This window comes from Salvia splendens, chromosome 1, assembly GCF_004379255.2.
Source record: "Salvia splendens isolate huo1 chromosome 1, SspV2, whole genome shotgun sequence".
Lineage (NCBI taxonomy): Eukaryota > Viridiplantae > Streptophyta > Magnoliopsida > Lamiales > Lamiaceae > Salvia > Salvia splendens.
The window spans coordinates 6,885,303-7,028,328 of NC_056032.1; the positions used below are offsets into that span (position 1 = coordinate 6,885,303).

General features: G+C 37.5%; 11 protein-coding genes, 1 long non-coding RNA gene, 2 other non-coding genes and 3 pseudogenes across 22 annotated transcripts; 11 read left to right on the forward strand and 6 right to left on the reverse strand.

Annotated features, from left to right (window-relative positions):
• Positions 1–6,738: 6,738 nt before the first annotated feature.
• On the reverse strand, positions 6,739–9,395 carry LOC121810986. The gene is made up of 3 exons (XR_006052492.1): positions 9,159–9,395; positions 7,400–9,052; positions 6,739–7,273 (listed from the first exon to the last, which is right to left on the reverse strand). It is a non-coding gene; the product is annotated as an uncharacterized LOC121810986 (long non-coding RNA).
• Positions 9,396–16,316: 6,921 nt separating this feature from the next.
• Positions 16,317–16,401, reverse strand: LOC121757942. Its single transcript, XR_006041267.1, has one exon. It is a non-coding gene; the product is annotated as a small nucleolar RNA SNORD96 family (small nucleolar RNA).
• Positions 16,402–16,855: 454 nt separating this feature from the next.
• Positions 16,856–16,939, reverse strand: LOC121758130. Its single transcript, XR_006041343.1, has one exon. It is a non-coding gene; the product is annotated as a small nucleolar RNA Z221/R21b (small nucleolar RNA).
• A 14,505-nt stretch (positions 16,940–31,444) lies between these two features.
• Positions 31,445–39,612, forward strand: LOC121810542 (DExH-box ATP-dependent RNA helicase DExH12-like). The gene is made up of 5 exons (XM_042211306.1): positions 31,445–31,599; positions 31,942–34,909; positions 35,402–35,791; positions 35,896–39,094; positions 39,309–39,612. The coding sequence occupies exons 2-4, from the start codon at positions 31,964–31,966 to the stop codon at positions 39,076–39,078; spliced, it is 6,519 nt and encodes a 2,172-aa protein (XP_042067240.1). The 5' UTR covers positions 31,445–31,599; positions 31,942–31,963; the 3' UTR covers positions 39,079–39,094; positions 39,309–39,612.
• Positions 39,613–40,154: 542 nt separating this feature from the next.
• On the forward strand, positions 40,155–43,003 carry LOC121810806 (annotated as a pseudogene).
• A 4,646-nt stretch (positions 43,004–47,649) lies between these two features.
• LOC121810682 (serine carboxypeptidase-like 42) lies at positions 47,650–51,249 on the forward strand. 2 transcript variants are annotated; one of them, XM_042211439.1, is made up of 10 exons: positions 47,658–47,801; positions 48,024–48,285; positions 49,192–49,299; positions 49,387–49,479; positions 49,635–49,727; positions 49,830–49,915; positions 49,992–50,270; positions 50,342–50,475; positions 50,555–50,647; positions 50,737–51,249. In XM_042211439.1, the coding sequence occupies exons 2-10, from the start codon at positions 48,057–48,059 to the stop codon at positions 51,020–51,022; spliced, it is 1,401 nt and encodes a 466-aa protein (XP_042067373.1). In that variant the 5' UTR covers positions 47,658–47,801; positions 48,024–48,056; the 3' UTR covers positions 51,023–51,249. The 2 variants fall into 2 exon arrangements, with proteins under 2 accessions (XP_042067369.1, XP_042067373.1); XM_042211435.1 differs by having other exon boundaries at positions 47,650–48,285.
• Positions 51,250–52,923: 1,674 nt separating this feature from the next.
• Positions 52,924–54,221, reverse strand: LOC121803739 (annotated as a pseudogene).
• A 1,698-nt stretch (positions 54,222–55,919) lies between these two features.
• LOC121810719 (protein trichome berefringence-like 7) lies at positions 55,920–58,342 on the forward strand. 2 transcript variants are annotated; one of them, XM_042211475.1, is made up of 3 exons: positions 55,920–57,020; positions 57,516–57,674; positions 57,762–58,342. In XM_042211475.1, the coding sequence occupies exons 1-3, from the start codon at positions 56,203–56,205 to the stop codon at positions 58,036–58,038; spliced, it is 1,254 nt and encodes a 417-aa protein (XP_042067409.1). In that variant the 5' UTR covers positions 55,920–56,202; the 3' UTR covers positions 58,039–58,342. The 2 variants fall into 2 exon arrangements, with proteins under 2 accessions (XP_042067409.1, XP_042067405.1); XM_042211471.1 differs by having other exon boundaries at positions 55,921–57,020; positions 57,759–58,342.
• Positions 58,343–58,479: 137 nt separating this feature from the next.
• LOC121810957 (protein TRACHEARY ELEMENT DIFFERENTIATION-RELATED 7A-like) lies at positions 58,480–59,662 on the forward strand. The gene has a single exon (XM_042211708.1). It carries the CDS (start codon positions 58,972–58,974, stop codon positions 59,536–59,538), a length of 567 nt encoding a protein of 188 aa, XP_042067642.1. The 5' UTR covers positions 58,480–58,971; the 3' UTR covers positions 59,539–59,662.
• A 1,787-nt stretch (positions 59,663–61,449) lies between these two features.
• Positions 61,450–63,593, forward strand: LOC121810775 (maltose excess protein 1-like, chloroplastic). Of its 5 annotated transcripts, XM_042211523.1 has the most exons (8): positions 61,621–62,125; positions 62,186–62,476; positions 62,541–62,630; positions 62,692–62,793; positions 62,864–62,982; positions 63,049–63,111; positions 63,191–63,252; positions 63,335–63,593. In XM_042211523.1, the coding sequence occupies exons 1-8, from the start codon at positions 61,910–61,912 to the stop codon at positions 63,406–63,408; spliced, it is 1,017 nt and encodes a 338-aa protein (XP_042067457.1). In that variant the 5' UTR covers positions 61,621–61,909; the 3' UTR covers positions 63,409–63,593. The 5 variants fall into 5 exon arrangements, with proteins under 5 accessions (XP_042067451.1, XP_042067457.1, XP_042067447.1 ...); XM_042211517.1 differs by lacking the exon at positions 63,191–63,252 and adding an exon at positions 61,450–61,610 and having other exon boundaries at positions 62,060–62,125; positions 62,541–62,793; XM_042211513.1 differs by lacking the exon at positions 63,191–63,252.
• A 3,497-nt stretch (positions 63,594–67,090) lies between these two features.
• Positions 67,091–69,224, forward strand: LOC121804377 (alcohol dehydrogenase 3-like; the record flags this gene model as incomplete). Its single annotated transcript, XM_042204263.1, has 8 exons — positions 67,091–67,193; positions 67,269–67,351; positions 67,451–67,526; positions 67,616–67,677; positions 67,776–67,871; positions 67,956–68,117; positions 68,221–68,251; positions 69,115–69,224. Coding segments are annotated over 8 exons (723 nt in total), but the record flags the coding sequence as incomplete, so codon positions are not given.
• Positions 69,225–69,773: 549 nt separating this feature from the next.
• LOC121810566 (putative transcription elongation factor SPT5 homolog 1) lies at positions 69,774–77,278 on the reverse strand. Of its 2 annotated transcripts, none has more exons than XM_042211330.1 (22): positions 76,758–77,278; positions 75,266–75,498; positions 75,011–75,157; positions 74,726–74,884; positions 74,542–74,625; positions 74,207–74,277; positions 73,762–74,119; positions 73,493–73,648; positions 73,316–73,413; positions 73,183–73,231; positions 72,949–73,101; positions 72,678–72,821; positions 72,486–72,588; positions 72,081–72,236; positions 71,898–71,943; positions 71,718–71,812; positions 71,548–71,626; positions 71,201–71,255; positions 71,009–71,126; positions 70,780–70,923; positions 70,568–70,668; positions 69,774–70,435 (listed from the first exon to the last, which is right to left on the reverse strand). In XM_042211330.1, the coding sequence occupies exons 1-22, from the start codon at positions 77,083–77,085 to the stop codon at positions 70,190–70,192; spliced, it is 3,123 nt and encodes a 1,040-aa protein (XP_042067264.1). In that variant the 5' UTR covers positions 77,086–77,278; the 3' UTR covers positions 69,774–70,189. The 2 variants fall into 2 exon arrangements, with proteins under 2 accessions (XP_042067264.1, XP_042067268.1); XM_042211334.1 differs by lacking the exon at positions 76,758–77,278 and adding an exon at positions 75,614–76,691.
• A 9,681-nt stretch (positions 77,279–86,959) lies between these two features.
• Positions 86,960–88,287, reverse strand: LOC121810801 (peroxidase 43-like). The gene is made up of 4 exons (XM_042211527.1): positions 88,050–88,287; positions 87,792–87,977; positions 87,566–87,728; positions 86,960–87,489 (listed from the first exon to the last, which is right to left on the reverse strand). The coding sequence occupies exons 1-4, from the start codon at positions 88,263–88,265 to the stop codon at positions 87,086–87,088; spliced, it is 969 nt and encodes a 322-aa protein (XP_042067461.1). The 5' UTR covers positions 88,266–88,287; the 3' UTR covers positions 86,960–87,085.
• A 582-nt stretch (positions 88,288–88,869) lies between these two features.
• LOC121810744 lies at positions 88,870–91,049 on the forward strand. The gene is made up of 4 exons (XM_042211490.1): positions 88,870–89,141; positions 89,497–90,043; positions 90,112–90,337; positions 90,407–91,049. Exons 2-4 carry the CDS (start codon positions 89,513–89,515, stop codon positions 90,829–90,831), a joined length of 1,182 nt encoding a protein of 393 aa, XP_042067424.1. The 5' UTR covers positions 88,870–89,141; positions 89,497–89,512; the 3' UTR covers positions 90,832–91,049.
• A 19,992-nt stretch (positions 91,050–111,041) lies between these two features.
• On the forward strand, positions 111,042–115,228 carry LOC121810699 (probable glucuronosyltransferase Os01g0926700). 2 transcript variants are annotated; one of them, XM_042211453.1, is made up of 9 exons: positions 111,042–111,415; positions 111,736–111,882; positions 111,978–112,042; positions 112,461–112,530; positions 112,942–113,160; positions 113,551–113,694; positions 113,787–113,922; positions 114,014–114,250; positions 115,173–115,228. In XM_042211453.1, exons 1-8 carry the CDS (start codon positions 111,092–111,094, stop codon positions 114,241–114,243), a joined length of 1,335 nt encoding a protein of 444 aa, XP_042067387.1. In that variant the 5' UTR covers positions 111,042–111,091; the 3' UTR covers positions 114,244–114,250; positions 115,173–115,228. The 2 variants fall into 2 exon arrangements, with proteins under 2 accessions (XP_042067387.1, XP_042067383.1); XM_042211449.1 differs by lacking the exon at positions 115,173–115,228 and having other exon boundaries at positions 111,043–111,415; positions 114,014–114,480.
• A 7,391-nt stretch (positions 115,229–122,619) lies between these two features.
• LOC121810864 (bidirectional sugar transporter SWEET1-like) lies at positions 122,620–124,862 on the forward strand. The gene is made up of 6 exons (XM_042211589.1): positions 122,620–123,062; positions 123,143–123,179; positions 123,277–123,372; positions 123,753–124,035; positions 124,318–124,437; positions 124,533–124,862. Exons 1-6 carry the CDS (start codon positions 123,017–123,019, stop codon positions 124,686–124,688), a joined length of 738 nt encoding a protein of 245 aa, XP_042067523.1. The 5' UTR covers positions 122,620–123,016; the 3' UTR covers positions 124,689–124,862.
• A 1,837-nt stretch (positions 124,863–126,699) lies between these two features.
• The window catches only part of LOC121805201, a 27,318-nt pseudogene continuing 10,991 nt past the window's right edge, over positions 126,700–143,026 (forward strand).

The window sequence follows — 143,026 nt, forward strand, 5'->3', positions numbered from 1 at the left end:
CAATTTTCAAATACGTATTCTTTTTTTCAAACTTAATCACTCCTATAGAATATATTTCTATAAAATTTTAATGATGGGTTGGACCTAAGTAAGTTGTAGATTAATCGATCGAGTGTGTGCGAACTATCCATCCTTTTATCCATACACCTATAAATTTGATATTATGATATCCGGGTCAGCCACATATTTTAAAGAGTGAGTGAATTTTTTAATTTGAATAAAAATAGTCCATCCATTTTTAAAATATCATGGATGGTTAAAGAACTCAAGGGGTCGTTTGGTTATTAAGGTGGGTAAAGTTTATAAACCTGGTTTCCTTTGGTGTATAATCTGTGACTGTCGTGACTAATTACCATTGGTTGTTTGGTTGAATAGAGGCCAAATTAAACACAAGGTCAATCCTATCGTTTGGTTGACCGTAGTCATACAGAGTGAAATGTTGTGCTGCCTTTTTTGCCCCTAGGGTTGCAGTGGAATTTCAGTTTTGCATAGTCATAAAACCGCGAATCCCTCTCAGAAATTAGACATTCGCGCGGTGTTTTTTCCGAGCAGTCTCACCCACATCAGTGGCGACTGCAAAATTCCTCCCAGAGAGAAGATCTAAATCCCATCTAGGTTAGATAGTTAGAAAGTGGTTCGTTCATTCCCTGATTTACACCTGATTTTAGGTTATGAGTCTCGGTTTTCCATTCCGTTATGCACTCCTTGTTCCCTATTTTTTTGTTGACGAGAACAACATAGTGGTTGTGATGTATGCTGTGCGTATGCCACTGTAATTTCAATGTAAAATGTTGGTTTGAAGATTGACATTTTCGGCTAAATTTCTTGCAATTGATGTTTTGTTTACTTTGTTTGGCGAACGCTACTAAAAATGTCTTGGTATGTTCTATTTGTTAAACTATGTTTACTGGGTTAGTGTGAATGTGACTCTTGCGTGTTTATTCTTCGAAGCTATGACTGATCCTTGAAGATTTGTACCCTCTGGAAATGGTAGCCAGAACACACAAGGTTTGGGATTTCAAGAACATATTCATGTCCATAGTCCGGTCTCGTCTGCATATTTACACATTTCTTTTACTTGATGCCCTACATTCCTCAATTTGTCCCAGGGAGTAGCCAATACCGAAGGGGGAACAATCGCAGAGCTGTTGTTCCCCGTCGTTCTTGGTCTGACCGTGAAGAGGTTATCCTCATGGTTGCCATGAAGGATTTGGTGGCCCGTGGGTGGAAATCAGATAATGGGTTCCGAGGAGGCTACTTGGGCAAGGTTGAAGAATGGCTGCAAAAGGAGTTTCCTAGAACTGACTTGAAAGCCAATCCGCATATTTAGTCTAAGATAACGGCGGTCAAGAAAAGCTACAACTTACTGGGCAAAATTCTTGACCGTAGTGGTGTCGGTTTCAATGTGCATGGAGATTTTAAGATCGATTGCGAGGATGACTAGTGGGATCAAATCGTTAAGGTTTGTTATGTTTAACTAGCGATTGAATAGTAGTCACTTATGATAGTCTCTTTAGCATAGGTTCTGACCTTGAACATACTTGTATCTTCCCACGCAGCAAGACAACGGTGCTCGCTGTATGTGCATGAAGTCCTGGCCTTACTGGGAGGACTGGAAGGTTATCTTCGGCAAGGACAGGGCAACTGGTGGACAGGCTGAATGGGTTGCTGATGCGGCGGCGAATAGTTCGCAAGATGCGCATGTTACTGAGATAGGTGACAGTAGTGATTATCATCCTAGCTTCGAAGATTTTCTGGGTGAAGACGAGCAGATCCAGGCCATGTTTGGGAATACTGGTATTGATGACAGCAGCACGCAGAGTGGGGCGAACGCTACTGCAAGCGATGGGGCGACAGCTAATGCAAGCGGTCACGCTCCTCCAAAAAACAAGCACAAACGCAAAGTCCAGGAAAATGGTAACGACATAGTTGAGCTACTCGGAAAGCTGCTGTAACACCCCGACTTTTTCTACCCTTTTATTGTGTTCTTGAAAGGACCGTCGTTTGTGCACTTGAAAAAAATTTTGACCTTGTTTCTTTTGTCGAGAGAAAAATTTTACTTTTTTAGCCAAACAATTATTCTTTTCTAGCCCAATTTGAAACCCAATTGTTATGAGCCCAAAACCTTTTAAATTCTTCCACCTTTGAGCCTAAAATTAGTCTCTTAATCTTAAATCCAAGGATATCTATCACTCTTCAATATCAAATCCACGATAGTTATCTAAAATCTCTCCAACCACCAAATCCATCAATATCTATCAGTTTTACCTATATATATCCAATCAATTCCACAATTTAAACCATTCTCTCAAAATTCCAAGAAACAAAACGTGAGGGAGAGAGAGGGACGACAGAAGTTCCAGCAGCGAGGGACAACAAGAAAACGAGGATCATTCCCCGCCACATTCAGCGCAGAGGATTCTGGAATTGGCTGGCAACATAGCGAGGACGACGGTGTGGTTTAGAACGGGGCGATAGAGATGTGCCGAACAGCGGAGGACCGTAGCAGCGGCTGTTGCGGCTGCTCATGACGGACAATAGCTATGATGATGGAGAATTACACGAGGCAGCGGCGGCGCAAATTGTGTGAGAGAGGTAGGAAGGAATTTGAGTTTCTCTGATTTTAGTTTTGGAATTTTTTGGTGTGTTCATTGTTTGAGATTTACAGTAGAGAGAGAGAGAGTTGAGGGAGAAAGGGAGCCGACGAATAAATCATGCTGAGAGTTGCTAAAATCTTACACGTATCTATGCATACAACTTCTATATATATATATCTCATAGTTAGTAAAACTAATTATACAAGTGTTTATAAATTAACATATTGTAAGTAGTGCTCATATCTAAATTCCTAAACAAACTATTGCTTATTTATGTACATATACTAGGAACACGTGTATTTATATATATATTCAAAGATAATAGATCCTCCGACAGCCGCGAATTTATTCGTGGCATTAATTTGTTTTAGGCATAATAACTCATTTAAGTCAATGCAATGATTACAAATAATGAAACATATTTGAGATATCACGTGTAGTATTTAGAGATATATTTGATTTCTTTATTGCTTTAATATTTAGAGCTCGATTTAAAATCGAGTTGATGGAATAAACGTGTAGTATGATGAAAATTGGGAGTATAATTTGTATTCTTATGAAATCCTTTTTAATATCTTTGGAATTTGATTATGGAATTTGATCTTTGGCCTAATTAGAGTGGATGTTTTGTTTTGGGTTATGGAGTTAATTAAATCATCATGGATTGAGATATCTTTTTACCAAATTGCTGGGGACGTGAACGCTCGGAATTAATCGAAATACTTAAGCTTCTAATTGGAGAAAAATCTAATCATATAAATAAAAATAATCGAAGCCTTAAAATGCATGCATCTTATTTTTGGCTTGACTTGTTGTGTTGATTTATGCGTTATTTAAATGCTAAATGTGATTCCTTGCAATCGAGACGTGATATATTAAGGGAAAGGAAATAATTTCGGATTAAGAACTTGAGGTGGGCTTTCTTTTTAAATATGGGCAATGCCCTAAGTATATTTTTATGTGGAAATGATATGAATATTTTTCATGCCGTGTTTTGTTTTATTCTATGGAACCTATCTGATGTGGCTTTTGCCATCTATAGATAATCGAATTCGGGTCTGTCTAGGGAGTGAGTCCCTACTCAGGCTAGTAGTGTACACAGAGGGGATCGTGAGCCGTCTTTTGGGTCGGCCGGTTCAGTGACTTAGAATGTGGCCACATTCTTTGTCATCAATGGATCAGATATGGTAGACATCTATGGGAAAATGACTGCGCAGTCACGAGTTTTTACAATGGAAATGATTTTAGTGTCTTGGGCGATTTCTAAAGTTAAAACCCCAAGGTCACTCAATGGTGGCATGATAAATACTTTTTATAAATGTTTTCGGCATGAGTCCACTGAGTGCATCAAGTACTCAGCCCTGCATTTCTTTTTTTAAAATGTGCAGGTTGAGCGTGACGGGTGCGGTGGGTGTTGAGCAAGACCGTTGAAGAAATTTAAGTGTATAGAATGTGTCATGTCTTCACACGTGGCATATTCCTTCTCTCAAATGCTTCCGCTAAGTCGTTGTTCTTCTTTTGAGTTCTTGTATCGTTGAGATAGTATTCATTTTTGAGTTGTTGATTGTTGAGATACTCTGATTTTATTCGAGCTATTCCTATTTGTTTCGGGCTATGGTTGAGTTGTGTTGTTTTCCCCCTTCTTCCCCGCTTCTTTAATCCTCCCCTAGTCGCGATCAACCGTGTTTTCTATCTTAGAAAATGCGGGTGTGACAGCTGCACGAGGAGACCAATGCTCGTTTGGAGACTTTGGCATCATGCATTGGGTACGAGATGGATTTGGGTAAAGCAAGGGCAGAGATCTTTCGTCATTTGGGCAACATATCAGAGCTGAGCGAGAATAAAAGGTATGATCTGTGCGACATCATTGGTAAAGAGAACTCCCGGCTTGAGATCTTTACAGGACTCCCTGATGCTTCGAAGGTCGGATATGCGAAGCGTGTCCTGGAGAAAAAGGGTTGCATCTAGCTGGCTCTGCATCACCGCCTTTTTGTCTTATGAATATTATGCTCTTTTGGACAATTTCGGCCTATATTAACCGGTGGTGTAGTAAGATAACCGTTTTGTATCCCAAACCGTATTGTTGGTTTTTGTGTGGCTGCTTCAGGATGTTGTTTTGGTAATGTAATTAAGGTCGACGCTAAGACCTATTAAACTTAAGCGTCCGTGTTGAATTATGACTATCTAACTTCAGTACCTTGCGTTTTCTTATTTGGTCTCTCTTTAATTTTTGTGAATGATATGCTTTACAGCTCCTTTATTGCAGTATCGAACAACAGCTTGAATGGGAATGATGCAATGATTCTACTTCTTATTTCTCTTCATAGTGTCTCTCCGAGTGCAAGTATGGTCGTCCATTGATGTAAACCATTGCAAATTACAGCATGGGTCTTTATAAATTCTTTTCCCCATTAGCTATAAAAGTTTGGAGCATATACACCTATCAACCACTAAAATATTTATATATGATTTGAACCAATGTTAGTAGCTCAATATGATGATGTGCAGATACTGCAATGCAACTCCACCAATGGTGATAATGCATAATAGCTTAAATTCATTAATTATAATAGCCGCAAAAACAGCCTTTTGATACAATGAAAATTGTTTTTCATATGCAAGAACCTTGGCCTTCGAGATTAGCTAAAAATATTGGCAAAATAATATAGCGGATAAACTAACTTAAGATCCGATAATGAAGACACATGGTTAAATATAGTGGTGCCTTTCCAAATGAGGCCATGCACTTGTTACCCCCATTTATATGTGGGGCTTCCATAGCACCCTCCAATACATCCTTGGACTGTTCGATGCACATGAGTAGGCCAACGTGGGATTGTTTGGTGGCAACAGTCGAGGCAAAACACGAGAACTTTCTTCCTCGACCTTCCTTTCTAGCTTTCCTTTAGCGTCGGCCCCATAGTAGCAGACAACCTTCTTGTTGGTCGACTCCCGGTCCAGAAGGCTGCCTTCGCCAAACATGAGTTTGCGCCTGGAAAATGAGAAGGGCTGGTTGCTACTCACCTCTCCATAGTCAACATCCGGGGGGGCCTTCATTTCTTTCCCAGCGTACACCAGTTCTTGAGTTTGAGAGTCACTCAGCACGATCACTGTGTTCTCTTACTCCTCTTTGACGGCTTTCAGTCCGAACAGCTCGTTGAGTTGATTGTATGCGGGGTCGCCACATCGGTAACAAGCTCCGAGAAGTGGGTTTCGCTTCAACAAAACCAAAGGATACATAAGAACAAAACACCTTAAAACATACGTCGAAATATGTCATGATGTACTTACCTCAAGCACTTGCGGCCAATTGGGGGCGGCAACAATTACGATGTTGGTCGCCGCGTTCCAGTAGGTCCCCTCCAACGCTACGATCTCATTAAAAGTGTTATATCGCTTCTCCGGAAAATGCAGATGATCCACAATGTCGTACCACTCAAATACAAGACCAAGCTGCTTTTTGATCGCAATCTTGGCCTCGGCGATGAAGTGGCTGGAAAAAAAAAAGAGCCCTCGCAACCTGCGGAAAGTTTCAACCTTATCATTGTACCGAGCAGGACCGAGTCCATCTCGTGCGTCCAGATTGACGCGTAGAGAAATGTGTTTTGGTTGGGTATGTTGTCTGACATTTTTTTCAAAAGAGGGGAGTTGAAAGCAAATTTTGGCTGGTGAATGGTCTGGAGTATACATGCTGGTCGTATATATAAGCTGCTGCCTATTGGAGATACACAAGTACAAGTATTTAAGATTTTTGACATACAACCACCCAATTAAATTGAGGTGTGCCGAATGCAAAGGGTAGTTTCATGAATGCATTGATGTTCATTGATAGTGTGATATATAAGGGATACACTAATTAAATTTTTCCACTAGCATTCACCTAGCTAATGAGTAATGCCGCATGTGTTGGGTTGGTTCATGTCCAATCCACTTTCTTCAATTGCCATGTAAACATAATGACCTCAAACCTCTCCAATGCTAGGCCAAAATACTGACCCAAAAGGAGTTCACATTCAATGCTTTACCCACTACCATTGAACTCAATCAATGGAATACTGCATAAACAAAGCTATATGCTGTAAAAAATCAGTTGAAATATTCTACAATCGAAGGCAGAACAACAGCCCTGGTAAGAAATGCATAAACAACACCACAACATTGATATGTCTTGCAAAATAGTTAAATAGGTTAAATACAAAAACCACCGTCAATATGTTTATGCAGTGAGGGCATCCTACAATTCAAATTTAAATATAAGTCCAAGTGAAAACTAGAATAGTTTCCCTAAAACAACCCCCAACAATAACAATACCAAACCCATGAAAACCAACACAAAGTCCATTCTAATTTCAGCTTGGCATCGGCCACAAACTCCACAAACGTGTCCACTGCTAGCTCTCCTTTTATTCTTCTCATCATCGGTGTTGCGCACTGTCTTTGTAGGGCGGTACGTTTGGTTCAAGACGTAGTCGGGTTGCGTGTCATCACCAATCCTACTATGATAGTCGTCACACCACAAGAAAGACCCCGAGTGGTTTGCATCAGTCAGACACTTGTAAAACCACCTACCGCAGTGTTTGGCATCTTTCCCAGCACGTAACAACTTCATCTTGCCTCGACCACAAACACACTCGGGTATCATGTCACTGTCGGTTATTGTCATCGACATTAGGAGGCTGTAAATAACAAACAACGGATAAAAGATCAGAGTGTGTTAAACTTGGCTTAATTAGCACAATACAGATCAAAAAGAAAGCAAATTTTATAGCACATTTATATCTGAACTACATGGCAATACATACATTGTTCCACATTGAGTTAGCCAAATCTTCCCTCATTTGAGTCCAAACATTTGTTGTCTCTACTTGATCAACATATTCAATTTCACCATCAACATCATCTACAACGCCAATCTGTATGTCACCTGCAATTTCCTGTTCTATTGGGTCGTTCGTCATCTCATCACGAATAAAATTGTGGAGTAAGAAGAAAGCCATTATCATCCGAATTTGGATCTTGATCGGATAGAAACTAGCACTTCGCAGAATGCCCCATCTCATTTTAAGAACTGCAAAAGCTCGCTGATAATGTTACGAGCTTTACTATGCCTTAAGTTAAACAATTTACGAGCATTTTGGGGTCTTTGGGTACCGACGCCCCATTCCTTCAAATGGTAACGAACATTTTTGAACGGCGTTAGGAATCCTTCACAATTTGCGTATCCATTATCGCATAGAAAGTAATTTCCTAAAAATACCACAATCGGTCAGGATGGTGATGTACTTATAAAGAAAGAATAATCAATTTTGAAAAAAATGACAAGTATCAAAGACAATGGTGTGTTCATTACCTTAAAATGTTATGTGTATTGGGTCACAGAGTTCATTACCTTAAAATGTTTCCACCGATGATAAACACAAGTGTTCGTTACAGGATCAGGTTGTGGCAAGAGAATGGTATGAGGTCTAAGAACTGCCTTCAGCACAAGATGGACGTAATGCGATATTGTTTCCCCGGACCGCTTAAAATCAAAACCAGAAGGACGAATTTTCTTGTGGTGAGCTAGGATACTTAGAAAAATAGCTACTTGTTCCTCTAGTAATACATATCTTCCATCTCGCAGCCCACCAACGTCTCTTAACAGGATACATAAAAGACCAAATGCATTCCTATCCATGCGTAAGTTCACGAAACAATCTATGTCACTAATTTTTGTGAGTCTATTCATATGTCTTACTTGTTGGGGCATCGTATCTTTATGTGAATACCTAATTAGATTCTGCCTATTACGCGGACCGCAACATGCAATTCTTTTCAGATATACGTGCAACAGGATAAGTGTGTGCATATGTAAGAGATGCATTATCTCTTCTACCATGAGGTACACGACTTTGGAAAAACGAAACGGACGAGCCATTACCACAGATGGTAATAGTAGCAGCAGGATCAGACCACTACACCAACAAAAGTTTCAGAATAAGACATTGGAATAACCAAAGAAATTATCGTCACACCACATGTATAGTAGATCTGAACAGCTATAATCATATTGATGGTCACAAACAAGAAATTACCAATTTAATTGTCTACCCATTACAACAAACTCTGCAGAAAAGCCCATGGAGTATTCGACACATTTGTACCGAGAGAGCACATAGACTAATTGAAAAGCTCATCAACAGAAATCAAAAGTACTATGCGCAAAATAAAAAGGGATTCACACTAAAAGGAGACACATAGAAGCACCTGATACTTTTTAAAAACTAGATCCAAACGATTACTCATAAAAATCAAACTAAAACGTCTGCAGATTTGCATAATATGGTTGCAAAAGGACGACATTACCTTCAGCGATCTAAATCGATTCTCTTCTAATGAAATTCCGCCGACGAGTACTAAGGACAACCAATATCTTCTGCTAAGCGAGATCCTTGAGAGGCGGCTTTAACTTTGTGCTGCGTCGCCAAATTAGAAATAAAATTATGAGGCTATGCAATTGGGGTAAGATCCAACAAAAACGGCGACAAATCTGCACAAAACAGATTTAGATAACGAAATTACCTTGCGCAGGCTAAATCGAGCCCTTGTGCATAAACTTCCGGCGCCGGGTGAAGAGGACAACCACTTTCTTCCCGTGTGTGGAAGAGGTTTCGCACCTTGAGCTGCTTGACCAATTTCGAATTGCAATAATGAGAATGGGCAATTTGGGGAAAGGGGGTGTTAATCCGGCACGCAGATCAATGTCGGGTTATAAACACCCAAAAAATCGCGATTCTACCACGTCGAATATTAAATGAATAGTGCGGGCCTATCACTTTAAACATGGGCAATGGAAAAGAAAGATTTATTAACCAAACACTATGTATATTGCAGTTAAAAATTATAATCTGACCAAAACCTAACAACCAAACGCGCTATAAGGGGTAATGTCACATATATGGTACTTTTTCACTCTATGACCTATTTTTCTACTAAAAATGTCTTCAAAGGCATAAAGATCATTTTTAGACTTTCATAAAATTGAGGTATTGGATACTGAAAAAAAATATTCTCTAGTATTGAGTACACTTTCTTCTAGTTGGGGTACCTAAGATGATACTCCATTTTTCACTTTATTTTTCAATCAATTTGTGTTAAATACTCTTTCTATCTCATTCTATTACAATTATAGAAAGTGAAAAATTAAAATAAAAACAATGAAATTCTTAAATATAGTATTAGTTATAAAAATTAAAATTATAAATTTAGTTATCAAAATGACTTGCAGTGAAATTCATTTTGATTTGTGGTTCTATTACTTTTTGTAATATTATAAATTAATTATTTAAATGACTTGTAACTAAACGAGATAGTTAATAACAAAATACATATATTGTACCTTAGTTATAAAAATAATAATTATATAAAAATACTTCTCCATTCCTTAAATTTTGTCACATTTTTCCATTTTCGTTCGTCCCATAAAATTTGTCACATCTCACTTTTTAACATTTTTTGTAGTGGACCACATATTTCACTAACTCATTTCACTCACATTTCATTATAATATTAATAGTATATAAAAGTAGGATCCACTTCCCACTAACTTTTTCAACCTACTTTCCATTACTTTTCATAAAACCTGTGCCCGATCAAAGTTTGACAAAATTTAAGGAAAAGAGGAAGTAATAAAGAACGTAAACAAAATTGAAAGAGAGAGAGACGGATTAATTTTTTCAATTAAAGTATAATTTTAATTTTATCATTAATATATTTAAGAATTCATAATAGTACTCTCTCCGTCCCACAATAATTGTCACTCTTTTCCATTTTCATCTGTCCCACAATAATTGTCACACTTCATTTTTACCATAAATGATAAGTAGGTCTCACATTCCACTAACTCACTTCACTCCCGTTTTATTTTAAAACCAATATAAAAAGTGAGTCTCACATTCCATTAACTTTTCCAACCAACTTTTTTTTACATTTCTTAAAATTCGTACTCATAATAAGAGTGACAATTATTATGGGATGGAGGGAGTACTTTTTATTTTTATTTTTTACTACTTTCTAAAAATTTTAGAGAAGAAAAGAAAGAGAGGATTTGACATAAAAAGGTTGAAAAAATAAAAATATCATTTCATATGCTCAAATTATAGGATAATATTGTACCCAACACTAGAGATACTTGGGGGCATTTTCGATTGAAAATAGGTCAAATAGTGAAAAATATCATGAATGGAAAAAATCATGAGTTATTTTTGTTCAAATTTAAAAATTCATATTATTTATGTACTTCACTCTATTTTGAATAACGACATCCATAGTAAAAAATTATATTCAAAATCTGTCACCTTAATAAAACATTCAACTCGATTACACTTGGTTGGCTGAAAAATCACATTTCAAATTTTCTATCTCAAAGTCAATATCCTAAACATGTCGCGCTCAACTATGTAATCCTCTTTGATAGGACTACATGATTATTACAGAATTATTTGGATGAATTAATTCAATATATATGAACTCAATTTGAAGTTTTTAACCAACTAGTTCAATATATATGAACTCAAAAGATAGATTTGTGCATTTGGATCCCATTGACCAATCCGAAAATATCATTTATTGAATTAATTCAATATATATGAACTCAATTTGAAGTTTTTAACCAACTAGTTCAATATATATGAACTCAAAAGATAGATTTGTGCATTTGGATCCCATTGACCAATCCGAAAATATCATTTAATAAAGAGTGAACTACAAAAACGGTCTGTGGACTATGGGTTTATCTCGCCCATAGTCCCTGGACTTTAAAAATATCGCCAGACATCCCTGGTCTAAAGGTTTATTTTGAAATTGGTCCTTTTGGCTACTTTTTTATCCGAAAATGCCCTTTTGAGTATTTGGACAATTTCGTCTTTTTATATTTTAATTGTTTTGATATTATTTCAATGATGTACTAAATCTAATATTATTTCAAAATTATCTTCTTCTTCTCTTTGCCATCCTTCACTTTATTTTTTATTTCGATATTAGATTTAATTTTATAAAATTAAATTCAAAATTTGGATTTTTAAATACTAATAAATTATTTTTAATTAAAATTATTAATTTATTGCTATGCATATTATTGGTTTTAATGTCCGTTTCTTTAAAACTTAGTAGGATTAGTTAAATTTGGATTAAATTTTTTATTTGACTTGAGTCAATACGTATAAATTAATATAAAATACTTTACTTTTATTTAAATGCATTGAATTTTCAAAGGCGATGTTATACTCCTAAATTCGAGGTCAACATGTACTGATGTACATATATATTACCTAATACTATGTAGTACATATTACCTAATACGAAGTAGTACAATTTTCAAATATGCATTCCTTTTTTCTCAAACTTAATTACTCCTATAGAATATATTTCTATAAAATTTTAATGATATGTTTGACCTAAGTAAGTTGTAGAATAATCGAGTGTGTGCGAACTATCTATCCTTTTATCCATAAACCTATAATTTTGATATTATGATATCCATATTTTAAGAGTGAGTGAATTTTTAAATCTGAATAAAAATACTCCATGCATTTTTCAAATATTATGGACAGTCCAAGAACTTATGGGGTAATGTCACATATGGTACTTTTTCACTCTGACCTATTTTTCTACTAAAAATGTCTCCAAAAGCATGGAGATCATTTTTAGATTTTAAAAATGCATGGACTATTTTTATTCAAATTTTCACTCACTATATATAGCATCCACAATGGATGTCCTAGTGAGCGTCCTAGTTATTGCCACGTCAGCAATTTTTAGTCCGCCACATCTTTCTATAATGGTTTCGCTCTAGTGTTCGCCCTATCAATTGCACTCAATTTACATTTAATTTTTAATATTATTGTTTTTTATTTTTGTTTTTAATTACTAAAACACCAAAATATATTATATTAAACACTACAAATTTAAAAAAACTACATTACTTAATTAAAAAAACTACATCATACTTAGCTAAAAAACAACTCTCTTCGTCCCTCTGTAGTAGAGGCATTTCATTTTGAGCACTCGTTTTGGAAAAATTATAATAAATAGTTAAAGTGGAGAGAAAGTAAAGTAAAAAGGAGAATAATATAGTTAAGAGTCTTCACTATATTATTCTTTCTCTTATTTTACATTTTCTCTATTTTAATTATTTATTATTATTTTTTCAAAACGAGTGCTGAAAATGAAACGCCTCTACTACAGAGGGACGGAGGGAGTACATTACTAAACTAAATTACTAATCTAATAAAAACCCAACTAGCCATCTGACTCAACTTATTTTAAACACAAATATACGTACAAGTGTACGAGGCTACTGTAGCAAATAGTAAGCAAGAGTATCGTATCCACATAGACAATGAGTGATAACCTAAGTACCACGAACCAATCTTAACTACTATCAAGAAGAATCAGAAAGTTTTAGTTTTCTAAATCTACTTGAAAGCAAAGCATAAACAATAACTAAAGCAAATAAAAACAATTTAGACAAATAAAAGCAAGAGAAAGGTAACGGATGTAGATCAATAATTGGGAAGGTAGAATCCTACGGGATCGATAACAACTATCCTATGCTCAACTAATTTCCAAACTATGCCAACAAAGGGTCTCAAGGGTTATTAAGCTATCACTAAAGTAAAAAATATCTTCTCCCGAAGCATACAATTTGTAGATTGTTACCTAGAATCGAAGTGTCCTTCCTAAAACAAACGCAACAACTCCTAAAAGCTCCTAAGATACTTAGCTTCATTCAAAGGCTCAAATCTCCCGATTATAGTGGCAAAGACGTCAACTTCTCTTCTTTCAAATTAAACTACTCATCTTCCGAGTATTGTAGTAAAATTCATATGCATTTATAAGGTGATCAGTCAAATAAATGTATAAGCACAAGAAAAGTCAAATAACCACATGAGTCAAGGCATAGAAAAAGGAAATCAATTAAACATAAGAATCATTGTATCCCCCTAGAACTCTACGGAGGGTTTAACTACTCATGTTCATCACAAAAGTCAAAGAAATATTCAAAAACATTGTTTGAACAAAGGCAAAACTAAAATATGAACTCCTAGAATTGGATTGGGCGGATTGGAGGCCTCGTGTTCAATCTTGCGATGAATACTCGTCCTCTACTTGTTCTTCTCTTCTTTCTAGGTGAAAAACTGGGATTTTTGGGGTAGGAGGCATGTAGAATGATGCAGGAGGTGTCCCGTGCATATTATATAAATTAGGGCTCGAATTTCCTTCATTAGCATCGTCGGCCGAACCTGGCGGGTCGCCAGGTTCGTTGAGCATCGAAGCTGGCAACTCGCCAGGTGCTTACGGCGATTCTAAGCCGATGTCCTGGCGAGTCGCCAAGTTGGTAAGGTGCGGAGATGGCGGCTCGCCAGCTGTGTTCGGCAATTTCGCCCTTTTCCATCCCGGATTCTTCCTTTCGCCGTTTAAGCTCGTTTTCGACACTTTTTCTACACATTCTTCACAAATGGTCAAAATACCAATATCATAGAGAAATAGCTATAACCATGTCTCAAAGTACACAATATATGATCAAAAACTAAGTAAAAATACCCTCTAAAACCATGTAAAATCCAAAATCATGATCTAAATTTAACATCTGGCACAAATTCTTTATCATCTTCTCAGTCCTCCGTTGTTTTTCTAGATCGATTTCCTGATGAAGGCTATTTTGTGCGTCAAGTATAAACATATGCTCGCACACCTCGTGAAAACCACCGAACTCCTCGAGCGCTGAGGCCACGAGCTGGGTAGACGGAAGAGGAGCAGCCTGCGGGGAGCCTATCCAAACGCGGCCGCCTTCGCCTTCCTTTTGGCCAGGGCTTTAGCAGTCTTGGTGCCAATGGGACTTCTAAAAGTAGGCGTAGGTGTGCCGAAACTCCCTTCCGACTCAACGTTCAGATCCACAGGAGATGGGTCGTTGCTCTTGTAACCGCCAGTGGCGGTGTTCTTCGTTCGCTTCGTAGCTGAGGATGCAACAGGTATCCCTCCATCGAACTTCGCCTTGTCCTTCAAGATCAACTAAACATTGTAGAACTTGAACTGCCTGTACTGCGACTGGTACTCGGCCATCGACTTATCCTCCATGCTCTCACCGTTGCCCCTTCCGTCCTTGTTCTTCGTGTAGATATAACTGAAGTTGTTGACGTGGACCTTGAGCCGATCCCAACACTTACACGACTGATCCTTGGTCCGCTTGTACGCCCAACTCGATGAAACTGAGTTGTAACATGCCTCAATGCGATCCCACATCCAGCCCGAAGTCTAGCTGTTGGAGTTTATCGAATCCTCCGATATATCGACCCAACACTGAGCCACCTTCATGTACTCCTCCATCTCGTAGTCAATACGCCCCACAGCGTACTCTTTGTTGGGCTCGTTGGATGGGAGTGGAAGTGGGACAGATGGCGCTTTTTCCTTCCGTGTCATCTTCTTCTTCCTCTTCGGCGGCTCAGGGGCATGAGGTTGCCCACAACTGGGCTCCATGTCCTTAACCCGATATGCGTCGGTGTTGAAGAACAGATCAAACTCAAAGTCAGATACGAAAGTGAACCCTACAAATCCAGGAGTCTCGACCCGGTAGTCTTCGAGGCCGGGCCAACGGGCGCCACCTCCACCAAACATCGGCATATCATCGTCGACACTATTTGGGTTTGGGAATTGCCTAGGATCCATTCTTGTGAAAGTGAAAAGGAGAAGAGAAAGATAGTAGAGTGGAGAGTATTGTGTGAAAGTGTGTGAAAAGTGAATGAGGATATAGTATTTATAATGTTTAAAGAATTAAAATAAATAAATAGTATTTTCTAAGGCAAAATAGGTCAAATAGAGAAAAATATCATGAACGGGATTACCCATAAGTTTAGAAACTGTCTATGATATTTGTTCAAACTTAAAAGTTCATATTCATTTATATAGTTCACTTTATTTTAAATTACAACATCCGTAGTCAAAGATTATTCAAAATCTCTCACCCTAATAAAAACGTTCAACACAATATAACACTTGGTTAGCTGAAAATTCACATTGCAAATTTTCAATCTCAAAAATCTCTATCCGAAACATATCGCACCCAATTATGTAATCCTCTTTGATTGCACTAGATGATTATTATAGAATTATTTGGATGAATTAATTTAATTCAATATATATGAACACAATTTGAAGTTTTTAACCAAGCAATCCGAAAATATCATTCAATAAAAGATGATTAATCGTAGGACAATTAGCTTAAATTGTCGGGACTATTAAAACAATGCATCTAGCTAATAAGACCCTTAACCCTAATAACAAAATAAGAAATTTAAATAAAATGAAAAAATGTTTTTAAAATAAACTCAAAATTGCAGAATGCCGGAAAGGTAAAATATCTGTCTATTTTTAGAAATTCGCTGATTTTAGATAACTTAATTTAAATTCACTCTTTTATTCACTTTTTACTTTATTCTCTCTATATTTTTTCCTTTCTTACTTTTTTTTATCTATTTATTTAATAGATTCAACATAAAATATTTCACATTCAACTATGAGAGAATAGAAGAAGTAATCAAATAAGAGTTTATACAAATTCTATTTTTAATCACAATAGAATCGTACAGTAATAAATAGAGTTATGCGACTTCGACTTTACCTGTTAACAATCAGAAGCAAAGTAACCAGAAAATTAAATATAATCAAAATATTATTTTAAAATAGCCTCAGAATTGCAGAATATCATCAAGGGAAATCTCAGTCCCGAAAGATGGTGTTCTTTGAAAACTGATTTCATCACAGGCAATCAATAAATCAAATTTAAGATACCGAAAATGAATGTTTTTCTCATGGCCAGTCCCAAGAGGTAATGGCGGCAACCCGCTCCACAAGGCGACAGGATATGACAACGCTCAGCTCCGGAAATCCCCGGCGAGGCCGAAAATCTCGACAGAGTCCAAGCTTGTTCTAGCGACGAATCATATTGAGTTATACGAACATGGAGAGTTATTCGCCCCAATTTTCAATAAAACGTCGCAAAACCAAATTCGAATTAAATGCAAACCGATTGGAGAAGAAGGAACCATCAGAGACCAAAATTTATCCACAGAAGCTTTGAGCTGATGTACGGTCCGCATCATGGTTTGAACTTCCTTTCAAAAGAAGATCGCATCATTTGGCTCCAAATCACTAGAATGAATTAATAACAGACGAAATAGATCTGAAAACTAATTCGAAATGAAAATAGAGGAACAATTTTATGACTCAGAAATTGTATGGGTTGAGAAATTATCATCACTAGATCAGAGTGGTGCATGACATTCTCCAAATTTCAATCACGGTCAAATGGAAAAAGAAAGAGCTGTAATCAAAACGATTTCTACATTTCTACATGGTGGGAGGATAGGGAAAAATATGAGATATAAATAGTTGTAGAAGAAACCCTAATTGTATAGTTGATCCACTTAATGTTGGGCCTTTTGGGCCCATGGTTTTGTTGTGACGTTTCACGTTATGATTATTCAAAATCATAATTTTAGTTAATTTATATGTTTAATATTAAGTGAATTAAATTATTATTTTAATATTATTTTTCCGATGATTATATGGCGATCAGTTAATGAAACTACACTCATGTGACGTTGACGTGAAATACTCCATCCGTCCCCAAAGAGTATGAACTTTGGATTATTTTTATGAAACACCTCCTGCCACGTCATCCCAAAAACTAAGTGGATTATATAGTAACTAATAGAATACAATGATTATTTTTAATTTTATTTATTATGAGTATAATAATGGAAGAAAATAATTATGAAATGATAAAGAATTAAAATTAGCATCATTAGTGGTGTAAATAAAACAAATAAAAATTATATTTCAAAAAATCTAAAGCAAAGTAAAATAAAATATACACATTACCCTGCATAAACAGAAAAAGAATAAAATAGTTACATAAATAGAAAGAAGAGAAAAAAAAGCTGTATAAAAAATTGTACAAATACAAAGTAGAAAAAAAATAGAAAAATCGTCACCAAGGAGAATCAAACTCGGGAGATTTAGACATGAGACGCGGTTTCCGGCCAAATGGGCCACCAATTTCACATTTAAAAATCTTTTACCCATACAATATATAGTTAAGTGTATAATTGATTGGGGGACCAGGGGGCCCCGGGTCCTAATGTTGCTTCACCACTTAATAAAGTATGAGAAAAAAAAAAGTGTCCAGGCTATAATTTACGAGAAAATGACCTGGCGAAGAAGAAGGCGAAAGGGAGTAGGGCGAAGAAGGCGAAGGCGAAGGCGAAAGGGAGCGAAGAAGACGGAAGGCTTCATCCCAGAAGACATGGCTGCCTTAGATAACACCATCATTCCTGCATAGCTGCACTGCATACTATCACTGCAATGTATGCTTTCTGCTTCTCCATTTTTGTTGATATTCTTCAAATATACAATCTGTACAAAATGTGAAGAATATAAAGTACTATAACCCACTCAATTTTATTTAAAATGTGCATTAAATGATCGATTGCAGTTAGTTGTTCGTGTCATGTTGGGTTACTCTCCTTTATTTGAAGTCGACTATTGCAACTCAATGTAACTACCCCTACTTCTACTCTTTAGGTTCTTATATTTCAACTATTGTGGCTATCACTCTTAAAGGTTTGAAAATAGGTAAGATAAATTCCAAGGACTTATAAGAAATCTCCAACTATTTACAGTTTTACATTAAACTCAACTCATTTTGGTGTCACATTAAATATGGTTTTATTATAAGAAATCTCCAACTATTTACAGTTTTACATTAAACTCAACTCATTTTGGTGTCACATTAAATATGGCTTTATTCTGACCATATGGTTCAGAAAAATGTGACAATTTTAGGATGGCAAAAGAATCACATTACATTCTTTAAAAAAAAGAAAAAAATTACAAATTAATGTCCAATAACACGTTCTCTATCTTTGAGACAAGATTAATATCTTAGTATTATTAAAATCTGAGATTAACCGATGAATTAAATCAATATTTATAAATACTCAGCAATTTGAAGTATTTACTTTTTAAAAAAAAAATCTACACTTATCATTTAATGACTATTGTCTTGATTCCAAGATTCTCTTAAATTTCCTATAAATATGGGTCTAACTGAAAAGTTCAACTAACACAATTTATAGTTTGATTTATTTTCTTCCTATAAGGTAAAACTTTCAACTCACTAAGCGAGGAAGTAATATCATTTAATTTAAAGGATAGGTTAGCTCTACAGATCATTAACCAGTTAAATACTCTAAAACACCTTTAAGTGTTACGTTCACAAAATTCATTATCAAATTTATATTATCTTTGTTATATATACCTTTTTTCCACCGACCAAGATCTAATCATCTCATCTGATACGAAATATATATAAAATAATTATGTAATTAAACCACAGTGCAGACTGATCTTCTCTCCTCTATGATATATTATCATGAATGCCCATATTTCAGACATATCAAATGTGAATGCAATTTATGACTTAACATGTTTTGCATGATATGCCAAATGCAAACTATCACAATAAGATCATATTCTTGCTATGATACCACTTAATGTCACGCCTCAACCCCACTGACGTACACATTGTAATAAACAAAAATTCTTTTAGTTCCATAAAAAAATTCATAAAAATAGAAACAACACAATTTCTACTTTTTCCTTTCTCTTACTTTACTCTATCTTCATTAACTCACAAAACAACACAAAACAACGTATATAATCATACACAATATAAAACATATATCATAAATAATTTCATATTCATATGCATATGTCTATATGTTCAATTTATTATTCTGTGACAAATCAAGTTTGTTATCTGTCCGGGATTCCTCTAAGACCCAAAGGTCCCTCTATAATTGGATTCATAGGTCCCTCTATAATTGGACTCTTAGGTCCCCTCTATATTTGACCCGAAGGTCCCTTTGCATTTGGACTCATAGGCCCTTCTATATTTTCAGATCCAGGGCAAGACTGTTACAGTTCCTCTCTAGTCCAATGATTCAAATAATTCCAAAACCATGTATAAGCATATCCATTGCATCAATTACATATTTTTATCATATTTCATCAAATAATTCCTTTACAAAATATAAAACATGTCCATTGCACCAATCACATATCCATGTCATATTCCACAGTCAATATCAAATAATACATAATCATATCATATAATCCAAATATTTCCCTTACTTAAACACCTAACAAAGATGCACATAAAACATGTAAAATAAAAAATGTAATTTATACACACCTTATTATCATAGATAATTTAACTCAAATCCTGAATTTGTCTCGATCTAAAGCTTTCTCAATCCTGAAACTGAAAACATGTGAGAATTTCATCTTCTAAATCCCAACCCCTCTCGTTTCTTTTCCAAAAGTTCCTCTCGTTTTTTTTAAACTCTCGGACTCTCTTAGCTAAACTCATACTTCTGATTTCTTTTTCATTTTATTTTTCCTCCTTACCTTCAAATAAACCGAGTTCCGTATATAAGTATTAATTAAATCACTCATTTTTTTGCTAAAACTATGGACTTCAAATGTACACATAATTGCAATCCTACACTTCTATATCTACACGTGTGACTCTATTATGAGTCCTTATCACTAATTTCATATTCATGCATATGTATATATTATATTACTCCCTCCGTCCCGCACTACTCGCACTTATTTCCTTTTTGGGCGTCCCAAGTTACTTGCACTCTTTCCATTTTTAGTAAAAAATTTCACCTACAGCCGTCATTTTTGACTTTCTTATACACTCATTCCTTAATCCCCGTGCCGAAAAGGAAATGAGCGAGTAGCCCGGGACGGAGGGAGTATTATGTTTACATAACATTCCCACAAAGACTCACATACACATACACATACACATACACATACACATACACATACACATACACATACACTTAGATTAAATTAAATGATAATTAAGGAAAAATATGTATATTATACGCATATAACTTAATTAGGCTAGTCATTAAACTTTATAAATATATTTAGCTTATATATAAATAATTATATTTATTACTAATGAAACTTATGATACCCACTAAATATATATATTGTGCATTGACAATAAAATAGTACTCTAATAATGCGTGTTTCAGGTTGGGGAGGTTGGGGATGTTATAATATGAACATGAACTTGCGGTATCATGAGAAGTATTGCGTGACTCAATTGATGAGTGGATAGTTAATCACGCAATGCACTAAGAAGATAGTCGGTGGTGCAAATCTAAATGGTGAGCCATTTTATGATGGCTAGAGTTTCCTTGACAATAAGGGCTTTAGAGCACCCATAATGGGGCGCCCGATGGCGTCCATCGTCCTCGGGCGTGGACGATGGCACCATTGTGGGTGCCGGCCATAGGGCGCGCCCGATGCTCACGCCCGATACATCGTCCGCGGCGTATGGCGCGGATGATAGCCTATCTCCGCCCCACTGTGGGATCGGCGGACGATGGTCGAGGACGATGACACGCGTTTTTTATTTTTCTATTTAAACCTTGTTTCTCATTCACTTTTCATACGAACATATCGCCTCTCTCATTTCGTTCATCTCTCACGAATCTACCTCTCTCGCATACCAAAATGAACCACGGCGACGACACCAATAGTTCTAGTTCCTCGGAGTCAAGTACTTCGACATCTGAAGCCTTAGATGCAGCCGTTGAAGAGGCCATGGCGGAATGCTTTGAGAAAATGCAGCGCGAGGAGGAGGCGGTGGCCGAGCAGGTCCATAGGCCTATTCGACGTCGGACGTATGTCCCACGCGACCACGCGGCAGCTCACCAACATCTGGTTGAAGACTATTTTGCCGATCGGCCACGGTGGGGACCGACTATTTTCCGCCGCCGGTTCAGAATGCCGCGTTACCTTTTTCTCAGCATTGTTCGGACGTTGTCGTCACGTGATGAATACTTCACGTATCGGGAAGACGACATTGACAAACTCGGCCTTACACCATTGCAAAAGTGCACGACTGCAATCCGTCAGTTGGCCTACGGCACCACGGAGGACATATTCGACGAATACCTCCACGTCAGTGAAACAACAGGCCGCGAGTGCCTAAAAAAGCTTTTGTAGGGAGGTTGTGGAGGCCTACGACGACACATATTTGCGCAAGCCGACTGCCACTGATTGCCAGGGCATGATGAAGATGCACGAGACGGTGCACGGCTTTCCTGGGATGCTAGGGAGCATCGACTGTATGCACTGGCAGTAGAAGAATTGTTCGATGGCGTGGAGAGGCCAATTCACTAGTGTTTACAAGGGCAGCCACCCGACGATGATCCTCGAAGCCGTCGCTGACTATCGGCTCTGGATCTGACATGCTTACTTCGGCGTAGCCGGGTCGAACAACGACATTAACGTCCTCAACTCATCCACCCTCTTCACGAGCAATGTAACGGCAACGGCCCGATCATCGAGTTCACTGCCAACAGGCGCCAATACCCATGGGGTACTACTTAGCGATGGCATCTACCCACGGTGGCCTGTTTTTGTGAAGACGATCAGCTGCCCAATTGGTGAGAAGAGGGTTTTATTTGCGCACAAGCAGGAGTCGACGAGGAAGGATGTCGAGCGGGCATTTGGTGTGCTCCAAGCGCGGTGGGAAATTGTGAAAGGGCCGGCTCGTTTCTGGTTCAAGGAAGTAATCTCGGACGTCATGTATGTGTGCATTATCATGCACAACATGATAGTCGAGCATGAATGTGGGAGCATCACCGAGTGGAACGATGATGACGGTGCATCTAGCTCTTCCAGCACGGCGACCGAGCCCCCCGCTAGAGGATTGCCGTCGGGCTTCGATGAGGTTCTAGCTAGACAGGCCCCAATGCGCAACCAACAAGATCATGGTCAGCTCATGAATGACATGGTTGAAGAAGTGTGGGCTCGTAACGATCGTCGCTGAGTTTGCGTATTTTATTTAATTCGTATTGTAATGTATTAATTTTTATAAATGAAATGATGTTTTTTCCTAATTTTTGTAGTTATTTAAATATTCAAATAAAAACTGATGGCGTGGCGCGCCTTAGAGCGCCCCACTGCAGGTGGGGGTTAGGAGGATAAAACTGATGACGTAGCGCGCCATAGGGCGCGCCTTAGGGCAGCGCCCCACTGCTAATGGTCTTAGTATATTTGTGTAAAGTGATAATATGACAGATTTTCACGTACTTAACGAGAAGCTAATCTTAGTGTTTTATGACTGGCCAAAAAATTAAAATTATTATGCATAGGGAATTGAGTGTTGGATGAGACGCTGAGAGGGACGATTGATTGTTAAATGGCGATTGAGGATGACTCATATCTATATGTGCACATATGATTGTGATAGAACTCAATTGGGCGATGACATCCTCTTCATAACAAAAAGCATGAAGTTGGTACTTATAGTAAAATAGAACAATTTATTTGTAAACGGTTGTTAATTCAAAGGGCACATGAATTAGTTTTTTCTCCCACTGTTTTCATGTCAATTAACTAGATTTTTCAAAAATGTACTTCCTCCGTCCCAGTTAAGATGCGTCTTCATTTTTTGGCACGTGTTTTGGAAAAATCATAATAAATAGTTAAAGTAGAGAGAAAGTAAAGTAAGAGAGAGAATAATATAAAAGAGACTATTTATTCTCTCTCTTACTTTAGTATTTCCCCATTTTAATTATTTATTATGATTTTTTTCAAAACACATGCGGAAAACGAAATGGGTTATCTTAAATGAGACTGAGGAAGTAATACATGAAAGCAACCTATTCTATAATTATTTAGTTATTACTTGTTTTAGTTATTACTTATTCCATAATTACTTATTTGTAAACGATTGTTTGTTTGAAGGACACATGAATTACTTATTTACCCTAAACCCTTATTTACCACGCTCTACAAAAATTATAAACTTCATATTCAATTAGTTATTTATAATTTATAATAGTAAAATCTCCCTTTGTCCCAGGTTACTCACACTTTTCAATTTAGATTGTTCATTTGGGATTATTTTTAGTGTAATTAAACTAGTATTTTAATTATAATGAGAGATTATTTAATAATGGAATACTTATTAACTCTAATCTATCAATTAAATACCCTAATTTTTTCATTTAAAATATAAAATAATGTATAAAATAATGTAAGTAGTTTGGAATAATTCAAAATAGAAAATTGTGAATAACATGAAAAAGTAACTTTCCTAATTCTACCATTAAATATGAAATCGTTCCATCATTAATTAATATGTTACACCTATTAATTTAACTAATATACTATCAATGATTACATATATAGAGGATTGATATGTGGAGCGCTTAGAGCATCACCAACGCCGGCGTCAAAATCGCGACGCCGATTTTTTGCCGACGCCGGTTCTGACGCCGAACCATTGGAACCGGCGTCGGCGAAATCAGCGTCAAAATCGGCGTGGCCATGCCGATTCGCGCGATGACGCCGGTTCCGACGCCGATCCTCACGGCGCCATTGTGGTCTCGGATCGGCGTCAAACCGGCGTCAGATTTTATTTTTTATTTTTTTTCTTTTGAAAATACTATATATACGCGCTTTGAACGTCATTTTCATAACGCGTTAGTTTTTATGTAAATTTATGTAATTTTTTTAAATGTAATTTTTTTAAATGTATTTTTTTAAATTATTGTACTTTTTGAAATTTTAATAGTATTATTCAATTTAAATGTATTTGTCTCGTAAATTAAATTCCGTATGTTGATACGATTGTAAATTAAATTATATAATTGTTATTAGTGATGTGGATATGTAGTGTGAAGGCTATGTGAGAGCTATTTGATGTCCAGTTGATGTGGCAAGCTGATGTGGCAGGAGAATTGTAGTGCTGATGATGTGGCAGTGTGAAGGCTAAGTGAGGGCTATTTGACGTCCAGTCTTACTGGAGATGCTCTAATACTGGAGATGCTCTTAGAGCATCTCCAAGCCGGCGTCAAAATCGCGACGCCGATTTTTCGCCGACGCCGGTTCTGACGCCGAACCATTGGAACCGGCGTCGGCGAAATCGGCGTGGCCATGCCGATTCGCGCGATGACGCCGATTCCGACGCCGATCCTCACGGCGCCATTGTGGGTCCCGGATCGGCGTCAGATTTTATTTTTTATTTTTTTGGAAGTGGAAGAACTGTCCTGCTGCCTGCAATGGGTTTTACACGACCGGCTACAAGGGAAAAAATCCCACGATGATCCTCGAGGCCGTAGCTGATTACCGGTTGTGGATTTGGCATGCGTATTTTGGGATAGCCGGTTCGAACAACGACCTAAATGTCCTCAACTCGTCGCCCCTTTTCAACGAGCAGTGCCAGGGCGTCGGTCCGGCCATCAGTTTTGTCGCCAACGGCAACCAGCATGATATGGGCTACTACTTGGCGGATGGGATATACCCTAGGTGGTCCGTCTTTGTGAAGACGATCCGGTGCGCATCAGATGCGAAGAAGGCCTACTTTGCGACGCGGCAGGAGTCGACGCGAAAGGACGTGGAGCCCGCATTTGGTGTGCTTCAGGCTCGATGGGCTGCAGTTAAGGGACCAACGCGTTTGTGGAATGTCGACTGCATTGCTGATATACTGTACGCCTGTATTATCATGCACAACATGATTGTCGAAGATGAAGGTGTACAACTGACTGATTGGGCCAACGACGATAATGAGGTCGGTCCAAGCCACGTCGTCGCCACCGCCAACGTACGAGGTGGGGTACCTCACGATGAAGAAGTCCTCCTCCAAGCACATGCCGACATGCGTCAGACGGAGGCTCATATTCGACTCCAAAAGGATTTAGTTGAAGAGTTGTGGGCGCGGAGGATTGCAAGGCGTTAGTTTTTATGTAAATTTATGTAATTTTTTTAAATGTATTTTTTTAAATTATTGTACTTTTTGAAATTTTAATAGTATTATTCAATTTAAATGTATTTGTCTCGTAAATTAAATTCCGTATGTTGATACGATTGTAAATTAAATTATATAATTGTTATTAGTGATGTGGATATGTAGTGTGAAGGCTATGTGAGAGCTATTTGATGTCCAGTTGATATGGCAAGCTGATGTGGCAGGAGAATTGTAGTGCTGATGATGTGGCAGTATGAAGGCTATGTGAGGGCTATTTGACATCCAGTCTTACTGGAGATGCTCTTATAGTGAGCGCAAGGTGGAGCGATACCACATAATTGTCTTTTTTTGTTTATTTTTATTAGTTTCTCTCTCCTCTTACCTATATACACGCTCTTCTTCAAACTTCTACTCCCCTAAAATTCTGCCTTAATAATTAAAAATCTCTCTACTTCTCTTCCACAATATCTTCTTCACAATTCTTTCATCACACTACACCAAAATTGAAACATTCAGGAGTTTTTTTTACCGCCGGTGAACAAGATGATAGGGCTGAAGAAAAAAAAAAAAGGAAAAGAGCTCCAATTCGATTACTTTTACGCCAATTGGGAGACACAATTTCTTGGGGAAATTTATCTCATTGACCAATTTTTTTCTTTCTTTCCCGATTATAAAAGAACGGTGGCGATGGTCTTCTTTCTCTCTCTTGATTTTTCTCGACCTCTCTCATTCTGGTGATAATCATTGATTGCAACCCATAGCCACTTTCAAATTCCCCAACTTTGTTGAACCCGTGCGTAATAGTATTAGCAATGGGGCGGATGATAGCGCGCCCGACGCATACAAGCACCAACGGGAGCAGCTCCGCAAGCACTGGGATCAGATGAATAAGCAAGTCAACCTGTTCGCGGCGGAGTACCAGAAGTGCTCGAGGGATCAGGGAAATGGCGAGAGCTTGAGCGACGTGCGCGATAGAGCGCTGTTGTCGTACCAGTCCATGTACGGCGACTTCAAGCATTTCAACATCTGGGCGCTCTTGAGGGACAAACAGAAGTTCCAAGGCGAGATTCTGCACACCGGTGCGGCGAAGATGACGAAGACCACCGACACTGGTGGTTACACGACCAGCGAAAGCGGAACTCGTCCGGTGGACCTCAACCAGACGTGCACGGAGGAAGAGAGTTCCGGCACACCGATGTCCTCCTTGCGGCGTCCCATAGGTATCAAGGCTGCGAAGAACAAGGGGAAGGCGAAGGCGACATCCTCCTCGGCCACCGCCCCCATCGCCGATCCCGACCCCGGTCCCGACCCCTAACCCGACCCCGGCGACAGTTACCTACTCGGATTTGGCAACCGCCTCGATGGCGAGGATGTTGTTGGATACGCACAACGCCCTTATAAGGTGTACAGATCCGGTCCAAGCTGAGCGCCTCCAGAGGTTGAGCGATGAGTTGAGCCGGAAGTTGGGACATTTGTAGAATAGTTTTTTTTTTATTTCTAACTCGTGTAACTTTGTTTTTATAATTAATGAATTTTTTGACGTTCTTAGTTAATCGTTGTGTTTTTAAATAAGTTTGTATTTATATATTTGAAAACAGTTAAATTAATTAATAAAACAGTTAAAATGCTTAGGGCGCCACTTAAGGCGCACCTTAGGGCGCTCCACTGCAGGTGGAAGGGCAGAAGAATAAAATGCTGGTGTGACAGTATATACGGCGAGCTTTAGGGGAGCCTTAGGCACCCCATTGCTGATGCCCTACTCATTGACCATCACTGCCTAGTAATCGATGCGGCTACCTACACCTCAACCAGTCCATCCATCACGCCACTTCCAGTGCCTGGAAATTGATATAGCTAGAGCTTCAGATTTTATGCATTTTACTCAAAGATGGATTGACTCTGTACTTGGTTTGAAGTTAGTGTGTCAGTATGTGAGATTAAACTTTTGTGTGTGTAGACATATATTTTTTCAATGTTGATAACGAATTTGAATATTTTATACTATTGTTGTTTGTTTCGGTTGTTGAACAATTCATATTTGTATTGAATAATCGTGTGAATTGAGATTGTTAGGATCTAAGTTTTGATAATTCTTGATACTCAACTGTTTGAGAAAACGCTAAAGTAAAAGCTTGCACTTATTTAATAAAAAATTCTCTTATTCTTGCTTCCTTCGGCCTAATTCTATCTTGAATTTAGGTTTTGGTTAATCTTGTGAGTGGAGGAGGTGATCCTAGGGACGGTATTTTTCTCTTATGTTCATGCTAAAAAAACAACTCTAGCAGTAGTATTTACACATAGCAGATAGTCGCTGCAGAAAAATAAGACTTTGGCAAGTAGAAAATTGTGGAAGAGAAGTAGAGAGATTTTTTAATTTTTGCAGAGGTAAATTTTAGGGGAGAAGAAGTTTGAAGAAGAACGTTAATATAGGTAGGTGGAGAGAGAAATTAATAAAAATAAATAAAAAAGGCAATTATGTGGCAGTCACTTAAGCTGGGAGCGATCACCGTATCAATCCTCTACATATCTAATCATAAGTTCAACAAGGGTAGATTAGAGTTTCCACTATAATGCGGCCACTCAAATAGCCCCGCCCCTTTTTTGTCCATAACCCTATTTTTTTTGTTCATAGTCTCAATTTTTTATTTCCGCCACTATAGTGGACACTTCTAATAGCTCTCAAATTTTATAATCAATTTTCATTTTAAAATATTTTTAGTTTCAATCAAGTATAATTAAAATAATCGCAATGTAAATAGTTAGAAAACGAGCTAATTGGGACCGGATATTCGTTGTATTGGAAACGGTAAAATTATACAACGAATATTTACAATAAAATACAAATAAAAACTCTGCCACCGTCTACTCGGTGTCAGAGTCGGATTCCTCCTCTTCTTCTCCGCCTCCCTCGCTACTGTCGGCCACCGTTGCTCCAGGAGCCTCATCAGCCAACCCTATAAGACGCTGAAGCCGAGTAATGAGCTGCAAGTATATATTCTTGATGAACGGGTCGTCGACGGCTAGGTATTTGCTGCAGACGTCCTGCAGTCGTTGCATCAACTGCACATCCAAGTTATCTCTCAAGACCTCGCGGGGACCAGTAACCATGGGGCTGCGGGATAGGGGCGGGTTGCGGGATGCGCGATCCAGACGCGGCCGACTATAGGAGGGAGGAACTTCCACCCGCTCTGGCGCTGCAGAGAGAGGCCTGTTGTCCCGTGGGCCATCATCGTCTAGTGTGTGTAGCGGCGGGCTCTTCGGCTTGCTCGCCGTGCTGCTCGAACAATTTTGATCCGCTGCAGCTGCTGTAGTCCCCGGCTATATTGTGCCTCGTACGTTTCGGCCCAGGAGCTCCAGTGCGCTCTTGCGTGCAGATGGCCTTGAATTTCGGACAATGCTCGATAACTATATACTCCTCCCACATTGTGAACTTCAGCCAGCCCTCCGTGTTGTATTGGCCAATCGACAGTGTCTTCACGTCAGCTTCGCTTCGGCCACTCTCAGCGTTGAGCAGATTGTTCTGGTATATGCCGGCGAACCGCTTGGTAGCCGGCAGAATCCTAGACCACTTTTTGCGGAGCTGTTCCGCGTCACGCGGTCTGGCACCGCGAGGTTTGAACTCGTTGTATGCCAACATGACGCGCTTCCAAAAGCTCCCCTCGGTCTGATCGGAGCCCACTATGGGGTCCGATGTGACGGCATCCTACGCCTTCTCCACCGCCACAGACCCCGCTTTGGTGTAGTGCACGCCCCGTTTGGTGCCCGAGCCACCGCCACTGCCGGCGCTGCTGCCCGAGCCGCCACCCCCGCCGCGGCCGCCGCCTCTTCCGCCACCACCACCGCACCGCCACTGCTTCCACCCGCCACTTCGGTCCCGTCGGCTCTCGTCGGAACGGATGTTTCGACCCGTGTTGCAGGCGTATCCGGGACACCGGACCTGAGCAGACCCATCATGGTATCTAGTGCGTCTTGATCTGCTTCGGTGAAAGGAGATTGGCTGGATAGGAAAGGGGTCTCCGGACGCGGCTGGTTAAGCGCGTTGAGGTTGGGTCTGTAATCTCCAAACGCCGAGCGACTCAGATTCCGCTGAAAAGGTTGGGGAGTGGGAGAAGACCTCCACGACTGAGATGGAGGAGGAGTTGGACTCGATGCCCACGGCGAGGGAGATTGACTCCAAATCCACGGCAGGGACGGAGAGCCGCTATATCCCGACGGCTGTGAAGGATTGCCGCCATATCCCGATTCTTGCGAGCCGGGTGATTCGTCGTCTCCACCGTGCATTTTTAGAGAGTGAAAGTGTAGATAGTGAATGAAGGGAGAGTGTGTGAAAATGGTGAAAATGGATGGGGGAGGAGTGGTATTTATAGGGTTAAATAAAAAAAATTAAAATTAAAAATTCGTGGGGGCGCCGGCGCGTCCTCGCCCGGAAATCGCCGATGCCTCATCGGCCCCACAGTTTTCGTCCGCCTCGGGGCGAAAGTCGCCGCCACTATAATACGCCCCGAGACCGCCCCGAGATCTCCCCGACCGGGGCTATAGCCGCGGCTATCCCATAGTGGATACCCTTAGTCATTTTAAGAAATATATGAAACTATGTCAAGACTATCTTATTTATCAAAGCAACATCATAAAAATCCTGTATTGACATTATTTTACGTAAGCATGAAAACACTATCTCAATTTAACTACAATCTTATTATATCATATATCCACGTATAGGGGTGTGGTCAATTGCTAACTTTCTCAAGTTGCCAACTCTGCTATCTTATCAACAAAATGCATTAAAAATGTCAACACGATGACATTAAAATGTCAACATATTATTTTCTTGACATTTCAATATATTGTGTTGATATTATGTGTTGATATTTTAATGTCATTGTGTTGACATTTTTAATACACTCCGTTTATGAGTTAGCAGAGTTAGCAATTTAAAAAGTTAGCAATATAATGCACCCCTCCTCGTATATATGTGCAGTGACGAAGCCACATGAGGGTCAGGGAGCTATGGTCCCCCCACCAATTTCAGTATTTACTATATTACATATACTTATATCAACAATACAAATGTGGATGCCTAGCGCAGATGGTTGATTGGGCTATGCCCTTTTTCCTATCAGATTCAGTGTTCTTATATATTTTGTTTGTTTTAGCTCATAAAGTTACTTTTATTTAGTTTTATCCTTTTTGTTGTCCATAATATTCTAAGAGATCCATAAATGTATCTTATAAATATTATCAGTAATTTCAATTTTAAAGTTATTTCGCACATATTATCCATCTTTCTCGAAGTCCCCACTTAGGTTGCATCAATTTTTGGCCACGACAAAAGGAAAAAAATATCTCAGAACCAAGGAGAGTAAGTTGGGCCCCCAACTTTAAAATTCTGGATTCGCCATGGTATATGTGGTATGATTCAATTTTTAAACCATACTTGTGCAGTAGATGGCATGATTACGTTCTTATGCAAACACAATTAAAATTTATTAGTACTATGTTATAATGATGTTCTTAATTTGATGCAATTATAATTTGATGCAATTATAATTTGATTTTTAAGAGTAAATAGGTAAGTGAATAACAAGCTAAGTTTAATGTAACTAGGTGATAGAACTTTTAACCACATTTTGAGTACACGTAATTGATACGACGATTCGTAACATAGACTTTCGGCAACTTGTCCTAGCATGAAGAGTCTACATCCGACTGATGTGTGTCCTAAAAATGATTTAAAAATGAGTAATTGTTAATTTGAAAAATTTAAACTATACACCATTTGGGAATTTAATTTAATCATACTAATAGAGATGAGATTTTATAATGATAAGGTGTCTTAAAGTTCAAACTATTTAGTTGGGAATTTAATTTAATCATTTTAATTGAGATAGTTTTTTTTATAGAAGGCGTTGATATTAATATTTTTATATGCATTTATTAAAACTCTCAATCAGTAGTATTCGATATTTTTAGTCTATAGGTTTTTGTGGGTTAGTTTGTCGGATCCCTAATCCCACTACATAGAAACCCTCTTTCACTCGCCCCGCCACCGCCGCCGCCGCCTTATCACCGCCGATAGTAGCGCCGCCCTTCACGCGCTCCCGGCTCACTGCCGCGGTAAGCCTCTATTTACGGTTTTACCAGTTAAGTGTAGATATTTTAGATTATGTAGAAGAGCTCGAATTCGTTGGTTGGCTTTATTGTTTTGCGGGTATTATTTGAAACACATTCACTTCAAGATTTCTCCTAGTTTATGTTATTGCTGTTGATTTCTTATTCCGTCGTCAATGTTGTTTGATTCTGAGTATATACGTTGTAATATTGCGCAATCTAGGGTTTGTGAAATTGCCGATTTTTTATTTATAGTTTGGTAATTATTTTCTTTGCTTTTGTTGTTGGGATGTTGGGTTTGTGACGAGTTATTGATTGAAGGTTTTGTTGTTGTTTTTGGTGATATAGGGAACCTTGTTAACTGTGCAAGATGGCTCATCCAGGTGGTGGTGCCGAAGCCCATGCACGGTTCAAGCAGTATGAGTACAGAGCAAACTCAAGTCTTGTCCTTACGACGGACTCTCGACCTCGTGACACCCATGAGCCAACTGGGGAGCCAGAGTCATTATGGGGTAAGATTGACCCTAAATCCTTTGGTGACCGAGCATACAGAGATAAACCTCCTGAGCTGGAGGAGAAGCTTAAGAAATCTAAGAAGAAGAAGGAGCGGGAGCCTACACTTGATGCTGCTCCTCCGAGGAGCAAGAAGAGGCGTCTTCAGGAGGAGAGTGTCCTCAATTCCTCGGACGAAGGTGTTTACCAGCCCAAGACGAAGGAAACAAGAGCTGCCTATGAAGCCATGCTCAGTGTTATTCAGCAACAATTGGGTGGACAGCCCTTGAACATTGTCAGTGGTGCTGCTGATGAGATTTTGGCTGTTCTCAAGAATGAGACCTTCAAGAATCCTGAAAAGAAAAAGGAGATTGAGAAATTGTTGAACCCCATACCTAACTCTACTTTCGACGATCTAGTTTCCCTTGGGAAACGTATTACTGATTACCATGATGGTGGCGATGCTGGTGATACTGCCGTTAATGGAGATGATGGCCTTGACGACGATGTTGGTGTTGCTGTTGAATTTGAGGAGAATGAAGAGGAGCAGGAGGAGAGTGATCTGGATATGGTACCCGAGGATGAAGAGGAGGACGATGATGTAACTGAAGTAGATGGTTCTGGGGCCATGCAGATGGGTGGGATTGATGATGATGAGGAACATGAAGCTATGGAAGGAATGGCATTGAATGTGCAGGATATTGATGCATATTGGCTTCAGAGGAAGATCTCACAGGCTTATGACCAAAATATTGATCCACAACAGAGTCAAAAACTAGCTGAAGAGGTTCTTAAAATCCTTGCTGAAGGTGATGATCGAGAAGTTGAGACCAAGCTGGTGGTGCATCTACAATTTGATAAGTTTAAACTTATCAAATTTCTCTTGTGTAACCGGTTGAAAGTAGTGTGGTGCACCCGCCTTGCAAGGGCTGAAGACCAAGAGAAGAGAAAGGAGATTGAAGAAGAAATGATAGCTTTAGGGCCAGATCATGCTGCCATCCTGGAGCAGTTGCATGCCACTAGAGCGACTGCCAAGGAGAGGCAAAAGAACGTGGAGAAAAGCATTAGGGTGGAGGCTCGCCGACTCAAGGATGAAACTGGTGGAGATGGTGGGCGTGAGCGTCAGGATCTGGTTGACAGAGATGCCGATGGTGGTTGGTTGAAGGGGCAACGACAACTTCTTGACCTTGACGACCTCGTCTTCCAACAAGGTGGCCTGCTGATGGCCAACAAAAAATGTGAGCTCCCAGTGGGTTCTTATAGAAATCATAAGAAAGGCTACGAAGAAGTTCATGTGCCAGCTTTGAAGCCCAAGCCATTGGCTGATAATGAAAAGCTTGTGAAGATATCCGATCTGCCCGACTGGGCGCAACCTGCCTTCCGTGGTATGAGCCAGTTGAACCGGGTCCAGAGTAAGGTTTATGATTCTGCACTATTCTCACCAGAAAATATCTTGTTATGTGCTCCTACTGGGGCTGGGAAAACAAATGTTGCCATGCTTACCATACTTCAGCAAATTGGTCTGAATAGGAATAGTGATGGGTCTATTAATCATAGCAATTATAAGATTGTGTATGTTGCACCTATGAAGGCTCTGGTGGCTGAGGTTGTAGGCAACCTTTCTAATCGCCTGGAGCCATATGGTGTCAAAGTTAGAGAACTGAGTGGAGATCAGTCACTGACTCGTCAGCAAATTGAAGAAACTCAGATCATAGTGACGACCCCTGAGAAGTGGGATATTATTACTAGGAAATCGGGTGATCGCACTTACATACAGCTTGTAAAACTCTTGATTATTGATGAGATCCATCTTCTTCATGATAATAGAGGTCCTGTGCTTGAAAGTATAATTGCAAGAACTGTTCGTCAAATTGAAACTACCAAAGAGCACATTCGGCTTGTTGGGTTATCTGCTACACTTCCAAATTATGAAGATGTTGCAATATTTTTACGAGTTAAACTAGACAAGGGGCTGTTCCACTTTGATAATAGCTATCGGCCTGTTCCTTTGGCTCAGCAGTATGTCGGGATTACAGTTAAGAAACCATTGCAAAGATTTCAATTGATGAATGATGTTTGCTATGAGAAGGTGATCAATGTCGCTGGAAAGCATCAGGTGTTAATCTTTGTGCACTCGAGGAAAGAAACAACGAAAACTGCTCGTGCAATTCGTGACACTGCCCTTGCTAATGATACTCTGAGTAAATTCTTGAAGGAGGATAGTGCAAGTCGTGAAATTCTCCAGTCTCATACAGAGCTAGTTAAGAGCAGTGATCTTAAGGACCTATTACCTTATGGGTTTGCGATCCATAATGCTGGGATGGTTAGAGCTGACCGCCAAATTGTTGAAGAGCTTTTTGCAGATGGGCATGTGCAGGTCCTGGTCTCCACTGCAACTCTAGCTTGGGGTGTTAATTTGCCTGCTCATACTGTTATTATCAAAGGTACTCAAATCTACAATCCTGAAAAAGGAGCATGGACTGAGTTGAGTCCTCTAGATGTCATGCAGATGCTTGGCCGTGCTGGAAGGCCTCAATATGACACTTATGGTGAAGGAATCATTATAACTGGGCATAGTGAGTTGCAATATTATCTATCATTGATGAATCAACAGCTACCTATTGAAAGCCAGTTTATTTCAAAATTGGCTGATCAGTTGAATGCAGAAATTGTCCTTGGTAGCGTACAGAATGCTAGAGAAGCATGCAAATGGCTCTCATACACTTACCTTTTTGTTCGAATGGTGCGTAATCCTACGCTTTATGGTTTGGCGGCTGATGTTCTGAACACAGACGAAACCTTGGAGGAAAGGAGAGCTGATCTAGTAAGCTTTAACATACTCTTTACTTATCTCTAATATTTTGTTTTGCAATGTTTAATGTATGCCCATTTATTTTGAACTTAACAGAAAACTAAAATGCATATTGCTCCTTGTACTTTTGGTTTCTTTAATTTGAGTTGTAGCAGTTGAATAAGACACTTATCCTAGGAGGTGATGAGTATGAGGTTATAATACTATGTTAGCAAATCAGTCATTTGAATTTGATGATAGTATAATCATTATTGGGTCCAATAATATATTTTATGAATGAGGCATACTTCACTTGCCAATTGGTTGTGGTTTTGGTGTTATTTACAGATCTATAGGCTCCCAGCGTCCCTCCACTGTAGACCAAAGAATAAAAAGAGTGTTACCTTGTTGAATTCTGCATGGTTCATTATGATTTACCTCAATAGTATTCAGTATAGGGTATTTTGGTCTGTTGAACTTGTAAGTATGGCTTTTTGACCTGTTGATAATGTTTCCCCCTTTCAGATTCATTCAGCTGCAACGGTACTGGACAAGAATAATCTGGTGAAGTATGACAGAAAAAGTGGATACTTCCAGGTCACTGACTTGGGTCGCATTGCTAGTTATTACTATATAACCCACGGGACTATTTCAACGTACAATGAGCATTTGAAGCCCACGATGGGTGATATTGAGCTTTGTCGTCTGTTCTCCCTCAGTGAAGAGTTCAAGTATGTCTCTGTGAGACAAGATGAGAAGATGGAGCTGGTCAAGCTTTTAGACCGTGTCCCAATACCAATCAAAGAGAGTCTTGAGGAACCTAGTGCCAAAATTAATGTTCTTCTTCAAGCTTATATTTCCCAGTTGAAGCTTGAAGGACTATCATTGACATCTGATATGGTTTATATCACTCAGGTATACCTCTTTTCTTTCTTTGCATTTTGTGTGTTTTAAACATGGATGATCATCTTGTGCTTCTGTCAGCAACTAGTTCTAACTAACTTTTGATTGCTTTGCAGAGTGCTGGACGTCTGATGCGAGCCCTATTTGAGATAGTTGTAAAAAGGGGATGGGCACAATTGGCAGAGAAGGCCCTAAAACTGTGTAAAATGATAGGCAAGAGAATGTGGAGCGTGCAGACACCACTTCGTCAGTTCCATGGTATTCCAAACGAAATCTTGATGAAGTTGGAAAAGAAAGATTTGTCCTGGGAAAGGTACTATGATCTTTCTTCGCAGGAGATCGGAGAACTTATCCGTTTCCCTAAAATGGGAAGAACACTTCATAGATGCATTCATCAGTTCCCAAAACTGAACCTGGTTGCACATGTTCAGCCGATTACTCGCTCTATTTTGAAAGTTGAACTGACAATTACACCGGATTTCCAGTGGGATGACAAGATCCATGGCTATGTGGAGCCCTTTTGGATCATTATTGAGGATAATGATGGGGAGCATATTCTTCATCATGAATATTTTATGTTGAAGAAACAGTATATAGATGAGGATCACACGCTTAGTTTCACTGTTCCTATACATGAACCACTACCTCCACAATATTTCATCAATGTTGTGTCTGATAGGTGGCTAGGGTCACAGACTGTTCTCCCGGTTTCTTTCAGACACCTCATTTTGCCAGAAAAATATCCTCCTCCAACTGAGTTGCTTGATTTGCAGCCCCTACCTGTTACAGCACTGAGGAATCCAGCTTATGAATCCCTCTATCACCAGTTCAAGCATTTCAATCCCGTCCAAACCCAGGTCTTCACGGTCTTGTATAACTCAGATGACAATGTCCTGGTTGCTGCACCAACTGGCAGTGGGAAGACCATATGTGCCGAGTTTGCTATTTTGAGAAATCATCAAAAGGGACCTGAAAGTACCATGCGGGCTGTCTATATTGCCCCTATCGAAGCTCTCGCAAAGGAAAGGTATCAGGATTGGAAGAAAAAATTTGGAGAGGGTCTTGGAATGAGGGTGGTTGAATTAACTGGGGAGACGGCAACGGACTTGAAACTTCTCGAGAAAGGTCAAATAATCATAAGCACTCCTGAGAAATGGGATGCTTTATCTCGACGGTGGAAACAAAGGAAGCATGTTCAGCAGGTTAGTGTGTTCATTGTTGATGAACTTCATTTGATTGGGGGTCAAGGTGGGCCAATCCTGGAGGTCATCGTCTCTAGGATGAGGTACATTGCTAGTCAGCTGGAGAACAAGATTCGCATTGTTGCCCTGTCAAGTTCTCTTGCAAATGCCAAGGATTTGGGAGAATGGATTGGCGCTACATCCCACGGTCTTTTCAATTTCCCTCCAACTGTTAGGCCCGTACCTTTGGAAATTCACATCCAGGGCGTTGACATCACAAATTTTGAAGCAAGGATGCAAGCCATGACAAAACCTACCTATACAGCAATTGTGCAGCATGCTAAGAATGGGAAACCTGCCATTGTATTTGTTCCTACCAGGAAGCACGCCCGTATGACTGCAGTGGACTTGATGACATATTCAAGTGTGGATAGTGAACAAAAACCATTATTCTTATTACAGTCTTCAGAAGAGTTAGATCCTTTTGTTGCCAACATTAAGGAACCTATGTTGAAGGAGACTATTCAGTTTGGTGTGGGTTATTTGCATGAAGGCCTAAGCAGTACAGATCAGGATATAGTGAAGACATTGTTTGAGACAGGTTGCATCCAAGTCTGTGTGATGAGCAGTACAATGTGTTGGGGAGTCCCTCTGTCTGCTCATCTGGTGGTGGTTATGGGAACACAGTACTATGATGGCAGAGAAAATGCCCATAGTGATTATCCAGTCACTGATTTATTGCAGATGATGGGTCATGCCAGTCGACCGCTTGTAGATAATTCTGGAAAATGTGTCATCCTTTGTCATGCACCGCGCAAGGATTATTACAAGAAGTTCCTCTATGAAGCTTTCCCAGTTGAAAGCCATTTGCATCATTATCTGCATGATAATCTAAACGCTGAGGTGGTGGTCGGGGTCATCCAAAACAAGCAGGATGCGGTGGACTACCTCACTTGGACATTTATCTACCGAAGGCTGACTCAGAACCCAAACTATTACAATCTCCAAGGTGTTAGTCACAGGCATCTCTCAGATCACCTGTCTGAGCTTGTGGAGAGCACCATCAGTGATCTAGAAGCGAGTAAATGTGTTGAAGTCGAGGATGACTTTTTACTGGCTCCTGCAAATCTTGGCCTGATTGCTTCTTATTACTATATTAGTTACACAACAATTGAGCGCTTCAGCTCTTCTCTGACTTCTAAAACAAAGATGAAGGGTCTTTTGGAAATCCTGGCTTCAGCTTCGGAGTATGAGCAGCTTCCAATAAGACCTGGAGAAGAAGAGTTGGTAAGAAGGTTAATCCATCATCAGCGCTTCTCCTTTGAAAATCCCAAGTACACGGATCCAAATGTCAAAGCAAATGCTCTACTGCAAGCTCATTTCTCCAGGCAGACAATTGGAGGAGATTTGTCTTCCGACCAGCAGGAGGTGCTTATCTATGCAAGCAGGCTTCTTCAGGCTATGGTTGATGTAATTTCAAGCAATGGCTGGCTCAGCCTGGCCCTCCTTGCCATGGAAGTAAGTCAGATGGTAACTCAGGGAATGTGGGAACGTGATTCGATGCTTCTCCAACTTCCTTACTTCACCAAGGAATTGGCTAAGCGGTGCCAGGAAAATCCTGGGAAAAATATTGAGACAATCTTCGATCTGTTGGAAATGGAGGATGATGAAAGGCGGGAGCTATTGCAAATCTCTGATACACAGCTGATGGACATTGCTCGGTTCTGTAATCGCTTCCCTAACATTGATCTGACCTATGATGTGCTGAACAGTGAGAATGCCACAAGTGGGGAGAAGGTTTATGTACAAGTCAACCTCGAACGGGATCTTGAAGGAAGAACTGAGGTCGGACCTGTTGACGCCCCCAGATATCCTAAAGCAAAAGAAGAGGGATGGTGGTTGGTGGTTGGTGATACCAAAACTAATCAGTTGCTCGCCATCAAAAGGGTGACTTTCCAGAGGAAGTCCAGGGTGAAACTCGACTTTGATGCACCTGCAGAACCTGGAAAAAAGACATACACACTATATTTTATGTGTGATTCTTATCTAGGCTGTGATCAAGAGTATAACTTCACTGTGGATGTCAAGGAAGCAGGATCTCTTGAAGAAGATGAATAGATGATCGCCTCATCCTGTAAGCCCTCAATTCATTACTAGTTTGTTTTATTTGTGTTCATATACACTTACAATCCTGTAAAAATCTCGTCTATTAACTTGTACATCGACCAATCCTAGTCACGCCGCTCATAGGAAGTCGAAATCTGAGATCAGTTTCGTATGTTTCTTAGTGATTATGCTAGTCATTAACAGAATATCAACATCTCTTGATTCTTTGTTATGCTCTGCAGACTTGGTTGTTGCGCATCGAACGTTTAGATGGTGATGGAACCGCAGCCAGCTGTCCGAAGTCCCTGAAACTCAACTCAGTCTTACCTTCTGCACTTTTTTGTTTGTTTGAACTCAGGATAAGCAAACTGCTATGTATTATTCGGTTCTGCATTTGTTCTGTAACAACTACTAGTCTGCTTTTGGCTTAGCTGCTGCAGATATATTATTGTAAACCAAGCTAGGGAATCTATATGCTACTGTTTTAGACTTTTTGTCTAGACAGTCTCACCATCAGAAATAGAGCAGTTTATTCAGACCTCTTTATTCGTCTCCTTCCTCTTTTCGTTAGGACACGGGCAAATATTATCCTTTCGGTTGATAAAGTGCATATAACAATTGTCTATAGTCTTTGGGGACACACAAAGTATTATAATTAAAATGTGTGTATTTTTACTTTGCATATTTGGTCGAACCTGTAATTTGTAGCAATCTAAATTAGTTTTATAATTATACTGAGTTATGGAGCTACTAGTTGTGAGGCAATGTGTTTGATTTTATTCTCTACTAAGTAATGAATTGATATTTAGTTACGTAAATTTAATTTTTAGCAGTAGGATGTTTATACTGACAAATATTTTTAGACAAGTATATCATGCATATATTGACATAGCATTCCAAAAATTAAGTCTCTTTAATGTATATACTTAATTTTTAAATTTTTTAGTCGAATTATTATATTATAAAATTAATTGTAGTAGTAGTATTTATTACTATGTGCTTTGAATTAAAAAAATTCCATGATAACAATATAATATAACTCCCACGTAATCGAGTGGATATAATTGGGCTATGGATCTCATGGACGATCCAAGTATTGCAACGGTGTCGTCTTGAGGTTAATCAATTCATTTGATTCTTCTCCAGCATTCTGAACACAGTAATCTGAAGAAAACTACCCCTCCAAATGAAAGCAATCACCCCAAACTGCCATCACTGCGCGGGATTGCGCTCTGCTGTTTCAATAATTCCCCCAGCTATGCGGTTTATTACTTCGTCCTTCCCGTTTAATTCTTTCCCACTTCGGAATATTCCTCAAATTCCCCTCGTTGCATTTGCAAAGAAGAACAACTCTGGCTCGGAGCCAGTTTTGAGTCCTTCTATTACTGTAGAAGTATTTATGGATGACGACCTAGAAGACGACATTCTGCTTGATGGTATTTATTCATTCTTCGTTTTAATTAATACTACTAGTATAAGTGATAACCCCTAATTTTTTGGCATTATTTCATTATGTAAATGTTAAAGTACATGTTGCTCTGCTGCATATATGTTGTGTTGAAAGAATTGCTGGTGACGGTGAATGTTGGAAGATTATGGATTTATGCAACCAATATTTATTGTTGAAAGGTTAAACTTTTTTAGATTCATTTAGTCTGTATTTAGAGGGTTTAGGGTGAAAATAGAAATTGGTCTCGATTTTGTTTGTATTTCCGAAACTATGGAATTAGAAAGAGTTCATATATTTGTTACTATAGCGTATGCATTATTGATTTGATAAATGCTGTTTTCTCTAGCAATGTCACGTTACATAATTTACATCTACTCTTGATCGTGCAGATGAGTTACTAGACGATGATGGTTATTTTGACGAAGAGTATTTTGAAGAAGAGGCTGAGCCATCGGTGGGTAACACTTGTTTTCGACTGTATTTCATGATTTATGCAGATGATAAAACCACATGCGTATATGAACTTTTTTCTTCCTTTTATGGCAATATTCATTCGTTGAAGAAAAGGATTTCACATTTTATACGTAGCTCAAACTACTTTTCCATTTTCCTTTCACGTTGAAGGTAGGGGATGGAGCCGGAGGTGGTGGAATCTCACTTGCCGGAACAGAATGGGATAAAAAAGCCTTCAAAATTGCTGAAGAAGTCTGTCTTTCATTTGACGGGGAACTCGGTATATATGCATTTAGGACGCAGCTAAATGCCACTATTAAAGTTCGCATAGAGAGACTTACTAACAAGTAAGAAATTATTAATCATGTTACACATGTATACATGCATTAGGCACCGTAGGTTGAAGTATGTTAATGTTCTCATTTTATTACAGAATGCCTTTATTTATTGCATCGTCCTGTTAAGCATATCAGGTTATGACTAGAGTAATGTGCTTCAATCTTTCCCAGACAGGGCTTGTAAAACATATGGGCTCTATGATTGGAGATCTTTAGCCAGATTAATATTGTAGAATTGCTTTCAACATTGTGAAGTTAGGCCAATTAACTTTGCTCCTCCGGAAAATCTTTTTAGTTAATTGTACTTCTTGGCTTTAAACACCACCGAACATTTCTTGCATATCCCATCCTTTACTACCAACTAATCTTCTTAACACAGTTCATTCTTTGTTCAGTTAATCTGCATTGTCTTTTCTATTTATGTGATGAAAAACCAATGTTCATAAAATTCTTGAGGTTCATGTGTTCTCAGTTCATTCTTGTGTTTTATGTTATCTGTGCACGTGCCTGTTTTCATGTCAATATTATTTTAAAACCACTTTTCATCGAGGAATCATAAGTCTTTGTCCTGATAAAATTCACAGGTCTGGCTCTCCCAACATGACAGATATTGAAGCTTTCACAACAGCATATCGAATGCGGCTTGATGAAGCCGAAGCTACTGGAGATATTCCTCAAAATATCTCTATAGAGGTCATTTATCTCATCTTTTTCGTTCTTTTAATCACACATTATATAGATTGCTGATTGATCCTCATTAAATGATGCTTTCAAATAAATATATGAGTACATCTTTTTTTACCCGTTCCCTCTAAATTTTCAGCTACTGCAGCCTGCCAAATGATACGATCTCACGCAATCTTTTATTATTAGTTTGTAATCATATTGTGATATTTTACTCTTGTTAGTAGTTATCAAGATTTAGTAGCCAAATTTCTGATCATCTAGTTATGGTCTTCATTAGTAAGCATAGTGGTTTAGAAGTTGTGAATCAATGAAAGGCTTTAGCTTGTATCATCCTATCGATACAATCATCAAACAACTTTTCTTTTTGACCTTATCAACAAAATCTCGAATAACTTACCTATCATGATCTTTTCTTTTCAGGTGTCTTCCCCGGGCTTTGAAAGGGTTGTTCGGGTCCCTCAAGATCTCGAACGGTTTAAGGATCGTAACTTCTGTGAGGTACATAGCAGAAGTGACAGATAGTGGTTTGTCACCGGAGGTTGATGGCGTCTTTAGGCTTATTTCTTACGATACTGAAACAAGGTGCTGCACATGGGGTTTATCAGATGTAAGGGTGAATAGAGAAAAATCTGGGAAGGGAAGGCCACTTAGCAAAAAGCAGAAAGAGTGGAGATTGAACACTCCTTTGGATTCACTACGGTTAGTTCGATTATTTTCTGGTATGTAAAAATCACTCCTTTGGATTCACAAATGTACTTGTGTAAATGAAAAGTTGCTTTCTAGACGACTACCGAAGCCATGTTGAACGGCTGCCGTAATTATAACGGTAGTAGGGTAGCGAGATTCCTTGTCGGGTAAGTTTTGACCCGCACAAAAGGCGAATGATATGGGCACTGTCTCGGAGAGAGGTTTTAAAAAGACTAGATGGCGAGTTGGGGTAAGTTTTTGGGTTCTTTGAAATCTAAATTTGGTGGCTTGGTGCAACCAACACATATCTTGAATTTTTCCATTTATTGTGTGTTACTACAAAATAATTATAGGATTTTTTGGGCTTCTTCATGTCCATCATCCCTTCTTTTGTGATTTAATTGCTACCCAATTTAAGACAATTTCTTATTAAAAAAGGGGATATATGCATCTAATATCATGGAACTTTCAAAAAGTTAGTTTATTCCCACGAACTTTGAAATTTGCAAATAATATCACGAATTTTACCCTGAGTTTGTTATTTTCCACCAATAAAAAAATTCTAGCTATATTAATAGATTGAATAGCAATTTTGGCGGGTGTGTTTCAAGAAAAACTATGCTTAAAGATTGAAAAACTTGAAGCTCTCGAAGTTGTTGTCGAGAAATTACGAAAAAAATATGTATTATGATATTATTGCCGGAATTTTTTCATCGGTGGGAAATACTAACAAACTCGGGGTAAAGTTCGTGATATTATTTGCCAATTTCAAAGTTCGTGAAAAAAATCCAACTTTTTAAAAGTTCTATGATATTAGATGCTAATATCCCTGATACTCCGTGTAAAATGTTGGTAGAATAGAATACGTTTAAATGAACACCTGATAGTGTTATAAAAACACAATTTATAAGTATTATTTTTATTGAAAATTTTCTTTTACTTTTTTACACCTATAAATTTTGGATTTGGAAAACATGTATATGTTAATAGTATAAGATTAATAGTAGTATAATCATTTCAAATTTGGACGAGGTCAATTTTAATAGACATTATTCTCAATTTACTGGATATTAGTCTATTAGATAATAGCTCTTCACCTGAAAAGTTGACTGTTATCCAGTTAAAAGAAATAATTTTTAATCCTAAGCTAAAAACAACCATGTAGATCATAGAAAGTATTTGAATTAAATTAGTAATGTGTTAAGTAGGTTTTCCTTGTCTGCATCTAAGACTAATTTATACTAGTATTTTGAAACTATCGCACTAAAAGATTAATCAAATCTATCTTTTCTTTTTTGGATTAATAATTGCTTTCTCAAAGTTTTTTTTTATATACAATGGCTTCTTTTAGCGGCAGCACTCCATTGGCCTATTGTTTTGCTTTTTTCTGCATTCTAAGTAGTATAGTATTTTTTTAGTAATTTGCTTAATAACTTTTTATTAAAATGTCTGACTCATTATAATAACCACGTAGCAGAAAGCTAAAGTATCCAATGACACTCTTTTTAAGCTTGCACAAATCTAATGACTTTTATTTACCTCCTTTTAGTATTTTAACCAATTTGGTTTTGGTGGCAATTGAATTTAAATTTTAAAATTTGAGATTTACAGTGACAAATCACAAAACTAATACTAGTATATTTAGTAATTTCTCTTGTTTTATACTCATATGCTGAATTAATGTTTAGTGATTAAACTTGAAATAATTGCTAATTTGATATCGATTTTCTTACTTTGTTAGTAAAAAAAATTGCAGGAAATTATTCTTCAATTATCGTGCAAGTACAATTTTACACGTATATTTAATATACTATCCTTTGTCATATTTAAGAATAATTTTGTAGGTGCAACTACTTTTTTCCTTCTAAGAAAAAAAACAACAGGGATAAGAAAAAGACACAGAAAAATGATGTTAATACTTTTGTCTAAACATTCGAATTAGCATATCATATGGTCCTGTGCTACAACCTACATGTGATCGTTACCAAGAAATGAATTAAACTTTCACTCAAAAAGGTAAAATTGAAAATACGTTGATAATAATGAGTTCATTTAACTTTACTATATTTTCTAGTATTATAAAACTAGGGAGCAGCTACAGCTTTAGCTTTTATGTGCGTGGACCTCACTGTTCATGGCCAAGAATCATTATTACTTTAAATTATTTTGATTATTATGGTCCCAAATTTTATTCGAATAGTAGAATGTGTTGATTTCATAATTTGATATGTTTCTTGTATTTCAAGATGAATTTAATAGTATGTGTTAATTATCACAAGCTGTTTGAATTACTACAAGAATAGTAGAATATACTCCTAGTATTTAGATGTGAGTAATGAAGAAATTTATAATAGTGAAGATGAAAGATGGGAAAACTATTTCAGACCGTAGACTGTAAACTTAGACTATGTCAATAATTAGCATTTTTTCACTCTAATTATTTGTACTATATTTATTTAGTTTATAATTAAACAGTCAAATAAACTAATAGTACTTCATGAAATTTGGTTAAATTCTAGTGTTTTCCATAATAATTAAAAACAACCTATTAAATCATAGCTTTTGACCTTTTTTGAATTGCCAAATTAGCGATGTGGACGTCGGGAATGTATGACGTGGATGCCTGGGGCGTATAACATGGAATAGATAATTATTAAACGACGTTGTTCCACTCCAGATTTACGTCTTTTACACAAAATATGGCGGAAACAAAAGATATGCAAAATAATTCATATTGAAGACGTAAATATGGAGTAGAACGACACCATTTAAAAATTATTTATTCCACGTCGTACATTCCTGACGTTCATGTCATGCTCAATTTTCCCAAATCCAAATCGTTGGTAGTGGCAGATGCGGAAATGAGCATTAGTAAAGGCTATATTTTCAAAATATTGTTTGTAAATATTTTTTATGTAATTTAGATTACTAATAAGGGCTTTAATATAAATATATGTATAAATTCTGAATAAATTATAAACTTTATAAAAGAAAAAATTAAAAAAATAAATTTATTAAAGCTAAAGCCCTACCCTCTCTCCACATGTGTCCGCCCTTGAATCTTTGGGACGATATAAAAATTGTCAAAGTTATGATTTAATCAACTATTTTATAAAGTTATAAGATTGATTAGAATTGGACCAAACTTTATGTATTTTTTTTTAATATTTTCCATTTATTTAAATACGATGGACTAAAGTAATATGGGGAAAATGTTTATTTGATAGTTAGGGTGAGATTCTAGTTAATTAAAAATCATGTTAAAATATTTGGTTCTGGGTGATTAAAGTTAATCAAATGAAGTATATAATTCAAGTTCCTGTTTGATATAGTATTAAGTTGTATTTATGTTTAAATTATAACCAAACATAATTAACTTTTCTGAAAAATGATGACCTACTTTCTTTTTTTTATTTATCCCAATCAAAATGTTCTGTTATTAAAATTAGAAACCATTTTATTTCTATTTTATTCCTTCTCTATAATTCTATTAAGCAAAAAGTGTACAATTAATTTATTTTAATTGTTAATATAGTTTATACGATCATTGGGTTGATATGACAGTGGAAGATGCACGTGGGCTCTGTTTGGATATATCATAATTAAAAGAAACAAATTTTAGGCGGAAAGAATTCCTCATACACTTTATTTTGACTGGTCAGCCTCTCATAATTATACACACCCATACACGCCCCCCATCTCTCTCTCTTTCATCGATTGCTTCTCTTTTCAAACGTATTTTATACGCAAGTTTTGTATTCATTTGAATTGGTTTTAGCCTGAGTTGCACACATTTTTTTTTCAATTTCTAGTGTTTTAATAATTTTGGTATGATGAATGAGTGATATAGCATGAAAGAGATTAATGTTTAACCAGTGAGTTCCACTATAATCATAATGGTATTATTTAATGTAATTATTAATATTAATTGTATATTAATCAATTCGTCTTATAAAAATAATTAATTCTTTTTTACATTTAAATTCGTCCCATAAATTTACTCTCATTTATCCTCATGTTGCCCCAAAAGTCTCTATTACCGTAGTATTTTTGAGAAAAAAAATTGTATGACTTCGAATCCGATTCACATTTTTTTTAATTTATCATATAAAGAATGTCATATTTTCTTTTTGAATTTTTTTTCTTTTATATTAATATAGATATCCATTTTTTTCGAATAAAACAACATCACCTAGAATTCCATATCATTATTAAAATGTGACATCTATTATTATAAGGAGAGACTAGAGTTAGTACTCTTTCTTCCATGTTAATAGAGTCATTTTTCTATTTTGAGAATTTACAAGTTAATTGAGTAATTTTTATATTGTGGCAAAAAGTAATTTTCTCTTTTACTTTATTCTCTCTTCATCTCTCTTACCCATTCCGTTTATGGGCGGACCCACATAGACAAAGGGTGGGGCTTTAGCCCTTAATGAATTGTTTTTTTTGACATTTTTTAATTAAATTTTTATAATTTATTCCTATTTTATACCTATATTTATATTAAAGCCCTTATTAATCACATAAATTACCTAGAAAAATATTTTCAAACTATATTTTGAAAATATAGCCCTTACTAATGTTTATTTCTGCGTCCGCCCCTGATTCCGTCCCAACTAAGTTGAGTTGTATTTCTCTTTAGGATGTCTCAACTAAGTTGATTCATTTCTTCTTTTAATAAAAAGCAAAACATCCAATCACTCTTACCTTATTCCACTATCTATTTATTCTTTCTTTATCTTTCTCATATCTCCTAATTTTCAATACAATTTCTTAATCTCTGTGACCAAAAGTAATGTCTCAACTTAGTTGGGATGGAGGGAATATTTTTTTTCACCTTTCATTTAACTTTTAACATATAAATTTTGTGCCCAAAAGATATGTCTCTGTTAGCAAGGAATGAAGGATATTTTATTCGACGTTTGAAAGACGCGGAGTGGATGACGAGGCCTCCTTTTTCACACACACAACACACAGTGGGTGAGTGAGGAGACTGCTGTATTCCAACGTCCCACTGCCCTTGTGGCTCGCTCAGATCATTCAATTCCACTCTCTACTGAATTCTGATTCAATGAGATAACAACAAAAAAACCCATTACTCCTGCCAGCAGAAGCCCGTAATTAACTCACGCAACTATGCATACACCTCTCTGTATTTAGATATAGGAAATAAAAATAGAGCAGACCCATTTTTACCCTCTGAAGAATTTCAGCTCTGCACTTTTGATAAAGACACCTCACCCCAGAATTCACGTGCCCTCTTTCCCAACATAACTCATTAGTTATATAGCTCAACTTCTTAGCAACTCCCATTTCTCAAAGTTTACATCTTTATGCAGAGGAAAGGCGGTTTCTTGATTTCATTTTCTGAGATGTGGTGGCTGGCAGCGACTGTGGTGGTGGGGCTGGTGGCTGGGGGTGGTTATGCCTTCCCGGAGGAGGATCTGGTGGTCAAATTGCCAGGTCAGCCTCCGGTGAATTTCAGGCAGTATGCAGGCTATGTCGACGTGGACGTAAAAAATGGGAGGAGTTTGTTTTACTATTTTGTGGAAGCTGCTGATGACCCTCATCACAAGCCCTTGACTTTATGGCTCAATGGAGGTACATTTTGCATTTATATCTCTTATTTTATAGTACTACATGTTTGCAATTCTCAAGATTGATATTTGTCATGTTTCCAGGACTGAATATGTTTTTAATTTCCCTTATTTTCCACTTCTGTTTTATTGAAATTCTTGAGTTGAAGATGACGAATTCAGTTCATGACAAATGGGAACTTTTGAAACTGCTGTCTTTCATATATAGGGTGAGAAGGAGTTTTTGTTGATGGACTAACTGTGCTTATTCTTGGCTATGAAGTAAGAGTATAAATCAATCACACTGAAGCACTTACTGCAGTGCTTTCTCTCTCTCTCTGTGTGTGTGTGTGTGTGTGTCTAGTTGTATGCTAATTCTTGGTGAAAAACACACCAATTGATCTAGGTGTAGGAATGTGTGTGTGTGTGTTGGTTTTTGGTGAAAACAGAGAATGAGTTTTGGTTGATGGACTAACTGTGCTTATTCTTGGCTATGAAGTATAAATCACTAACATTAAAGAACTTATTGCAGTGCACTCTTTGTGTGTGTGTGTTTGATTTTCACCATACAGTAAGTGTGTCTGGTTTTGTGTTCATTCTTGGTGAAAAACACACCAAGTGCACTAGGTGTAGGAAGAAGGTGTATGTGTGTGTTGTTTGTTGGCAAAAAATGCGTCTAATGCAGTGGATCGGGTATTCGAGTGTAGTACCCAAAGGGCCATGAAAGATTCTCAAGAAATACTGTTTTTTTGTTCTCTCTTAATTATATCTATGATCTTGGCCTTATTATGAAGGAATATGTTGGTTACAACTGTCCAAATTAATCACTTACTGAATCTTGAGCTTCTAAATAGAGATGTGAAGTACACTTAAAATTAAAGAAGGCATTAGTTCAGTTTCTGAGTTTAGTATCTGTGTTGTTTGTGTTAAGGCCCGGGTTGCTCATCAATGGGAGGAGGTGCGTTCACGGAATTAGGTCCTTTCTTTCCTAGAGGAGATGGCCGCAGCCTCCGTGTAAACTCAAAATCTTGGAACAAAGGTATGGCTGATTAAGCATTTTAAAAAATGACAAATTCAGTAGACTTTCTAAACTAAACCAACAAATTCTGCTTCTCGTGTTGTATAGCATCAAATCTTCTGTTTGTTGAGTCTCCAGCCGGTGTAGGGTGGTCGTATTCAAATACCAGCTCGGACTACAAGTGTGGCGATGCATCCACAGGTAGCAAGCTGCTCACTTCTCTCCCTACTTCAATCTGAATCATCTTCCTACCATTGAATCTATTTATAAATACCGCATATTTATGATACTCAATAAGAATTGCACGAGTAGAGTAGGACGGATTAACTTGAGCCAAACTTTATGTTCTATGGCAGCAATGGATATGCACATGTTCATGATGGGATGGTACACAAAGTTTCCTACATTTCGAACCAGAGATTTATTTCTCACGGGTGAAAGTTATGCCGGTAAGAACTCTATCGTACCAAAGGAAAATGACGTATAGAAGTGATGAAGATAGTATCAATTACTAGTATTTAGTCAAGCTTATATTTGGTTTGTTGGAATAGGGCATTACATCCCGCAGTTAGCTATTGCTCTTATCGACCACAACGAGCATTCTAAAGACTTCAAGTTCAACATTAAGGGTGTTGCTGTAAGAAGATACACTTCTGTTGGATTTGCATTTTCCAAAATCTTGATAACATGTTAATCTGTTTTTCTTTGGCCAGATTGGCAACCCGCTTCTAAGGCTTGATCGTGATGTTCCAGCAACGTACGAATTTTTCTGGTCACACGGAATGATTTCAGATGAAGTTGGGCTTGCCATTATGAATGACTGTGACTTCGATGATTATACATTTGCTAGTCCGCACAATGTGTCTAAATCCTGTAACGAGGCCATATCCAAGGCAGTTGAGATTGTTGGTGAATATATTAATAGCTACGATGTTATTCTGGATGTGTGCTATCCATCCATTGTAGAGCAAGAACTGCGACTAAAGAAACTGGTAAAATTTGAATCTTTTTTTAAAATCTATGCCTTAAACAACAAGACGAATAACACTATATGCTGTTGCAGGCTACCAAGATCAGTGTTGGAGTAGACGTCTGCATGACCTACGAGAGGCGCTTCTACTTCAACCTTCCCGAGGTTCAAAAGGCGCTACATGCAAATCGAACCAATCTACCGCATAGTTGGTCTATGTGCAGCAGGTAACTCTACCAATGTCTCCCTTTCTCTACCTTTGCTACACTGATATGCCTACTTTTTTCATTTCCTTAAACTATGCAGCCTTCTGAACTACAACGAGGTAGACGGTAACATTGACATTCTTCCTTTGCTAAAGAGGATCATTCGAAATCACATTCCAGTTTGGATTTTTAGGTAAAACTATTATTCCTCACCTCAACAAGAATGTGTATTTTCACACTCATAACTGACAAAAACTTTGCACATGATCCAAATATTTTCAGTGGGGATCAAGATTCGGTTGTGCCTTTACTTGGTTCGCGTACATTAGTACGTGAGCTTGCTCATGATCTTGCGTTCAAGATCACAGTCCCATATGGAGCATGGTTCCATAAAGGACAGGTGGGAGGTTGGATCACTGAGTATGGAAACTTGCTGACTTTCGCAACGGTTAGAGGTGCTGCTCATATGGTGCCTTATGCACAGCCATCAAGGGCTTTGCATCTCTTCAGCTCATTTGTTCGAGGCAAGCGCCTGCCAAACAACACGCGGCCTTCCATCGATGAATAAATATGCTGTTGATGATCATGATCAAAGTGAGTTTCATGATGTTGCTTTTTTTTGGTGTGTTTTGGATTTGATTCATAGTTATTTATGTTCAGTTTGATTTCTCCCCAAGGCAAAAGGGCCATTTCTTAGTTGTTGTAAAACAAAGGAAAATCATAGTACTAGGAATGATGAATTGACGATGTATTCATTTTTTGTGGAATGAATGGAAATTATCATTGTTTCGGTTATTCATTGAAGATCAGTGTGGTAAAATTATGTTTTTTTTGTACCATTAAAATTAATTTCTGATTAATATATTTGATCTTTTTCCTACACACGGAGTATATAATTCTTGAAGAATTTAGGAAAGGGAAATGGAATTTAACTCAATGCCAATGAGTGTTTATGTAAGTGAATATTGCATGTTTTTATCAGAATTGCACACAAACACCCTTAACTACTCAACTAGAAAACAAATACTGTAATTTATTCGTAACAAGGATATACTATTAGTCAACTTGCCAGATGTATATTAAAGCTGTACCAAAATAATGATGAATATTTAATACCAATAGATGCGATAATTAAATAAGATTAGTTGATATTATTTAATATGTCCTTTCAAAGAATGTTCTAGTTGTTGAATATCTTTACCACGGACGGATAGTGGGAATGTGTGATTTAGGAATAAAATCTTAGTAGTTTTCTTTTTCTCTCTCATCAATAGTAGAAATTAATCTAACTTACATTTTCTAAAATAATTACTAGTATTTTTTATTAAGAGTAAAGATAAATTAACAAAAATTGTATATACAAAATGCCCTTAAATTTTAAACTATATTTTTATTTAAATTGGTTTTCTTATAAACTATTTATTCCTTTACTTGATTACCCTTTTGTTATATTTGTTAAGTTAAATCACTACCAAATTACATGGTTATATATGGAAATATGAAAAATATGGATAACCAATGCAACAAAATGGTGCCATTTATTTAGAGAAATTTCATAAATTGAAGTATAATAAATTTTGGTAGCCGATTTTAATAGTGCTACATCTAATAGTTTGCCTAGTCATTTTATTCCATCTACTTGTAATTATATCTTAGAGTTCAATTATTTCTGATTTTTAAATTGCACTTAAACAATTCAAAAATAGATTACAAATATAATTATTTTATAATTTAAATTAATTTCTTATATAAATTTATGATTACAAAAAAAATACTCCCTCCGCCCACGATATGAGTCACTCTTATTGTGGGCACGAGTTTTAAGAAAGGTAAATAATAGTGAGTTGGAAAAGTTAGTGGAATATCAGACCCATTTTTTTATGTTGGTTTTATAATAAAATATGAGTTAAGTGAGTTAGTGGAATATGAGACCTACTTACCATTTATGGTAAAAATTAAATGTGACTCTTATTGTGGGACATACCAAAATGGCAAAGTGTGACTCTTATTATGGAACAGAGAGAGTATAATTTGATGCGAATATGTAATAGCTATGATTATTTAAAATTTTAAAAATGATTTAATTTACAATTTTAGAATTTTATAGTAATAAAATAATTAGACGTGAATGATTATTTAAAATTTTAAAAACCATTTAATAATAACATAACTGGATATGAATAACTATGATTATTTCGATTGATGACAACACTAAAAAAATTAACTGTCGTATTTTTAACTTGGAATTTTAATAATTACTACCTCCGTCCCTGAAAATGCGTCCCAATTTACCATTTTGGTCCGTCCCTGAAAATTTGTCTCACTTCAAACTTACTAAAAATGGACATATCTTTATACTCCTCCATATTCATGATATTTACACTCTGACCCCATCTCATTTTTCCATTTAGGTGCTCATTTTTGATGCCACCCTTTCGCCTCCCTCATCACTCCCACCGCCTCCCCTCCCTAAACACTCCCTCCTTCAATGATGTGCAACCACCCACCGCCGCCTTCAATGCAATTCAACCACCCCACCGCCTCCATCACCGGCAACCCTAGCATCAATCTCTCTCTCTCTCTCCTCCATCTCTGTTTCTTCCGCTTCCCCTCCGATTTCGCGACCTGCTCTACCACGAAGTGGAGCAGCGTGGTCTTGACGTCGACGCTCTTCACGTCGGAGAGCCTCCGCAGCGATGTGATATTGAATCCCTGCGCGTTTCCCCAATTCGTGTCGGCGTTCAATCGATTTCCTGCTTTGAGGATCGCTTCGAGGAATTTGAAGAAGACGCCGCCGCTACGAAGCTCGTTGTAGCCTAGCTCGCAGGTCTGCAGCGACTCCTTGAGATGGAGAATCTCCGGCTCGTAGCTTTCTCGGAAGAGCATGGCGTTGAATCGGACGAACGTTGATGGGATTGCTCGTAGAATGTGGTGGAGGAAGGCCTCTGCGTCGGCGAGTTTAGCTGGATCGCTGGTGAATTGGAGGATTTTGGTGGTTTTCTCTTATGTTGGGCAGATTTTGGTTAGTTTCTCTAGGGTTTCGGCGTTGAGGCCTCTTCCCTCCATGGTTGCTTCCACGATTTCTCTGCGTGAGATTTGCAGAGATTTGATGACGATTGCTGTGTTTTGGGATTTTCTCGGATGGAGAATGAATGTTTGTGTTGATGGAACTGCAATTGAGCTTGAGTTCTTGTTTCTTTCACTTGGTTTCTGAATAAAAGAATAGCATCCAGGTGGGACCCAAACTCCATTTCACTCCTTCATTTAATACAAACTCAAACTACTCCTTAAAACTCGTGCCCGATCAAACCGCGACAAATTTTGAGGGACGGAGGTAGTATTTAATAATAAAATAATAAGATATGAAATACTATTATTACTAAGAAATTAAGTATTTATATGCATGAGTCATTTTTATAATTTAAAATTTTAGAAGTTATCTAATAATAAAATAATCTAAATTTGAAGGACTGATTAAATTGATGGATAATAAAAAGAAATCCAGTGAAATTTAGTATAAATGCATGTAGGTGTTTTTATAACTTAGAATTTTAAGTATTATTTAATAATGAAATAATTGGATATGAAATACTATTATTATTTTGTTGGATGATAATACTAAGACATTAAGTATTAATCATGTAGTTATTTTTTAGTAACTTGAAATATTAAAAATTATTTAATAATAAAATAAATGGATGTGAATGACTATGATTATTTCGTTTGATGGTAGCACTAAGAATTTAAGTATATATACATGTATCCATTTTTATAATTTAGAAATTAAGTAATAATAAAATAAATGAATGCGAAATATATTATTATTTCATTGGATGATAACACTAAAAAATTAGGTATATATGCATGTATTCATTTTTATAACATTGAATTATAAAAGTATTTAATAATAAAATAATTTGATGTGAATGACTATGATTATTTTGCTTGATGGTAACATAAAGAAATTAAGTATATATGCCATTATGCATGTAGTCATTTTTATAAAATTATTAATAATAAATAATTGGATGCGAATAAATATGAATAAAATTTTAGGTAATAATAATACGAAGAAATTAAGTATATATGCATGTAGTTGTTTTTATAACGTAAAATTTTAAGAATTAATAGTAATAATTACATGCGAAATATATTAATATTATTTCGTTGGATAATAACACTAAGAAATTATGTATATAATTATGTAGTCATTTTTATAACTTGAAATTAAAAAATATATAATAATAAAATAATTAGATATGAAGACTATGATTATTTCTTTTGATGTTAGCACAAAGAAATCAAGTATTAAGCATGTAGTTAATTCATATTTAGAAATTAAAAAATCACTTAAAAATATAGTAATTGGATGTGAATGACTATGATTAAATTGTTGGATTATGACACTTAGAAATTATGTATATAGGCATATAGTCATTTTTAACTTAAAATTTTAAGAATTGTTATTTAATAATAAAAATTAGATACAAAATATTAATATTATTTATTTGTATGATTAACACTAAAAGTTACATATATATGATGCAGTCTTTTTTATTAGTAGAAAAAATTATGCAATCAATGTATGTTTGTATGGAATTGATTACTAAATCCTTACCTAAATGTGTAAGTATAGATTACGGAAAACATAATTTTCCTAAATGAGCATTGAAGGCTAATTATGTAATACATTAAATTTAGTAATTATCATAAATTTATTATAAATGTAAAATACCTAAAATATCCAATTTTGTATATACAAGATAATTATTTAATTCGATCATAAGTATCACTCTCAATTTAAATCTAGAGGAAAATATTTACGTATTGTAGTCACGTGGGATAAAAATCTTTTAGGGACAGTATTTGAATCTCAATTTAAATCTACCCATATTCAAAATCATACTAAAATTTCAAAATAAGTATATTTTGAGCATTAATTGATAGCTAATCAATGATCGGTGATAATATTAGTAGAAAATTAAGTTAATCTTAAACAAAACGACAAAAGAAAAGTAAGTTACTTAGGGATATTTTACATTTGCTTGGAGTTTTTTTGTCTTGAAAGACAGATTGTCATTTAAGGAATAAATTTGCATTAATTGATAACTAATCAATGAAACTGTTTTAGATAAAATGATGATTATCTGAAACACCGTAGTTTTTATCGAAATATCATAATACTCCACTACTTAAATTGATCACATTAGTTTTAATTTTAACCATATTAAAACAATTACTATAAAATATGAAAAAGTTATGGTTTTTAATCATTTCAAAAGTTGAATTGGCAAAATAATGCTTTAAGGAAAACCACAACTCGAATATATTGAAGTTAATTAAATTAGAGAGCCATTAGCCAATCATAATAAGGGGCGTACCGTTCGGTGCATGTGGTTCAGAGCATCAGATTCTACACCTTTGTACAACCCACCACTTGTAATAGCGGTTGATACAATCTAAGATCTTCTTCTTCACTCCGACCCCATTTATTAGCTCAGATTTCCATTTCACACCTACTGTCAATCAAATTACCTAATTACCCTCACCCCTCACCTTATTCTCCAGTCTTGATTTCTTTCCTCAGCTGGGATCACACATTTCACACTTTCAATCCCAGTTTCTGAAACTGTAAGAATTCTTACATGTTTTCTTGATTCTAGCTTATGTTTTGACTTGGGAGAGAGATAAAGTTGATTTCTTGATGATAAAAATTGAATCTTGCGAGCTACTCCTTGCGTTTTAGAGATGAGTGCCGTCATATATAGATTGTACTGGGATTTCTGTGGCTACTTGAGGCCAATGTTGAAAAGGGTTCTCAAATTCAGCAAGATGTTAGCTGGGAATTACAGCAAAAGCTCCATGTTTCAGTCTGTTACTGCCATTTTCATGTTTGGTTCCATTCTATGCTTCATTGTGGTGATGGGATCTAGCTATTCTTACATGTTTCCATCTTCTGAAACTGTAGTTGATACTGGTAGAAGTAGAGATGGTAATAATATTAGCAAGGAATGCAATGTGTTTGATGGGAAATGGGTGGTGGATGATAGTTATCCATTGTATAATGCATCAGATTGCCCTTTTGTAGAACTTGGTTTTGATTGTGTGGGTAATGGGAGGAAAGATAGGGATTATCTGAAGTGGAGGTGGAAGCCTAGGAACTGTGAGATTCCTAGATTTGATGTGGGTGCCGCGTTGAAGTATCTGCGTGGAAAGAGGGTGGTTTTCGTAGGAGATTCGCTGAGTAGGACTCAATGGGAGTCTATGGTGTGTATGCTGATGAGTGGTGTTGAGGATAAGAGGTTTGTGTATGAGGCCAATGGGAATGAGATCACAAAGCAGATTAGGCATTTGAGTGTCAGGTTTGAGACATTTAGTCTCACTGTCGAGTTCTATCGCTCTGTGTTCCTAGTGCAGCCGGGCACAGCACCCAAGCACTCTCCGAAGAGAGTGAAGGCTGTGCTGAAACTGGACCAGATGGATGATATTAGCAGTGAATGGATTGATTCGGATATTCTCATTTTCAATTCGGGGCATTGGTGGACGCGTACTAAACTGTTTGAACTGTAAGTCTATTCGTGTCTCGTTGCATTTCCTCTTGATTATTTCAGAACAGCTTATAGAGAATGCTCTTGATTCTTGTATTTGATACCTGATTTGTATGTTGTTGTCATTTTGTCACATTAGTACCTCACTCGTAGTTCGTTTTGAATCAGCTCATGCATTGCTTATGATCTTAATAATATATGCTCCATGTGAATTAGTAGAGGATTAATATGCTTCAAAAGGTCTACCAAATTTTGCTGATGAGTAAATGTTACATAAGCAGAATGTGTATTGGTATCTTAGAGTAAATGTTACATACTAGTATTATCTTAATAATATGAGGATTAAATGCTACAAACTAATCATAAGTTTGTTTGGAAACTTTTAGGAGGGCTCAAACTGAGATTAGAGGTTAATACGGACCTTAGAAGCATTTCGATGCTAGGTTTTGTTTCTTATCAGTTAGTTATTTAAAAATTTATTATGAAGTACTTCTAATTTGCATTTTCAGACAGTGGTTGGTATTTTCAGAATGGTGGAAGGACGAAGTTCGGGATGCCAATAAGTAATGGCTTCAAGATCGCATTAGCCACTTGGAAATCTTGGGTAGAGAAGGCGGTGAACCCCAACAAGACTCGGGTTTTTTTCCGGACCTTTGAATCCTCTCATTGGAGGTTTGTCATAACATCTATCAATATATATTGTATCCACGCGTATGCTATGTTCTTACTATCGATTTGATGCTCTAATACGAACAGTAGTGGATCGCGTCAGAATTGCAAAGTAACAAGGCTGCCTACTTTCAAAGTTAAAGGGAAACAGAGGAGTTCAGTATCTGATGCAATACTCAAAGCTATGAATAACGTGTCTGTCCCCGTAAAATTGCTGCACGTTACTCAGATGGGCGCCTCTCGGAGTGATGCACATGTGGGTTCGTGGAGTGATAATCCATCCGTTCCTGACTGCAGCCATTGGTGCCTCCCTGGGTTGCCGGATGTGTGGAACGAGCTCCTCTTCTTGTTTCTGCTCTCGAAGTAAAGAAATCTATCACAACTTTCTAACACGTGAGTTCGTTTTCTATTTGATTTTGGCCCCATCGACACTTGCTACCGAGTTCACTACATGTTTTTCGTTTCCTTTATTAGGCCATAGTAACATGTTCCTTTATTTTTCTGACCTCAGGTTTTATATAATACAGATTGCCTTTGTTTCTTGATTGTCTATATTTCAAGTTCTTGTAGTCATGTGTAGAATGTATAACACATAAAACTTGCACAATGTACAATATATATGTTGTGTATTTATATCATTACATGGTAAGAGTCTGCTTGAGATTGTGATCCATTTGTTTTTTTTTGAAACATATATCTATTTTTATGTTCTTATTGTTTCAATTGATGAACCCTATTTGATGGTTTTGCCTAAGTCCAGTTTGGTACCATGGAATCGGAATTCTATGGAATCCCCCCTGTGCTGTTGTGACTTGTGTGTAGTGACTGTAGTGTGTGCAATGTGGAATGTGTATTGTGTGTGTGCTATGTCTTGCGTTAGTGTGTGTGAAAGGGATGTCCGATTTTACAACTATTTGGAATTCCAAATATCTATTTTGACTATAGAATGCAAATCGTAGAATTGAATTCACTTCCAAACCCAAACATTTTTACGGCACCAAACATTAGATTTGGAATTGAGTCATCTATGGTAGCAAATAGACCCTTTAAAGGAATTTCCTATTTTGTGGATCAACAATTGGAACATTGGAAGTGTGCTATCCACTTCTTGTTACACAATAAGACAAATCTTGAAATGGGAGGCAAGTTTTTGAATTCTTGAAAGCATTGTAATAAGCAATCATAATTCATTACATAATACTATAAGACTTATAAGTAGCCAGAATTCAACTTATAAGTAGCCAGAATTCATTCCTCATCACCATTCAAAGAACTTGATCTTCTCTCTTAGCTTTCTAAAATGGCTGCCTACGAATATTTCCCCTCTCCCCCTTTCCCCTTTGTCCACCCCGTCGCTCCTCCACCACCGCCTCATGTCGTTCCTCCTCCACCTCACGTAGTTCCTTCTCCACCACCGCCTCATGTCGTTCCGCCACCACCTCATGTTCATCCACCTCCATTCCACCCCGTTGCACCTCCCCCTCGTGTTCCTCCACCTTCTCCGGATAATGCTCCTACCGTGGTCATAGTGGTCTTCGCCTCGTTCGGATGCTTCTTCTTCGCTGCCTTCTGCTGCTTCGCTCTTTGGTGCTTTATCAAGAAGAGGAGAGAGAAGAAGACGGTGAATGAGACGGATATCATACGTACTGATGAACATATAAGGGTGAAAGAGGCCATAGTGCAAGGTCCGAATGGGCCGGAGCTCGTCGTCCTGTCTATTGAGGATGACAAGCATACTCAAGAAGAGATCACCAAGAATGAGAAGATGGAAATGAAGCACCTGCACACATATGCAAAATCTGGAGAAATTGAGGCTGGAAATTCTTCTACAATTTCTAGTACTCACCAAACTCATAATCTTTTGTAACACAAGCTCTGAAAGAATGTAATAAGATGTGGCTGCTGCTAAAATTTATGGCTGCAATATTCAAAGTTTGATGTGTAAGAAGTGGTTTTTAGTTGTTATGCAATATACTAATAATTTATTTTAATTTTTAATCTACAATCATCATCTAAATAAATTCACTAGCTAGAGAAATTAACTATATACTTCCTCTGTTCCACATGAATATGCACTTTTGGTTGGACACAGATTTTAATGTATAATTGGTAAGTAAGAGAGAGATAAAAAGAAAATGTAATTAAAGTATTATTAGTTGAGAATGAGTGTCAACTCATTAATGAGAAAACAATTTTTAAAATTAAAAAGTGAATATTTTTGTGAGACGGACAAAAAAGATACATATTCTTGTGAGACAGAAAGAGTATAATTTTTTATGTTTGTTTCATTGTGTTTTGTCTACCATTGACTGACGCATGTCGAGTCACGACTCAAGCCAATCTGATGCAGACTCTCTTAATAGAAGGTTGTGATAAAGCCAGATATTTGTTAACAGTATTGTTGAAGCTGTGAAAATTAGCAAATAAAGAGACACTGGACACAAATTTCAAATTCTCAATTTATCTAACAATAATAATATCAAAATATAATACTAGTACTAGTATAAAATTCCTACAGGGAGAGAAATAAGTATACTCATTTGTTCAAAATTAATTGAGATATTTCTTTTCAACACAAGATTTAGAAAATAATGCTAAGATAACTAAGTGAGTTAACTGAAGAGAAAAGATAATTGAAGCAATGATAATGATTCATTTAACTTGGCGCATCAGAATATATAAGTCGATTAATGTTGGATGAAAAGAATAAGACATCACCAACAGTACTGCAAAACCTAAAATGCAGTAGAATAATACCTCCAAGCAAAACCAATCCCATTATAGGTTTTTGAAGAAAAAATACATATATTTAGGTTTGCACTAAAAGTATACCAAAAACACTTTTCAAAGTTTGAGTTATTGCATTCAAGTTCAAATCAATTCATATATATCAAAATAGAAAAAGAGAAAGGAAGAGAAATTAAAATACATAGATTGAAAATCTTACAGGAAGAAGGCAGCGGTGTAGAAGAAGAAGATGTGAAAATTAACCTAATTTAACTCTATTAATATTTGATTAATTATTAAATAATGGGCTGGCCCATTTCAACACAATTGAAAAATAAAATCTGTTATTTAATACATAATTCAATTTTATTACATAGATTATATTCACGGTACACATAAATCTATGGGAAACAATTATTTTATTAGATAGATTAATAACTATACGTACATTAATACAAAATCCAATTTATCGATTTAATACAGAATCCAATTTATAGATTAATAACTATACTTTAATTAATATTATTCAAATCAAATATGCTATCAAATATAACAAAAAATAGTTAAACATTAATAATTTAAACAATATATAATATGGAAATTCTAAAATAGAGAAACATAAGCCAAATATGTAATTTAGATAAAATATATAGGTATGATTGAAAAGTATAAAAAGTGAGTGAGTGAAGAATATTCTTTTGGGTTTGAGTTTAGTGTAAATGGTTGGAGCAAAACCAATATTTAGTGTGACATTTACACTAAAATGAAAATGAGTGAGTTTAGGGCAATGGTGCTCCGTTTGAGTTTAGTGTAATAGTTGGAGACGGTAATTAATTTTGTTTTCACATGAGATTCCTATCTAGGTATGGAATCATTGGCCACAAATTTCCTCGAGAATCTATGGTTTTGTCCACATTGTAATTTCATTTGCTATCGTGTCACAAAAACATTTGTTGCGTCGTTATCCAGCTTAAACCATGTTGTATATTCGAATCTGAAACCTTTGTAGTGGGACAAATACACGAATTATTTGTATCGTATATGTATTTATGAATGAAATGTATTGTATTTTGGCGTAAATGAATTCCAATCAGATTTATTGCGGTACCAAACCGTGTGTTCCCTCTTTTATCAACAATTCACCTCTTCACTCCTACTACTACTAACACACACCCACTCCTTCGCGTAGCTCTGTTGCAGCTTCTTGCATTGGTAAGTTCAGGCTCACTTCATCACTTGTGTGTGTGTGTGTTTACTGATGTCTTAGACCTGTCTGTAGAAATGCCCAGATGAAGTGTGATGGGTTATTGAAATCGAGAGAAAAGATTGCTTTTTTATGTTTGCCACAATGAGAAGATAGGTTGAGTATTGGAGTTTTGAGTGATCATAGTTGAGTTTTGGGTATACGACCGAGTGAATTGGTGTGGTGTGTTTTCTCACTTTTATTCATGACACACTGAATTGGTGTGGTATGTTTTCTCACTTTTAGTGGAGTGTGTCTTCTGTGGTTGATGAGGTTGGTGGTGGTGGTGCGTGATAGGCCGGCAGCTTTTGGGTTTACGTTTGTGGTTTCTTTTTCTTTCCTTTGTTGGTTCTTGGTTAATTGTTTTGCTTTCTTGTTTTTTTGGAATCTGCCCTTTCTCTTACTGCAACTGCCTCAGATCATACTCAATTATCGGAATCTGATGGCAGGGAATAACTCCGCATTTTTGGCTGTTCCATGGCTGGTGAGAGATTCATAACGTTCCTTACTATTTTGAGCATAGATTCATCACTTTTGTTTGTAGGGTATGCTTACTGGATTGCTCGGGAATCTCTCTTTGCTATCGTATTTTATCAAGAAGAAGGAAAGTGAAGCTGTGGCGATCCAGTTGCTAGGAGTCGTATCTATATACGTGGCCATCTTGCAGCTGGCTATGGCTGAAGCTATGACTCTTCCTCATTTTGTGGCCACTTCGATAGTGACTGCATCCGGTGTGATCATAAATTCGTTGAAACACTTCGATTTGCTTAACAATGGAATCTGGAAATCTTGGGAAGAATTTATAACCATAGCTGGGCTATCGGCACTTCCACAAGTAAGCAAACTAGTTATGCTACAAATTAGGTCCTTTGTGTGGTCTTAACTATGTTATGGTGCAGGTCATATGGTCTACTTTCGTCCCAATCGTTCCAAACACTGTATTCCCAGGCTGCATTGCCCTTTTCACTGCAGTGCTCGTCGTTTCTAAGGTATGCTTAGTTATAGCTCTACAGGATTTGAAGGTCTTCTACCCATCGTCTTACTTTTTAGGCGCGCATGGGGAAACTGTCAAAGAAAGGTGTAAACATTCTCGGATCAGTATCCGGATGGACAGCCACACTTCTCTTCATGTGGATGCCTGTTGCACAAATGGTTATATTTCATCTTCCAAGATGCATACAAATATGACTTCAATCTAATTATTTTGTGACTGCTTTTTCAGTGGACAAATCTTCTGAATCCCAAAAACATGAAAGGTCTGTCAGCCGTGACAATGTTGCTGGCCATGATTGGCAACGGTCTGCTGATCCCACGAGCACTAGTTACTCGGGATTTAATGTGGTATGTTTGTTATACTCGTTATCATCATCAACTGAGCCTCCGGGTGTGACTATAATCCGTCTGCAGGTTCACTGGTTCGACATGGGCGTGTGTTTTCTACGGATGGGGCAACCTCGTGTGCTTGTACCGGTAAACTAGTCACACTCTATGTTATGTGGAAAGCAGTGTTTTTCTATGGTTAAAGTAATGAAATTTGGTGTTGTTTCAGCTTTAATAGTATTAGCTGGGAGTTGTTCTTGGTTTCAACTCTTGGGTTTCTTGGTTGGATGGGTGTGTGTTTTGTGATCATATGATATGTATATATATATTATTGTGTTGATTTTTGTTGATGATTTAGTTTGTGTTTGGACAGGAATTACTTTGTGGAGAGATGCACAAGTGCAAGGACACCACTCATCCTTAAAGGATCTCATTTTTGGACATTGATGTTTTTACAATGCTAAATAACATACTATCTACCAAATTATCTGTTTATAGCAAAGCGAATAAGGTAGAAGACACGTGTTGTTGTAAAGTCTAGTTAGAAAGAGTGATTACTTTGCATATGCTTACTACTAAAATAATCGATACTCTATAATTTTAGATAGAATGCTTTTAATGTTTTGGGTTGAGTTTTTTTTTATCACATCAAACGATGAAATAGGCAAAACGCCTAAAAAACCGTCTTGATTCGTCATGCAATTTTAAAATACAGTTAAAAAATTATGAAACTTAAATTTGTTCGCAATCATCTTTCGGCGAATAAATTGGACATGATTTTAAATATAAATATAAATGAGATGAGATGATACTATTGTATAGTGGTATCCAGGAAAATTATTAATCTCTCATGTTATAAATCAACTATTTCGAGAACGAAATTGCAATTAAAAGAAGAAAATTTCTAGAAAATGAAAATAAAAAAAATCAAAAGAAATCTGTTCTATAATTATATTTGTACCACGTATACTAAATCAAGAAAGACCATTGGCTCACGTAAAATTAATGACACTAGGGGATTAATTATCTAGAGGAATGATACGCTGAGCGCTCAAAATGAGCTGTACGTGGGCGATTCCCCTTCTTAGACATCCCCAAACCGAACCGAACCGGACGAACAGGCCTGGAACCGTCCGGAACCAGAACCGTCGGCGACGGTTCGAACCGTGACTGGAACCGCCGGTTCCCCCGGGCCGGTTCAGGTTCCAATTATTTGCAAACCGTAACCGCCGGTTTTGAACCGCCGGTTCAGCGGTTCCGACAGCTTTTCAGGCCTATTTCCGACCTAAACCCTTGGCTTTTTCAGAAACCGTCAACGGAACCGCCGGTTTTCGTCAGAAACCGTAGACGAAACCGGCGATTCCGTCCAAAAAACCGCCGGTTCCGCCGGTTTTTTGAAATTTTGAATTTTTTTTATTTAATTTAATCACATTTTCCCCATATAAATACCCCCTTCCTCTTCATTTCTACTCACCCCATTCTTGTGTTAACAAGTCTTTCTCTTCTCAATCTCAATTTCTCTATTCTCTATCCTCATTCTCTCTAATTGCTCAAGTTGTTTACGTTATTTGCGCTCATAATTTACTCACGTTGTTTACATTATCATATTCACACAATCACACTACTCTCTATTCTCCACTTTCAATTTCCATCAATATCATGTCTTCATCTCGTCGTAGGCATCTCAACTTAAATTTTAAATTTAAGTTGAGCTCAAGTCCTTTTCCTTTATTTCTTTTTTCTCCCATTTGTTTCGAATATGTAATTTGTAAATTATAATCAAGACTTTAAGTCTTTTGTAATTTATAATTTTTAAGTTGTAATTTGTAAATTTTAAGTTGTAATTTGTAATTTGTAATTTTAAAGTTGTAATTTGTAATATAGTTGAAATTTGTATCAATAAAATTGCATTTGTACACCGCATTATTCTAATTTAATTTATACAAGTATATTTACATTTTTTACTTGAATTACAATTTTAACAAAAAAAATACATATAAACATGAACCGCCGAACCGGCGGTTCCGGACCTTGACGTGAACCGCCGGTTCACGGTTCAGAAACCGGAACCGTCCAAGCTACGACGGGCCAGTTCCGGTTCAAGATTTCCAGGAACCGGCGGTTCCGGACCTTGACTTGAACCGCCGGTTCACGGTTCAGGGACCGGAACCGTCCAAGCTACGACAGGCCGGTTCAGGTTCAAGAAAATCTTGAACCGGAACCGGCGGTTCCGAACCGTGAACCGCCGGTTCCTGAACCGTGGTGACGTCTACCCCTTCTCAATTCTCTCCGTTTCTTCTGTTTTTTTATTCTTCAACTTAGTCAATTTTTCCTTTTTTCTCTCTACAATTCACCACTTCTCTCCAGTTCTCTACGCATGTTCTTCAATTCTCTCCTTCTGTTTCTGTTTTTGTCATTCTACTACAATTTAGTCGATACTCTCTTTTTTTTTCTACAATCCTCTTTCAATTCTCTGTCTATTTTTTCTGCTCAATTCTTTTTTTCTATCAGTGATGCTTCTTTCAATTCTCTCTCTGATGCTTATATTGTTTCTGTTAGACTTGTTCTCAAATTTGGACTCTCCAATTTTTGAAAATGATATCCCCAAATCTGAATTGATATTCCGCTTTGATTTGTGTTTGGAGAAAAAAACGTTGGGGAATCTCAATAAGTTAGAAATTACTACAAGATGAGATGTGTGCAATTTGATTTTAGAGAAAAAGAGTAGAAAGAGAGAATTGAGCATATGATATTTGTGTGAGAAAAAAACTATACAGATGAATTTTTGATTCAATACAGATCTGTGAAGAAATGAGAAATAATTTCAAAGTACTAGTATTATAAAAAACGGAAATTAAAAATAATTTAAAACTAAAAATTAAAAGAAAAATTGAAAAAGTTGGTGAAAGAACAGCATAGCAATCCTCTAATTATCTAATCCCTTTGATTTTAGAATCATATTCTTACCATAAATATCATATCATAAATAGAAGGTAATATTAGATCATCCTCGAAAAATCATGAGTACATTTAGCAATATATGTAGTGAAAAAGAAGTATAGATAAAAACATGTGACCAAATATTCTCACGAATTTTTCAATTTTTAGCTAATTGATTACGAGTTTTCAACTTAGTTATGGTTTTAGCAAATCAAGGCAATTTGTAAACTTGTTCAACAAGAATATATTCAATTAGAATAAAACACAATTAATGCAAATCGGCTAAAAGTCATCCGACAACGTAAATTAACATTATTGTACAATTGCTCAAAAATTTACTACTAACATAGTAATATTCGCACAAATGTTGGCATTTGCTTGTAGCACAAGAATTTATTCAAAAATAAAAGATTGTGATATAGGAATATGTGTAGTAGAAATGAGATGAATATGGCAAATTAAAATCAGATTTTTTTAGGACCAACTTGTTTTCAAATTTATTCAATTTTTATGTCAATAGTTATATACACAAACTATGAAACTATAGTTCTTAGGCCGCTGACCGCTATCATGGACTAGATCACTTTATTTTCAAATTTTATATTCCAACAAAAAATTATATTTTCTGATAAATTTTGAAAATAAAGTGTCTATCGATATTTTTTTTCGCCCCAAGTTTGCAGAGGTTTAACTAATATGCTAAAACGACAGTTACGAGTTTATTGTAAAAACCATTGAAGCACAAAGGATTTATGGGCAAGTGGTATTACATATGCATGGACCCAACCACTTCGTCAACTTTTTTGAGGCCAAACCATGTTATCTAAAAACGGCAAACTTAATTTATGTAAATGTTATCTATAGCAAAATATTTTTAATAGGAGAAGTTGTAAAGATTAGGAAGCTGCATATGAGGTAAATAGATAGTACTACAAAAGAGGTTGAAATGATACAATTGTGAGGTTCTTGATAGTGGAGCAAGTATCTAAAGGTTTCATTGTCACTTAAGGTAGTATTGTAATAAACAAAATTTATATACTTAGAAAAGTCATATAATTAATGTCATGACGGCCACATCAAATCAAAGAAATTAACAATAAACCCCAAGTTAATTAAATTTAAAAAAATCAGAAGTTAAAACAAACGGCAAAAACCAGACCACTAACCCAACCAAACATATGAAACCAATACATTCAATGAGTACACCGTGCTCCACGTTGGGTGTTTGGCCAAGATCAACCCCCAAGCCCCTCTCGACAAAGTCTGTGTCCTCAGCTGTGGCATCTCCACAGGTGCGTGTTTGTGTGTTTTTGTTCAATTGGAGAATGTGAAATGAAAGTGATGTTGGATTTGTTTTGGTGTTTTAGGGCTTGGTGCTACTTTGAATGTTGCAAAACCCTTCAAGGGCTCTTCTGTTGCTGTTTTCGGGCTTGGTGCAGTTGGACTTGGTGTATGTTTTTTCAGACACAAAAACCTTGTTGTTTTCAAGCATGATGATTACAAGAGATTGGGGTGGTTTTTTACTTTTTTTTTTTGGTGATGTTTTTAGGCTGCAGAAGGAGCAAGACTGGCTGGTGCTTCTAGAGTGATTGGTGTGGACTTGAATCCTGCTAGGTCTGAAGAAGGTGTGTAATTTAGCAATTAATTAATTAATCAAATGCATTTGCTCAAAAAATGTAGGGGATGTGTCTAATGTTAGTGTATGTTTATGCAGCTAAGAAGTTTGGTGTAACTGAGTTTGTGAACCCTAACGACTACAAGAAGCCAGTCCAAGAGGTTTGTTTCTTTTTTTTTCAAATGAATTACCAAGGCCTCTATTTTGATGTTAAATTTAGTTAGTATAGTATTTGATTCTTCAATTTTTGGTTGTGTAGGTGATTGCTGAGATGACTGATGGAGGCGTGGACCGGAGCGTTGAGTGCACTGGAAACATCAATGCCATGATCTCAGCCTTTGAATGTGTCCATGATGTAAGTTATACATACATACACACACACATGTTTAGCAATTGATTTGTAGAATGACAATGACGATGATGATGATGGTGACGATAGGGATGGGGAGTAGCGGTTCTTGTTGGAGTGCCTCACAAGGAGGCTGTGTTCAAGACTCATCCAGTGAACTTCTTGAATGAGAGGACTCTCAAGGGGACTTTCTTTGGAAACTACAAGCCTCGTTCTGATCTTCCATCTGTTGTGGAGATGTACATGAACAAGGTGAGTAATGATCTAGTCTTATTAGATATACTCCATATTGAATCATTAATTCATGAACAAATTGGTTGGTAATGGTGCAACAAATTGGTTGGTAATGGTGCAGGAGCTGGAAGTGGACAAGTTCATAACACACTGTTGGGTTACAAACCCATCCCACATCGGATGAGGGAGGGAAGTTGGAAGGTGTATATAATTCCTGTCCAACCCCAATTAGTTTGAGGCCTTTTGGGAGTGACCCAAAAACAAATCCGTGCGGGCTTGACCCAAAGCGGACAATATCAAACTAATGTTGCAGTCGACGATCCTAACAAGTGGTATCAGAGCCCAGGTGGCTATGGGTTGTGCTTGGATGAGCCCCGGTTAGGGTCGGGCCCTGAAGGACTCGGGTTAGAGTCGGGCCCAGGATGACCCAGGGGCCAGGGCTGGAACGACCCATGTTCGTGTCGACTGCGTTCCCGATGTGGTCTCGGTTTGAGGGGAGGTTTGTTGGGTTACAAACCCATCCCACATCGGATGAGAGAAGGAAGTTGGAAGGTGTATATAATTCCTGTCCAACCCCAATTAGTTTGGGGCCTTTTGGGAGTGACCCAAAAACAAATCCGTGCAGGCTTGACCCAAAGCGGACAATATCAAACTAATGTTGCAGTCGACGATCCTAACAAGTGGTATCAGAGCCCAGGTTGCTATGGGTTGTGCCTGGATGAGCCCCGGTTAGGGTCGGGCCCTGAAGGACTCGGGTTAGAGTCGGGCCTAGGATGACCCAGGGGCCCGGGCTGGAACGACCCATGTTCGTGTCGACTGCGTTCCCGATGTGGTCTCGGTTTGAGGGGAGGTTTGTTGGGTTACAAACCCATCCCACATCGGATGAGGGAGGGAAGTTGGAAGGTGTATATAATTCCTGTCCAACCCCAATTAGTTTGAGGCCTTTTGGGAGTGGCCCAAAAACAAATCCGTGCGGGCTTGACCCAAAGCGGACAATATCAAACTAATGTTGCAGTCGACGATCCTAACAAGACTTCCCCTGCTGAGCCATTTGCAGAGATCAACAAGGCCTTTGAGCTGATGCTTAAAGGGGAGGGGCTTCGTTGTGTTATTCGAATGGAATGAGCCAAGATGATGATACAACTTCCCCTTGTTTAAATTTTGTCTATCTATGTATTTTCTTCTATCTTGGTGCTTGGTTGTATCCTCTGAATCTGAATAATGATATGAAATCATATTTCCAGATTAATCCACCTGTTTTTTGTCTATATATCTTCAAGTTTATATAGTAAGACTCAAAGTTTCGATTTTTTATGAGTTTCATTAATTGAAATCATAGAATTAAATTTCAAAATTTGGGGCTGAAACAATGTATTTTCTTTTTTAAGGCAGTTTTGGAAAAACACTATTTTAATGTACAATTGATAAAATAAGAGAAAAATAGAAAGAAAAAGTGATTAAGATATTATTAATATAAAATAAGGCCCACTTCATTAAAAAAAAATTACTATCACCTAATTTGAAGAGATACAAAAATAGCAAAATTGATGTATTTTATTAGATAGGGGTAACAATTAGTCTCCATGTAAAATACCAATATCGTTAATAACAATAAGTTGGGACTGATCAATACGTACAACTATAACATTTCAAACAGAAAGAAATGAAACCAAATTGAATTGGAACGGTACATCCAGATAGATGTACACAATTTTGTCTTTTATTACTGGAAGCAGATGTTTTAAGTGGTAGCATATGGCAATGTTGACAAAATGAAATGTGAGAATAATTGTACATAAAACTATTTATACAATTGAGCATTCAACTAAGAGAGATATAGTAGGAGTACTCCACTAGACTAATAGGCAAATAGTAAATCATAAATATACAGCAGCTCCAATTAGGTAAATGCTTTTACAAGGCAAATGGCTACAACATATTGAACTTGTCAGATTCTCTATTCTTCCCTGTGTGTGGTAGCAATTTCTGCATTTCTTGCCCAACTTAGAAGGCTTCGGTTTCAATCCAACACCTTGTTGCCAGCTGCCAAAACATTGACCTCGGGTGATCACCGGCTTCAGCTTCGTCTTTCACGCTTGAACTAGTTTCGCCAATGATACCATGTCTAAGATCTTGACGTCCAGTGTGTCGTCAACTTTCACGATTCCATCAGTGCCGTCAATACCAATTAGCTTCCCAGTTGCCCCACGGTGCGCACCCCCCATGATCTTAATCTTGTCTAACTTCCTTGGTGGCACTACCTCAATTTCGTTGGGAAGGGCAGTCACCACATCACCATTACCACTTGATCCAAGAGCTATCTTAGACGAGCCATCCTAGAAGATTAGAAAAACGGTACCATAAATAACAGTTATGAATACCATCATGTCCTCCAAATGTCGACTATCATTTTATTCCGGAGATCACAAAATTTAACAATCCAAGGTAAATAATGAAAGAATGGATACCGGAAGCACTTCTCTTATAACTCCTGGAGTAGTGTCATCACCAGGCCTCCGAACATTGACCAAAATATCGGGCAGGAACCAAGGCCCTTCACTATCTGCACCTGCAAAAGACAAGTCCCATAGATTGTAACAAGATATTAACACAATTGCAAAAACTCCATAAGTAAGCTCACAAAGAAAAAAAACAGTTATGCATGAGTATAACGACAGACCTACGACAGGCGACATCATATCCAAGCCACCACTTCCAGGTGTCATCGGCTGCCCACCAGGTGTCCCAGGTAAATATGCAGAACTTGGAGTCATTGGAGGTTGCCCACCAGGAGTGGAGGGCAAGTATGGACTTGGAGCATTTGCTGAAAAATGAACGCAATTTCAAGTCAAACCAAATTCCTACACTTGTGTACCCAGTGTAATATGATGAGAAGAGTGCTGAATCACCATAAGCAGATCCGCTATCTCTCGGTGTGCCTGCCTCATTGTAATTGTTACTTGGGGTATTTGTCCAACCAGAACCAGGTGTAGGTGCTTCATATGCTCGTGAAGGAGGACTTCCTGGCTGATAATATTTAAGAAATTGTTACACAATGAGAAAGTAGCAAGTGGACTTGTTAAAAATACACCAAGATATACCTGATATTGTGGACTTGTGCCCCAAGAACCAGGATTTCCATCTTCCCAATTGTCCCTGATATTTAATCATTCCAGTTCCATTAACATACAATTGAGAGCAATAATGGTTCAAATTATTAAGCAAGTAGATAGAAAGTTTGCAAATATAATTTCCTTGATAGAACAAACTCATTGTAAAGACTAAAGCATAAGCCCAAAACTTGTAATCATGGTTTATAGATTTTCAGTAAGATGCATTACTAATTAACATCCTCTATTATTTCTTGATGGGAGCAATAAAACTAGTTTCATTCCACACTTCACGAACAAATACTTTGATATAGATGCATCTTCCTTCAGGAGAATACCTTGGTGGACTCATTGGTGTATACGGATTCCATGCTCGGTCACGCATAGGTGTCCTCATACCATCATGGTAAGGAGTTACTGCACAAGAATTAAGGGAACGATAGACATCAGTAAATAGCCACACTAAAATTGCAATTAGGACCAAAAAATGAACTATCATAAAACATACCTCCAGAGTCCCTCATAGGAGTCATATATGGATGCAGAGGAGTGCGAGAAGGATGCATCGGGGTCTCACTTCCCATACCATATCTGGAAGTTTCCCTGGTGAAGAGAGCAAATCAGAGCTTTAAATCTAAGGACCTAAAAAATTTGAAGACCTACAAAATTCAAAGTTACCCACTCTTACCTGGATGGTGTAACATTGACATTATCCGAAATATGACTACGATCAACTGCAAAGGCCAAGGTTGCCATCAAACACTATGATGCAAAAGAAAATGAAAATGAAAATGAAAATGAAAATGAAAATGAAAATGAAAATGAAAATGAAAAAAGGTCAGAAAAACCATTTCCCAAAAGGGGGACTTGCCTGCAACGACCTTCATCTGAGATTCTAATTCAATCCGAACAGTGGAACCTTTGACATCTTTAACACGTCCCTTGCAACCTTTATAATGGCCAAGACGAATTTTCACAGTGGCTCCAATTAAAGCATCATGGCCTCTTCCACCTCCTCTTCCACCAACTGTTCAATCAAAATTATCAACTCATGAGAAGTGTGGAATAAACTTTATCACAAAACTGTGGCCAAAATAAATCAGTGAGCATCAAATGGAAAAGAAGACATGAATAATGTGATATGTAGGCGACCACATTAATTTTATCAGCTTTGAACCTTAGAAGTACGGGTACCACAGCCACGGGTGATAATCACACCACAGAAAGACCCACATAGACGAGTTCGATAGTCTTATATGTATGCAAAATTACTTACAATTGTTATGACCACCATAACCACCTCTAGGTGGTCTCATGGAAGAGGTAGGAACACGTGGTGGAGTTCTCAGATGTGAAAATTTTGATGTAAAGGAATTGCCCTGCATTAAAGGCATTGTCAATAGATGCAACCAAGCAAATGCGCAAATAGCATGTCAAATGGGTGCTTGATAACTGATAAGATCCATACATTCCTTTCACCATTCGCCCGTGATCCACCAACCATCATACAAGACTCCGATTTTACGCAAATAAAACCAGCATGCTCAAGGTGATGCCGATCATAAATAAACAAAACTCCTTTGTAGATATGTTCAACTGGACCCTGCTTTCCCTGGAATGTGGCAAAATAGATATGGAGTAAGCAATTGGATAAGAAGGAACCAGGAGACAATAGTTTCCCAAATTTTAGACAGTCAAACATCGTCAAGTAACAACCAATAAAGTTGAAGACAACGCACCCTACACGGACCATCAAGAATTTTAACAACATCTTTCACAGACAGTGTATTCTTGTACCGATCTTTAGCAAAAATCTTCTTGTCAACCTTGTATTTAATCTCTCTTAACCTCGCGAGAGCAACATCAGGTCTCTCTGGAACACCCTTAAGAACCTGAATTGCAGCCGATACTAGTTAGGAACAATGAACTGATAGTTTTCAGTTTTCACTAACTTCTTGTTTTGAGGCACTCACCTGAAAGGCTTCACTCTCGACTCGTATAATTACACCAAAACTATTGTCACTGCACAAAATTAATTGTCAATGAGCAAAACCTAGGAGAAATCTGAAAAGTTAAAAACTGCGAAAAAATAAATACGAAACTTACTCTAGCACCACAAGATCATGAAGCTCATAATCACCAATCTTAGTTACACCAGACGTTACTTCAGAGCTCTCCACAACATTGTCCGCAAAGACACGTATCTACGTAAAAACAAAACAGGAATGACATCGGCACATGATCAAACAAAAATAAACTTATAATAGAAAGATAGCTGCGTACAAGTTCCTTTGTTGTGTCTGAGACTAAATTCACCACATGACCTTCAACTGAGACAACCATACCAGTTGCACCCTCTGTAGCACCAGACACAACCTTTACATGATTTCCAGGTTCAAAGTACTTGCAAAGGTCTTTGTCGCTAATAGCAAGGGTTTTCTAGAGATCAACAGGTGAAACATGGTAAATTTCTTTGTAATAATTGCCATGATCCACATCCAGAGATGGAATTTAAGATATTGCATGAGCAAAAATATATTAAATTTACTCACCGGAAGGCCCTTTTCATTTGGTTTAATATGAACAGTATCTTCCTCGACCTTCTCCACCCATCCTTTCAAGTTTCTAAGATCTCCCTTGACAACTATAACCCTATCACCCTTCATAAAATGACCTTTCTTTCTGTTTGCAAAGAGTGTAGACAAACTTGACATGTCCCCATCCCCAGTTTCACCAGGTTGCCTAAATTTTTCGAGTTCATCAAAGGTTGGTTGAACATTCTGAGTGCTGAGTGATTTTAACGAGACATTTTTATACAAGAAACCGTCCTTGAACATCATCCCTTCAATTTTTTCAAAATAATCACCAGTAGCTGGATCTCTTCTACGTTCAACTCGTATATGAAGCTCTCTGGAATTAAGAAGTTAAATGATATTACAGAAGTGTAAATAGAATTGGAGATGAAGTAAATAGAAGAAAGTAACTTAGCAGCTATACCTAGCTTCATCAATATTCATAAACCGTGCAGGGGGAGTAAATGCCTTCTTCTTGGGGACTTCCCTCCCTTCCTGAAAGCAGGCCAATATGTGCTTGTAAACAAAAACTCAAAATGATCATTTGTAAAAGTTACATGCTAATTTGATATTAATTAATATCATATCACCAACAATGTGTAAAGGTTTACAAGTTGCAAGAGGAAAAAATACTCTCAGATATTTGACAAATAACCGAGGAAGTTCTCTGATTTACAAAGAAAAACGGAATAAAGGAAAATCTTAGTCAATTACCACAGTCAGTCCCAGACTAAATCCATACAAATTACAGATACATACCAATTTGTTAGACAGGGCCTGCAAATCAATCCTAGGAATGACTTTCACAGTGGCTCTCTGCCGCACATTGTCCACATCAACAACCTTGTATTTAAGAAACCAAAGCAAAGTCTCACATATATGCTAAGAAACAAAAGAAAAAATGACACATAAAGAAAACAAAGGTTCCAATAACTATATATACCTTCGCAAGATCCCCTTTATAAGTACCAATCTTCAATCTGACCCAGGTATCCCTAGAAATATCAATTGCTTTGCTTTCAACTGACAGAACATCTGTCATCTCCTTGATTGGAACGAGCATTATTTTACCCGTAAATATATTACGCATACCCTTAATAGCCTGTATTGGATCACGCAAAAAATCTCTCATTTATCACCCAGACTAGATCAGCCTAAACTATGTACAATCACAAAATGAAAACTTGTACAGCGATAACAGACAGAGAAAGCAACTCAGCAGATATACCTCCTTCACATGAGCCTCTTTATCTGCCTCTATGTATATAAAATTTTTTAGGTGATCAAGTGCTATGGCAGATCTGATTTGCAATTCAGGTCCTCTATCAATGCACTTCTGCATAAGGCAAACAGCCACCTCCCTTTCACGGCCAATCTGCAAAACACAATAGGTAAATCAAATTAGACAATAAAGAGCTCAGATCATCCATTTACACTTCTTTTCTACTAAATCCAGATATAACGGGGCCTCCCATTATCATACCGCACATTTCACCATCCATAATTTGGGATCCCTAACAGAAGGCAGTAGAGCTTGCTGTTCTACATCCGTTGCTTCCTCGTCATATTCAACATTAAGGCTCCGTGCATATCTTTCCTGAATTCTTCTCTCAATCTCCTCAACATCCTCTTGCTCATCCTCACGTGGAAGCAGCGGACGACGATGCAATCTTCTATCATCCTCGTCAGGTATATCGGCTCCCGGATCAATGAAATCTGTATATGCAGGCAGATACCAAAACATAAAGATAAGTAAGCATGCTAAAAGCTTCAGCAAGAAACTTGTAAGAAAAAGTAGTATGATTTCAAATAAACTAGTAGGAAGTGATACCGAGCACAAGTCATCTTTATAAGACTTCCATTTCCAAGTGTTGATCTCAGTACAAAGTGGGAGGACAAATGCTCAGAGGAGCAAAACACAGAGAAAGTTGAGAGATTGTGATGGATACTAGATGCAACACATAGGACCAACTATATCCAGAAATAACCCAATATAGGAAGTTTTGATAAAGTGAAATATATATTCTCCTCATTACTATATTCCGTTACTCACTCTTCATTAACAAAAAAAGACAAATAATCTAATATACCACATAGCTTTATCAAATGCATTGTGCAAGACTAAACGCAAGTACGCAACATATCATCATTTAAATCTGAGATCAAATGTCAATCTCATCGGGTTCTAACTACTTGAACATAAATTACCTAACCACTTTAATCCAGGAGACTATGTTGTTTTATCTCCTAGTCTCCCAGGCAGAAATAACTGTACTTTCTCAATAATGCAACATGTGGTATGCATTCACAGATGTTCATAAACTTCTGATACAGAAGCCAAGAGCCCAAAATAAAAACCCATATGCAAATACGAGGAGCTTTTGATGGGAAAGAACCTAAAAATCACAATAAGAAAGGAAGGAAAACTAGCCAGGGGATCTACAGGTTTCGTGCAATAAAAGTAGATGCCCTAAATCTAGGAAGAAAAAATAGAAGCACAAATAGAAGTCCAACTATCAAGCAATTCAGCTGTGATTCCTCAAAGCATTCTGCATTCACAAAAACTGCATTCTGAAATCTTATATACCAATATTTTATAGTGTTTGCAGATGACAAGAAACTGGAAGGGCCAAAAATCAAACATTTCAGACTGGGGAGGCTGCATTTTTTCAATTGGTTACCATTCAAATCAAATCAAATCACCATTGCAGATTAGGTTGCATTTGAAACAAATAGTATACGACCTATCCTATCAAAGAATGGACCTACATATCCCAGTCTTAGTTCGTAAAATTACGCCCGGGGATGGATAAAAACCCTATTTTTACTACTGCTCTTGGCCAAGCTGCATCATGCCATCTCTCCCTAGATTTCCAATGTCCAGGAACAATAGGCAAATTAACTGGATACCAAAATCGAAATCTACAATGAACTCAATTTCTACGCAAATAAATAAAAGGAAGAATCATACTAACCGTCATCCCCTTCCTCCTCCTCCTCTTCCTCATCCGAATCAACCTGCGCCTCCAAATCGAAAAAATTTGAGGCCCCCTTATGGCGCTTCCCTCCTCCTCCTCCTCTTCTTCTGGCGCCGCCTCCACCTCCATAATCCTCATCGTCGTCGTCCTCCTCTTCGTCTTCGTCTTCCTCCGCTTCGTCGTAGATGAAATCCGACGTAGTCCTCTTCCGTTTGACCTTTCCCCCATCATCGTATCCGTCGGCCTCATCGTCCTCTTCGTCTACGCCGTCGTATTCGTCGTCTTCTTCGACGTCGTCCTCGTATTCGTCTCTGCGGCGCGACATCGCGATTGGCAATCAGAATTCTTCCCGAGCGATGATTGAGAGCTTGTAATTGAATTGAATTTGATTGAGGGAGAGTGTGGCTGAGAGATATATGAGTTTTCGTGAGAGGTTGCTGGAGTGTGAGAGACAAAAAAAAAACCCTAGAAACAGGCACGGCTTTGAAACGAGAAAAAATTGATGATGTTCGTGTTGATGACTCGATGCCTACATGGCTACATAATCTTATTTTTACTTAACTCGTTTATTTTTAAACTCCGAATTTAAGTACTCCATACTCCCCGTCTTATAAAAATATGTCATATTTCTTTTTTCGTCGGTCCCATAAAAATAGTCCATATCTATTTATGAAAACATTTTTCTTTTCTTTTTCCTTTATCATTTATGAGCCCTACAATCCACTATACAATTTCAATTATTTTTCTCATTCTCTCTTACTTTACCAATTATACATTAAAACTCGTGCCGATCTCAAATGACCTATTTCTATGGGACGGAGGGAGTATTTTTTTCCTATTAATAAAAATAGTTCAAATAAAGTACTCTTAAATTTTTAAATAAATTTATATTGATTTTAGTCGTTCTTGTTTTGTCAACCTCTCTTCGGACGACATTCATCTTTGTTTGTCGTTGCGCTCATCCCCTCCCTCGCTCGTTTCATGCGCAACTGTCTTTGCTTGCAAATTGTGTAGTCGAACAAACCCCTTGTTGTGCCTCTCTTTGTGTCGCAAGTAACCATGATTCATCGAGGCGTCAAAACCCTAGTTGCCTCTTTTCTACCATATCACCGCCTCCAAATTCGGATTTGTCCTGCGCCACCGCTTCTTGACCTGGACCTGCCTCAGTCCACACAAGATAAAAAAACTCCCACCGAAATCTCCAACGGCTTAGCAAAGCCATTAATTACACTAAGGTTTGGACGCCTAGGTGACACCCTCTGTGCGCAACGCTAGGATTGGTGTAAATGAGTTTTATGGTACTTACTACTTTTGGTTAGTTTCCATCTCCTAGTTTTTTTGGATGTAATCTTCTAAACTATCTACTGCTACTATTGTTTAATTGTTGAGTTATTTCTATTTTTGTTCTAGCCCATTAATGGAATTCCATTTTAATGAAGGAGATTAGATTTATTCCGAATGGGGGAGTGACGCACAAGGGTTATGCGTCGTTATTAATTAAACGCACAACCTTTATGCGTCCTTGGTTAATGACGCAAGGGTTATGCGTCGTTCAAAGACGCATAAGTATTATGCGTCTTACCCTAATGACGCATAACTCTTATGCGTCACGTTGGTAAGTTAAGTATTATGCGTCTTACCCTAATGATGCATAACCTTTATGCGTCACGTTGGTAAGTATTCCTGCCTATCACGCCGGTGACCCGGGTTCGATCCCTGGCAATGGTGCATTTTTTTAAGTGAGTAGTATTTGATAAATATGAGTTATTCTAAACATTTGTTTTTGGCAAATAGATATTACTCTTATAAAAGAATTAATTAAAGAAGTTAATTGGAATTATTTTACGAATTTGATAGACACTTCGCATAAGCTTCTTTTGTTACAAACATGTCTCAAATAATTTCATTTGTATAATGACTTCGTATTGATATTCCACCCTGATATTGTTAACTCATCCTTAAATTACTAATTACAATCAAATCAAGCACAAGATCATTCAAAAGCCAAAATTTCATCAACCACCAGTGTCCACTTTCACCAATTCATATTTCATCCACATTCAAGTACCCTATCCTTCTCGGCGCCACCGCCACTGGCCTCCTTCTTTCCGACTTCAATCTCTTTTTTTTATTGTTAAATAATTTTTTTTAAGGTTTCATCACTATATAAGTAGCATTAACTTTGAAAAAAATTTAATAGACATAATTTTGTCGTCATCATTATGTTGCGAAATTATTTTTGCCAATAAAATGCAACATCTATTATAATCTATTAATCTGCATTTTTTTGGTTAGAAAAAGCTATATAAAATTAATTATTATTATATTTAATAATAAATAGTTAGTATTTATTTATTATTTAAAATTTTTTCAAAATATAAAAATAATGCTATAATATAAATATATGAAATAAATACTCATGGTTATTCATTTGAGGGGAACTGGTGTAGTTGTATTTAAGGTCTTTAAGCCCAACTACTTGGGCTATACAAGGCTTAGCTTCACCCCATTATATGCCATTTTTCTTTTAATTATTGGACTCATAGCTTTTATATATGATCATGTAATTTCAATAGTGTGTTTGAGCTTGAACTGCGTATTCATTCAGAATTTATAATAACTGCCACAATTGTTGGAATATACAAATTATGTGTCATTTTCGTGCAATATTCTCAATTGAAGGTACCACAATTTCGTATAATATTTCACACCAATCCGATTCATCCTCATAATAATTGCATTGGAGAAATAATCACTTTTGAATCTCTGCTAAAATAATATTTTTAACTATTCCTTCGTTACAATTTTGAGCCCCGCAATACTTTGACCTCATTCCTTCGTTGCAATATTGATATTAAGTAGAAGTATAAAGTGCAAGTCAAATCACCAGAAAATTTTACGAGGGATTTTTAAATTGAACAACGTGATATTCATAAGTATTAACTAACAATGTATCATGTAGTAGTATTGTTTTTATTGTGATTCACATCATGATTTGATTAATTATATCTGTTGTTTTGAAATTTACATTTTAAAATGAAAATTTAATGATCCTTTCATGTAATGAAATGCGTAACAGTCTTACACTAATTACAGTATGTAAAATTAAATACAATCAATTTATATTAAGTACTTTTCTTTTTTTGATTGATCTTCTTTGATTTCTTTCGTCGTTGATTGATTGATTTGGATTGCGTCATCTACATCATAATTTCTTCCATGAATTTTTATGAAACAAATTGCCGAATAGTTACATTATATAAGAAGTCTAATCAGCATAGGTTATCTACCGTGCTGGAATTAAAATTGAACATCATGAATCATATCCTCATTATATTGGTGGTGATGAGTGGAATAATCATAGGGGAGTCAAATCGAGGTATTGCTCCGACAAATGACAATATTAATATTAGTGACGCCTGCTATGATGTTATAACTCGCAATGGTTGTTTGAAGTTTATTTTGTCTTTGTTTTGCTTTAAGACGGATTTTGAGCCAGTGGCTGAGACAGCTTGTTGCCGTTATTATGGACAACTTGGTGATGATTGTATAACTCTCATGGCCAACGACGCAAAGGCTAAACATCTTTGCTTAAGAGAAGATGATCATATTTATGACAATGCTCACCAGCTTAAGCAATTTTGCTTAAATCATGCCACTACTCCATCACCGATATATATTTGAGAATTTCGTTTATTTTATGTTTTCGGTTCAGAGGCAATTTTTTTTTGTATTCCTTGTTACTCACTTTTTCATCATTTCTTATGGCTTTCCGTTGTATTTGATGAATTTTGAGATAATAATATTTTGATGAATTTTGATTTCGTGTTCATGAATTATTAGATAGGCACTGTGTTTTAGAATGCAACAAATAACGCAATCTTCAATTGTTTTGATGAATTATTAGATAGGCACTGTGTTTATAGTAATTGTATACCAGATTTTATTTTTAGTTAAATTAATATTTTGTATATTTACTTTACTATCCTTTACATTAAATTGTACTACTATATTAATTAGATCTAATTAAGGAGTATTTGTTAACATGGGGCCCGTATATTTATGATGGACAATCTTCATTTTGTTTCTCTACTTTTATTGCATTTATTTATGGGTATATATTTAAATATAAAATATTAGTATAAATTTGTTGTCTTTATATATTAACATACGTGAGTTTCTAATCAAATTAGTCTTTATAAATTTTAGTGAAAATAATTTAATAAAAAAAGTTTTAATGTGCTCTATTTTTTTCACTTCCAATTTGATATTTTTAACTATTTACAAAAAAAATTGATTTTTCTCTCCAATTTTACTATAAAAACTGTTACTAGTTTATATTAATTGATTAATTAGGGTAATTTAAATTTATATTAAGCTATTTAATCAATATTAGTTATCACATTTTATTTGTCTATAAGAACAATAACCTTTTCACAAAAATCACAAAAAAAAAATTTATTCGCAAAAGCAATGGCTTTTAATTATTATAACTTTTATGCATAAAAATAAATTTTTCTATTCACAAAAATAGAGTAATAAATTTTATATTTTAAAAAAGGTATGACTTTTCATAATAAATATAACTTTTATTTGAAAAATAAAATTTTTTATTTGATGATGAAGTTTAGTTCAATTGGTAATAAGCTCATCATCTATCCGATAAATCAAAGGGTTTGAGTCATCATCTATCCGACGAAGTTTAGGTCAATTGGAAATAGGCTTCTCATCTATCCGATAAATCAAAGGGTTCGATGATGGAAAACGACTATTGATGCTTTAAAAATAATTAAAGTTATTATTTACAATAATAATTTTTATTAATAAAATAATATTTTTATTGAAAATAATAATATATTTTATTTATTACGACAATAAATTTTATTAATGAATAGAATAACTTTTATTATTAAAATAATATTAATATCTTTTACTCACAAAAATTATAATTATAATTTATAAGAACAATCGTTTTTAATTTTATATTGTTAAAATTTTATGAGCATTTCCCATAAAATTATCCATCGTACATTCAATAATACTCTAATTAAGATTTTAAATAGTCTAATTAAAATTATGAATATATTAATGCAAGCATGTGTTAATTAATTTTCATAATTTAAGATTTGTCTTTCTAAAACAACGATAGGGCAAATTAGCATTGGCGGACACAGTAAGCAATGGAGGAGGGCTTAAGCCCTTCCCAAAAGTTTTATTTGTCCATTTTTTCTTCTTGTGAAATATTTGAAAATTTTGAAATTGAGTTTCAGCCCTTCCCAATAATTATTGCTGGAGAGTAAATTATTGTAAGTGAAATGAAAAGAAGGGGTTGAATCTAATAAACTGAACGCACATTAAAATAATGGATAACACTGCATTTAGGAAGAAGACGTGGGCATTATCAAATTCAATATAATAGCTTGTTGCCGTTATTATGGACAACTTGGTGATGATTGTATAACTCTCATGGCCAACGACGCAAAGGCTAAACATCTTTGCTTAAGAGAAGATGATCATATTTATGACAATGCTCACCAGCTTAAGCAATTTTGCTTAAATCATACTAGTAGTTGAGAATTTCTCTACGCTTCACCAATAAGTATTTGAGAATATTATTTTTCTGTTTACAAGGAAAGGTTTCTTGTTTTTTAATTAGTATTCCTTCATTACTCACTTTTTATTCATTTGTTATGGTTTTCCGTTGTACTTGATGGATTTTGTGATACTTGGATGAATTTAGTTTCTTGTTCATGATTTTGAGATAAGGACTATGCTTAGAAAATGTTCGGTTTTGCACAACCTTCAGTTTGAGACGATTTCCTGATGAGTTTGAAAACGTTCGGTTTTGCACAACCTTAAGTTTGGACAAAACGAAATCAAAATATGAGACTGTTTTTTTTATGAAACGATAAAAAAATGAAGCTTTTCTGAATATATAGGTTGAATCCAATATTAGTCAGTTGTATATTAGGATAAATAAGTTTATATTCCAAAATACTCCCTTCGTCCAAAAAAAGACATTTGGGAATGAAAGGATATGAGAATTAGTGCATAATTGATAATGTAAGAAAGATGGGGAGAAGGTATCTAAAATAAAGTTAGTGGATAATGTAACTCACATTATTATTAGTGTTTAATGGTGGTGACCCTAGTGGTATAAGTTGTACATAAATTGATATATGAATAATGAGTTTGGAATTTTCCAAAAATGGAATTTAATATTTTTACAAATTGGACAAAAAGAAAAGTTTCGTTATGTTTATAGGACGGTGGAGGATAATTTATTTTAATAGATTTAAAAGTAATTGTCCATCTAAAATTCCAAACCGGGCACATTTCACTATAATGAACTGCTCGCTCAATGCTTGGCGCTGCGGATCTTAGACATAACATGGCTTTGATCCGGAGTATGATTTCTCAGCGGCATGTTCGGTTCTCACACATCTACAGAGAAGGAAACCGGCTGTCGACTTCCTTGCAGGTAGGGGGTTCAAATCCCTGCCCTTACTTATTATGATTCAATCTATGCGCCTCGGTATCTGAAGGCGCTAGTTAGGATGGACCAGCTGTGATATCCTAACTTCCGTTTCCGCCGTAGAGATGTGGGTTGATCTAGCTCTTTGGTGGTTGGTTTTGATAATTTTCGTTTCTTCTTATTATGTATTTAGTTATATGTTTCCACTTGATAGCACGGAGGATATCATCTTGTGGGACCTCTACTTTGCATCCTCATGTTCTTGTTTAGATCTTAGTCGTTTTTGGGCTAAGATCATGTTTTTGGAACATTGCATTTTGATACTATTTAAGGGTTGGAGGTCTGCCTAAACCTCCCGCCCACAAAGGACGTTTTTTTGAAAAAAAAGAAATGCTCGCTCAATGCTTCTTCCAACATTAAGAGCATTCACTATGGTGGCCAATCACCACCGCCGAGCGATCGGCTATCCCATCGGCCATCATTGGCCTCCATTGTGGTGAGGGGACTGATCGCCATTCTTAACCGCCTTCGCCTCGAAGCCGATCCAATGGCCGCGGCGATTTCCTTTTTTATTTTTTATTTTTATCCCATATATATACCACATTCCCCACCAATTATTCACATTCATCCCAATTCATTTTATCTCACTCTACATTTTATTTCTCTCTAGTCACATTGTTTTCAATGTTCTTAGTTTGTCTTTTTCTGTATTTTTTTAAGTATAGGATGTTTTCTCTTTAATGAATTTGTATTGAGTTGTCTATAATTTATTTTTCTTGTTATTTTATGTCATTTTATATCATACTAAGAGCACCCACAATGGGGCGCCCGATGGCACGCCAGATGGTGTCCATCGTCCTCGGGCGCGGACGATGGCACCATTGTGGGTGCCTGGCATAGGGCGCGCCCGATGCTCACGACCGATACATCGTCCGCGGCGTATAGCGCGGACGATAGCCTATCGTTCGCGCCATCGTCCGCCGCATTGTGGGCTCCGCGGACGATGACACGCGGTTTTAATTTTTTATAAATACCCTTCATTTTTAACATTTCATTTCGCGATTCCACTCTCGAAACTCACATTTTTTATTACTACGAAATGGATTCATCAAGTCCCAACAGTCCGATGTTCAGTGGTGAGGCGCGTTGGCCGGGTACAGGACACGGCGAATATCTATCATTCACCGCCAACATGCAGTACGATCCTGAATTCAGCACGGAATCGTACGATTTGTCTGACATGGAACCGTCACCAAACCGACCCATCACCCCCTCCCGCCGCGCCGCCGCCCCATCCGCCGTACCCGCCAAAAAGAAGCGGACCCGGCATCGCGCGTACAAGTTGCCACCTCCGGAAGTATGTGAAGAGTACGCACCCGGCCGTACAAACTACCAGCCGGATGAAACCCTCATATTGGCGAGGTGTTGGGTGGATATATCGGAGGATCCGATATTCGCGAACAACCAAAGGCAGATCGCGTACTGGGAGCGCATCGCCGAGCGCTATAATGAGGCGAAGCCGCCGAGAGTGTACAAGCGCCAACAGGAGCAGCTCCGCAAGCACTGGGACCAGGTGAAGAAGCAAATCAACCTGTTCTCGTCGGAGTACGATAAGTGCGCGCGGGGGCTGGGGAATGGCGAGAGCTTGAGCGACGTGCGCTCCAAAGCGCTGTTGTTGTACCAGTCCCTGTACGGCGAGTTCAAGCACGAGGCCATCTGGGCGCTCTTGAGGGACAAGCAGAAGTTCCAAGGCGGGATTGTGTACACCGGGGGGGAGAAAGGTCGAAGGCCATCGAAGCTGGTGGTGGCACGAGCAGCGACTGCGGGAATCGTCCGGTAGACCTCAACCGGACGTACATGGAGGACGATAGTACCGGCACACCGATGTCCTCCCTGCGTCCCATAGGCGTCAAGGTTGCGAAGGCCAAGGGGAAGGCTACGGCGACATCATCCTCGACTGCCGCAACCCCTTCGCCGTTCCCGGCCCCGATCCCGACCCCGAAGGCCGCCGCCTTTGAGTCGTTGGCAACAGCCTCGATGGCGAGGACTTTGTTGCAGACGCACAAGGCCCTCAAGAAGTGTACGGATCCCGACGAAGCCGAATATCTCCGGGCGTTGATCAATGAGCTGCGCTGGAAGTTAGGAATTGCATAGATTAGCTGGTTTTTAGTGTAACTTGAATCATGTAACTTTTTCTGTAATCAATATTCGCCGATTAAAAGTAAAAATATATATAACATAGTGATAATGTGGAATTGAGATATCCAGTGGGATGGGCTCCCATTGCATAGAGATAGGCTCTGAGATGAGTTGCTGACGTGGCAGGAGTAAAGAGATGGGCTCTGAGATAAGCTTCGGATTTAAGACCCTTATTGCTAGTAGTGCTCTAAATTATGTTGTTTAAATGTTTTTTTTTTATTTTTTTGTCAGTTTCTTGTTATTAACAATTAAATAAATTTCATTCATATCTACTATATTAAGAATTCATCAATGTGTTTTTATGGAATAATTAATTAAAATAAATTCATTATTTGTTATAAAATTGGTATTCACTATGATAAAGAGAAACTCATCAGAAAAACTGTACCAATATCAATAAGAAATAAGTTTGTTTTTACAAACAGAAACTATTTCGGTAGTAGCAGTTTTGATAAATAAATACACCTCTAGTTATAGATGCCATTTATTTTAGTTGATAAATGGATTGAAATTTTTTTCCAATTAATTGTTTTTTTAATATGGGCAAACACTTTTATTTATAGTAATCTATAGTTATATTTTTGAAGTAGCTTTAGTATTCTTAATTATGTTTTTCATTTCTTTCACTAAAAAAAGGTAACAGTTAAGAACACTTTATAATAATACAATTAAAGACGCTAATTTGTACTCCCTCCGTAGTAGTAGAGACATTTCTTTTCGGCACGCGATTTAAGAAAAAATGTGTTAAGTGAGTTAAGTAAATGAAGAATAAAGTAGAAAATGAAAAAGGTAGAGAGATGAAGAGAGATAAAGTAAGAGTAAAAAAATAAGTTGACTTTAGTAAAAAGAAAAATGACTCAACGACTATGGAACGTAGCAAAATGAGAAAATGAAACTGCGATATGGATAATATTAATAGGAGACAACGAGAGATATAAATGACAATGAAAGAGAAAAAACCGGCCCGAAGCTAAAAATTTATGAATCAGCCCAAAGTGGTTAATAAAAACCGGCCGAAGCATTAAGATAACTCAGCCGGCCCAAATTCAATATTCCCAGCCCAGTTAAGAAATTAACAAAAGAAGTTGTCCCAAGTGTTTAGGGAACCGACCCAATCATAAGTTTTGATATCAATGCCTTTGTACTTTGTAGTGAGAAATCAGGCATTTGGGAATTGGGAAGCATAAACAAGGAGTGGTATACAAGCATCTTTCATTGATAAAATTTGGCAATTGTCAAGAACTGAACCCCTTTAACACCATCAGTTTACAATTCTACCTTGTTACAAAAACTGAATCAGCACATAACAGAGAACATCAGTTTACAATTTTACCTTGTTCATTCTAGAATAGAAATTGAAATGACAAAAGTAACATAAGATTGTTTCAATTTTAGCAATAATATATCTTGCATGCATAACTTAGAGAAGGACAAGTCTGCCAAAAAATAAATCCAAGAGAGGACAAGCAAGTCCTTTACTTTTGCCAAAACATATCAGAGAGGACAAGAAGTCTTAAACAAGTACTACTACAAATATGCATCTTTTATTGACAACATCTGGGTGTTGATGTTGTTACACATTCATCTAGACTAGAAGCATCACTACATACATATTCCATAATAAACTCTAAAGCCAAGTACAATGATAAACTCAATTGAAGCTGCCGCATTTCACCCTGATTTCCCCATTTTCCCCCGACTTCACCCCGATCCGTCCCATCCGCACCATTGCCTTGGCGAAGTCCTCCCCGAATTGAGACCCTCCGGCGTAGGAATCCACCACCTCTCTGGTCAGGCCACCGTCGTATAGCTGGGCATCCGAGGCCAGTACGGCGAACCCTGTCTTGATGTTGTCCATAACTTGACTGTCGAAACTCCCTGGAGTCACCGGATCCAGAGAGATCCTTGCACCGCTGCCCCCGTCCTTAGGGCACATGCGCCTCAACTCCGGTAAGAACTGAGGACTGATCCGAGGGTCCGACTTGTTTGTCGAGTTGAAGTTGTACAACCTCCTCGGCATGAAGAAACATGCCGTTGTCCCAATGGTGTGCGCTCCTGCATGTGTACGGAACAATATGTTCATTAGCTAGTTATTTAAATCATGACAACATAAATAATACTATCAGTTTACCACTAAGTAACACAAGGTCTTGTGGTGAAAGGCCCTTGGCTACAAATTTTGATATCAGAGTGTCGATTGAATCGTCGACATCAGGCATATCACTGGCCAGGTTACGGTTTGAAACCCTTCCGTCTCTTCTTCCAGTTTCAACTTCGTAAACCGGACCTCCAGTCTACACACACACATAGAGAGACTTAGTTTAATCTTGAATAGAAAATGATAAATAGTTATTTACCAGAGCAATGGCATCTCGAGCAGCCATGGCGACAATGTCGGCGCATGAAACAACGCCCGGGCACTGGCTCTCGATCTCCAGCTTCGCCTTCTCGATCGCCCCAAAACCACCGAGGCCTAGATGGCCGGCGGCGAACCTCTCCAAATCACTAGCTCCGTTGTCAATAAGGATTGAGCCATCGCAACCCTGATCAATAAATGCCCAAAGTCAGCACAAATAAATAAATAACGAGAACGAAATTAGGATTAGATAAACTACCTCGACGAAACAGTCGTGGAAATGCAGACGGAGAAGAAGAGCGGGTGTGCGTGGACTAGTGAGAGTGGCTTCTCTCACCACAGATTCGACAATGGATTCTGCGTTGGGGCATGTGTAGGAATAGAATCCTACTTCTGGTGGTGCTGCTTGGGAGAGAGAGATGCATAATATTAATAGCACACAAACGAAATGGAGAGTAGAATTATTCATGGGCATGACTTTTCGGTTTGGGTTTGAAGATTTGTGTTGGGTTTGGATTGGAGGGTGAGCATATGTCTTATATAGATAGAGTAGTAGTCCATGCAGACATTTACCTTTACCGAACGAGCTAAGTAATTTCTCACAAATTTCCTTCTCAATTATTACACTTCTATCTTTGTAATTCTAGATAATAAGGATTGAATATGATTTGAATTTAAAATGAGTATGTTAGGTTGCTGTACAAGAAGTTAGGCACAAGTGAAGGGGTTCGCCTCCATGCACAAATAGACCTATTGGCTAGCGTTGAGATTAATGAACAAAGTTCCAATGAGTAACGTATATACTGTATTTCCATAGCACTACTACTAGGTCAAATAAAATAAGATTATTCTTTGCAAATGCAGTTTAAGTGAAAAGCACTCGACTTTGCGTGTTATGTCACCTCAGTCTATCCTTTTAGGACTAGTTTGGTAGAGGGGACATGCTGGGTTTGAGAAGTTAATCCTAGTTTTTCCAAACGTTTGGTAGGTTTGACAACAGTCCGCTTGACCCGGGACTAACCCACGTGACCCGCAACTTTTAGCTGGATTTTGTGGAAAAGAGCAGGTTTAGTGTCTGGGACATTTTTCAGGGTTTATCATCCTGCTTTGGAGTATGGGGCGTCCAACTCAGCACAAATTCCTCCACTACCCTTTTGCATCATCTAAAATTAAGACATCCCAATTTTCTTTCTGCAAATAACAAAGGTGCTTCTTCTCTCTTCATTTCGAAAGTAGGGTTCATCACCAAATCTGAGCCCAAAATTGTCGTGGTAATCAGATAATCGAGACGACGATACCGGCGCAGACGTTGTCCGAATCTCATACGCCATTAGACATTGGTGTAGCGAAGGTACTCTTTATATCTGCATCTCAATGTCAATTTTTACATCGAGCAGAGATTCACTCAAATATGTGGTATGACTTGTGCTTGGGTACTTTTGGTTCTGTTAGAACCTGATCCATAATGTGTAGTGATATTTTGTTTAGGACTCCAAATTGGGTTAATATTCTTGTTAAATACATGGGTCACGACTTGCTTCCCCCATTGTTGAGCTTGGGGAAGTTGGATTTTGTTAGTCAATTAATTTCTCATGTACTCAGATTTCCTGATTATTTGTCAAAGTGCACAACTAAATTCCGTTGAACTTGTTGTCTTGTTTGATTTCGATGCCAATCATCGTCCCCGTTTTACTCCGACTGTGCAGTTCTTCTGGGAAAATTATGGCAAGTAGAAGGGCAATGAACGAAATGATTATCCAGGTTATGACCGACATAATTCGGGACCATCAGTTCGACATCATTTGTGTTATCCTCATCTACCTTCGAAGCATTAGACGGGGACGACGTTTCTCTCCTCTCGATCTTAGAAAGAGCTATTCGTATATCCGGCGGATGCCACAACAGGTTCGACACATGAACAGACTCACTGGTGTGAGTGATGTGTCTTGTCTTGAAAATTTGCGAATGGATAGAAACTCTTTTGGGAGGCTGTGTATCATGCTTCGGCAAACAGGTGATGTAGTCGATGGTCGGTATGTCACCGTGGAGGAACAAGTTGCCATGTTTTTAGGAATCTTGGCCCATCACAAGAAGGTTCGAGTAGTGAAGTTCAACCATTGGAGGTCAGGGTATACAGTTTCAAAATCTGTCCATGTTGTCCTGAGGGCCGTGATTAAGCTTCATCGTACCTTTTGGGTTGTTCCTGAAGCCGTGGATGACGATTGTGAGGATCACAAGTGGAAATGGTTCAAGGTACATTACATATTACAAATTTGAATTGTTGCATCTTTGATGGTATGAAATGGAATTGCTTTGTGCAGGGGTGCCTAGGAGCTCTCGACGGCACATACATCAACATACAAGTACCAAGTGTTGACAAGCCTCGATACCGCTCTCGAAAGGGGCAAATTTGCACTAATACCCTAGCCGCTTGTGATCGCAGTATGCGGTTCGTTTATGTTCTGGCCGGATGGGAAGGCTCTGCTGAGGATGCTCGTGTGCTAAGGGATGCCGTTAATCGCGAAAATGGCTTCAAAGTCCCAAGAGGTATGAAATCATATCTTCTTGTACTAACTACATTCCGAATATGACTTTCCATTGTTTACGCTTTGGTAGGAAAGTACTATCTTTGTGATAATGGATATGCAAATTGCGAAGGATTCCTAACACCATTTAAAAGTGTCCGATATCATCTCAAAGAATGGGGCCCGGCCGCCGGGGCCCCTCAGAATCCACGTGAAATCTTCAATATGAGACACACACGGGCTCGCAACGTCATTGAACGTGCATTTGCCGTTTTGAAAATGCGATGGGGGATATTAAGGAGTGCTTGTTACTACCCGGTGAAAATTCAAACGCAACTCATTTTAGCATGTTTTCTTCTACATAACTATGCTAGAACAGCAATGCCAGTGGATCCACTCGACCAACTCTCCGACGTAAATGATGACCAAATAGTCGCTGAATCTGATGACCCCAATGTCGAAGGAGAGTATATCGATTCTATATTAAGGATTGAATATGATTTGAATTTAAAATGAGTATGTTAGGTTGCTGTACAAGAAGTTAGGCACAAGTGAAGGGGTTCGCCTCCATGCACAAATTGACCTATTGGCTAGCGTTGAGATTAATGAACAAAGTTCCAATGAGTAACGTATATACTGTATTTCCATAGCACTACTACTAGGTCAAATAAAATAAGATTATTCTTTGCAAATGCAGTTTAAGTGAAAAGCACTCGACTTTGCGTGTTATGTCACCTCAGTCTATCCTTTTATAGTACTGAATATTAATGTTAGTACCAAATTTCATGATTAATTACGAAACAAATGGGTATAATCGTATCAATGAGAAAACGATTCTCATTATTTTCGCATCTTATCAATTATTATTGTAAAGGTTGCCATTTTTTCGTTTCTTAGGAATTATTGTAACACTTTCATTTGGGTGAAAGATCATCTCAATATCTTTTTATAATATGAACTGATATGAATGTTGTACCATACTCTTGAATTAGTTACTGGGGAAATAGAGTAATAAAGAGACAGAGGCCAAACTTCTAGTCGGATATATATCGGCTTCAATTTACCAAAATATTATATTGAGCTATTAAGTGATCACTGAAATGAAATGTGTATAAACTACTACATACTTATATTCCCTCAGTAGTGTTATGCTACTTGAGTAGCATATTTTATTATATCTTCTTTTATACATTGATCTCATTTAGCCTTTAATTAAGTACTACTATCTCACTTGGTGTCCAAAATAAATATAACTTAAGTAACGTTGAATGAATGAAGCAAGATTTATAAATATGAACTTTAAAAAACTATCACAAGCCAAATGTCAAATTAGTACTCCTATAAATTAAATTTCAGTATTCATTAATTTTGATTTAATAATACTAAGAACAAATTTTGGGGGATGGATCCCTTGCTGTGGTAGGAAACACAGCAGGGGCTGCTGTGGTAGGAATACGTCGACGTTTTGTTCAAATTTTACAAACTTAAGTCTTCTCTAATAGCTTCAATACATATCGCACTAACTAATGTTACACATCCATAAAATTTGATTATCTTACACTTGCCACGTTAGTATACTTGTAGGCATGATTTATTTGATCAATGATTTAACTTAATATTGCAATATTTTACCATCCACAGTCCACATTACTTATAAAATCAGAATTATTTAAAATTTTATTGATTAGTGATTTTACTTAATAATAAGATTAATAATTCTTCGTTGATATTCATTTTTAGTAATTAAAATTTTATCCATAATTTGTTTTGGACTAAGAATTTATCAAATTTGCAAACTCATTTATATTTAAAATTTAGTGATAATGATTATTCGTTGAATTTTTGACAATTTCATAACTATAAAACTCTAATACTCACATTTCGGTTTTTTCAATTACCCCATGATGAATAAAGTTGAAAATATAATGGAAAATTAAAAAAATATAATATGACAATAAAATCACAATATTTTTAATCAACACTGCACATATAATGAAATCATTTAATCTACACAACGTTGGATTGTTGTCTTATCATATTTTTTCTTATTCATATTAGCTTCGATTTTATGCATTTTGAGACAATTAAAAAAATTAAAAATTACTGTGATTTATACTTAAATTTTAATGTATGGGACCAACAAAGAAGTCAATTAAAATAAAATGACAATTATCTCTTAATTTACTCCAACCGTCCTGAAAGTTTGTCACATTTTTTAATTTTCGCATGTCCCATAAAATTTGTCACATTTCACTTTTTACAATTGTTGGTAGTGGACTCTATATTCCACGTACTCATTCCACTAATTTTTTCAACTCACTTTCTATTACATTATTAAAATTTGTGTCCAATCAAAATGTGACAACAATTATGGGACGATGGGAGTATCATGGTATGAACTATCAGTTACTACTATAATATACTAATATTACACTAAAAATAATTTAAAGAGTAATACTAAGGGTTTCAATTATTGTTTGAAATTAACTTTTAGTGTAATATTATAAATGAGATTTATAAATTTAAATACATAATGACTTTCTAAAATTTGATAAAATTTTTATTAAAATAAATTATAACTAGAACTGTTAACTCCCAACTGCAACCGATAAGCATTAATTATTATTTAAAATAAAATTTAAATGAGCATTCAATTTAATATAAAATTCTAAAATTTTAACTAGTAAGTAATTCATATACTCCCTCCGTCCCCTAATAGGAGTCGCTCTTTGACCGGGCACGAGTTTTAAGAAATGTAGAGAAAAGTTGGTTGAAAAAGTTAGTGGAATGTGAGACCCACATTTTTATATTGGTTTTATAATAAAATGTGAGTGAAGTGAGTTAGTGGAATGTGAGGCCTACTACCATTTATGGTGAAAATGAAGAGTGACTCTTAATGGGGGACGGCCCAAAATGAAAATTAGCGACTTTTATTCGGGGACGGAGGGAGTAGTATTTTAATGAGTGGCTTATTAATCATTATTTAAATAAAATTATTGTTCAACTTAAATCACCGAAAAGATGAATTAGTTAGTGCGGCATGTATTGAATCTATTTGGAAAAAAATATGGATTTGTTAGTTATTGACTTAGGCCATCTGCAACCCTGTCACTTATCCGTCCCTTAACCGTCCCGTAAATTACTATTCACGGGCTCCATTGTACTTTTTTACTCTATCTCTTAACTAAGGGACGGAACCTGCAACCCTCCATCTCTTATCTGTCCCTTAACCGTCTCTTAAATTACTATTCATTCAATTTCATTTTTTATTTTTATTTCCAACAAATTCAATTAATAAAAAACACACTTCATTAAATAAAATAAAAATACAACTTAAATTTCTAAAAAAATTAAAAATCTCATTAATAAAATCCTAAAAAAAATTAAAAATACATAATTTAAATAAAAAACATATTTTTTATGGTGGATTAATTTTGTGGGAATGAGTTGATATTTATAGAAGTGATCGGAGGCTTAAAAAAATAAAAAAAAAATTAAAATTTTGCAAAAAAAGCCTATAAACGGCTAGTATTTTTTTGGGATTTTTTTTTAATTTTTGAATTTTTCCTGATTTTTTTTAAAAAAAACATTTTTTCGGAAAAACACGACGGCCACTCACGGGCCGGCGAGTGAGTGTCGCGGACGAACCGGAGCTCGCCACGTCGCCAAAGCGCGTGGCAAGACGTCTCGCGAGCTGTCCCTCCGGGACGAACGTTTCTCCGTGACGGGATGGAGACGGAAGGCTGCAACGCCGTCCCTTAACCGTTCCGTCACTCCGGGACGAGATAAGTGATGGCTAAGGGACGCGTTGTGGAAGGCCTTACTGTGGTATGTATTGAAGCTCGAGTATTTGAAAAGAGTTGAAGTTTGTAAAAATTGAGACAAAACGTGGACGGATTACTACCACAGCAGGGGATCCTGCCCCCAAATTTTGTCATTAGAGCATCTCCAGTAAGACTGGACGTCAAATAGCCCCCACATAGCCTTCACACTGCCACATCATCAGCACTACAATTCTCCTGCCACATCAGCTTGCCACATCAACTGGACATCAAATAGCCCTCACTTAGCCTTCACACTACATATCCACATCACTAATAACAATTATATAATTTAATTTACAATCGTATCAATATACGGAATTTAATTTACGAGACAAATACATTTAAATTGAATAATACTATTAAAATTTCAAAAAGTACAATAATTTAAAAAAAATACATTTAAAAAAATTACATAAATTTACATAAAAACTAACGCCTTGCAATCCTCCGCGCCCACAACTCTTCAACTAAATCCTTTTGGAGTCGAATATGAGCCTCCGTCTGACGCATGTCGGCATGTGCTTGGAGGAGGGCTTCTTCATCGTGAGGTACCCCACCTCGTACGTTGGCGGTGGCGACGCCGTGGCTTGGACCAGCCTCATTATCGTCGTTGGCCCAATCAGTCAGTTGTACACCTTCATCTTCGACAATCATGTTGTGCATGATAATACAGGCGTACAGTATATCAGCAATGCAGTCGACATTCCACAAACGCGTTGGTCCCTTAACTGCAGCCCATCGAGCCTGAAGCACACCAAATGTGCGCTCCACGTCCTTTCGCGCCGACTCCTGCCGCGTCGCAAAGTAGTCCTTCTTCGCATCTGATGCGCACCGGATCGTCTTCACAAAGACGGGCCACTTAGGGTATATCCCATCCGCCAAGTAGTAGCCCATATCATGCTGGTTGCCGTTGGCGACAAAACTGATGGCCGGACCGACGCCCTGGCACTGCTCGTTGAAAAGGGGCGACGAGTTGAGGACGTTTAGGTCATTGTTCGAACCGGCTATCCCAAAATACGCATGCCAAATCCACAACCGGTAATCAGCTACGGCCTCGAGGATCATCGTGGGATTTTTTCCCTTGTAGACGGTCGTGTAAAACCCCTTCCAGGCAGCGGGACAGTTCTTCCACTCCCAATGCATACAATCTATGCTGCCTAACATTCCCGGGAACCCATGCTGATCCCCGTGCATCCGCAGCAGATTCCGGCAATCTTCGGGGGTAGGCTTTCAGAGATACTGATCACCGAATACTTCGATCACGCCCTGACAGAAATACTTCATACATTCGATGGCAGTCGTCTCACCGATGTGGAGGTATTCGTCCCACATGTCTGCCGCGGTGCCGTAGGCCAACTGCCTGATTGCCGCAGTGCACTTTTGAATAGGGGTGTGGTCGGGTCTGCCAGCCGCATCGTGTCTGAAGCGGAAATACAGATATCGCTGCTCCAAAGCGTTAACAATACGCATAAACAAGTCCCGCCTCATCCTAAAACGACGCCTGAAATGGTTGGCGTTAAAACGCGGCTCCTCTGCGAAGTAATCTGTGAACAGGCGCTGATGTGCAGCTTCATGATCACGATCAACCACTTGTCGACGGTGGACAACTGGTCGTGGGCGAGGTGCCGCCGGCTGCATATAACTCTGCATCCATCGATCAACCTCACGGCTCGTATAGGCATCTAGCTCTTCGTTCAGCATACGCTCGTACTCATCCGCATCCCCACCACTACCACCGGCATTACTCATTTCTTAAATTGATTTTGTACAGAAAGTAAGGTAGAGAGAGAGTACTCGTTAAAACAAGTGGTGCGAATGAAAATTTGGGGGCTATTGGAGTTGTCCACTATAGTGGCGGAAATAGAATTTTAGGGCTATGGACAATAAAATTGGGGCTATGGACAAAAACTGGGACGGGGCTATTGGGCGTGTCCGCCTTATAGTGGACACCCTTACGGAGTAGTACTCTTGGCAAAAACAGAGAAGACTAGCAGTAGTAGAGTACTACATTAATCATATGATTGAGAATCTTGAGATTAATAATATTCCATCTAGCTGTATTCCAGATTAGTACGATTCAGATAGAGAAATGGCTGACGTAGGGGACTCATCACACCTTACTCTTTCTAGTAATCTATCATTCTAGTTTCTTCCCTATTTTAAAATTCCATTCCACCAATGAATTCACTCACTCAGCTACTGAGAAAAAAACACAGCCACTAAATCGATATCGGCGGCGATTCACGGCCATGAAATCCAAACGGGCATGAAATAAGCATTCATAAATCATAAGTAATAGTACTCTTGTACTATGAATGAATATGAATGCTATACCCTTCTTCATAAGTAATTGATTACTGGGGAAATAGAGTAATACACAGACACAGACCAAACTTATTTTTGTATTTTACGAATTGAATTCATCTAAAAAGAAAAATATATCTTGATGATGATGACGAAGCATATTCAGTTTGGTATTAGCAAGTATGGCCTAAATTACTATGTCTATTTAGTTACAGTAAAAAATATTTATTTATTTTTTTTTACTTTTTTCTATTTATACTTAATTTGTCACGTTAAATTAATGGAAAAATAAAAATTTCTAGTATTCTGATAAGCCTGTTGCCAACTATTATTCATTCTATTTTTTGAATCATACCCTACTTTTTTGAAGAAATTATTATTGTTCCAATCCTAAATTTCTACTTAATTCTTCTAAGTTGATCTTTCAAATATAGCATGTGTATTGTAAATTAGGTATTTTTTTCCAATTATATCATAATTTACCCATACCATTGCCTTAGTTTTATGATAAATATGCCTTTAGTTTTTCTATAGTACGTATTCGTTGCACTTTCTTCAATCGTCTTCACATCGATGTATTCACTTCCATCAGAAAAAGAAAAAAAAAACAAAATAAAAAGAAAGCCTATTTGATATGAGTGATTGTTTTAATAGAAGTTAATGGTCATGAGTTTGGCTCGAAGCAGCTGACCTCGTAGACTTTGATGACTCGCTACTCATCTTATGTGCTCGAGTTCTGAAATAGATGTGGCTATTATGTTACTCCTTAGTAAGTTGGATATATAATTGACAAATCAAGTTTGCAATTACGATTTTCTACATATTTTTCAATTATACACAGTCTTCCACGTGTATTGATATTTTTAAATGTGTATATTGATACACTCCGTATAAATAGATTTATTGACATTGGATGTTATCATATGTTACCTCAGTAATATTATCTGTTGGAAATATTGCATCCTTTACACGGACAACCCTTGCTATTACAAAAAAATAAAACTGGAAGGTAAATGTAACAATATAAATTACAACGAACGTAAAGAGATGCAAACTATAGTATTCTTCAAGTCGAGTCGAGGTGACCCTCTCTCCGCAAGACGAAATACGCCCTGGCTAGTGCTCACGAATTGACGTAATGTCCCCAAAGATGAAACGACTTTCCTTCTATCAAGTTGAAACACCTCAAACTCGTAGGCTCCGGCGAACTTGAATTGGAGGCGAGAACCGAGCAAAACAATGCTCCTAAGATGCACACTAGACTGTAGAGACTAGAGAGAGTAGAGAGAATATTTGTTGTTGGTGTTCTCATCTCCCAAAACTCCATCTATTTATAGGATAGGTGTGCCTACATGAAGAGTCATGACGTTAAGGCATCCCATAATGCATTTGGAGGTTACACCATATGAAAGGCCAAAGGACTTAAGGAAATGAAAGGCTTAAACCTTTCTTATTTCCACACGTTTACTACAATCCCCCACATTGGTTAGAGCACTGCGAGCTCAAACCAACACCAGACACAAATGCATGTATGCAGACTCTTTGCTCAGTTCTCGAGAAACGATACTGTATTTGGAGAGGTAACTTGTGATTTTGAACCTTCCATAGTCAACACTATCGGACATACAGGCGGGCTAGTGGACGCGATGCCTTGAACTATTCCTCCTTGGTGTATGCCTAGTCAATAGCATCAACACAATATTGTCTCAACTCCATCAGTTCTCACGTTTGTGTCCATTTCGGCCTTGGAACACCTCTTTGGAATTCATAAGTGACACACACACGAAGCGGCCCCACTTCTCACTTATATAGGTGATTTTTTTTTCATGAGTATCCTGTCATACTACATCTCCTTGAGATTTCAAGAATCATTAAAAGTCAAAGACTTAACCTCTTACCACGTACATGTTACAACACTCAGTGCTTTCTAAAGAATGAGCGAAGATTAAAATCTTCCAAGTGTTATAGCTAGATTCATATAGCTTCGTTTTCCGATTGAACCAAGCCCATGAGATCTCCAATCGTATGGTTGGGTTACCACTATAATCATCTTCTTAAGATGTGGTTTTTAGTCTCATTCCTTTTAGCAATTTATGCATTTGATCACGGTTTAAACCTTTCGTTAACAGATCCGCTAAGTTATCTACTGACTTTACCTAATCAACTGAGATAATGCCACTTGTGATCAACCGCCTTACGGTATTATGTCACCGACGAATATGTCGAGACTTACCATTATAAAAGCCACTTTGTGCTCTACCTATAGCTGCTTTGCTATCACAGTGTATCAATACTGCGGGCACTGGCTTCTTCCAACATGGAATACATTCTAGGAAATTTCTGAGCCACTCGGCTTCTTCCCCTGCTTTATCCAATGCGATAAACTCAGATTTCATGGTGGAACGGGCAATACACGTTTGTTTCATTGATTTCCACGTGACAGCACCACCCCCCACAGTGAACACATACCCACTTGTCGAAAATGAGTCTTTTGAATCAGAGATCCAATTTGCATCACAGCCTTCAAGTACTTGGGGATATCTTGTGTAATGCAACCCAAAGTTAATAGTATACTTCAAGTATCTCAAAACTCTACACAGAGCTTTCCAATGTTCCTTGCTTGGGTTGCTCGTAAACCAGCTAAACTTGTTTACCGGACAAGTAAGATCATGTCGAGTACAGTTTGTGATAAACGTCAAACTTTCTATGACCTTTGCATACTCTTCTTGAGCAACAAAATCGTTCATATTCTTGCTCAGATGGACATTGGGCTCCAAAGGAGTCTTTTCTGGCTTACAATCAAACGAGTTGAATTTCTTAAGCATTTTCTCAACATAATGAGATTGTGTTAAGACATTTTCCTTAGGATTCCTTTCAATTTTGATTCCGAGAATTACATCAGCCAGACCCATGTCATTCATGTCAAAGTTCCTTTTCAACATTGATTTTGTCTCGTTGATAATTCTGCTATTGCTGTCCATAATCAACATATCGTCTACATAAAGACACACAATAACAAATCCATTATCTGTGTTCTTAATGTAAACACAGTTGTCATACTCATTGATAGTGAATCCATTTGCCAACATCACGTTGTCAAATTTCAAATGCCATTGTAACGGTGCTTGCTTCAACCCATATAATGATTTTACCAGTTTGCATACTTTATGCTCTTTCCCGGGCACAACAAACCATTCGGGTTGTTCCATATATATTTCTTCTTCCAGATCACCATTCAGAAGCGCAGTTTTCATGTCCATTTGGTGAATCTCGAGATTGTGCAAAGCAGCAATCACAAGAAGTACCCGAATGGAAGTGGTTCTCCTAACAGGTGAATAGGTATAAAAAAAGTCATACCCTTCTTTCTGCTTAAAGCCTTGGACAACTAGGCGAGCTTTGTACTTATAATATTTGATCAGATCCTAACCAATCCCACAACTTTCAAATATAGCATGTGTATTGTAAATTAGGTATTTTTTTCCAATTATATCATAATTTACCCATACCATTGCCTTAGTTTTATGATAAATATGCCTTTAGTTTTTCTATAGTACCTATTCGTTGCACTTTCTTCAATCGTCTTCACATCGATGTATTCACTTCCATCAGAAAAAGAAAAAAAAACAAAATAAAAAGAAAGCCTATTTGATATGAGTGATTGTTTTAATAGAAGTTAATGGTCATGAGTTTGGCTCGAAGCAGCTGACCTCGTAGACTTTGATGACTCGCTACTCATCTTATGTGCTCGAGTTCTGAAATAGATGTGGCTATTATGTTACTCCTTAGTAAGTTGGCTATTATGTTACTCCTTAGTAAGTTGGATATATAATTGACAAATCAAGTTTGCAATTACGATTTTCTACATATTTTTCAATTATACACAGTCTTCCACGTGTATTGATATTTTTAAATGTGTATATTGATATACTCCGTATAAATAGATTTATTGACATTGGATGTTATCTTATGTTATCTCAGTAATATTATCTGTTGGAAATATTGCAGCCTTTACACGGACAACCCTTGCTATTACAAAAAAAACATCATTATATAGTACTCCTCCGTCCCGACTAGTATGACACATTTTTTAGTCGGCACGAAATTTTTAAAGTTGTTGGTTATTGTGGTCAATTAGAGAGAGAAAGAGTGTGTAGAAGTATTAAATCAGAGAGAAAAAGAGTTGAATATTTAATTAGAAAGAGAAAAAAGTAGGTGATGCATTATTTGGAGAGAGAAAGTTACCAAAAAAATAGAAATGTGTCATTTTGGTTGGGACAAACTAAAAAGGAAAGTGTGTATAGGATGGAGGGAGACTATATATACTACTCTATAGTGTTTATGACACAAACACAATTACCGAACATGCATGAACAAATAAAAATAAAAATAAAACACATGTCTTTGTGTTGACATTATTGAGCAAAAATTGAGAAAATGTAGCCCAAAACACAAAACAATGGCGACATACATCTAACTCGATACCCAAAAACAAACAAATCTCACCCCTGGACGATTCATCAAACTCTGACGCATTTCTTGTTTTTTCTCTTCACGATTCATAATTTCAATTAATTATTAATTTACAACGTCAAAAAAATAATACTAATAATAATACTAGTAGTCGAAGAGAAAGATAGAGAAGATATATTGTCATTATTGGTCATTTTTTTTGAGTATGTCTAAAAATGTCTTTTATGACAAAAATGTGAAAATGTGTTTTTTAGGGGATATTTTGAGGTGAAAATTAGCATCATGTACTAAAAATATGATTTATAGGTACCAAAAATGAGATAAAAAAGATTCTTAGGTTGATCTTTCTTGATTTTTTCATGATTTGGATTGCCTTATTCATCATGATTCTCTACGTAACGCATTGCTGAATTGCTATATAAGAAGTCAAATAAGCGTAGATGATCTACAAGGCCGAAACTGGCTAATTGAACATCATGAATCATGCCCTCATTATATTGGTGGTGATGAGTGGAGTAATCATAGGGGAGTCAAATCGAGGTATTGCTCCGACAAATGACAATATTAATATTAGTGACGCCTGCTATGATGTTATAACTCGCAATGGTTGTTTGAAGTTTATTTTGTCTTTGTTTTGCTTTAAGACGGATTTTGAGCCAGTGGCTGAGACAGCTTGTTGCCGTTATTATGGACAACTTGGTGATGATTGTATAACTCTCATGGCCAACGACGCAAAGGCTAAACATCTTTGCTTAAGAGAAGATGATCATATTTATGACAATGCTCACCAGCTTAAGCAATTTTGCTTAAATCATGCCACTACTCCATCACCGATATATATTTGAGAATTTCGTTTATTTTATGTTTTCGGTTCAGAGGCAATTTTTTTTTGTATTCCTTGTTACTCACTTTTTCATCATTTCTTATGGCTTTCCGTTGTATTTGATGAATTTTGAGATAATAATATTTTGATGAATTTTGATTTCGTGTTCATGAATTATTAGATAGGCACTGTGTTTTAGAATGCAACAAATAACGCAATCTTCAATTGTTTTGATGAATTATTAGATAGGCACTGTGTTTATAGTAATTGTATACCAGATTTTATTTTTAGTTAAATTAATATTTTGTATATTTACTTTACTATCCTTTACATTAAATTGTACTACTATATTAATTAGATCTAATTAAGGAGTATTTGTTAACATGGGGCCCGTATATTTATGATGGACAATCTTCATTTTGTTTCTCTACTTTTATTGCATTTATTTATGGGTATATATTTAAATATAAAATATTAGTATAAATTTGTTGTCTTTATATATTAACATACGTGAGTTTCTAATCAAATTAGTCTTTATAAATTTTAGTGAAAATAATTTAATAAAAAAAAGTTTTAATGTGCTCTATTTTTTTCACTTCCAATTTGATATTTTTAACTATTTACAAAAAAAATTGATTTTTCTCTCCAATTTTACTATAAAAACTGTTACTAGTTTATATTAATTGATTAATTAGGGTAATTTAAATTTATATTAAGCTATTTAATCAATATTAGTTATCACATTTTATTTGTCTATAAGAACAATAACCTTTTCACAAAAATCACAAAAAAAAAATTTATTCGCAAAAGCAATGGCTTTTAATTATTATAACTTTTATGCATAAAAATAAAATTTTCTATTCACAAAAATAGAGTAATAAATTTTATATTTTAAAAAAGGTATGACTTTTCATAATAAATATAACTTTTATTTGAAAAATAAAATTTTTTATTTGATGATGAAGTTTAGTTCAATTGGTAATAAGCTCATCATCTATCCGATAAATCAAAGGGTTTGAGTCATCATCTATCCGACGAAGTTTAGGTCAATTGGAAATAGGCTTCTCATCTATCCGATAAATCAAAGGGTTCGATGATGGAAAACGACTATTGATGCTTTAAAAACAATTAAAGTTATTATTTACAATAATAATTTTTATTAATAAAATAATATTTTTATTGAAAATAATAATATATTTTATTTATTACGACAATAAATTTTATTAATGAATAGAATAACTTTTATTATTAAAATAATATTAATATCTTTTACTCACAAAAATTATAATTATAATTTATAAGAACAATCGTTTTTAATTTTATATTTTTAAAATTTTATGAGCATTTCCCATAAAATTATCCAACGTACATTCAATAATACTCTAATTAAGATTTTAAATAGTCTAATTAAAATTATGAATATATTAATGCAAGCATGTGTTAATTAAATTTCATAATTTAAGATTTGTCTTTCTAAAACAACGATAGGGCAAATTAGCATTGGCGGACACAGTAAGCAATGGAGGAGGGCTTAAGCCCTTCCCAAAAGTTTTATTTGTCCATTTTTTCTTCTTGTGAAATATTTGAAAATTTTAAAATTGAGTTTCAGCCCTTCCCAATAATTATTGCTGGAGAGTAAATTATTGTAAGTGAAATGAAAAGAAGGGGTTGAATCTAATAAACTGAACGCACATTAAAATAATGGATAACACTGCATTTAGGAAGAAGACGTGGGCATTATCAAATTCAATATAATAGCTTCAAAAAAGAACCACCGATTTATTTGAAATTATAATATTATTTCTTCCAACTGATTTAAGTAATTAAAAAACTTATACTACTATTCTATTTCATTTTTAAAACTTAAAGATTAAAACAATGCATCTTCTTTATTTTTTTTAAAGTATTGGTTAGCTTTCACCAATAATTTTAGTTTTCACTAACTTTTTTTTCCTTATCAATTCAATGGTAAAAAAACTTTGGATTTTTTTAATTTTTTTAATTCAATTTTCTATTTCAAATACACTGTTAATTTGAAGTATCTTTTTAAATTCTCTCATCTAATAGGCATTTTATTCGTTAAGTTCTTCTGATATATAAATATTTTACTATATCTTTTATGTAATAAAGTTTTGAGACGCTATAATTATTTATCTCATCCTAAAACTGAAAAATCATGGATATGTGACCGTGTACACACAAACTTACACACACACATATCTTAACTATATAAATATACTCTCTCAGTCCGTGAAAAATTGTTGCATTTGCCATTTCAGAATATCCGGGGTTCAAACTCTCGTTCACCTTTTTTCATTTTAGATAAGTGGACTTCACATTCAACTAAATCATTGCACTCATATTCTATTATAAAACTAATATATGGAGTAAAAAAATGAAGTCTATATTCCACTAACTTATTTTTTCCATATTTCTTTACAAAGTCAAACATTTTTGTAAAACTCGTGACGAGTCAAAATGAGACTATAGATGTTGATGGATGGCGCAACGTACAGTAGAGCCCCTACCAAACAAAATTTCTGCGTCCGCCACTGCAAATTAGTCACAATATAAAATATGATTATGGCAAAATGACATAGGGGTGTTATATATGGCATAGTGACATTATGTCTCAAAATCACTACCCATTTATTTAATAGATTTGATCATAGTCGTACAATTTATGATATAAACATAGATGTTAATGTTAATGTTAATATTAATGTTAATTTTTTTTGTTAATGTTAATGTTAATGTTAATGTTAATGTTAATGTTAATGAACATGTGCAATGACACAATAATAATAAAACATATTCAACTTATAATAATAATAGACGTATTTTAATTGGTTGAACTAGGAATACGATGTTGCAAACTTCTTCCAATTATTGCTTGGAAGTGGTCGTGCTGATTGCACAGGGGCATGGCCAAAAGGGTGTAGCGGTGAGCAGGGAAACGAATGAGAAAGACAAGGGAAAGCCGTAACCAAAAGAGAGAAAGAGAGGGAGGCAGATCTGGAACAGTGTGAGGGCGACGGTGAGGCGCCATCACACGCTGGCTACGACGGAGGAAAAGAGCGGGCAGGCGACTGACGGAGGCGGCCGTTGGAATTGAGACAGAAAAGAAGGTGAATTGGTTGGGATTGAGGAGATAGAGAGGATAAGCGTGAGAAAGAGAACCAGCGGCGCCGCAACGGTAGCAGCGGAGGGGCTGAATTTCGCCGGCGGGGAGAGAATTTTAACGAAGGAGAAGGAGAGAGAGATGGGAGTCGTGAATTTGGAGTTTGTCTCTGATTTTTAGAGACGGAGTCGAAAAGTGAGAGGCTTAAGCACCACACCGGCGAAGACGGTGGCGGGCGCTGAAAATCCGTTTCCGAAAGGGAGCGTACGCTGGTTATGCCGGCGATTTGCTAGTGGAGACAGGTTTTTTGACGAAGAAGGCGGCTTTTTTTTAATTTTTAATTTTATTTTTTTACTTAATTATAGATTAATATTCTAATTGGGTCAAAATGTGGTTAATTAGCATTGACCGTTAGCTTTTTAATATAGCCGTTAAAAAAGGACTATTTTGACAACATTTTTATTTGTTATGGACCTGTTTTTCAAAAAGTGAATGTTTTTGACCAAATTCGTATTTCGGCCATATATTTAGGACCAAAATTGACCTTTACTCTTATGGTTTCCTTATGACACTCCTGTTATTAAAAATGATGTGTCTGTCTTGAGCAGAGACATCTAGTTATGGGTATTTTGACAAGGCACGAGTTCAGGCCAGAACACGCCCCGGATTTGCATCCGCTAGGGAAGCTCGTTGGAAGAAACTGAAGTGGTTGGAGCTAGCTATGTCCCCCTGAGCAGAAAGCTGAGAGAAATTTTCATCAATCCACATACACTAGTAAGTGGAAAGTGAGATGCTTAGTTCACCTAATCATGTACAACGAGAAAGAAAATTTTGTGCATTGCTGTACTCTTTATCTATTACGAGCACTCAACATGCTCGGGAGAAACGAACTAACCTGGCTTAAGAATCAAAATAATCACTTTGAACATATTTTTAACTGCAACTCCAGACAGAAAATAGTTCTACTATACATTTTCTCCTTTATCATCTTCATCCCGTATAATGCTAGATCACATTTAGATTGTTTGAACTGTAATATATTTATGTAATTATGTTTATGCAACTGTAAATAGCTATGATCAAAGCCATTTCGGATTGTCTATTTATGAATAGGTAGGATAGTATAAAAACAAGTAATATTAGGAAAGAAAAGTATAGTAATATAGAGAAGCTAGAGTATCCCTTGTTTCTTGTGGGAATATGATTATAACTATGTTTGAGAAAGAGAGAGAGGAAAGAGGAGAGAATGAGTATGATTAATCTACTCCATGGGAAGGCAAATGGTTCTGTAATCATGCATCGTTTCCCTTTGTAGGTTTACGTTAGACTTTATCATCACCTGCACAGAAATCCATGAAGTCACCAAGCCTCCCCAGCTCATCTTGGAAACTGTTGGATTGTCTATTTAATGTTGTTGGTGATGGCTATCTTGCTCAGCGTGGGTCGTAGCAATGACTTCCCGGCAAAGAAATTCTTCATTGTGATTAAGATAGTTGGCATTCACATCTAGGGATGTCAATCGGGCCAGCCCACCGGGTTTCGGGCCAGCCCACCGGGTTTCGGGCCAACCCTATTCGGGCTGCGGGTCAATCGGGTGCGGGCTAATCGGGTTGTTATTTTTTCGGGTTATAAAAGTTCAGCCCTAACCCTAAAAGCTCGGGTTTCGGGCTAGCCCATCGGATTAATCGGGTTGCTACCGATAAAATTAACATGCGATCAATCCAATAAATAATTGTGAAAATTAGTTATATTTATAAAATGTAAAATATTTAATTATAATAAATTTGAGATATATGCGTAAACTCAAATATTAACATGATCAAATACTAATATTTGAGATATATGCAACATAAAACATAAACATCAAGAAATTTTAAAGCATGTTTAGAAATTTAAATATATTTTTTAGTGAATATGAAGTTTCTAATTCATTTATCTATTATTATATTAATAAAAACTTAATATATAACTTATATATTTAATATATAAAATGGAAAGTTATTTTTTCAGTAATCTGTATTATAAAATAATCAATGAAGTGTCGAATTAGAGTCAAACAAATAGAACAATATAAATTTTATCGGGTTTTCGGGTCTGGCCCTAACGGGTTGCGGGTTAATCGGGTGCGGGCTAATCGGACTGTAATTTTATCGGGCTGGAAATTTTCAGACCTAACCCTATAAATTTGGCGGGCTATTCGGGTCAGCCCACGGGTTACGGGCTAAATTGACATCCCTATTCACATCTACGTCTATGTATGGCTGCATTGTTTCTTCAGTTTTTGATCGGATATAACTATATAAGCGTTGTAGATTATTAATTGTCATCTTTTAGTTGAATTATGTATAATATAGTCATAAGTTTTGAATAATTTCTCATTTCTTTGGTTTTTGTTGAAGTAGCTCAGTGGACGATTAGTACTATTGAATGTCAAAAGGACAGTTATTTTATAATGATGAAATCCAAGTGTAAGAGCATCCACAATGGCGCCTAGCGCACCGCCTAGCCGAGCGCCGGCGCTAGGCGGTCGCTAGGCGAACCATTGGAGAATCCGAAAACCGCCGAGCGGTTTTTCGAAAATCAATTTCGCCTAGCGCTAGGCGGTCGAAAACCGCTGGGCTATGCGCTGGGCGATCCGCTCGGTTCCATTGCAGCGCCCGGATCGCCCAGCGCATAGCCCAGCGGATTTTTTTTTAAAATTTTCGAAACACTATATATACGCGATTTGCACTTCATTTTCATTCGCACCACTTGTATTAACGAGTACTCTCTGTATCTTAATTTCTGTACAAGATCAACACCGAGAAATGGATCAGAACAACGAGCCTAGTTCAGGGACGAGCGGTTCTCAAACTCCCCCAATCCCCGTTGGAGGCGGATGGAATCAGATGCCCGGGTACTACAACATGTACCCGTGGCAGCAGATGCTACCCGGGATGCCGACCGGAGGGAGTCCGCCGGGGGGGTTCCCGGCGATGCGGGGTTGGGCACCTAATATGCAGATGATGCCGGGGTGGGCACCCAATATGCAGATGATACCCGGCGACGCAGGGGACGCCAGGGGGCGTACCGGCGATGCAGGTGACGCGGGGGGACGTCTATCGCCCCAGTTTTGATTTTTTGACTACTTCGTCGCACACATCGACCCCAACGGATGCGCAGTTCACGCCGAGCGGTTTTGATGATTTTGCGTTGTCGGATTTGGGGTTTGATAGTCTCGGAGTTCCGGAAACTCCCGTTCAAACGGGGGGAGCAGTGCAGGGTAGTGGCGCCCCAAAGAAGAAGGGCAAGGGAAAGAAGGTCGGGGGAGTCGTCGCAGCCGGGTGGGGATGACCCCACGGTACGGAGAAGGTGGACGGACGAGGAGAATGTTGCGCTGTCAAAGGCGTGGGTGAGTGTTTGCGACGATCCTCTTGTTTCTAATAACCAGAGGATCGTCAACGTGTGGGGCAAGGTAGCAGCAGCCTACCAGCTATTTTGCCCGGAGGGGAGGCCACACAACGGGGAGGATTGCCGGAAGGCGTGGAACCGAATCAGGGCTGCCGTCTCCCGATTTTCGGGTTTGTACGCCAACGCTCTCCGCATGCAGAGTAGTGGCCAAACGGAGGACGACTGCAGGAAGATAGCGGAGAAAGCCTTCCCCCAGCCCGGGTTGTATAAGGACTTCACCTACTGGAACTGCTATCTTGTGCTGAACGACTCCGAGAAATTCCGAGTAGGTGTCGACGCTGGCTGGCCGAAGAAGCAATGATTGAACTATACCGGGGATTACAGCGGCAGCAGCGGTGGTTCCCACGACCTCCCCGAGACGGACCAGGTGCTCCCCAACCCTCGTTCGTTCGGCCGCCGACCTCGCCCCGCTAGGCAAAAGCGGGCGCAACGGGAGGCGAGGGGGGTCGCCGGGGGTTCCCAGGAGGTCCAGTCGGCATCCCCCTTTGACCGCCAGTCTACAGAGGATCTCAAGTACTTCGCGCGTCAACAAACGCGCCAGATGATGGTGAAGACGTTAGCCGAATGACGAGCGGCGACGGACCCCTAGGAGAAGAGATTTCTCTTCACATTGCTCGAGAGCATGAATGACGATCTGCGTGGAGGCGGCAGCGGCGGTGGCAGCGGAGGCGGCGGTGACAGTGGCGGCGGAGGCGGCGGTGGCGGTGGCGACGGCGACGACGGAGGCGAGGGAGCCGACGTGAGATTTTTTTTAAGCAATGTACTTTTTCGATTATTAATGTACTTTTTAAAAATTTTTGTACTTTTTTAATTTATTGTATTTTTTTTAAAATTAAAATAGTATTATTAATGTTTCTTGTATATGTCTCGTAAATTAAATTCCGTATATTGTGTTATTAGTGATGTGGCTATTGATGTGGCTGGGCTATTTATGATATGGCTAGGCTATGGTTGGGCTATTTCTGATGTGGCATGAGGATTTTTAGTATTGATGATGTGGCAGGAGGAGTTTGTGGCTGAGCTATTGCTGGGCTATAACCATTGTGGATGCTCTAAGGGCTCGTTTGGTTGGCATGTTAGAAATATTAAGATAGTTATCACTAGATAGTATTTTCGGGCCGAAAGTAAGATAGTGATAAAGATAGTGTTTTTATGACTTGTTTGGTTGATATGTTAGTCTTCAAAAACTATAAATGGTTAGAAAGTAAAATGACCAAAATATCCTTATTACAAATATTATGTTCATTTTGTGTTGGAATATTATAAATATACTTTGTGACTAAATTAGCTTAATTAATAATATTTTATTACTTAAATCATAAAACAAATCATTAATTTAACACAAATTAGCATAGGTGATCTCAATTGACAAAATTAGTGAGACTTGAAAGAGGGTTAGTGACGCGATTCCAATAGTTGATGACCAAATCCGCCATTGTTGTCCGATCAATTAGCTTGATCACCATCGCTGGCGGCACCTCCAGCTCCACCTCACCATCCTCTGCCTCCTACTCGCAATCGTCCACCACCTCCTCGCTTCCTCCGACGCCGATCCCCTCGTCAAAGGCCGCACCGCCGTCCACCTCTTCACGTCCCTCCAATCCGCCTTCCTCCTCTCCGCCTTCCTCCTCCTCGCCGTCGCGCTCCTCCTCCACTCCCTCCTCCCCCTCCCTCGTATTTAATTTGTTTTATGGATCTTAAATCCTCTTTCCAAGATCGACACCAACATCATCTCACAGGTCTCTAATTTCTCCATTTCCATTATTCAATTCGAAAAATCCCCAATCATCTATCAAATCGAATTAAAACAGAGCACATTTTGATGTAAACAAATTCAATCGTTGTGGTGCAGGTAGCGCCACCGCAGAAATTAGCAAACGCAGAGCAAACTCCAGCACGGCGTCGAATCTGTCGACGACGGAGCAAATCAATGCGAGGAAGGCGAAGCAGGATCCAATTATCGGAGATCGTAGGGAGCGATGACCTATTGCAGCCTAGCTTCCACAAATATGTGACGTGTTAGGAGGGGCGCCGGAGACGACGAAGACTTGGAAGAGCAGGAATCCTCCGGCAGCAATAGCTTTGCCGGAAGGCGGGAGAGGATGTGGAAGCTGCGTCGAGGAGAGGTAGGGGGGAACGTGGATGTGGAAGGCGGGAGGAGGAAGAGAATTGTTGCAGAAGAGAGAGAAATTGAGGGTGAAAGAGGGTGACGAGAGATGTGTAGTTAGAGAGAGAGAGGGGGGTAACATTGACTCTCTTGACGAAACAGTATACTATCCCATCATTTTTGTGGTATAGGCTAATCTCCATTTTGTTGATAGTCCATCGGGCCGAGACGGGCCGCCGTCATTTTTTCGGGCCATGTGATAGTGCTATCATGCCAAACAAACAAGGAAATTAGGGTAGATAAGGGAGACTATCTACCCCTAACATGCCAAACAAACGTACCCTAAATATGTCAATTCTTGAGTTACCAAACAAAAGATTTGGAATTGTAATAGAATTCTATATGAATTCCTTAAATATATCAATTCCAATTCCAATTCCAATTCCAATTCCAATTCCAATTCCAATTCCGTATACCAAACGGAGGCTAATCGAAATCAAACTGAAACCGAAGGTTTTGGTTCCTGATTCAACGAGTCGATATATGACCAACTAACCGAAAACTCACCAGCCGATTTCAAGCGAGATAAAATTGACCTGATATTTGGCTGACTGTAAATTTTATTTTGACTATCCTTTTAATTACTCATCACTACATTCCAATCACTCTCTCCGCAAATGGCCACCATAAATTCCGGCAACAAAACCACCAGATCACACTCTCACCACCACACCTCCTTCACCCGAGTTCACCACTTCGCCGCCCTAGCACTCGTCGCCGCCACCTTCTTCCTCACCAGACTCTTCGACCACTCTATTTCCCCCTGCTCCGATGCCAATCTCTACACCACCCCCGACGACACCGTTCGATCCCGAGGCTATGCTAATTTAAAGATCTATGTGTACGACAAGGACGAGATCGACGGCTTGCAGCTGCTCCTGTCCGGACGCGATGGGAAGATTTCTGCCGACGCTTGCGTTAAAGGCCAATGGGGCACTCAGGTAGCTAGCTCTACTCGATTTGAATTCCAGATGCCTAGCTATGAAGTAGTTATGCTTGATTCTATATGCTTGTTTTATGTGAATTGTGAAATTTGAAAGAGCTAAATGTGAAATGTTTACTCGATTAGGTTTTCGTGATTTGGCATTGCTGTTGCGATTGTGTATGTTGTAAATTGGCAAAAGGATTGTGTATTAAGCCTATATTAAAATTTCATCCATCTAAGCTATTACCCAAAGTAAACACCATTGGAAGAGGATTTTCTTTGTGGCAACTCATGCAGTACTTTTCATCTTTTGTCTAATTATTTGCTTCCATTTAGGTTAAAATACATAGGTTGCTGTTGCAGTCAACATATCGGACTAGAAAGAAAGAGGAAGCAGATTTGTTCTTTGTTCCATCTTATGTTAAATGTGTTCGAATGATGGGTGGGCTGAATGACAAAGAGATCAACCAAACTTATGTCAAGGTAATAGATATAACCCCTTATCAGAACATGGGGACTTCATGAGAGATCATGATCATGATATAATTGTTATATAAAGTAGCAATATTTGGTTTCAGGTTTTAAGTCAAATGCCATATTTCAGGTTATCTGGTGGCCGCAACCATATTTTTGTATTCCCAAGGTATGATTCTCTGATTTCTGGTTATAGTTCGTAAACTAGGAATACTTGAGTACTATTCATGAACGTATATAAAGAATTAAATTTGGTGTTTTTTGTCTATCCATATGTTATCAAAAGGTATACAAAAACCAACGATGTTCCCAACAGTTATTGGTCCCTTGCTTAAGTTTTAATGATCCCTGATTATGGATTCTTATCCTGTTCACTAGTGGAGTACTAATACTCTTCTTAATGTTTTGAGCGAAACTTATTAAGCCTTTGCTGCTTTCCATATCTTAGTATCTTAGTATAATAGAAACTGGAAACCACGAAGGCGCTAAGATGGAGAATGAGCAAAACTTTTATGCTTTCTACTGTATCTTTTTCTTATAAACCAGACAGGGAAGTTATATCGTTTTGATGTTTTACTCCATTGCAGCGGTGCTGGAGCTCACTTGTTCAAGTCTTGGGCTACATATATAAATCGTTCCATAATTCTGACTCCGGAGGTACGTTTTTATATTTAATTGGGCTTTTCTTCTTCCTACTATATTAATTTCACTGTTGTCTATGATTATGCGAAGCTATGCTTATAACATGCTAGGATGTGAAAGACCAAAAATAGCTGTTTCTATGCATGACTTGGAGCATCTACACAGATAGAGCCACTTCGGTTTTGCCAATTTCCATGCATTAGACATGTATATTTATTATCACAGTAGTTGTTTCATTATTAGATCATGTTATTTCATGTATTTGTATGGATCGGGAATCTCTATTTTGCATTTGGCCTCCACTCAGACTTGGTTTTAGAGTTTTACACAAAATCATGTAAAAATCAACATTTTTGCCACTTGCATTACAAGAAATGTCATTAATGACTGATGTATGCCTATGTTTGTATCTTCTCTTTAATGCAGGGTGACCGGACTGATAAGCGAGCCATTAGTGCCTTCAATACATGGAAAGATATTATCATACCCGGTAATATTGATGATGGGATGACAATTAATAATCCAAGGCTTGTTGATCCTTTGCCTTTATCAAAGAGAAAATATTTGGCAAATTACTTAGGTCGAGCACAAGGAAAGATTGGTCGTCTTCGATTGATAGAACTTGCAAAGGAATATCCTGATAAGGTACATCTTCCATTCTTCTTTCTGACCAACATCTTTCTTTATTATTATCATCAATATAAACTTCCCTAGGAAAAAACTCTGGAAGCGGTAGATCTGGACAGGCTACCAGTAGCTTAGTGGTTGGTGTAAATAGTTTCTTTCATTAACAGAAGTGAAAAGATTTCTCACTCAACTTATTTACCGGCATTTTGCATTTCGTTTAAATTCTTGGTCAAAGCTGAATAAATAGGCCTATAATGTTGATTAAGAAAACCACCCCTAATCTAGCACCTTGATAAATTTCATTCCTTCTGAGACGCTTCACTTTTGGTACTATATATTTTGATATTCTGTTCCATTATCACTGCAATATTTCCATTGTAAGATATGAATGTTTGATCCTGTTAACAGTTGGAATCTCCAGTGTTGAAATTCAGTGGCCCAGAAAAACTTGGGAAGAGGGATTACTTTCTACATCTGCTAAATGCAAAATTCTGCCTTGCTCCACGTGGAGAGTCATCGTGGACACTTCGCTTCTACGAGTCATTCTTTGTGGTCCGTATCAACGTGTTTCTGTTCTGAGTGTGTATACTGTATAAATTCACGACTATTCTAGCTCATCGCTGCTGTTGTTTTGCACTGAACAGGAGTGTGTCCCGGTTATCCTATCGGATCAGGTAGAGCTACCTTTCCAGGATGTAGTCGACTACTCCCAGATATCAATCAAATGGCCATCCACTCGGACAGGGAAAGAACTTTTGGATTACTTGGAATCGATTTCAGGTCATATTCGTGTTGTTTGTCGTGCTGCTTTGTTTCTCACAATGCGCCACTTTTACTATTGTCTGACAAAATTCCTCCGTTTCTCTCCCAGATAATGAGATAGAAGAAATGATCGCCCGAGGGCGGAGAGTGAGGTGCTTATGGGTGTATGCTACAGAATCGAAATCATGCTCGGCTTTCAGTGGAATTCTTGGGGAGCTTCAGAAGAAAGTGAGGCAATTCCATCAGTCAGTAGAGACGTTTTGGCTGCATAATGGAAGTTTAGTGAGTAGAGATTTGGTGGAGTTCAGCAAATGGAAACCACCCATGCCATTGCCTTAATTTTATGGTAAATATCCTTTTTTTGTTTTTCTCTAGGGTTCGTTACACTTTCTTCACATCCATATTCACCTTCGCCAGGAAAAGAAAAAAACAACAAAGCCTAGAAGTATTTGTTTTAATAGATTTTTATAGTAGTTCTATTTTTTTTTATGTTTATGCAAGTCCTAACATTTGTGTACTCCATGTCCAGAAATCATTTCTTTTCATCTATCCCACAAAATTAACTTTTATAGCCTACAAATCTTCGCTCCTAAGTATGGTCTAATGCATAGTCGTCTGCGTTATTGTGTTTGGGTATGATCTAGTAATATATATGGTTCACATTTTATGCTTCCATAAGTTATAATCCCTCCGTCCCATTAAATATGCAACATTTGTTTTTTGGCACGAGATTTTATGTAGTGTTGTTTTGTAAATGAATGAAGAGAGAGTAAAGTAAGAGAGAAGAAAAAGTAGAGAGAGTATTGTTACCATTTATAGAAACGTTTCATTTTTAATGGGACAAATCAAAAAAGAAAACGTTTCATTTGTAATGGGACAGCGGGAGTACTCAATAATTGTTTGATATGGTTTAGAAATGTGGTGAGTCTAAGGGCACCCGCAACGCTGTGCCGTTGCGGTTCCTATGCCGTTCCGGCAGAACGGTTCCGCGGCGGCACGCGTTGCAGCCTACGTTCCGTCGCCATTCCGTGCCGCCCCCGTTCCTATGCCGTGCCGCGTTCCGTTCCGGAGGAACGCGGAACGAAACGTTCCGCCACGCGCCTAGGCAACGTGGCGGCCTCCCATTCGACGCGTGAAGCCCACTCGCTGCCCCGCGAGTGGGCTTCGTCCCGGTGACGCAATAATTCAATTTTTTTTTTAAAAAATACGAATTTAATAATTTATTTTTTTTTGCAACGGTAATGTGACCGTCTGTGAACCCAAAGCAGGCTCTTTTTGCGCAAAAGCAGGAGGCTGCTCGCAAGGATGTGGAGAGGGCGTTCGGGGTTCTCCAAGCGTGCTTCAACATCATCAAAGCCCCGGCTCGTACGTGGTTCATGGAAAACATGGTCGACATCATGTATACGTGCATAATCTTGCACAACATGATTGTCCAAGACGAAGGACCCGAGGCGGGAAATTGGTTCGACGACGAATCCCCCGGAAGCTCAACCGCAAGTAGTCCGCCTCGAAGTGGAGCGCATCCGTCTATACAAGAACGGTTATCTATTCGTGCAAGGACACGCGACTCTAGTGCTCACACCCAACTCCAACAGGATCTAATTGAGCACATTTGGGCAAATTTTGGCGGATGAAATTATTAAAATTGTGTACTTTTATTTTTTTAGGATTTTAATTGTGTGCTTTTTATTTTTTTAAGTTTAAGTTGTAATTTTTTTTAATGTTGTGTGTTTTTTAATAAAGTTTGTTTGTTTTTTAATAAAGTGTGTTTATTTAAATTGAATTGGGTTGGAAATAAAAAAAAAATGAAATTGAATGAATAGTAATTTAAGGAACGGTTAAGGAACGAAGGGTTGCAGGTTCCGTTCCTTAGTTAAGGAATGAAGTAAAAAAGTACAGTGGGACCCTCAAATAGTGGTTTAAGGAACGGTATAGGAACGGTATAGGAACAGCGTTGTGGATGGCCTAATACTCGTTGATGGATGAGGATTGACTAATATTCTCTTGTGGATGTGGATGAAGATTTTCGTTAATGCGTGCTGCTAGTTTATTTTTATTTTCATATTCTGTTCGATTCAAGATAGAATGTTTGAATTTATTACTTTTGTTGCTACTATTTTTTCTTTGTACTGCTATCTTTCCTTTTTAGGTGCAAGTGTTTCGTAGTACTATATAAAAAACATGAACAATGACGCAACCCGTACGATTCCGTACTGAAATCGGGATCGTACTGGGTGTCGGCGTCGAACGAACGATATTCGCCGGGTTCTGTACCCGGCCAACGCGCCTCTCCGCTAAACATAGGACTATTGGGACTTGAATCCATTTCGTAGTAATTATGTAAATGTAATAAGTTTCGAAAGTGAAATGAAATTACAAATGAACTCTATTTATAAAAAAACGAAACTGCGTCCCATCGTCCGCGTCGATCGTCCGCGTAGCCCACAGTGGGCCGGACGATGGCCTATCGTCAGCGGCCATCGTCCGCGTAAGCCGCAATGGGGCGGACGATGGCGCGGACGATGGGCATCGTCCGCGCTATATTCCGCGCCCTTAGTATAGGGCGCGACGATCGTCCGCGGCCTATGTCACGCACCCGTAATGGGGCGGACGATGGCGGGCGCGGACGATGCGCGCCATCGGGCGTGCCATCGTCCGCCCCATTGCGGATGACCTTAATAGAAGTAATTTAACTCTTGGAACTTGATGTTGCAAATGCAAACTTCTTTGATTTTTGCCTCATGCTCCTCTAATTTGTCGTAAAAATTTTGAGTAAAATGGAGAAGTAACCATACACCATAAAATAAATATTGTATAGTTATCAATAATTTAAAAGATCTAACCATAGATCACTAACTATAGTTTGTGGTTGTAGACGATTCTAAGTGCCAAACATAAATACATAATGTTGAGGTGGTGAGAATTATTAAAGAGTATACCAAACCCTATTACCTCTAACAATGCATCACCTAAGAAGTAACACAAGATTGTACACACAAACTCATTTTCAATTCTTCATTCTACCAAAGTTTACTGTCTTATTTGGAAATGATTCCTTTGGTATATGTAGCCACTGGGATTGGTTTTGTCATAATTTTGACTTGTGTCCAAATTTTTGGGACCATCAAATACTGTTTGTATACTTTAATTTGGCATTCATTCATCTTTAGCAATGGAAACCTTCCTAATACCAATTCTATATAATGTTGTGACACCACCATCCAATGCCTATGTCTCACCTAGTGATTTGCTCAAACAAAAGATATCCACTAGAATCAATGTGTGTATAAGACTGTAAGTGTTCATTTTCATCCTATTATAATTGTTTATATGGAGTATTATTATAGATTTTAAAAAATTATGAAAATTTATAAGTGAGGATATGCACATGAATTTTGTACTAACAAGTGGGTTGGGAGAAAAGTCATGTCCCCATATATTCAGAATGGTAGATGCATGGTCCAGATCATGCTATGGATATATTCATGTAACATCTTACTCTTAGATTGTGAAGATATATTCACCATCTTTTCATTCTTACTTCACACCTTTTCTTACATTAACGGAACAAATAATGGTAGTAAAGTTAGTTACAATGTGTGAACGATGAGAGATGAAGTGTGTTGAATGTGTTCTCATATCTTAAGGAAAACAAATAAAGTTTTAGTCAAAAAAACAAAACAAAATCATAACAAATACAAACACCCTAGAAAAATCACAAGGAGACATGAGTATTCAGTCATCAGTCGATAACAATTAGCATCAAAGCAGAAGCAGTAGTAGCGTAACAATTAGCATCGCCTCACTAGCAGTCGGAAAGATTTTTGGCTTTTTCCTTTTCATCTTCGAACTTTAAGCAAATCTTCGAAGAGAAAGGAAAAGCGGGGTTCTGTCCTTTAATCCACAATCCAAGTTTTTTCTCGACATACCAATTTGATTTCATGTTCTTATAAGAACATAAAACATTCACTATGGTGACCGATCGCGACCGGCTCCCAATTTGACTTCATTTTCTGATCAATTAAAAGACACAACCATTAAACTTGAAATAGCTGTGCCTGTTAAAAGGCCAAAGAGCAGCCGAATGGTTGAAGACGTTTCAAGGAAAGTTTACAACACTTAATTCCAATTTTAGAATTTTAAGTACAACTGAGATAGTACTACAAGATTGGAGTATTTAATTGATTTTTATCCATCTCTATATACAAGAATAGCAAATAAAAAACATTGAATGCTTGCACGCACATAATCCTAATTCATGTTTATATACACACTCTTCACCATCTTCTGTCTTTTGAGTGGTGGGACATGAATATATTTATCACCAAATTCCAAATGTAATCACCAGAAACATTTGTCCTCGTCAACACAAAAATATGGAGTAATACTATGGTTTGGCACACAGTTTTAGGTCTATGAATATTTAGGTGCATTTCATATAGACCAAACCGAAGAACTCATCCCAAAAGACTAGTCTGTTAGGAGAGAGAGTTCATTTAGTCTATATACCCCACACCAATTGTTTTCACAGTCGATATCGGAATTGAGTCCGTAATAGCATCTTGTAAAAGTTCTCTTTTTGAGTTACAAAAGTAAATAAAGAAAAAAGAGTAGTACTGTTACAATTTACAGATGGAATTCTCGTAGATACATTAAAATGTATTTCCCCGTCTCATAAAAATAACCGTCTTTTTTATTTTATTTTGATCATTTTTATAAAATTAGTTCATTTCTATTTTTGGTAAGTTTTTATCTTATATAAGGCGAGACTCATTCTCCACTAACAACACTTCAATTACTTTTTCTTTCCATCTATTTTCTACTTTACCAATTTCACATTAAAATTTGTATTTTCCCTAAAATCCTATGTTTATAGGATGAAGGGAGTATATCGCATTATTAAAGTATGTGTAAACTAGTCCCATCAAAGTATTTAAATGCTATACATTGTACGTTGTATTCTATTATATATTCCCTTCATCTCATCATAAGCAAGTAATTGTTTTTTGGAGTGTCCACTTAAAATGAGTCAATTTCATTTAAAAAAATACATTCATCTCTCTTATTTTATTCTCTCTTTACTCATCTATTTTTTTTCTCTCTCGTACTTTACTCTATCTCCATTATCAATTTTAAATCTCTTGTATAAATGAAGCGTCTCGAATGTGGCGGTACAGAAAGAGTATTTAATTTATGAAAATAGAGTATCTTATATTTTATATATTATTATATTTCTTATTTATCTATTTCTTCTTATTATTATATGATTGAGTTCACGATGGTAGAGAAATAAATCTTAGTTACATAGAGAAATTTGAGAAGGACATTTGTAATGACAAATATTTATTCGGTAAATTGATAGTAGTTACTTATAAAATCATAAAAAAAAAATAATAAAGTGGATGAGTTCTTTTTCTTTTGAGAGGGGGAGCTTATAAGCTATTGAAATTAGGGCTGACAATTTTCGACACGACACGATAATCTGACATGAATCCGCATGAAATTATTGGTTTGGGGTCAAGTCTTATTGGATCTGTGTCCTTATCGGGTTGACCCATTAAGAACCCGATAATTTCGGGTTGGGTTCGGGTCGGATGCGGGTTGGATACGGGTAACCCATAAAGAAATAATATTATTATTTTTATAATTTTAAAAAAATATATATATTACTTTAATTTTTTAATTTCTTATAAAGTAGGTTTAAATAGTATAAAATGAATTTTAATTGTGTAAATTAGGTTAAAAATTAAGGTTTAATTGTGTAAATTAGGTTAAAAATTCGGGTTGTTATCGTGTCGTGTCAACCCATATTATATCGTATCGATAACGGATTCGTGTCGGGTGCAGGTCGTGTTTGGATTTGAAGGTAGCAGGTCGAGTTCGTGTTCGGATTTACAGTTTCCTTAACATGTCGGGTTCATGTTAGGTCTTATTGGGTTGGGTCATTATCAGATTGACCCAATAACAACCCAATTCCCACGATTTGCCAGTCCTAATTGAAATTAACTTTCTCTTAATGACTTTTCTATAACAATTTTATGTTCCCTATATTTATTATTGAGATAGTCCTATATTTATTATTGACATAGTAATGATTGAGATATGAAATGAAAATTCAAATCCCTCGTTTTTTTCCCTTTTAACAAAACTCCCAATGATTTTAGCGGATAAAAAGTAAATACATCAAAAAATACAGAGATAAAAAACGATAAGCTGTGCTTATATGATAAGCTATGTATATAATTAAATGAGTTGTTTAATAGTCCTTCTTTTTAGTTAATGTTGAATCATATTTCGTTTTAGATCGTTTCATACAGTTAGGTTATTTCTATTTGGCAAAATATAACACATTTACTCTTTCTTACTTTACTACGGAGTATCTCTTAGTGTATTATTTCAAAACTCTATTTTTATTATCTCTTATTTTATTCTTATTACACTTAACTTATGGAGTCTTAAATATATACTTATTTGTAATTTCTGAGCCCCAAAAAATGCTCCGAGGAGGAGTATTTCTGCATATATTTATCTATTATAATTTTTTTCTTTTATATATACACAAAATTAATAAATTAAATAATTACTATCACGCCAAATATCGATTGTCCGAGCAGCCATAACTTAATTCCATTCTTTTCGACAATATAATAAAAAAGTGGATACTGTCATACTGTATTTAACATAACTCATTAATTTTATGTACACTTTCGCATCGCATGTATAATTGTACCATCATTAGTTATTTATGTTGCTATTCAATTAAATAAAATGCTTGAGTGAAAAATGACTTGCAATAATATAGAATCACTCAAGTTGTTTAGAATGAAAACTATAACAAATTTTCAATTAAGTAAACCACCCGAGACAAAAATGACAAAAACAAAATAGTAGCACTTGAGTAGTTTAGAATAGAAACAATAACAAAATATATAACGTTCATTTTCCAATCATCTGCAATCAATTTATTGTCATATCACTGGGCAGATTATAAGAACTAATTAAATTTTATAATATGTCTATTTATTGATAATAGTTCGTAGTAGTGAAAATTACAATATGCAATGGCATGAATATCTAGCAACTTGTTAGATTTGAAATTAGGCAAAATCTGATAAAAGGGATTGGTCAAAATAATCTAAAAATGACCTAACAAGATATTGTAGTATAAAACTTGTTTATGGTCTTCTTTTACCTTGCCAATGAAAATATTACAGCATCCGCAACGATGCCCTTTGCGTTGCAGGCTCTTTCCGCTGGGACGAGATAATTAAGGGATGTCGTTGCGAGTGTCCCATCCCTGTCTCTTAGCTTATTTTATTGTTTTTTATCCTTCAATTCATCCCAAAATCATTATGAATATTTCATTCATCACATAATTTTTTTCACTCATTTTGCTCTCTAATTTTGTTAACGTTTTTTTTAAAAATTTAACTATGATTTTAAATTATAATGTTAAAATTTTAGGATTTCAATTATGCACTAATTTTTAATTTTTAAAAATTTTGTTACTTTTAAATTGATATTTTATTCCATCAATATCTTCTATATATCCGCACTCAAGAATTTATTACTTTTGGACCCTTTTATTTATGTATCTTAAAAAGCAATTTTTGGCACATTTTTAATTGAATTATATATATGCATTTGTGTTTTGTGCATGTAATTTTATTTTTTTTACTATAAACGATATAATATTTTGTAATTTATTTTGTTTAAAAACCGATAATATAGTACTCTCTCCCTCCTAATTTAAGTTAGATGTATTCTCTTTTGCGATGTCTCAGTCCAAGTGCAACATTTTAATTTTTTTCAATAATTAATTTCATTCTCTTTTCTACTTTATTCTTTTTTTTCTCTTTTCTATTTTATTCTATTTTTTACTTTATTATTTATAATTTAATTTACTAAATACCACTATATATTTTTTATATTATAATAGAATATGTCACTGAGACGGAGAGAATATTAAGTTAGTTCCAATAACATTTAATATCACGTCACAATACAAGCACCATGTACGTATTATGTACTACAACATATTATCTCCACTAGCTCTGTAGTTAAAGCCTCGTATTGTCATTCTGAAATATATTCGCTATTAAATTTATTATTTTATTTTTACAATTTTTAAGATATAATCTTTAATTACATCATAATTCATTTCACTAATATTTTATTATAAAATACTAATAAATATATATAGGACTTACATTTCAAGAACTCTTTTCCCAACTTTTCTTAACACTTAATATGCGCCGAATCAAAGTAAGGTATTTAATCTACGACGAGGGAGTACATTATACTCCCCATATCCCCCCTTGTGTCCATTCAGATTTGACAACAGTTTTAGGAATATAAATAAAAGTGAATGAAAGAGGTTTATGAAACGTTTTCTTATTTTTATATACATTTTATAATAAAATATGAATAAAATAAGTACATTAGTTGGATTGAAGAAAGAAAATGCCTATGTAAGAATTAAATGAAGAGAGAATTTTTTTAAAATATTGTAGTTGAAGAGAAATAAAGTGGTTGAGTATATTAATTCGATAGAGAAAATATTGTTCTAAAAATAGAAATATATCGTAAAATTTAAGATTGGTGTACTAAAAATAATAAAAGTAAATTTAAACAGAGTAAAAAAAAAGTGAACTGATGGATTATTTATTTCAGTATCACATATCTCATTACATTATCAGCACAAATCCTGCATAAGATCTAAAAGAGATAAATGCATTCCTCTGAGATTAAAAGAACACAGCTTTTGCAAAACCCATCCATGGTTTTCCTAATACTCCAAACCCTCACCACACTGGTTTCACTTTTTCACCAGAAATTGAACATTAGTCAGTAGCTGAAGCAGCCACTCAGATTCTCAGACATGCATCACACACATAACACCCAAAATACTTACACATTCTACATGTGATTTAGAGAGAGAAGGTGAAGATAAGGACGCAATCTGTTTCATTAACACCAAACATAAAAAGGGTTTTTGTTTTTATTTGAATCCAAATTATATAAATCACCCCTCATCTCCATTTCCTCATCATCAACTCTCATCATATTATTCTTCACTTACATTTTTATTTTTTTTATATATTCATTGAAAATGAGCCATCAAGCCAAAGCTTTGCATTTGGTGTTTGGAGTTATTGGTACTCATGATTTAATTTATTTGAATTAGTGTCACTTTAACTATTTGCTATTGCTGATGAATTTCTGTGTTTAATTTTAGGAAATGGTACTGGTTTGTTTTTGTTCCTCTCTCCATCGTGAGTCAAAACACCACAACTTATTGAAATTTTTGTTACTTATTTTTTTATTATTATTATTGTTATTTTATGCTAATTTTGTGAAATTGTTAAATAGGATTACTTTCAAGAGGATCATCAAGAACAGATCAACTGAGCAATTTTCTGGGATACCATATGTTATGGCATTGCTCAACTGTTTGCTTGCTGCTTGGTAATTACTATCTTTTATTTCTCTAAATATTGCTCCATTTATTTTTTACAATTCTTCATTAGCATATATAAAAACTACGTATTTAAAGTTTGGTCATTTTCTGGTCAATCTAGTAGTACCATTAAAAAAATAGTCGAAACCTTGCCATTTTTTCAATTATTTCATTGATTTGGATTTTGGGAAAATTGTGTATGTCATGGAAGTCAGAATATATTGGATTTAAGTTTGAAAAATACATAAGATTCAGCTAATGTATTTTGGCTTACACTTCATACATAATTTTCCCCTAAAATCAAGCCATTCTTATATTTCCATAACATCGTACCAAGACGATATTAGTTTCTGAAGAATATTGAAACTCCTGACCATGACAAATACAGGTATGGGTTGCCTTTCGTATCACCAAACAACTACATGGTTACAGCAATAAATGGAACAGGAGTAGTGATTGAGTCAGTGTATGTCCTAATATTTCTTGTGTTTGCGGCCAAGAAGGAGAAGGGAAGAACCCTGGCTCTTCTCTTTGGCATTCTTGCTATATTTTCCACTGTCGCTTTGGTTTCAATTTTAGCCATCAAACAGGAGAACAAAAGGCAGTTGTTTTGTGGTCTTGTTGCCTCTGTTTTCTCCATCATAATGTATGCCTCTCCTCTCTCAATCATGGTAAGATCTATCTTCCTTTTATTTAAACACCCCCCCCCCTAATATATAGGTTAATTGCCAGTAAAATCGTGAAGTTTTGTCAAATTTTAATATGTTCGCATTTTTCAAAATTCGAATGAAAAATCACGGAGTTTCGAAAAAATTGTTCCATGTTGATTTTCAAGGTAAATACAATGATGATTGAATTAATGATATTATTTTGGATAAGCAGAGATTGAATCTAATTTTCATGATTTTACGGCAATATGTGATTGAATTAATGATATTGTTTTGGATAAGCAGAGATTGGTGATGAGAACCAAGAGCGTTGAGTACATGCCATTTCTGTTATCACTATTTGTCTTCCTATGTGGTACCTCATGGTTTATATATGGCCTCATTGGCAATGACAAATTTCTCTATGTGAGTATATTTTCTTTTATTCTTTTCTTATAGTAATAATAACATTTTACATGTGAAAAGGATCATTCATTAATAATTAATCATTTATGCTGCAGATTCCTAATGGATTTGGGTGTTTTCTGGGAGCAATGCAATTGATTTTATATTGCATCTACCGCAAGAACAATGAAGATGTCAAGAAAGCTACAATTGATGGGAGTTTAGAAATGGGGCTTGCAAATCCTCAGCAACCCAAAAGTATTCAATCTTAACTATTTTATAACAAGAAAAAAGCCCCAAACTCATTGGTAGAAATGAATGTAATAGTTTCATACCAACTTGGGTTAAAAAGTGTGCTGTCTTCACACAACCATGTGGATGGGCTTATTTGTATCTTGGTTTAAAGTTAAATATATAATTCCAATGCTATGTGACATATTTATATATATGTATGGTGATGATCACAAGCTTAGTCCTTGGATATGTATTTGAATGGACAAATCATGACATGTGGCAGTGCACATTTAATTATAGTACTATTTAATTGGACAAATTGCAAAAAAAAAAACTTCAAAAGTTTGATAAAATTCTGTTTAATCTTGCAATTTTAAAAAGTGATCAATTATATGATAGCTTTGACGTTTTTCTCAACTGCCCCATAGTTTATGATTTTAGAAAAAATTATGTATAATTTGGCAAATGGAAAATACAATGCGGACAAAACGATTGAGGTACTTAAACGATGTTACTAATACACTTAGTCATATCTTTAATTTTTGCACATGTCACTACAACAAAAAAATCCATTAATAACGTTTTGTAATGCAATTAATAACGTTAATTTGTTTCTAGATATATCATCAACGCTTTAAAAAATGTTCTTATTATTGGTGTCCCAATTAAAATTTGAGGACGCAAATGGAAGCATCCTGAAAAACAAAAGATTAGTTAATTTGTCCTTAATTTAATAACGCTTTCTTTTGCGTATTAAATTGTTGTTATTTTTAAAATTTTCCAACGCAAGTAATTGCGTCTCAATTTTTGTGTCTTTAAAAATAAGCTTTTTGTAGCGAGTACATATCACTTTTTAGAATTCATAAACGTAATTTGCTTGAATTGACCATTTTTAAAAGTTGCGGGATTGACTAAAACTTCATAATTTTTCTTTTGCCAATTTTGTTGGGTTACAAACCTATCCCACATCGGATGAGTGAGGGAAGTTGGAAGGTGTATATAATTTCTGTCCAACCCCAATTAGTTAGAGGCCTTTTGGGAGTGACCCAAAAATAAATCCGTGCGGGCTTGACCCAAAGCGGACAATATCAAACTAATATTGCAGTCGACGATCCTAACAAGTGGTATCAGAGCCCAGGTGGCTATGGGTTGTGCCTGGATGAGCCTCGGTTAGGGTCGGGCCGTGAAGGACTAAAGTTAGAGTCGGGGCCAGGGCTGGAACAACCCATGTTCGTATCGACTACGTTCCCGATGTGGTCTCGGTTTGAGGGGAGGTTTGTTGGGTTACAAACTCATCCCACATCGGATGAGGGAGAGAAGTTGGAAGGTGTATATAATTCCTGTCCAACCCCAATTAGTTTGAGGCCTTTTGGGAGTGACCCAAAAATAAATCCGTGCGGGCTTGACTCAAAGCGGACAATATCAAACTAATGTTGCAGTCGACGATCCTAACAAGTGGTATCAGAGCCCAGGTGGCTATGGGTTGTGCCTGGATGAGCCCCGGTTAGGGTCGGGCCCTGAAGAACTCGGGTTAGAGTCGGGCCCAGGATGACCCAGGGGCCAGGGTTGGAACGACCAATGTTTGTGTCGACTACGTTCCCGATGTGGTCTCGGTTTGAGGGGAGGTTTGTTGGGTTACAAACCTATCCCATATCGGATGAGTGAGGGAAGTTGGAAGGTGTATATAATTCATGCCCAACCCCAATTAGTTAGAGACCTTTTGAGAGTGACCCAAAAACAAATCCGTGCGGGCTTGATCCAAAGCGGACAATATCAAACTAATATTGCAGTCGACGATCCTAACAAATTTATCATATTTAATTACATTTGATGATGATGGTAATTCTGTCATTTAATAAGGGAGACATAGCTGGGATGATTAGGACGTAATTTGTTTCATTAACACCAAAAAAATTGGGCTTTTGTATTTTATTTAAATCCATACAATATAAATCACCCCAACTCCATTTCCCATTCATCACCTGAAAAAAACACTATCGACATACAATTCTTCAATTCCGTTTTAATTTATTGAGATATTCATTGAAAATGAATCATAAAGCCAAAGCTTTGCATTTGGTGTTTGGAGTTATTGGTATGATTTAATTTAATTTGAATTTCTGTCTCTTTGATTGTTTTCTAGCTACTGATGAAATATTTCAATGTTTTATTTTAGGAAATGCTACTGGTTTGTTTTTGTTCGTATCTCCCTCGTGAGTGAATACGCCACTACTTATTGAAGTTTTCGTTAATTTATTATTGTTATTTTATGCTAATTTTAAGACAATTATTAGTATTATAGGGTTACTTTCAAGAGGATCATCATGAACAGATCAACTGAGCAATTTTCTGTGATACCCTATGTTATGGCATTACTCAACTGTTTGCTTGCTAAGTACTTGGTAATTATATTTTATTTCTCTAAAATATTAATCCATTTATATTTTACATTTTTTAGTTGTATACATTCATTTCAGAAAGTTAGTCCCGTTACTATATTAAAAAGCATAAATTTTAACATTTTTCTCATTATTCCACGAAATCTAATTTGGGTGAAATTGTATCTAAGATGGCATCCAGAAAATTCTACGAGAATGAGACCTCCAATGAATTTTATCATTTTTCTCAACGCACTTAACAAACAATTCAACCACAAATCATCAAACAGTTAGTCCTGCTACGGCTATAAAAACCACGAATTTTAACATTTATCTCAATTTTTCCACTAGTATAATTTAGGTGAAATTGTATCTAGTGAATTTTATCATTTTTCTCAACGCATTTAGCAAATAACTCAACCACAAATCAGTAACATATTACAAATATGTGGGATAAACCATAATTTAACTAAAGGTACTAGTTTTTTTAGACAATTTGCGTATTTTTTGTACTCCAACATCAACCTCAGTTTCATTCCAACTTACCATAAATGTCGTAAAAGATCAGATAATCAATTACTTGATAATCAATATTTAAACTCCTGATTATAATCGCAGGTATGGATTGCCTTTCATATCACCAAACAACTACTTGGTTTCAGCAATAAATGGGACAGGGGCAGTGATTGAGTCAGTTTATGTTCTAATATTTCTTGTATTTGCGACTAAGAAGGAGAAGTGTAGAACCATTGCTCTTCTTTTATATATTTTCCGCAGTTGCTTTGGTTTCCATTTTAGCCATCAAACAGGAGAAGAAAAGGAAGCTGTTTTGTGGTGTTGCTGCCACTATTTTCTCCATTGTAATGTATGCTTCTCCTCTCTCAATCATGGTAACATTTATCTTGATTATTTTTCACCCTAATATATAGGTTAACTGCCCGTAAAATCATCAAGTTTAAACATAACCATAATGATGGAGTACGTACTAAACAAGCCCAACAGCAGTAAAGCCCAAGACAAAGTATCAGTTCGGCATGACTAAAGAGTATCAGTCCGGCGTGACTAAAGAGTTCAGTTCGGCACAACCAAAGAGTTCGGCCCCAGCCTACAGCTCGGTGAAAGCCAACTCATCAAGCTCTGCTCTCAGGTCGGCATCAAGCTCTACTCTCAGATCGGCAAAAGCTGCTCGGCAATAATTCAGCAGTTCGGTCTCAGTATTCGACCGAACTAGGAGATAGTGGACTCATGCAAGATTTCCACCTCCACTACACCGACGATCTATTTAGTGGTGTCAAGCAGTCATTAACTCATGCAGGATAGTGGACCCATGCAAGGTCGCCACGATCTCCACGACATCCACTACCTAATAAAGGCTGCATGCCACGATCTTGGTTCACTGTATAAATAGAACCTAGGTCAGATAGATAAGGCTCTCTTCTGTTAAATTCTAAAAAAGCTCTCTAGAGAGAATATCATAAAGCAGGCCAGTGTTGTAAGCTGTAATTCGCAGATCAAGCAATACAAACCTGCCCCCATTTCTCCCCGTGGACGTAGATTTACCTCAGTAAATCGAACCACGTAAAATCTCTGTGTTGATCTTCATTTATTTCCTGCATTTACAAACATCAAAAATTCGCCGCTTCATCACTGGCGCCGTCTGTGGGAAACAGAGAACCAAATTTGTGATAAAGCGAGTTTTTGATCCTCTTCTACCAAAAAAAAAAAAAAAAATGCATACCAGATCACATAACACCCGTGCCTCCGTCCGTGATAACCATGAGGAAGCTAATCCAGCAGCCCATAGGCCTGGAAAGCAGCCTCGTGAAAAATCTACTTCCAGTTCTCACGGAGAAGGAGCAAGCCGCTCAAAAGGTCCACACACCGAGTCTTCCCAGCAGCCTGATTTGAACGAGGCTGTCAAGCTGTTCTTGGCCGAGAAGCAGGAGGAGTTCTTAACCTTCCTGCAGAAGAGCCAACAGTCGGAGAAGACAACGGCGGATTCTCCCTCCTCATCCAGACATGAAAGTCACTACCGCAGTAGTGACGTGTCTTCCAGGAGAAAGAATCCTCAACCCCGACATGTTCCTCCTCGGTACCGGAACCACAGGAGAACTCCATCTCCTCCGTACCGAAGAGATGTCGGGTTCGCCATGTACGGAGCATTAAAGACTCCATTCTCGGACGACATCACCCGAACTCCTTTGCCGCGGAACTACCGGACACCGTCAATGACTTATGACGGGCTGGAGGATCCTCATGACTTCCTGGGACGCTATCAATATAATATGGCGAACCAGGGTCTCAATGAGGTCCACATGTGCAAGCTGTTCCCCGAGCTACTCATCGGGAACGCCAGAAGGTGGTTCGACAGCCTTCCTCAAGGCAGCATCAGATCCTACCGAGATCTCATGGATGCTTTCCACAGGAGGTTCTTTCAGAAAGCGGAAGCCCGAATCACTTCGGCTCAGCTGCTTTCTATACGTCAAGGTCGCGACGAAAAGATCAGCGACTTCCTGACGAGATTCCATAAGGAATGCCTACAAGTAGATAATCTCAATGATCTACTTGTCATCTCGGCATTCCAAAATGGAATCCTGCCCGGAGCTCTCTACAGAAAGCTCGTGGAGTGCGGTCCGCAAACAGCTCAAGAAATGTGGGACATTGCGGACCAGTTTTCTCGTGCGGATGAGGCAGACCGTCGAAAACGGTCGTTAGACAGCTCATCCCAAGGAGACAAAAGGAAGCCCGATCAAAGCGACCAGGTGCTTCCTCGCCGAACTCCTTTTGAAAGAATTCAAAGGGCACCGGTACAAGGCAGATTGGGGCCACGTCTCAATCCTGAGAAGCCGCCCGCTCAGTTCGTACCATTAAACAAGTCAAGAGCGGAAATTTTCGAACTACATTCCGATATGTTCGAAAAACCAAAGCGGATGACGAAATCAGCTGCACGGCGACTTCAGGATCAATATTGCTCCTTCCATCAAACCCACGGTCACGATACCGAGGAGTGCCGAGATTTGGCTGCAGGTATTGATGTTCTTGTGAAAACAGGAACGTTAAAAAAATACCAAAGCAAGCAGGCGAAAAAGAACAAAAGGCAGAGAAGTGCGAACTGCAATCCTCAGGATCCGAAAAGGCATGAGGATCCCGAAGACGACGACGAGCCGCAATACGATGGAGTAATCCTGACTATTGATGCTCTCCCAGCCGGGAAGACTAAGTCGTCCCTAAAAGCAGAACGCAGAGGTTCCAATCAAGAGGAACCAACACATAAAAGGCTGAAGAAAGACGAAGTGATTACATTTTCAGATGCCGATCCCGTCCCAGCCATCTCTCCTCACCAAGACGCTATTGTCATTCAAGCCGGGGTGGCAAACAAACTGGTCCACAGAGTATTTGTGGATACAGGAGCGTCAGTCAGCATTCTTTTTAAAGAATGTTTCGATAAAATGGAAGTGGATCCAGCTCGGCTCAGTCCGGCTCCACTTCCTCTGAAAAGTTTCGCCCAGGAGGACACCCGCCCTGAAGGTATTATCAGCCTTCCGATCACGGTGGGAAAAGCGCCTACAAGCTCCAATACGATGATCGAGTTCTTTGTGGTAAAAGCTCGGTCTCCGTACAACATCATCCTGGGGAGAGACTGGCTCAACACAGTTCGGGCCGTTTGCTCTACTTATCACCTCACCATCAAGATCCCCACTAAAGGTGGGATAGCGGTCATCCGAGGTGATCAAAAGAGAGCAAAAGAATGTCTGCAGATTGCGCTTAAAAGTGCCGAGCAATCAGTTCGGCACCATCAAGCATAGCAATCACAGCAACCGGAGTCGGAGGCAAGCGAGATGACCGAAGTCACTTCAGAGCCGAACTCAATGACCGTTCAGTTATACGAAGATGATCCATCCAGAACGGTCAACGTCGGCTTCGCAGGAACGCCTCTACTCCGGGAAAAGACCATTCAGCTCCTCAAGGAGTACAAAGATGTCTTTGCATGGTCTCCGTTGGACATGACCGGAGTGCCCCCCGAGGTAATCACTCATCGGTTAAATATTGATCCTTCAATCCGGCCAGTAAAACAGAAGCAAAGACTCTTTGCGGCAGAAAGAAGCCAAGTCATTCATGACGAAGTCCGCCAATTACTAAAAGCGGATGTACTATTCGAGGTGAAATATCCTTCTTGGGTGGCCAATCCTGTGATGATCAAGAAAAAAGGAGGAGGATGGCGGATGTGCATAGATTTTACCGATCTAAACAAGCACTGTCCAAAAGATTGCTATCCCCTTCCGAATATAGATAAAAAAGTAGAAGCTTTGATCGGCTTCGAAATTTTCTGTTTTCTTGATTTATACAAAGGATATCACCAAGTGTTGATGGATGAGAGTGACGCTCCGAAAACAGCTTTCATCACCGATTTCGGCATTTTCGCCTACAAAAAGATGCCATTCGGTTTAAAGAATGCCGGAGCCACTTATCAAAGGATGGTAGACAAGCTTTTTCGGCACCTAATCGGGAAACAGGTTGAAGTGTATGTCGACGACATAGTTGTCAAAAGCAAAAGCACTTCGGAGTACGAAGACAACCTCAAATCCACTCTCGACGTGCTCCGAAAAGCCAACCTCAAACTCAACCCCCAAAAATGTACCTTTTTGGTAGATTCAGGAAAATTTCTGGGTTGTTGGGTTTCAAAGGACGGACTCAAGGCAAACCCTTCAAAAGTTCAAGTCGTTCAAAACATGGCAATGCCGAAGTCCATACATGACGTGCAAAGGCTAACCGGATGTCTAGCCGCACTGAATCGATTCCTTTCCCAAGCAGCCGAAAAGCAACTGCCGTTCTTCAAGGTGTTGAAAAAGGCACCAAAGTTCGAGTGGGGAGCCGAGCAGAAAAAGGCCTTTGACGAGCTCAAAAATTATCTAGCCGAGCTTCCTATTCTCACTGCTCCAACCGAAGCCGAAGTAATATTCTTATACTTAGCGGCATCGGATCAAACCATCAGCGCGGTGCTTGTACGAGAAGAAGGTCTAAAGCAGTTTCCCATCTACTTTACAAGCCGAGCATTAAGAGGTCCAGAAACAAGGTATCAACCTCTGGAAAAAATTGCTCTGGCGTTAGTAAATGCAGCAAGGAGACTGCGGCCATACTTCTACGCTCACAAGGTATGCGTCTTAACCGATCTGCCTCTTCGGCAAGTTTTGACCAAACCAGAAGCATCAGGCAGAATCGCCAAATGGGCCATAGAGCTGGGAGAACACTCAATCGAGTATCTACCTCGGAAAGCTATCAAGGGACAAGCCTTGGCAGATTTTCTTGCAGAAGCAAAGTTCGATCAAGCAATTCCTGTTATTGCCGAACAGAAGAATTCTGCCAATGCCGAACTAGTACAGCCCTTGGAATCCGAAGTAGAGCCGCCGGACTGCTGGAGCGGATTCGTAGATGGAGCTTCAAACAAGATGGGAAGTGGAGCTGGTATTTTACTTGTCGCTCCCGACGGACACGAGGTAACCTACTCACTTCGGTTCCTATTCCCCACTACTAATAATGAAGCCGAGTACGAAGCCCTCCTGGCCGGACTCCAGTTAGCGCAAAGTCTGCTCGTCAAATCTCTCAAAGTCCATTGTGATTCACAAGTCATAGTAAATCACATGTTGGGTACAAGTGAAGCTCGTGACGAGAGAATGAAGGAGTATTTGGACAAAGCGCAAAGCATCAGCCGAAGTTTCTCCTATTTTCGGATAATCCGCATTCCCAGAGCGGAAAATAGCCGAGCAGATACCTTAAGTAAGTTGGCCTCAGATCCGAGCTCAAAGGCGGAAGAATTAATGCATCGAAGCATTGATGAAGCCGAGGTACATTCAGTATCCAGCTCGCCGAACTGGATGACGCCGATCTTGCAGTATCTGGATCAAGGACAATTGCCCGAGGATAGGAGAGAAGCTCGGAAGATCACGTGCCGAGCACTTCGGTACGAACTTCATGAAGGAGTCCTCTTTAGAAAGTCTTACCTCCAGCCATTATTGCGGTGCGTAGGACCAGAAGAGACGGACTACATCCTCAGAGAAGTTCATGAAGGATCGTGCGGCAGCCACATCGGAGCTAGAGCTTTAGCTAAAAAAGTTCTAAGATGGGGATATTATTGGCCAACCTTGGTACAAGAAGCAGTGCAGCTCGTCAAGACATGCCCGAAGTGCCAAATCCATGCAAATATCCCAAGAATGCCGCAGACCGATCTATCCACTATGCAAAGCCCTTGGCCTTTCATGCAATGGGGCATAGACATAGTGGGACCACTTCCTCAAGCTCCTCGGCAAATGAAATTCCTAATCGTTGCCGTGGACTACTTTACGAAGTGGGTGGAAGCTGAACCATTAGCTACGATAACGAGCTCGAAGGCATTGGATTTCGTCTGGAAGAACATAGTGTGCCGATTTGGCATACCTCACATCCTCATCTCGGATAACGGGACTCAGTTCACCGACAAGACGTTCAAGAATTGGTGCCAAGAGCTGAATATTCAACAGCGGTTCACTTCGGTCTCTCATCCACAAGCAAACGGACAAACGGAGGTAACAAATCGTATCCTGGTGAAAGGGTTAAAAGCTCGTTTAGAACAAGCCAAAGGACAATGGGTAGAAAATCTCCCTCAAGTCCTATGGTCCTACCGAACTACACCCACAACCTCCAACGGTGAAACTCCGTACAGTCTGGTATACGGCACTGAAGCTGTGATTCCGGTGGAGATCGGCGTACCCAGTCCCCGAACTCTAAATTTCTCCTCAGAAATGAATGACGACGGACTGAGAGCCGAGCTAGATCTTGCAGAAGAAAGAAGAGAATTGGCATGCATAAAAGCAGCCAAGTACAAGGAGCAAGTAGCCCGGTATTACAACCAAAGGGTGAAGAAGCTGCAATTTCAAGTGGGAGATCTCGTCCTGAGAAACAACGAAGTAAGCCGAGCAGAAAAGCTGGGCAAGCTCGAACCCACATGGGAAGGTCCGTATCGGGTATCAGAAGTCCTCGGCAAAGGGTCTTACAAATTGGCTCACATATCAGGAGAACAGGTACCCCGAACATGGCACATTTCCAACCTCAAAAAGTTCCATTTGTAAGAGACAGTCCGGTCAGTCAGTCTTGAGTCCTGTTTGCTCAATGTGCTTTATTTGGTTTACTTGGTCTTTATTTGTCTCTGTGCGTTTTATTTGTGTGTTTTGTCTGTCTCTGTGCGTGTCGTCTCTTACAAATGTTACTGAGGTATCTTGTTCTTCGAAGGCTGATCCCCTTCTTAGAACATATACAAGCCAACAATTGTGAGTCAAAGCTTCTACAGAAGATACAAGACCACAATTCAGCTTAAACAAGCAGTTCGTCTGAAACGAGCTGCAACAAGCCAACGATTGCGAGTCAAAGCTTCTACAGAAGATACAAGACCACAATTCGGCTTAAGAATCAAGCACTTCGTCTGAAACGAACTGCAACAAAAGTCTGATTCTCGCGATAAAACTTGCCTGAATTACGACTAGGGAAAGTCCGATCCACGCGATAAAACTCGCCGAATTAGGACAAGGGAAAGTCCGATCCCCAAATTAGGACAACGGAAAGTTCGATCCGAGCGATAAAACTCGCCAAATTAGGACACAAACCAAGTCCGGTCAAAGAAGAGTTCACTTCATGAGACCGTGGACAAACATCAACTTACCCCATACTTTTATCCAGAATGCTGAAGTGATCCACTTCGCTTTTCGGGGGGGGTAGTGATGGAGTACGTACTAAACAAGCCCAACAGCAGTAAAGCCCAAGACAAAGTATCAGTTCGGCATGACTAAAGAGTATCAGTCCGGCGTGACTAAAGAGTTCAGTTCGGCACAACCAAAGAGTTCGGCCCCAGCCTACAGCTCGGTGAAAGCCAACTCATCAAGCTCTGCTCTCAGGTCGGCATCAAGCTCTACTCTCAGATCGGCAAAAGCTGCTCGGCAATAATTCAGCAGTTCGGTCTCAGTATTCGACCGAACTAGGAGATAGTGGACTCATGCAAGATTTCCACCTCCACTACACCGACGATCTATTTAGTGGTGTCAAGCAGTCATTAACTCATGCAGGATAGTGGACCCATGCAAGGTCGCCACGATCTCCACGACATCCACTACCTAATAAAGGCTGCATGCCACGATCTTGGTTCACTGTATAAATAGAACCTAGGTCAGATAGATAAGGCTCTCTTCTGTTAAATTCTAAAAAAGCTCTCTAGAGAGAATATCATAAAGCAGGCCAGTGTTGTAAGCTGTAATTCGCAGATCAAGCAATACAAACCTGCCCCCATTTCTCCCCGTGGACGTAGATTTACCTCAGTAAATCGAACCACGTAAAATCTCTGTGTTGATCTTCATTTATTTCCTGCATTTACAAACATCAAAAATTCGCCGCTTCATCACATGGTAGGTTTACACATGTCAATTTTTGCGATGTTGATTAATAGTGGCGCACACATATTAATGTGAAGACATGGATGGATAACTAACAACATCGTTTAGCCTATGGAATTAATAAAATAAAAATAAAATTTTCTCCATGCTCTCTTTAATCATTCATCTCTTTTCAATATACATGTCGTCCCCTTTATGTTGTTGTCCGGCCACCGCCTCCTTGTAGTTTTCTCCGTCTATCAATTCGGATTCCATTTTTTCTAAATTTGGTCAGATGAGATACCTGATAATTTTTTGAAATTTCGTAATTTATCATTCATATTTAAAAGTTGTAAAAGTAAAAAATGACTTATTTTTTCGTAATTTTACAATCAATTAAAGATATATATAATTAAATTAATGATATTGTTTTGGATGAGCAGAGAATGGTGATCCAAACTGTAACACCCCGACTTTTCCTACATTTTTTTTGTGTTCATGAAAGAACCGTCGTTTGTACACTTAAAATTTTTTTGACTTTGTTTCTTTTATCGAGAGAAGTATTTCACTTTTGGGGCCAAACAATTATTCTTTCCTAGCCCAATTTGAAACCCAATTGTTACGAGCCCAAAATGATACCTACACGAAAGAATAGACCATGTATCAAATACACTTTCGACAACAAATCAAGACGAAAAGTTGGATAAGAACTGCGTCCCATCAAGACGAAAAGTGGATAAGAACCACGTCACATCAGGCACGTTTTCCAACGACGGCTGCATTAATTACTCGTCGCATCAAAATGAAAAGACGTGAAATTTTATCTTTTATGAAAAAATTTTCTATATATACAACCTCCCTCCTTTTCATTTCTTTACTTCACAATCGAGAGAAATCCGAGAGAGAGAAGAGAGGGGATGGAGGAATGAATTTCCGACCACCTACCTGTCGGGAACGGCGTCGGCGGCTGGGGGAGATCCTCGGCGACGGTGGCTGGGGCAGACCGCGACGGCGAGCCGCCGCGAATACAGCAGCGGTGGCGGTAGCGTGGTGGCGGCGTGAGCGTAGCCGAGAAAGAGAAGAGGAGAAAGAGAGGAGCACGGCGTGAAGGCTTTTAACGAACGAGGTGGGCTTTCTAGTTACTGTACAGTTTTTACGAGAAGTTTTTACGTGGGCTTTCGAACTAAAGTGTTTCCAAGAACTTTCATATATCGGTTTGAGCATCATGTTATATGTGATCAAAGTGAAAGTGTTGTTGCGCATGTTATGTTGTGCTATGTGTTGATTTATCGAGTGAATTCTGATTTGCTCGACTCGTTGATGTGATGTGAGATGATGCTCGACCTATGCAGAAAAATGATTTATGTTTCAAAAACATTTTGAGGAAAATAAAGTTGAAAAGGTTATGTCAAGTCATATTTTGTTTTGAAACTATGCCTATCTGACTGCAACGATGAATGGAATGGATTGATGGGAGACCGTGGGAGGTAACCACTTCCCCGGCACTTGAATGTTAAAATATGATGAATGATGAAAGGAATGATGAATGATGAAAGGAATGATGAATGACGAACGGATTGATGAATGAACAAGAGATAGTGAAATCGGGTTTGTCAGATACGGCATATGTTCCAGGAAAATAGATCGAAAGATCGCTTTTGAAAAAGGAAAAGAAAAATGTTTAGTGTTCTCGGACTTTTCCTAAAACTCCAAGTTCACTCAAAGAGTGGCTTGACAAAATCTGTTTTTATAAATATATTTTCGGCACGTGTCCACTGAGTACACCAAGTACTCAGCCCTGCATTTGTTTTAAAAATGTGCAGGTTGAGCAGTGGTGACGGCGGGCGATGTTGAGCATAAAAGTGAAGAAGATGTCTATGAAAGTTTCAGAATATGTTGTGTCTTCATACATGACATTATTCTACTCTCGAAATGCTTCCGCTGAATATGGTTTCTTTCGCCAAGTATTGTTGAGATAATTTTATCTCGAGTTGCTGATTGTTGAAAAGACACTCTGATTTTATTCGAGCTTTTCCCATTTGTTTGGAGCTAAAGTCGAATTTGCACTCTGTGTATCATACACTCTGATATATACTATTCCTTTAAGCTAATTGAGTCTTTCTTATGAACTGTTATCCTTAAATGCTATTCTTAAATGTTTGTCCCTTGGTCAAGATCGCCTCGTTTGTAACACCCCTGGGGTGGGCGGGCGTGACACAAACCGTCGCGCATACAGCAGCGGTGGCGGTAGCGTGGTGGCGGCGTGAGCGTAGCCGAGAAAGAGATGAGGAGAAAGAGAGGAGCACGGCGTGAAGGCTTTAAACGAACGAGATGGGCTTTCTAGTTACCGTACAGTTTTTACGAGAAGTTTTTACGTGGGCTTTCGAACTAAAGTGTTTCCAAGAACTTTCATATATCGGTTTGAGCATCATGTTATATGTGATCAAAGTGAAAGTGTTGTTGCGCATGTTATGTTGTGTTATGTGTTGATTTATCGAGTGAATTGTGATTTGCTCGACTCGTTGATGTGATGTGAGATGATGCTCGACCTATGCAGAAAAATGGTTTATGTTTCAAAAACGTTTTGAGGAAAATAAAGTTGAAAAGGTTATGTGAAGTCATATTTTGTTTTGGAACTATGCCTATCTGACTGCAACGATGAATGGAATGGATTGATGGGAGACCATGGGAGGTAACCACTTCCCCGGCACTTGAATGTTAAAATATGATGAATGATGAAAGGAATGATGAATGATGAAAGGAATGATGAATGACGAACGGATTGATGAATGAACAAGAGATAGTGAAATCGGGTTTGTCAGATACGGCATATGTTCCAGGAAAATAGATCGAAAGATGGCTTTTGAAAAAGGAAAAGAAAAATGTTTAGTGTTCTCGGACTTTTCCTAAAACTCCGAGTTCACTCAAAGAGTGGCTTGACAAAATCTGTTTTTATAAATATATTTTCGGCACGTGTCCACTGAGTACACCAAGTACTCAGCCCTGCATTTGTTTTAAAAATGTGCAGGTTGAGCAGTGATGACGGCGGGCGATGTTGAGCATAAAAGTGAAGAAGATGTCTATGAAAGTTTCAGAATATGTTGTGTCTTCATACATGACATTATTCTACTCTCGAAATGCTTCCGCTGAATATGGTTTCTTTCGCCAAGTATTGTTGAGATAATTTTATCTCGAGTTGCTGATTGTTGAAAAGACACTCTGATTTTATTCGAGCTTTTCCCATTTATTTGGAGCTAAAGTCGAGTTTGCACTCTGTGTATCATACACTCTGATATATACTATTCCTTTAAGCTAATTGAGTCTATCTTATGAACTGTTATCCTTAAATGCTATTCTTAAATGTTTGTCCCTTGGTCACGATCGCCTCGTTTGTAACACCCCTGGGGTGGGCGGTCGTGACAGAGTGGTATCAGAGCAATTTTTCTTTCCGCTCTGGACCCGAGAGTCTTTTTCATTCTTAGTCTAGATTCGATTCGCTAGACTAAAATAAAGTTAAATTTGGAAGGCTCAACATCCCGCTTCGCCACGCTCAACCAAGAAAGAGGTAATATATTTTTTTATGTGAAATTTTTGAGAAAAGTGTGAGTTTTGAAGAAAATATTTATTTTGAAAGTAGATGTGAAATGTGAAAGGGTTGTGATTTGGGAAGGTAAATGTTGTGTATTATACTTGTTATTTGAAGTATGAATGACTTTATATGTGATATTTGCTGATCTTTGATGATGAAGTATGTTGCGAACATAGAGTGCTTATGTTGTAGGCTAGATTGAATACGCGCGAACCGTAGTTTTAAGTTGAGATAATTTATCACTTTTCCGAGCGATGAAAACGAACGAGAATCTGAAAGTTTGGGGTGAACCTCTAATTTGTCAAGTCACGACGAGGCAAGGAGATCGAGAGTGCGAATGGAGGCCGATGGACCATGAACCTTTTCTTGGAATTGCGTGAAACTTTGAAACAAGCTAAGTGCGAACCATTCGAAGGACGTAAGCAAATTTCGGGACGAAATTTTTGTTAAGATGGGTAGATTGTAACACCCCGACTTTTTCTACCTTTTTTTTGTGTTCTTGAAATAACCGTCGTTTGTACACTTAAAAAATTTTCGACCTTGTTTCTTTTATCGAGAGAAGTATTTCACTTTTGGGGCCAAACAATTATTCTTTCCTAGCCCAATTTGAAACCCAATTGTTACGAGCCCAAAATGATACCTACACGAAAGAATAGACCACGTATCAAATACACTTTCGACAACAAATCAAGACGAAAAGTTGGATAAGAACTGCGTCACATCAAGACGAAAAGTGGATAAGAACCACGTCGCATCAGGCACGTTTTCCAACGACGGCAGCATTAATTACTCGTCGCATCAAAACGAAAAGACGTGAAATTTTGTCTTTTATGAAAAAATTTTCTATATATACAACCTCCCTCCTTTTCATTTCTTTACTTCACAATCGAGAGAAATCCGAGAGAGAGAAGAGAGGGGATGGAGGAATGAATTTCCGACCACCTACCTGTCGGGTACGGCGTCGGCGGCTGGGGGAGATCCTCGGCAACGGTGGCTGGGGCGGACCGCGACGGCGAGCCGCCGCACATACAGCAGCGGTGGCGGTAGCGTGGTGGCGGCGTGAGCGTAGCCGAGAAAGAGAAGAGGAGAAAGAGAGGAGCACGGCGTGAAGGCTTTAAACGAACGAGGTGGGCTTTCTAGTTACCGTACAGTTTTTACGAGAAGTTTTTACGTGGGCTTTCGAACTAATGTGTTTCCAAGAACTTTCATATATCGGTTTGAGCATCATGTTATATGTTGTGCTATGTGTTGATTTATCGAGTGAATTGTGATTTGCTCGACTCGTTGATGTGATGTGAGATGATGCTCGACCTATGCAGAAAAATGATTTATGTTTCAAAAACGTTTTGAGGAAAATAAAGTTGAAAAGGTTATGTCAAGTCATATTTTGTTTTGGAACTATGCCTATCTGACTGCAACGATGAATGGAATGGATTGATGGGAGACTGTGAGAGGTAACCACTTCCCCGACACTTGAATGTTAAAATATGATGAATGATGAAAGGAATGATGAATGATGAAAGGAATGATGAATGACGAACGGATTGATGAATGAACAAGAGATAGTGAAATCGGGTTTGTCAGATACGGCATATGTTCCAGGAAAATAGATCGAAAGAAGGCTTTTGAAAAAGGAAAAGAAAAATGTTTAGTGTTCTCGGACTTTTCCTAAAACTCCGAGTTTACTCAAAGAGTGGCTTGACAAAATCTGTTTTTATAAATATATTTTCGGCACGTTTCCACTGAGTACACCAAGTACTCAGCCCTGCATTTGTTTTAAAAATGTGCAGGTTGAGCAGTGATGACGGCGGGCGATGTTGAGCATAAAAGTGAAGAAGATGTCTATGAAAGTTTCAGAATATGTTGTGTCTTCATACATGACATTATTCTACTCTCGAAATGCTTCCGCTGAATATGGTTTCTTTCGCCAAGTATTGTTGAGATAATTTTATCTCGAGTTGCTGATTGTTGAAAAGACACTCTGATTTTATTCGAGCTTTTCCCATTTGTTTGGAGCTAAAGTCGAGTTTGCACTCTGTGTATCATACACTCTGATATATACTATTCCTTTAAGCTAATTGAGTCTTTCTTATGAACTGTTATCCTTAAATGCTATTCTTAAATGTTTGTCCCTTGGTCACGATCGCCTCGTTTGTAACACCCCTGGGGTGGGCGGGCGTGACACAAACCATGAGTGTCGAGTATATGCCATGTCTATTGTCAATATTTGTCTTCCTATGTGGAACCTGATCATGGTTTATTTATGGCCTCATTGGTCACGACAAATTTATCTATGTAAGTATATTTTCTTTTATTTTTATAATAACAACACTACTTTATATGTAAAAAAATCAATAAATAAATTTATTTATGATAGATTCCTAATTGATTTGGGTGTGCTTTGGGAGCACTGCAATTGATTTTGTATTTGCATCTACCGCAAGAACAAAAAAGATGTCAAGAACCCAACAATTGATGAGAGTTTAGAAATGGGACTAATTTAATCTTTATGGCTATATTTCAGTTGTCCAATTAAAGTGATCCAATAAAGATTAAGTTGGGGTTAAAAGTGTATTTATCTGTTATGGAAATAAGTGTAGATACCATATAGGATTTTCTATTTGATGAGAGACCGAATAGAAAATAAAGGGACTTATATTATGTATAAATATAAGTTTGGGTTATGGTCGCCAGACGTCAGAAGAGCATTCGATATCTCTATATTCTCTCGGCAGACTATTGCGAAGAATGTCTCTGGTCGTTTGGAAGATCCATAGCCGTTGCAAAGCAATTCCACCGTTCAACTCCAGATGGATCAAGGTACGCTTCCGCTCTACAGTTTATGCTCCTTCTCCATCGTTCTCTGTTAATCACCATAGAGAGCTATATGTAATTGTTCATTCAATTATTCCAACAAGTGGTATCAGAGCCACTCTATTGATAATTATCTTAGAATTGGAAAAGGAGAATTAAGGCTTTATGTTTTTGTTTGTCTTTTGAATCAAGAAATCAAATTTGTTGATATTATGGTTTGTGGTTGTTTATTTAATCCTGGTAGCCGCCAATGGACTCTTATATCACTAATGAATTGAATTATTCACGCCCGATCTGGTTATGGTGATTACATGAGAAGTTAAGGTTGTTTATATATACTGAAATTGATGAATCCATTCTTGATGTAATATTGTGTGGCTATATAACATTGCAAAATTCAGTTATTTGCTTTTGTGATGTATTGAGAATGGAATGTCAATAATTAAAATTGACTTTGCACGCAGTCTGTATTCTTGGGTACCAAGAATTACTTTTGGTAATTCAGTTTATGCTAATTAAGATCACGCTTTTCGATGTTGTCTTGTAATATGCATTGATGACTTATCTTATTTGTATTATTCACGAATACAGTGAGTTTTGGTTAATGAATGGTTAATTCATTCTTGAAGTAATTATCGTATATGATTAATGTTTGCGTCGGGACCATTTGCTGGGGAATTATGAATTCTTTTAAAAATGCAATTATTGTTTACATGTTTGGTTTCGTTTATGTAACGTGAAACTGCAAATTGTATATTTTGTTAATTATGGAGCCTAATTTATCTCCTATCATGTTTAGGATTTGTTTCCTTGAAGTATTTTTTTCCTTGTGATATATGTTTCCTAGTTTGACTAGAATTATGGCTCTCTAGTTGCTTATAAATAGAGGTGCTCCCTCATTGTTAAATTATGCTTATTCTGAAATTATATAGTGAAATCCATGGCTTGGCATCGCCCCCAGACGTAGATACACATTGTATCGAACTGGGTAAACAATTTCTTGTGTTCATTCTCTTTCATATTCGTGATTGCCTATGTTTATTTCCCAACAACTGGTATCAAGAGCCTAAGGTTTAAGAGGCAGAATCACGATGGGGATCGATGAGAAAATTGCTGTAGAGAAGTTTGACGGATCTGATTTCGGATTTTGGAAGATGCAGATTGAGGATTACCTGTATGGTAAAGATCTCTGGAAGCCTTTA

Excerpts from the sequence above, each read along its gene's own strand:
- LOC121810542 (XM_042211306.1), top strand. The coding sequence starts at position 31,964 with ATGGCTCATCCAGGTGGTGGTGCCGAAGCCCATGCACGGTTCAAGCAG. Across the intron at positions 34,910-35,401 it reads AGGAAAGGAGAGCTGATCTA|ATTCATTCAGCTGCAACGGT; the intron begins GTAAGCTTTAAC and ends TCCCCCTTTCAG. Across the intron at positions 35,792-35,895 it reads ATATGGTTTATATCACTCAG|AGTGCTGGACGTCTGATGCG; the intron begins GTATACCTCTTT and ends ATTGCTTTGCAG.
- LOC121810682 (XM_042211435.1), top strand. The coding sequence starts at position 48,018 with ATGCAGAGGAAAGGCGGTTTCTTGATTTCATTTTCTGAGATGTGGTGG. Across the intron at positions 49,916-49,991 it reads TCAACATTAAGGGTGTTGCT|ATTGGCAACCCGCTTCTAAG; the intron begins GTAAGAAGATAC and ends TTCTTTGGCCAG. Across the intron at positions 50,271-50,341 it reads AACTGCGACTAAAGAAACTG|GCTACCAAGATCAGTGTTGG; the intron begins GTAAAATTTGAA and ends ATGCTGTTGCAG.
- LOC121810719 (XM_042211471.1), top strand. The coding sequence starts at position 56,203 with ATGAGTGCCGTCATATATAGATTGTACTGGGATTTCTGTGGCTACTTG. Across the intron at positions 57,021-57,515 it reads CGTACTAAACTGTTTGAACT|TGGTTGGTATTTTCAGAATG; the intron begins GTAAGTCTATTC and ends ATTTTCAGACAG. Across the intron at positions 57,675-57,758 it reads TTTGAATCCTCTCATTGGAG|TAGTGGATCGCGTCAGAATT; the intron begins GTTTGTCATAAC and ends TAATACGAACAG.
- LOC121810957 (XM_042211708.1), top strand. The coding sequence starts at position 58,972 with ATGGCTGCCTACGAATATTTCCCCTCTCCCCCTTTCCCCTTTGTCCAC.
- LOC121810775 (XM_042211523.1), top strand. The coding sequence starts at position 61,910 with ATGAGGTTGGTGGTGGTGGTGCGTGATAGGCCGGCAGCTTTTGGGTTT. Across the intron at positions 63,112-63,190 it reads AACCTCGTGTGCTTGTACCG|CTTTAATAGTATTAGCTGGG; the intron begins GTAAACTAGTCA and ends GTGTTGTTTCAG. Across the intron at positions 63,253-63,334 it reads TGGGTTTCTTGGTTGGATGG|GAATTACTTTGTGGAGAGAT; the intron begins GTGTGTGTTTTG and ends GTGTTTGGACAG.
- LOC121810566 (XM_042211330.1), bottom strand. The coding sequence starts at position 77,085 with ATGTCGCGCCGCAGAGACGAATACGAGGACGACGTCGAAGAAGACGAC. Across the intron at positions 75,158-75,265 it reads TATGGATGGTGAAATGTGCG|ATTGGCCGTGAAAGGGAGGT; the intron begins GTATGATAATGG and ends TGTGTTTTGCAG. Across the intron at positions 71,944-72,080 it reads TCAGATGAAGGTCGTTGCAG|TTGATCGTAGTCATATTTCG; the intron begins GCAAGTCCCCCT and ends TGGCCTTTGCAG.
- LOC121810801 (XM_042211527.1), bottom strand. The coding sequence starts at position 88,265 with ATGCCCATGAATAATTCTACTCTCCATTTCGTTTGTGTGCTATTAATA. Across the intron at positions 87,729-87,791 it reads CTCGAGATGCCATTGCTCTG|ACTGGAGGTCCGGTTTACGA; the intron begins GTAAATAACTAT and ends GTGTGTGTGTAG. Across the intron at positions 87,490-87,565 it reads AGACCTTGTGTTACTTAGTG|GAGCGCACACCATTGGGACA; the intron begins GTAAACTGATAG and ends GTACACATGCAG.
- LOC121810744 (XM_042211490.1), top strand. The coding sequence starts at position 89,513 with ATGGCAAGTAGAAGGGCAATGAACGAAATGATTATCCAGGTTATGACC. Across the intron at positions 90,044-90,111 it reads ACAAGTGGAAATGGTTCAAG|GGGTGCCTAGGAGCTCTCGA; the intron begins GTACATTACATA and ends TGCTTTGTGCAG. Across the intron at positions 90,338-90,406 it reads TGGCTTCAAAGTCCCAAGAG|GAAAGTACTATCTTTGTGAT; the intron begins GTATGAAATCAT and ends ACGCTTTGGTAG.
- LOC121810699 (XM_042211453.1), top strand. The coding sequence starts at position 111,092 with ATGGCCACCATAAATTCCGGCAACAAAACCACCAGATCACACTCTCAC. Across the intron at positions 112,531-112,941 it reads CCATAATTCTGACTCCGGAG|GGTGACCGGACTGATAAGCG; the intron begins GTACGTTTTTAT and ends TCTTTAATGCAG. Across the intron at positions 113,161-113,550 it reads CAAAGGAATATCCTGATAAG|TTGGAATCTCCAGTGTTGAA; the intron begins GTACATCTTCCA and ends TCCTGTTAACAG.
- LOC121810864 (XM_042211589.1), top strand. The coding sequence starts at position 123,017 with ATGAGCCATCAAGCCAAAGCTTTGCATTTGGTGTTTGGAGTTATTG. Across the intron at positions 123,063-123,142 it reads TTTGGTGTTTGGAGTTATTG|GAAATGGTACTGGTTTGTTT; the intron begins GTACTCATGATT and ends GTTTAATTTTAG. Across the intron at positions 124,438-124,532 it reads GCAATGACAAATTTCTCTAT|ATTCCTAATGGATTTGGGTG; the intron begins GTGAGTATATTT and ends TTTATGCTGCAG.